This window comes from Monodon monoceros, unplaced genomic scaffold, assembly GCF_005190385.1.
Source record: "Monodon monoceros isolate NGI ecotype Baffin Bay Population unplaced genomic scaffold, NGI_Narwhal_1 Super_Scaffold_12, whole genome shotgun sequence".
NCBI classification, from domain to species: domain Eukaryota; kingdom Metazoa; phylum Chordata; class Mammalia; order Artiodactyla; family Monodontidae; genus Monodon; species Monodon monoceros.
Genome location: NW_021703768.1, coordinates 15,520,313 through 15,664,491, shown reverse-complemented (window position 1 = coordinate 15,664,491; position 144,179 = coordinate 15,520,313). Strand labels below are relative to the sequence as shown.

The window sequence follows — 144,179 nt, the reverse complement described above, 5'->3', positions numbered from 1 at the left end:
TTTGTACTTATCCCTTCCTTGGCCAGACATGTTCCACCCTCTTCTAAACAGACCAATCTGAGCAATTATTCAGAATTCATCTCAGGGATGCCTTCCTGGAAGACCCAAACAGGGCTAGAGATTCACCATCACAACAGGCTATTCTAATTCTCTGCATTCCTTATCAGCATCTGACACATTTCGTGTTTATTTATCTGTTTATTGTCTGACTACACCCACTAGAATGTTAGCTCCATGAGAAATGGGACCTTGTGTGTCTCATCCATCACTCCATCCCCAGTGTCCAGAACACAATCTGACCCACTTGGCCAATTGATGAATATTTGAAGATGGAACAGTTGAAGAAAATCATCACCTGGGAGGTGAGAGACCAGCAGCTTCCAGATGGCTGAATTAATTTACCAGAGAACAGCAGAGACCATGATTACGCTCAGCTAATTCCGTGCTATAGCGTCTGACTGGTGATAAGGACTCATGGTGGGAATGAACTATTTCAAGGATTTGCCCCATAAAAAGGGCTGTTTATTAGAGCATCAGCAAATCCAAATAACTTCTCATAAAACCAAACAAGGTCTGGCAAGTTTCCCTGCTCTGTGCAGGGCTTTCACTGCCATTCCCTTGAAAACCATTCATTCTACAAGGCAGTCAGCCTCCTGTCTCCTTGAGCACTGATTGCTCTGCTTGGTCAGGCAGTTTAGGAAAACGCACCACTCTCGACAGGGCTAAGGAAAGGGAGAGAGGGGATCTGGCTTTTCAAAAGTACAATGCTTTGGGCTTCCCTGGTGGCGCAGTGGTTGAGAGTCCGCCTGCCGATGCAGGGGACAACGGGTTCGTGCCTCGGTCCGGGAAGATCCCACATGCCGCGGAGCGGCTGGGCCCGTGAGCCATGGCCGCTGAGCCTGCGCGTCCAGAGCCTGTGCTCCGCAATTGGGAGAGGCCGCAGCAGTGAGATGCCCGCGTACCGAAAAAAAAAAAAGTACAATGCTTTCTGATAAAAGAAAACACAGAAAATCATTCCAAGAGAGGAGGACGCTTCTAAAAGGAACTGAACGCCTCACCTGAGACCGGAAAGGGGCTTCAGCCCTCTGGCCTCTGTCTTCTCCAGGAAGCCTAGAATCCCACAGTTCCAGTGGGAAATGGAGAATTTTGGCATTTCCTGAATCTGGCATTTGAAATGGTAAAGGCTTTTCCTAAAGAGACAGACTCTGTCTGCCATCCACTGGGTCTGCTTGCTATTCAAAAGCAAAGATACAACTCTGTGCATATTGAAAGTTAAAAGTGTGATTTCCAACAGACTCACAGACTTAGAAAACAAACTTATGGTTACCAAAGGAGAAAGGGGGAGGGGGATAAATTAAGAGGTTGGGATGAACACATACACACTACTACATGTAAAATCGATAATCAACAAGGACCTACTGTATAGCACAGGGAACTCTACTCAATACTCTGTAATAACCTATATGGGAAAAGAATTTGAAAAAGAATAGATTATGTATATGTATAACTAAAATCACTTTGCTGTACACCTGAAAGTACTAACACAACATTGTAAACCAAATAGACTCCAATGTAAAATTTAAAAATTGTTTTAAGTTTAAAAAGAATAAAAGTATTGTTTCTATATAAATATGGTCAGCAGCTAATGCCAACAGTTAATGCTGTATGTTTCATTTCTGCAATGAATTAATATATCTCACAAGGAACATTTCAAATTTCCAAAGGGAAATCCATGTACAGTGTGAAGTTAAATCCCTTAAAATGGCTATAGCCTTCTATCCAGGAATTCCACAACCAGAAATTCATCCTGAAGGGAAATAATTACGAATGCAGACAAAGATTTATTCTCAAGAGTGTTCAAAATCCTAAACACTATAAACAACTGAAATGTCCATCAATAGGAAAATAGTAAAGAAAAATTATTGAATGTGCCTATAATGGAATGTTATATAGTCATTAAAAATTATATTTATGGGGAATTTTTAAAAGCACACTTGTGCTTTAAAAAATTCCACCATGCTTCCAAAATGTTCACAGAAACACTGGTTAATCCCAAAGAATTTCTGGATTTCCTCATATCCTTCCCTTTTGCTTTTTCTTTTTTGAAATCAGAGATGTTGACATGGCATGGTGTTAAAATGGGAGAAGTTGGTTGGAGAGGAGTGTAATCCTCATGTAAACCTATCTCCACACAAGAAAACAAACTCTCCTGTCCTTAAAAGAGAGGAAGTATGGCAGAGTCAGAGTTTTGAATGTTTCTTCCTGCCATCTGCTGATCCTATACTTTCAAACTATTTCTTAAGCAGCTGGTAGACAGCTGTTTCAGCCTCCTAAGATAGGTAGAGGAGAAAGGAATGAAAAAAGAATAAAAGCTTTACAGAGGTGTCCACACCATCCAGACTCTAGGTACCGTTGTGCTCTTTAACATTATGGAGACAATCACGTTAATATCCTCAGATGGAGGCTCACCTGGCTGCATAAATGCTCACGTCAGTCTATGTCGTAGTTGGCTCTCTAGGGCCTATGCGTTCATCAGTTGGGGCTGATTTAAATTACCTGCTTATGATGGGGAGTTTGAGGGTAGGGTATCAGTTAGGAACCACGTGAATGAAGGATTAGGAGAAGCCAGGAAGATAAAGGATTTTGAGACAGAACAAAAACATCTCATCAATCTCCCAGAAAGTCACCAGAAAAACCTGCTGCTCAAGCAAAGTGAAATTTACTAGACTTCCTGTAATAAAGGAGAACAATCCTTGACAGAGCCTAGCAGTGTCTCAAAATGGGGAAATTGGAGAAACATACACATGGAGTTTTGAGGCCTGAGTGATTTTAAGGTGGGTCTTGCAAGGTGGGGAACTGGCTGGGATTGGCTAAGACTTATAAGAGCTGTGGGTTGATGGGAAGGTAAGGTGAGTGTTTTGAAGAGAACCCTGGAGAGCAAGCTACCTCGTGGTTCACAGTCTTGTCTTCCAGGAACCAGTATTCTCTGGAGCAAATAACTAAGATTTCTTGTTTTGTTTTGTTTTGTTGGTGGAAAGTATACCTGACCCCAGTTAACACAGGGACAGGCAAATATGTTTGGGCCCAGTATTGTTTAACACAGAGACAGGAAAAGATATTGGTTTCAGTCCTTACAGGAATGTAATGCAGTTACTGGCTGTGTAATTGACACCCTCTCCTGCTACTTCCCTGGAAATCTTTGGTAAAATTTACATTGCTTACTAAGGCTTTTCAAAGTGCTTTCATTGGTGGCTATAAGGAAACATGGTTTGTGCAGTTATCAGAGATTACCTTTGAACACTTGCTTTCATGGGGAGTTAGACTGTGTCTTCTGTCACCATATATCCGTGCCTAACACAATACTCAGCATATATAGCAAATAAATGGGTACAAGAGAGGAAACATACAAGCATATTATAAGTGATGCAAGCAATAAAAATGCAAAGGAAAGAATGCTTGCGGGGTTTGAAAGTAGTAAGAGAAGATTGCAAGTATGTAAAATCATCATTGATATAGGGCAGGATGAAGATGAAGAAGAAAGACAGTGAGGTAAGCGTAAGCAACGTCTGTCCCTGTAGCCATAGGACCATTCTAAGGTGAGTGCAGAGGCTGTGTTGGAGAAATCAGAATGTTTGGACAATGAAGCTAGACCTCAGGCCTCTGGAAACCAGACAGGTAGATATAAACTGAGAGTCTATGAATAGCAATGTCCAGATAAGAGGAATTTCTTTTAAGAAAACAAACATAACTAAAGTATTTGGTTTGGAATAGAGAGAAAAGAGGAAAAATCCAGTCAGAAGGCACAAGGTAAATAAGCCTTGGATGAAAGCATCCACAAAGTTAAGGGAAAAGGGAGTATAGATACAGGATATGAACCAAGGCCAACAAGCTGCAGAACTTGAAGTAGACCCAAGATGAGTCATCAGACATAAAAGAAGACTCAAATAGACCTCCAAATTTCCAAGCCTCTTGGTTGGGAGAATCATGACGCCTTTGAGAATCAGGAACAGGAGACACAATAGGGAGAAAGGGAAGGATACGTACAATTTGGGGCAGGTTGGTTTCCTTCAACCATGGGGATATCTAAGTTATGCCTCTGGAAGACAGTTAGACATATGGGGGCGATGCTTCGGTGAAATGAGAGAAGATAAGAGATTAAAACAACCACTGCATCTCCAGTGGTTCCCAAAGACCAGAGACGGTGCTACAAGGTCACGAGCAATGGCAGGAAGAGCAGGTGGGCACAGTCCTCTCCCAGGAGAGAAACTGGTCGTTCACAAATACACGATGTGTGAAGGATGTGTAAGAGCATTTCCATCCTTTTCCCAAGGGCAACTTCAGTCCCTCCACAGTGGGACTGTTGGTCTCAGAAGGAGTTCTGTGGCTCGTCTCACTCCTGCTCTTTCTACACTTCAGATCTACTTGAGACAGCCCATGTGTCCCAACATGTGTTCCAGGCCCTGCCTCTGGGACACATGTCCCTACCTCTATCCTGAAGGAGGCTCCTCCGAGTTGGGGTCTCCATCTGCCTCTCATTGAAGTATTCGATTAGAGGTCTTCCAGACTCTTCAGCGCAAAGCAGCTACAACGCAAGCGAAAACTTTTCTCTGATGAAAAAAGTATCCGCTAAAATTACATTATTTCAGTGTTAATGCCTTTCTTGGGGGTCTCTTAAATTTCATTCTGTAAAGAATAAAGCACTTGAGCAAATTAGAGTGGGAGAAAGAGAGAGCTCAACAGAGAAGAGGCAGAAAAACTGGCCAAGAAAAGGAAGAGTCAGGAATCAAAGTATTGGAGGGGTAACTTCAGCAGAAGCCCTGGAAAATAACAGCAGATGAAAAGTCACCAGACTTGACAATGAGAGAGACGGTGACCTGCAAAAGAGGAGTGTCAGCAGAAAGGGGTCCATATGCCAAGCTTAATTCAAATCACCCAAGGATCATCCCGTCTAAGCCTGTACTTCCTTGACCTAGCTTACCTGACTTCTTATAAATAATCATATGTCAGCCTCCCCAGATTTCACTGGTTAACATAAAAAAGCAGAAGAACATTTTACATGAGTAATAAAACTGTGGGCTTGGTGGCACTCGTGATAATTTGTAAAACCAAATATTTAACACACAGCAAATTTACTTTCAAGAAACACTTGTCAGTTTTCTGCCCTCTGTCACAAAGTGGCTCCAGACTGAGTTTCCTAAGACTGCATATTTGTGTCTGCATGTCTGGAATAGTACTAAGAATGAATTCTACACCCAGCACCTTCTCGAATAGAACTCTTGATGGTAATTTTGAGAATGTTCCTTAATTAGTCCATAACCTGAGCATCTGTGCTATTCTCTATCTCAGTATTTTCCATCAGAAAACTAAGCCACATCCCTCAGCTGGTATTTGTTTTTAAACCAAGCTCAAGTTCTGACATCCTTTTTTTAAGGTACTGAAATTTCATGCAGGGATCCTTACCACATGCTTTGAACTTCACCCATCTGACGCGACAAATGCTCTCAATCCCCGCTTCCATTTGCAGAGGGATCCTGTATAATTTGCAGTTGGACATGATTTTAGGCAATGCCATTATAGCAGTCTTTTTTTTTTTTTTTACTAGACGGTCAACTCCAAGGCATATTTGAAAATTAATGCTTTCAAGGTTAAATCCCACGGCCAAACTTAAATAAATTAATTTTATAAGATGATACTGCCTAGTTTAATTAAACCCATTTAATCCAACTTGCAAAAGGTTTTCCAAGTTATTAGCCATTCCTAGTAAAATAGCTGTTTAGTCTACACAAATATATCCATAGCATCGTGGCCTAAAAGACTTCTTATGCCCATTAGACTAAGCAATGTCATGTAGACTCTGATTTTTAACAGATAGAATGCAAGTTCAACAATGCAAATGAATGAGTCAAACAAAAGCAATACTAACGTATCATTTAGGGTTCTCCAGAGAAACAGAGTATATATGTAGGTATGTGTCTATATGTATAAATATGTGTATATATGTATAAATATGCATGTATGTGTAAGTATACATATACGTAGCTATACTTTTTTTGGCGACTTATTTGAAGGAATTGACTTACATGGTGTGGCGGTTATCTGAACTGCATAGGGCAGGTGGCAGGCTGGAAATTCAGGCAGGATTTCTACTTTACAGTCTTCAGGCACACTTTCTTCTTCATCCAAGAAACCTCAGCTTTTGCTTTTAAGGACTTCAACTGATTGGATGAGGCCTATTCATATTATCAAGGGTAATCCCCTTTACTTTAAGTCAATTGATTGTGCATTTTTTAAATTGACGTGTAGTTGACTTACAATAGTATATAAGTTTCAGGTGTACAACATAGTGATTCTCAGTATCTAAAGATTATACTTCATTTGTAGTTATCATAAAATATTGGCTATATCTCCTGTGCTGTACAATACATCCTTGTACCTTATTTATTTTATACGTAGTAGTTTGTACCACTTAATCCCCTTTTCTTTTCATTTTTAAATTTAATTAATTAATTTATTACTTATTTTTAAATACATTTTATTTTAATTTTGATTAAAATGATTGTACATTTTATCAAATAAAGTCAATTAACCACATGTACAAAATGCTTTCACAGCAATCCCTAGGTTAGTGTTTGATTATATAATTGGGTACTATAGTCTAGGCAAGTTGACACATAAAACTAACCATCACAGTGTGGCAATCCTTGTGGGTCCACAATATGTTTATAGTTCCAGTATCAGCAATGACTATATCAGGTGGGGGAGAATGATACTAGGATATGAAAGGCATGGGCTCCAGCTTTGCAAGAGAAGATCATCTAATGATAGAAACTGATAATCATGGAAAATTGCATAAATCACATAAGCCGCATAGAGAGACATCTTGCAGGGCCGAAACCCAACACTAATTAACTAATTGATTTTAGTCCTTTATTCATTTTTATTGTCAAAACCAATCATCATTTGTTTTAAGCAAGCCATACCACACTAATGAAAAGCATTAATTATCTTAGCTGAAAAAAGTCTCAAATTATATAAATTTTAGTTTTATCAGAATTAAAATTCTGATAGTTTTCTATTGTCAAAGTAAAAGATTATCTTTTAACTTGATGGTACTAAATAAAAATAATGATGAAGCAAATTCTTCATCAACTTATAGAATATACTTCCCTAATTGTTTTACCATATAAAAGTGCTATAATTAAGGAAATGAGAAAAAAATTGAAGGATAAAGAAGTTGCTAGAATAATTAGAATCACTTTTATTCTAGCTGCCATATTTCTTTTACATCCTACTTTCACTTCTTTTTGTTCCCTCACATTTTAAAAAAGAAATTACCCTTAGGAAACTAGAACTATCAACATCAAATCTCTTATTTTGAGCTTTTTGATGATTAATCTTATGCGTCAACTTGGCTAGGCTACAGCGCTGAATTATTTGGTCAAACACCAGTCTAAATGTTGTTGTGAAGGTATTTGAGGATGTGATTAACATTTAAATCAATAGAAAAATAAAAAAAAGTAAAGCAGATTACTCTCCATAACGTGATGGGCCATATTCAATCAGTTGAAGGTTTCTTGTAGAAGAAATTCTCCACAAGACTGTAACATAGAAATTCTGCCTCCGTCTGGCCTGCTGCCCTGTGGCGTGTAGACTTAACACGGAAACATCAACTCTTACATGAATTTGCAGCCAACCAGCCTATCCTTACAATTTTGGACTTACCAGCCCCAGGAATCATGTGAGCCAATTCCAGTCAATCAGTCAATAGATAAATAGATGAGAGAGAGATAAATAAATATATGTACACATGTACATGTATATATGTGTGTCCGTGTGTGTGTGGAGAAAGAGAGAGAGATACACGTACTATTGGACCGTTTCTCTGAACTAAAACAAATATTCTTCCTTAAATTTTTCATAAATATTTTACACAAGAAGTACAACTTATTGTAACAAAAAAGTCTTGGTTTGTATGCCTGTTTTTACCATGAATGAAATAATTTATTTGAGTGGTATGAGGTGCCTTAAGTTTTAACCGGAAATGTTTGAGATGTATTTCTTTCACTCTCTTTTGACCTTGCAGAGACTCACATACCTGTTCATTCATAAACATTGGTTGGCAAGACTGCATACACTCTACCTCCCTCCAAACACTGCTTTATTGTTGCCTGAGGTTTCTAGGTAATGGATACTGGCCAGTCTAAATAGACGACAGATGTTCAACATGGAACCTGCATGCCTATGCCCGGAAGGGATAAAAATTTGCTGTGGTGGAACTGGGAAACCGAAGCAATATGGTAACTTGGGGTTGTCCACTATGACTGCTAAAGATCATTCTAGTATTACTCTTTCTTAGTGTCTGCTCTGTGGAGCCATTCAGTCAATCTGCATTTGCCTAATTAATCTGAGAATTGTCATGGTTAAGGAACTGAGGAAAAACATAACAAGACATTTAAGAATGTGAACATTAGTCTCTTATGAGACTGCTTTATTGGTAAGGTTTTGCTGAAATGGGTAAGATTTGCCTTGCTGCTAAGGCAACCTGTGCACAGGAAAAACCGAACTATACCTCATTCTGGCAAGTGGTCCTTGCAATTTAATAAAGGGAAAAATAAATATAGCTACAGACTCACATCAGAAAGAAGAAAGAAAAATAAACTACAAAAGGGAAAAAGATAATGTTTGGGGAGGTGGGTGTTGGGTTTGGAAATTGAGGTTAAATGTTATCTTCCCAGAAGAAAACCATCTCTACGAGGAATACCAAAAAATATATGTCCAAGTCTGACACATCACATCCGCTGCCCTCTCCCCTCTCAGATCTTATTTCTTACCACCTTCCTGTGCTCTCTTCTGTCCAGAATCACTGGACTCCTTGGCTTTCCTCTAACATGCTGTGCTCAACTCTGCCTTTACTGTTTTGTCTGCCTGGAAATCGCTCTCCCTAGATATGCACCTGACTCCCCTCTCTCATATCCTTCTGGTCCTCTTATCAGAGAACCCTGCCCTGACCACACATTTAAATAGCCTCTCCCCACTGCCACCACTGCCCTTCTCTATCACTTTACCCTACTTTATTTTTCTTCATAGCATTTATCACCATGTACTATTAAATACTCATTTATTTCTTTATTCTCAGCTTCTCCCACTAGACCATAAGCTCCTTTAGAGCAGATTATGAGTGTCTTGTCCACTGCTTTGTCATCAACATTGCAGAGGGCATTTTTTTTTCTTGTACAGTAAATTGTTATTTGTTAATAAATGAAGTTGTGTTTCCAATCTTTCAAAATCCAGTTAAGGAGATAAAACTAAGACATAAAAACAAGTATGTAATGTTATGGTAGAAAATAACAAGACGAAAACCAAACCCAAAGACAATTGCAAGGGGATATAGTATGGGTTAGAAGAGGGAGCAAAAAGCATTACTGGGGACATAGGACTTTAGTCACTACCAGAGAAACCTTTCTAAAATAGCACTTGCATCAACCACTCCACATCATGCCAGATAGTGTCTGTTGCTGGCTCTTAGCAGGGGCTAGAAGCCTAGAAACTACATTTCACAGACTCTGTTGCTAGCAGGGTTCCAGTCAAAGTTTTGCCAACAGGAGGCTTTCTCATGAGATTAGAGGGTAGAAGAAGAGAAGGAATCTTTCTTCTTCGGGCAATAGCAGTGGCTATAGGCTCCATGGCACCTGCTCTATACCTGAGCTAGAGTGAAGCAACAGACCATCACAGACAGCTTGGGGGAGAGGGACTCAGGGCTGCATATCTGGCTGCACCTCCCTGTGTTGGCTTATATCTGAGAATACCACTTCCTTTTCTGTTCCTCCAACCTCTCCAATAATTTTAAAATTTAATTCCCCGTATTAAATATCTCTCTGCTGGAAATAACTTAAGTGGCTTTTATTTTTCTTGATTCAATCCAAACTGATAAACACCTACTTCTCATCCTAACCGTTCTAGCCTTCTTTAATTCATATTCTCAGTTAAACATGTAGTTAATTCATATTCATATTACTTAGTTCATACTCTAAATTCTATAGTCTCTCTAAAGGTGGAGAAGAATGCTACACCATAACCATTCTCAAGAAAGCCCTCTCAAGTGGCTCCCTCTAGCCAGCAATCCTCTATCCTTAAATTATGTAAGACGTCATCTGTACCTCACAATTTTGTACTCAGTTCCACACATTGCCGTATTTTACTCCCCAGTTTTTCTTAAATAAAAATGTTCAGTCTCCAATTAAATTTCAAATTCCTGGAGGGCAAGCCTTGGAGTTTTTTCTTTTACCTCTGGTAATACCTATGACAATGTCAGGCCTGTTGTCAGTACCTGATGAATAAACATGCATTAGTTTCACTTGAAAGAGATCAAAGAAAGGGTATTTTTCCCATCAGTTCAGTGTGGAAGCCCAGTGATTTGCTCACAGCCATACATTACAGTGTCCTACTTATCAAACTGTCATAAACTGCCTTAAGCCTTAGTAATTGCTGGGCTCAAGGGCCTGGGAGAAAGTCAGCACAGAAGAACTGCTAGGGGACCATGGTTTTACATGTGAAAACTATTATTTTAGTTCACTAAAGATGAATGTACTAACAACTGGAGCCTGAAAACTGTTTTTAGCTAAGTTTCACACCTCTAAAACTTGCCAAAATGTCTCAGCATCCCATCCAAATTTCTGGATAAGTAGCAGATAGCCTACTTCACCTCAACTCCCTTGATTAGTCATCTCAACATTTTCTTATTTTTATCCATTATTGTCTACTAGACACAGATTGTGATGTGATATCAATAATCAGTCTCTTATTATTTTTGGTTTTTGGTTTTTGGTTTTTTTCCCGGAGCAAATTGTTCCAAATGTAGCTGTAGATTTGGTGCATTCATGGGAGGAGGCAAGGTCAGGATCCTCCTACTTCGTGATCTTGAGCCAGAAACCTTCAGCCTCTTATCATGATCAAAAAAATCATTTTCTGAATGCATAGTTGAGTCTATTAGATTGGCCAAAAAGTTCGTTCGTTTGTAACATCTTACAGAAAAACCCAAACAAACTTTTTGGCCACCCCAATATTTTATAGTCAACTCAATTGTATAGATTTGGACAACAAGACAAGAAAGCTGTTAACAAAGAAAAAAATCTAAAAAGAAGAAAACAGAGCTACACAAGTCAGGTATCCTCTGAGAATTTTGGAGTAAACTGTCAAAATGCCATCTTTGACACTCCAAAGAAAAACAAGCTAAATTAAGAACCAGAGGATAGGTCTGGAAATTTGGAAACACAGACAATTCTACCCCAGTTTTAGAAGGGGGGACTGAAATCAGAAAGAACTGATCTGTTATTCAGTGAGCAGAGAAAAAGTCACTATCTTCTTATTACTAATAAAGCCCTGAATAAGCTACTAATTTGGAACTGGGGAAGTATCCAGCTGAGGAGCTGAGATATAAAAATTTTATTTTTAGATTCTAGAGAATATTAGGACCAGGTTTTCAGATGACGTGTTTATGCTTTATTTCCTTGATTAGAGCACTGCCATGCTGCTTTTTAAACACCAATGCATGCCCATGGCTTTAACTTGGCTACCCCAACCAAATTAGATGGTCCTTATTGTGATAAATCACATTATTCAGGGTTGTTAGTTGCTAACAACAGCAAATTGACTATTGAAGCAGAAAAAGAATTTAGTCAAGGATAATTGGTAGCTCTCAGAATCTTCAGATGAGTCAGAGAATAGGTTTATAGGTTGGCTAAGTGACCAGATGCAAAACCTAAGTTACGCCATCCTATGGCCTACAGGCCACTGACTTAGTCCCAGATCAAGGGTCTCAGCACAGCAGCTCACACCTCAGAGGCCAGCCATGCTTTCCACCTCTGCATTCCCAGTCGGCAGCTTCCCAGCCAAGCCAGAAAGAGAACCATGTGCAAGGCCTCTGCTTCCTTTGTGGTTCATTCTAAATCCAAGTCCCGCACAAGTGCCTCTCATTTGTATCTTCTAGGTCACATGTCTTTGCTTAGGATACTGTTGCAAAGGACACTGTCATGCTGAGCCATTTTGGACCCAAAAGGAAAAATCTGTAACATTAATCCTGTCTTTATTTAAAATTTTGTCCACCATTGAATTTTGAATTTTTTATTTTTTTAGAATTTTTTTAAATTAATTTTTATTGGAGTATAGTTGACTTACAATGTTGTGTTAGTTTCTGCTGTACAGCAAAGTGAATCAGTTATACATATATATATATATCCACTCTTTTTCAGCTTCTTTTCCCATATAGGTCATTACAGAGTATTGGGTAGAGTTCCCTGTGCTATACAGTAGGTCCTTATTAGTTTTCTATTTCATACATACAGTAGTACATATAAAATCTTTTTTTAAATATCACATTAAGGACTTCCCTGGTGGTGCAGTGGTTAAGAATCCGCCTGCCAGTGCAGGGGATACGGGTTCGAGCCCTGGCCCAGGAAGATCCCACATGCCGCGGAGCAACTAAGCCCATGCACCACAACTACCGAGCCTACGCTCTAGGGCCCACGATCCACAACTACTGAGCCCATGTGACACAACTACTAAAGCCTGTGCGCCTAGAGCCCGAACTCCGCAACAAAGAGAAGCCACCGCAATGAGAAGCCCGCGCACCGCAACGAAGAGTAGCCCCCGCTCGCCGCAACTAGAGAAAAGCCCGCGTGCAGCAACGAAGACCCAACGCAGCCAAAAATAAATAAATAAATAAATTTATTTTTAAAAATATGATCTAACTTGATTACTGAGTTTTTTGATTCTCCCTTAAATTTGTTCCTGGAGGTGAATGCCGTGCTCTCCTCACCTTGGTCCCAGCCCTGACAAAGAAAGCTGGGAGGGTGAGCTTCTGGATAAATGTCCAGATTCTGGACTGAAAGGTGATATGGCCCACAGAATGATTGTCCCCAAAGACGTCCATATTCTAATCCCCAGAACCCACGAATGTGTTACCTTACATGGCAGAAGGGACTTTGCAGACATGATTAAGGATCTTGAGATGGGAAAGTCATTCTGGACTATCCAGGTCGGTCTTATCTGATCCCAAGAATCTTTATGGGAGGGAGGCAGGAGGGTCGGAGTAAGAGACGAGGAGATGCGGCGATGGAAAAAGAGGACAGAGAGAGAGTTGGAGATCCCGTGCTGCTATCTTTGATAATGGAGGATGGGGCCTCGAGTGAAAGAAGATGGGCAGGCTCTAGAAACTCAAAAAGGCAAGGAAACAGACTCTACAGATTCTGTAGAAGGAATGCAGCCCTGCCAGCACCTTAATTTTAACCCAGAGAGACTGATCTTGGATTTCCAAACTGCAAAACTGTGCGACAACAAATTTGTGGTTTTTAAATCACTGAGTTCGTGGTAATTTTTAAATAACAGCAACAGAAAACTGATACAGGCAGCAAATTCTCCAGACGTTATAAGAACGCTCAAAATGCATGAGGCAGTCAGAGAGCATGACAAGTGCCCAAAGCCTGAAGATTTTACATTTTCAACTTATATTTTCATCTTTTTACTCAAAGTCCCAGCAGGGCTACAGACAAACAGTATTTGTCAGGTGAAATGATGAATTCTCCACTTGGCTTCTAGCTATAGATTCACCAAGTGTCTTGAGTCATTTTGTGCATATATATGTGCAATTTCCCTAGGTTGATTTTCAGTTTTTCGAGCGCAGGAGTCTTGTCTCTACTGCTTTCCAAACATTCAAGACAGAAACACAGAGTCTAAGCCTTTAGTTTCTTCCCAAGAACAGAAATAGCAACAAAATGTCAGAGTAGTTTTTCTCCTGTTTTTCATTAGAAAATAATGACTCTCTGTACTTATTAAAAACGGCTTTAATCTTCTCTAAGTCTCCTTACTGTAATAATAATAGTAACAACAAAACCTACTTTAACTGCTTGCCTAATGCTTTGCTTTCCATGAAAAACTAAAACATTGTAACACTATAAAAGATAATTTTCTTGTTTCTTAGAAAAAAATTGTGTTCTTCACCTCAGGATAAATAGAGTACACTGTGCTTTCAGCAACTAACAGAAGTCTCCGTTTGTGCATTTAATAGATAAAGATGGTCTCTAGTGTAAATACAGATTATATTCTGAAAGTTCATGCATGGGCCAGTCATTTAGAATTCATTTTAACGTAGCAACAATACAATTGTTAACATATAACAATTTTTGCAATCTCATTGTAACAACATAGAGAAAGTTTTATCTTTGTGGATGTTCCAACACTAATTGCATCTCAATGAGGGAACCGGTTCGTCCAGAACATAATTTGAAGAGTGCCTATAGCATCATGTGCCCTGAAGAAGGAAACAGTTTTGTGTGATAAGGGAGGCTGAATGAAGTGAAGCCAGGCTCAGCGCTGCCTGAGGGAAAGTTTCTCTGAATGCAGAGATGAGAATGACTCGGGAAAGGACAAATGTCTTCTGGGGACAAAATGTTCAATGTTTCGTAGAGTTCACTAATGCGGTTGGTGTGGGTGGGTTATTTGGGGGATGGGGAGGGATGAGGTGAGCAGGTATTATGTGCCACATCAAGTCTGGCAAAGGGCAAAAACACATCACATGTGGAAACCCCAGGGTTATACTCTTTTATAACCAGACTCACTAAGAACAAACGAGAGCCTCATTTCCTGGCTCCAAGCCCCACCTAAAGGATGCTTCTCATCCTTGAGACCTGAGCTCTCAGCCATAAAGTGAGTTGGTAAATCTCAAATTATTCCTTCGTTTCTATAGTCTCAAGCAAAGACTCTCATTTGAGGGAAAGGGATGGAAGGGGGTAGGGGCAGAATAAACCTAAACTGGAGTCACTCTAGTAGAAAACACTCTTGAAGATACACACACACACACACACACACACGCACAAGTAGCATCTTCTCAATATAAAATTCTGAATGCTTCAACTCCATAAAACACAACTCTAGAGAATATAATGGTAAAGGTGGCCCCAAGAGTTGTGCAAAGAGGTGACCCGGACATGAAGAGAAACTTGTTTTCACTTGAGGAAATTTGAGTCATGTTGTGTGTGAAAGTGACAAGGAAAAAAAAACTCGAAAATTGTTACATCCTCATTCCTAAGCCAGGAAAATCCTACAAGCTCCCTGGGGTTGGGCTGTGTCTTGAGCCGTGTGTATCCTTGTGGCTCCACAAGGAGTCTAGCACAACCCAATCCGTCAACAAATCTTGTTCATTTTACCTTCCAACCTTATCCCAAATGCATTTACTGCCCTTTATTTCCACTATCACTGCCAAATCCAAGTCACAATCATCTGACCCCTAGACAAGGGACGTCCAAAACTTTTGGATCACACATGCACGAATAAAATATTTTTGAGCACACACACACTCCCGTTATGTAAGTTGATTTATTTATGGATAACATATCTACAATGGTAGATATGCATATTACAGAATAGAAACATATTATAATATAGAAACAGAAAGTTGAAATTTAAATATATATGCACGTGTAGACATATGTGTGTATCTATAAATATAAATATATAATATTTTCTTTCTCTAGTGGTTCCCCACCACCACCACTCTCCAGGCTCTGTGTTATCTGCATTGCAGCCTAGTCTACTATAATTGCCCCTTAATTGACCTCCCTACTTCCACTCTTGTCTCCTATCATTCATCTTCTGCAGAAAAATTAAATTAGGTCATGCCATTCTTCCACTCGTAATTCTCCAATGGCCTGTCGTTGCACTTAAAATGAAATCTAAACTCCTTCTGCTGACCTACACAGTAGTCCATGATCAAGACCCTGCCCGCTTCCCCAAATCCCTGTGCCTGAGCTTTGCCACATGGACCTTCTTTCTCTTCCCCCAGCACGCCAAGGCCGTCCCACTATGGGGCTTCTGAAGCAAACTTCTCTCTGCCTTGAATGCTAGGTTCATCACAAGCCTAACTTCTTCTGGTCATATGGACCTCACATAAATGACTCGTCCTAAATGAGACTACTTAAGTCCCCTCAGGTAGGGTACTGACCCAGTCTAGCCCATCACATTGTGGGGATTTTCAGCCTGGCACTTTACCTGCTATCTGATGTTCACTGGTGTAGACATGTTCATATGTGTATGTATTTTCATTGTCCATTTCTTTGTTGTCAAATAGGAGTAGAGAACTTACCTATCGCTTTGACTGTGGTGCTTGACTCATAGAAAGCCCTCAATAAATATTGGCTGAATACGTGAATTAATGGAGTACTTCATTAATAGAAACTTGATGAACTCTTGATATGAAGCCAGTTGAATCAAGTAGAGTACAGTTTTATTAAGCCTATTTTTACTGAATTCTTTCTTGTCAGCCACCTATGAGAAAAAAAAAAAGTAGGTGGTTTTATAGAAATAGCCTGACAAGGGCTCAGATTTCTTGGAAACACCTACAATCAAAGGAGTGTGAGTCTAACAAGGGAATCACAGATTTCCAAAATTAAACATCTCTTTGAAAATAGGCAGCCTGCCATGCCTTGTAATGGGAGCTCTAAAACCCCATAACTGAGCCCTTTCTAGGAAACCTCAGTGATGTGAGTATTATTCAATGGTCTCTAATTGGCTGTGCTCTTAAAGGACCTTAAATAAATAACAGGCCTTATCTGATTTGAATTGTAGCCAGAGGTTGTCATTTGAAGGAGGTAACGCTCTAGTGAAAGATATCACATTGGGAAAGGAATATTGAACTATTCTCTGCTCCTCAACAAAATATTTGAAGGGAAAATGTTAACTCATATGTTCCTATTGAAAAGAATTAAGTTTTGAAAAAACTAGGCTCACTGGAATGCTAATATGGAGACAAATTGTTAAAATAAATCATCAAAAGACAAATATTTTGAGAGGGTCCAATGTCTGACCCTAATGTTATTATTTTGGAGACAGAATTCCCAGTCAAAATCATGACTTGTTTGTGGTGTGAAGTAGAATGAGAATTCACTATTATAATTAGCTCTAAGCAAAACTGTGTATTAGGCAGAGTTGGAAATCTAAGTCCCTAACCTAATTCACACACACACACACACACACACACACACACACACACACACACGTGCACATGCCTCATTCAATTTTGAAAAATCCAGGAAAGCATTTGGTATGATTTATTAACATTTTAATATAAATTTAAATCAGTATCTTAACTCTTCCAGAAATATTTGTATCTGTCTCTTTTTTTTAACTATAGAATAAAATATTTTGTCTCTTTGACAAAGACATTTTGATACTGAACATTGAGTTGAGTGTGTTATTTTGGAGTTAGAACCCTACCGCTTTCCTGAAATCATGTCATTTGAAGAGCCATTTAGTGGTTCTAAGTGTGTCATTTTGGAAAAGCAGCTCTACGCACCCAGAAGAGAGTTCTGCCCTCATCATCCAGGCAGATAGAACCATTAACAGAAACACAGACTCAAGAACTTCTGCCTGTCGTCTGGAAACCAAAACACACCCACATCTTCATCCACCTTCTTTTGACTAACAGCTCAGATAACGCTGCTGAATTCAGTATCAGTTTCTTAATTATTCATTCTGACTGTGCCTCAGTGAAAACAAAGACATTTTCATCCCCCTTGCTTTCTCACATTTTCTTTTAAAAGAAAGATCCTGTCAGAAACTATTATGACTTGTTAGAAAGCCAGTGCTTTTCAGCAAGCTAGGTGCTACTCAGAACACAACCTAGGAAGGGCTTCTTGCACAAAGAATTGGCGTCTTAAAGAAGCAACCTGGACAGAACCGGGTAGACCCAACTGAATAAAAAGAGAGAGGAAAAAAGCAGAATTTTGGAATGCACTGGAAATGACGCACAGCCTCACACAATCTACGGGCTCACTCCGCTCTCACTGCCCCCCTTGTATGCAGAACTGCTTGCAGTCAGAGCCTTCTATCTGGGGTGGTTTCAGGCCTACAGATGAGCTTCTTAACCCTCCTGCTCTCTGATTGCAAATCACCACCATATCTTTAGCAGGGAATCTGCTTTGTATTTTGGGGTTTTTTTTTTGTAATTCCCACATGCATCCCAATGCCTGCCACAATGTCAACACCTGTTGAGGGTTGGACAAAGTAAACGATGGATGTTGACTGATCCAGGAATCAGTTTGATCCAATCAGAGCCCTTCCCTTAAATTCTAAAACTTGAAACGGCACACAACCATTACCTTCTACATAGTACAGCTTCAATATGTAGACCCAGCACTGCCAGAGCTTTGGGGATTGCCATGAGAAAGAAGCCGGTCTGAGTGAATGAGGCCAATACAGAGAGAGTAACAGAAATGGGAAAGGGGAGGGAAGATCCCTGGTGGGATTTGTGTCTTGCATCCACTGTGTCCACACCCCTGCCCTTCCTGTAGCTACACAGGCCTTACAGAAAATCCCCCTTTTTGCCTAAGCTACGGTTGAGTTCATTTTCTATAGTTCTCCAAGAGAAGGGTTCTAAGGATCTTAGTGTGTGTTCTGTTTTCTCAACTATACTACGAAGGTCTTGAGGATAAGAGCTCACCTCCTATTGTTTCAGAATCCTCCGTGGTACCCACTATGGCATTTGGTACACAAGAGGCATTCGGTCAGGGTAACATTCAGTCAGTGTAACATTCAGTGGATTTGGTCAGTGGAAACAGAAAATGTGCTCAGGGTCTCTCAGTGCCATGTTGAAGCAGGATAGATAGATGTAGGAAGCACCTAGATAGGCAAGGAGCTGGGACAGTTGAACAAAAAAACTGGGGTAGAGGCTCCTATAGTGGCCAGCTTCCATGGAGGCCCCCAACGATCCCTGCCTCCTAACATTCGTATCTTGTATAGTTCCCTCCTGCTTTGTACCAGGGATCGTCTATGTGACAAAGGGTATAAAGCAGAGTGACGGGCTGTCCCTTCTGATAGTTGGTTATGAAAGGCAGCTTCCACCCTAAGTGTTCTCTGGCTTGTTGGTCAACTTTCTAGAGTATCACTGGTTCTGGAGAAAGCCAGTAAGGAACTGGGACCTGCTGCCACCCCATGAGTGAGCTTAGACATGGGTCCTTTCACCCAGTCAGGTTCTGAGATGACTGCAGCCTGGCCAACATGATGGCTGCAACCTCGTGAGCATCTCTGAACCAGAACCCTTGAGCTAAGCCTCTCCCAGATTTCTGACCTTCAGAAGCTGGGAAATCATAGACGATTTTTGTTTTAAACGGCTGAGTTTAGTGGTAGCTGATAACGAATACAGCTTCCATGATCCCATAAGTAAGCTAAGAGACCAGAGCGCTCCAAGATGATGATACAGCTCCAAGGGATTTCACAACCTCAGCTGTCAGGGTTACAGTGGGAGCCAGAGAGGAAAAACCACACAAAACAACAACAACAAAAGACTAGGGAAATGATGGCAAGTCAGAGGTTTTGGAGATGAGTAGAAATGGAAAATCTCAATGCCATTTTTGTTATGAGCCAAACAAGGTTTTTGGAACCAGGAGATCAATATCAAAGTGAGAAAAAGGCCTCTGAAGTCTCAGTGGCTCAGACTGGCAAGTATCTAAAACCCCAGAAGGGCATAAGCAATCAGAATGTAAGAGAATGCTTCCTCCTTGGATTGGAATGGTTTGCTCTGGATCCCATTGCATTTTGCATAGTGTGTGTGTCTACCAGAAACCACAACAGAAAGTTACCATTTATCTTCAGTGGGTCATTTACTGCTAGGGCAGGGGCTGGAGACCTTCAAGGCTTTTCTTTCAAATGTTTTTGGTAATTGACATTTTTTTTCCTATCTAGTATTTGACACCCTCAAGAGCCCACCAACTCTGTATCTCCTCAGCACAGAGACTTCACCCCCGTCAGTTCCTCGCCGTGCTCCCTCTTATGTTTTCTAGGCCTGGATCTCCTGTCCTCTCTTTCTTGACTTCTTCAAAATCTACTGATTCTTTTAGACTCCATTTAAGTTTCTTGTCATCGTAAAACATTGACCAGCTTTCTAGCCATAGCGGTCTCTCCATTCTCTGAAAGTCTCTAGCAGCTAGAATGTAAACCACAGAATTTGATGCTTGGTTATATCTTGTATTTTTGACTTTTCCCCAAAATGTCTTGACTTCTCTAAAGACTGTAAGATACAGTTCTTTGGTAGCATCAAGGTCAGTGTTTTCCAAATCCAACCACATGTCAAAGTCATCTCTGATGCCTTTTAAAACGCTGCTTTAAAAAATGCAGATTTGGGTTTCCCTGGTGGCGCAGTGGTTGAGAGTCCGCCTGCCGATGCAGAGGATGCGGGTTCGTGCCCCCGTCCGGGAAGATCCCACATGCCGCGGAGCGGCTGGGCCCGTGAGCCAGTCCGGAGCCTGTGCTCCGCAACGGGAGAGGCCACAACAGTGAGAGGGCCGCGTACCGCAAAAACAAAAAGAACAACAAAAAAAATGCAGATTTAAAGTCCCTACCTCGGATTTAGTGACTAACTAAGAATTTTGGGAGTTAAGTTCAAGGAAATATTATGTTAACAAACTCCCCAGATGATTTTTATGATGCTAATTTAAGAACATTATTAAATGCTCAGAAACAATTTTTTCTGGTGAACTGACTCTTTTAATATGTCCCACTGATCTTGCTTAGAAGTAATGGTAGATGCTACAGAAACAGGAACACAGAGGCAAAGACCTAACCAACTGGAACTCTGTATAAAATCAATTTAGCCATTCCCTACATAGTCAAAATTTAAATCTTTAGACATCCAGGGTAGAGGGATGATGGATAGATATATGATAAAGCAAGCATAGTAAAATGTTAGTGGTACAATCTAGATGGTGGGTATATAAAGGTTAAATTAAAATTCTTTCAGATTTACTGTATGTTTAAAATTTTTCATAATAAAATGTTGGGAAAATGAAAAAAAAATCCTACACATTCAGAATATCTGACCCACCTAAATTTAGTTTCACTGGATCATATTCCTTTTTCCTTCCTTCCTTTATCCTGAACACTCTTGATTATGGTCACTAAAAAAAAAAGAAAAAAAAAAAACTCAGAAGAAGAAGCATTTGTCATGAAGAATATGGGTCTTAGACCTGAGCTTAGTTGGATATTTTATGAAAGAAATATTTTAATCTTGCAAAACATCACCTTGGACACTTGGGCTGTATATGCTGCTTTAGACGCTTTGTTGTAGCAGTCAAGCTACCTAAAATAATTCCATACTAAAGGTAAAAATTATTTTAATTAATTTGAGGGGTTCAATGAAATATGTGACAAATAGTATGTAAATTATTTATGTTGTTCAATAACATTTTAGCATCAGCACCCACGAAAAATAATAAGCTGTGACAACAGTGGGTATGTTTTAATAGATAATTAAACTTAATATAAGTACTTATCTATTGATCCAAGACTGAATACGTTCTATTGCTAGGTCAGTAGGTAGGTTCCATAGGCCTAAAATGGACAGTGCCAAGAATAACCAGTCTATCAAAACAGATAAATGCTGTGTGATGTCAGATAAATACTGTATGATATCTGATTAGCTTGGAGTGCCATTTAAAAAACTGTGAAAGCATGCACCCCAATGTTCATTGCAGCACTATTTACAATAACCAGGTCGTGGAAGCAACCTAACTGCCCAACGACAGACGAATGGTTAAAGATCTGGTACATATATACAATGGAATATTGCTCAGCCCTAAAAAGGAATGAAATTGGGTCATTTGTAGAGACTTGGATGGACCTAAAGACTGTCATACAGAGTGAAGTAAGTCAGAAAGAGAAAAACAAATATCGTATATTAACGCATATATGTGGAACCTAGAAAAATGGTACAGATGAACCGGTTTGCAAGGCAGAAATAGAGACACAGATGTAGAGAACAAACGTATGGACACCAAGGGGGGAAAGTGGCAGGTGGGGATGGTGGTGGGATGAATTGGGAGATTGGGATTGACATATATATATATACTAATATGTATAAAATAGATAACTAATAAGAACCTGCTATATAAAAATAAAATAAATATAAATAAAATAAAATTCAATAAATAAATAAATAAATAACTGTGAGAGAAGGCGTGAAGGGATTCTCTGTGGAAAGTTTAACATGTCCGTGGCTCTATGCTGCCTTGATTATATTTATGAGTAGCTCATATTAATGACCATATTAGGACCATATTGAAGAATTAGATATGTGCTCCCAACTGAAATGTTAGCAGACATGTTTTCACAATCTCACTTACAAGATGGTTTTAACAAAAATGTACATGTGCCAACAGGTTTCCTCCCTGAAATGACTCTACACATTTTTTCTCACTAAATATTCACCAGTAGAGTACTTTCCTGGCAAGAAACTAAGTTATTTAGTATTCCTCAAACACAACTTGCAGGTTCTTGCCTTGGTGCTTTCAATCTTTTGTTCGGCCAAATACTCTATTACTCTCTCCATATTCTCCCCACCTTCACCTCCTCCAGCACATTTTGTACCCATGCACATGACTGCTCCACTGTGACACCTTCCAGACCACTTCACTCCAGAGTCACTGCACCCCTCGTGGATTTCTTTCTTTCTTTTTTTTATTAAAGTACAGTTGATTTACAATGTTGCATTAGTTTCAGGTGTACAGCAAAGTTATTCAGTTATACATACATATATATATATATATACACACACATATATATGTATATATATATATATGTTCTTTTTCAAATTCTCTTTCCTTATAGGTTATTACAAAATATTGAACATAGTTCCCTGTGCTCTACAGTAGGTCCCTGTTGGTTATCTATTTTACATATAGTAGTGTGTATCTGTTAATCCCAGACCCCTAATTTATTCCCCCCAGCTTTCCCCTTTGATGACCATAAGTTTGTTTTCTATGTCTGTGGGTTTATTTCTGTTTCCTATATAAGTTCATTTGTACCTTTTTTTTGTTTTAGTTTCCACTTATAATCGATATCATATATTTGTCTTTCTCTGTCTGGCTTACTTCACTTAGTATGATCATCTCTAGGTCCCTGAATTTCTTTGATGCACATTCTCTGCCGGCCTCATTTGGAAAATCATGAGAATTTCTTCCTCTTATATTTTCTAAATCATCCCTTATTCATGATTCATCTTGCTAAGCATTTTGAATCTCTTGAGAGAAGACTTTGTCTTATGCGTCTTGACAAGCCCAACACTATCTTACAACTGGGAGGATGACAAGGTATACCTGTTGCTTGATTATTTGTTTATTTGTGGAAGAAGGAATAGGAAAGAGATGTAAAAGTAAAAGGTAACAGATACGAAGTGCTTGCTATCTGCCAGGTACTTACTGTTCATGCTACTGTTTGAATTTTATATCATTTAATCTTCTCAGTACAGTATCTTATGTAATAAATTTTCTTATGATCCCCATTTTATGAAAGGAAGCACATTCTCTAAGGAAATTTTGCTTCTCTGCATCACTGCCGCATCCCACTCACCCCAGGTTGAGTTCAGCATTGCCCAGGGCTTCTGGTGAATTCTGTCCTACATGAAAATCTGGTTCAGCAGAAAGTGGTCTTATCAGCCTTGTGTCTAAGCCATGAGGCAAATGCGAATAGCTTGGCCCTACTTGTTCCCATTTAAAGATTTGTGATAAGGGACAATAAAAATATCAATGTTAACAATAGGTCGGGAAACAAATTCAACTTTTAAGAGAATAAGATATTAGAATACATATAATATTTTGCATAAGGCAAAATACTTTGAGTTATTAAAACCAATTTCCAGGATAACCTCAACTTTAAAAAAAAAAAAAGCAAACGTATTTGATTGACAAATACCTGTATATTTCCTGCAATAACTGAGTTAAATATCAGAAACTCCAAAGCAATCACAAGTTTTGTTCATCTTGCTTCAGGCTACAACCTAAAAATGCAACCAAGGACATTAAACTATTCTAAAAAGCATAGTAGTGATCATTAACCATTTCCATTTTAAAAGTAGAGCTATTCAAGGCTCTAGAAAGCCACACAGGAAAGTGAAACTCACTTGTAGCCGTATATATATGGTTAAAAGAAGAGCCTTTAAAAACTAAACCACTTTAAATGAATTGATCTCTCTAGCCCTCCTTTAGGAGTTTCCAGGGTATTCATAACATATATGGAAATTAATTATGAAATAATGTATCCAGGAGTTTCCCTATATTCGCATAAAAATTAATATTAATAGTGGTAGTGTTCCCTTCTACAGCACCTGCCCCTGACTGTCCCAGTTAATTAAAGCTTACACAGTGACCTTAGCCTTGGGCAATCCTTTGAATCATATATTCTACTGGTGTCCCCTGTATCCAGAGATGTTGTGCTGACAGTTTTATTTCCCTGATGAACTGAAGTGATTGAACCAAAGAATGCAAAATAAGCAGTCCTCACCCTGTCATTTTCCCTCACAGTTTGTCCTTTGGTGAAGATGTAACTATTCTCTCTAGGTGGCTCAAAAGAAATTAAGAACCGGTAAGATGACAGTGTTTAACAGGAATATTTGTTGAAGTGACAACGTGGAGAGGGGTCTTAAGAAAAATTTTGGAGCCAAAATTTAAATTTATTCTTAAATGACATATGATTTGGTTGTAGTTTCATAAATGGTTAAACCGATTGCAAAGCTGCATGAGGAAGGAAGGAAGGAAAGAAGGAAGGGAGGGAGGGAGGAAGGGAGGGAAGGAGAGGGGGAGGGAGCGCCACAAGTAAGCATTGCTCATGACCTGAATTTTCTCAGACTATGTTCTCATATCGTTTCAGTCAGCACAGCAGGGCAGCAGGCCTCCAAATCCAAGTCTATCTCCAAAATTTAAGGAGAAAGGATATTTTGCAGAAAGAACAATTGAGGTCCTGGTGCGATGTCAGCATCCGCCACAAAGCAGAGTGATGCAGGATGAAGATGGCTCTAGACCTTAAGCTCTACACTGACCGTGGCCGCCCACTGGGCTTCCAGGGTCCTATGCCTTGTTCACGAAAAGCACTAGGACCCAGCCAACGTTTCACTTGACTTGAAAACCACTCTCTGCACTGGTGAAAGATCATTTCCTACATCCCAGCTGCTAATTGATAAATCTCTCAGCCTAAATTTCCAGAGATTTGAAATAGTAAGTAAAGGAAGAGTTGATTCCTCGTTATGACACTTCAAATGCTAACTATTCAACCTAGAATGTGGATTCTGGATGAAGTATTTCAACTGCCTCTAAGGCGTAGATTAAAGATAAATTTCACACAGGTGCATTACATTATTTGTACACTAGGAAACATTATTATAACAACAAGTTATGGATTCCTTGGGATCTAGTGAGAGAAGAACCAAGAAATCTGAGTGTCAGGGTATCAAACTCAAGAACTATTCAAAAAACCACTTTTAACAGCCAGTACTGCCTATCTGAGTAGAAATATTTGTAGAATATAAAGGAGCATTTGTCAAACTTCTGTAGTTTCTTGACAGTATCCATTGGTGAAATTCTCGGCGTACCAAGCAGCCCCTATTATTTGGTCTCTTCACATGACCAATGTCCTGGCAGAAGTGAGGGTCCTATGTAAAAAGGTAATTCCAGTTATCCTACCAGGTATCTTAAGATTATACATTATAAATTGCTGTTCCGGTTTTTAAATCGGCATACTGTGAGTTTGGTCAGTGTGGTAGGCTCAATAATGTTCACCCCTCCTCTCACCAAAGATGCCCGTGTCCTAATCCCAGAACCTGTGAATATGTCCCCTTACATAGCAAAAGAGATTCTGCAGATGTGGTTAAATGAAGGATCTTGAGGTGGGAAAATTGTCCTGGATTATATGGACGGTTCAACATAATCACAATGGTCCTTACAAGAGGGAACCAGGAGGGCCAACATCAGAAAATTTGATGTGATAATGGAAGCAGAGGTCCGACAGTCAGAGAGGACTGAAGATGCTACAGGGCTGGCTTTGTAGAGGGAGGAGGGGGCTATGAGCCAAGCAACACAGGCCGCCTCTGGAAGCTGGAAAAAGCAAGGAACCATACCCTCCCCTAGAGCCTCCAGAAGGAGCCAGCCCTGCAGGCACCTTGACTTTAGCCCAGTGGGACTCATTTTAGATTTCTGACCTCCGTACTGTAAGATAATACATTTCTGTTGTTTAGCCACTGAGTTTGTGGTAATTTGTTACAGCAGCAATAAGAAACTAATACAGTTAGTGTGATTTATTTCACAATCTGATAACTTCTGGGAGAATTAAAAAACTGGTTTTCTGAAAGATGAAAACTGGACCCTGAGCCTGTGATGAACCCCTGTGACGTTCTCTCTTTTCACATTCTCTCTCCTCTCTTTTTCACTTTCTCTCTCCTCTCTCTCTCTCTCACCATGATCATCCTCACAGCCTGAAAAAATTAGAATGTAGCAATTCATTCTAGAATTCTATCCTTTAGTTTGAGCAGTCAGATATTCAGGTGTAATGAAAGAACACATCACTTCCATAGAGTTTTCCTATCTTCAATTACCTATAACAGAAAAGCAGCCCAGAATTCTAAAAACTAGCCAAATCAGGTACAAGACATTCCACTTACTAAACTTCCTCTATCTTATCCCTAGGAGGATATCTCTGGGCCTAATCAGTCTTACATAAGATTGAACAAGCTTAGTGATCTAATTGTCTAGCCCATTGTAAAATCTGAAGCCACAGGTTCAAAATAAGGAATGGGGAGTGGATTGCTAAAAGAGATGAAGTATTTGCAAAAAGAAGGGAGAGATCTCAACCTGATAACACAAACGAGACATAAAAACTCTTCCTAAGAAAACAGACCCCAGAATTTAGGAAGAAAGAAAAAGGCAGAGGCCTGGAGCCATTTAGTGAAGGACCAGCTAGATCTACACAGCTCAGCTAGGGCTCGGGACACATGAATGTATTAAATCACAGTGTGATATCTGGGGTTTCTTATGATGAGCTTAAGTTATCAGTATGGCATTACACCTTGGCTTTTATAAAATGCTTAACAGGGTAATTATAAATATAATTAATTATATGACAATGCTTAACAGAGTAAGATCCATTAATAATTCACTTTAATTATATGTCTTAATGCTTAACAGTTAAGACCCCTCAATAATTCACTTAAAAGGAAGTCTCTCATTCCCCAACTATGCCAAGTAAAGCGTTAAAATATTATTAAATTTATTCTATGCTAATTAGTAATACTGAGAAATCAGAAGTCCTCTTACTCTTCCCCCCTTTTTTTTCTGATTCTCAATAGTTTTAAAGATTGAGGAAATGCTGACACCAAAAGCAAGCCCCTCCTCCATCCATCAGCTCCTTTGTGGTATTGCCACCAGCCCCACAGGAGATGATTTGAAAGCACGGCATCACAGGCAGGATTTTACTCAGCCTAGAATTTGGAGAATTTACCTGGCAAACTCTATAAAAGAGGCCTGATCCTGCCCACGGAAGGGGCGGGAAAGGTGTCGCAAAAAGCACTTCAGGATAGCTTCAAGTACGCAACCACGGCTGAAAGCAGAAAGCAATGAATAGTGCTGAAATCCTGGAAAGTTTAATCGGCTACTGAAAAGCAGACTGAAGAACTGGAGATTTTCACACCGAGAGATATATTATTTGAGGTACTTACAAGTACAGCCCTTGGCTGGTGTCTGAGACCTTGGATTTCTGAGGAAGCACCATCACTCTGACAGGAGCAACTCACCATGCTTAAACTGTTTGTGAAAACAGTGATGTATGTGGACCATTTGATTTCCTTCTGGCAGTCTGGAATTTTGATACATGCTAGGTAGAGGGTGTCTACATGACTAGCCCCCAGTAAAAATCTGAGATCTGAATCTTTAATGAGCTTCCCTGGTTGGCAACATTTCACAGTGTTGTCACAACTCACTACTAGGAGAAATAAGTGCATTCTGTCTGACACCACCGGAAGAGAAGCCTTAGAAGCCTGCTTTCTTCCAAACTTCATTCCATGCACTTTTTCCCTCGTCTGATTTTTCTTTGTATTCTTTCACTGTCATAAATCATAATTGTGAGGGAAAAAAAAAAAACACTCCCATCATCAGTTCACATTTCCTGAGATTCTCAAGACTTGGAGCCCAAGATCGAATCATCAACAGGATGCAGAGATGTCGTTTAAAGTCAAGTTTTTAAAAAGTCACTTTGAAAATTTCAGCCCTAAGTGTAACTTCCTTTTCCAAATGAAAGTTAAGCCAATGTACATGGTCCGACAGGTTTGCAGATGACCTAAATCCTTCAAAGAGAGAAAATAAAGTCATATTTTTGGCAAAGACAGATCTCCACCACCCCCAGCCCCGAGTTTCCTCATGCAAGGATTAAGCCTATGATTTGGTAACCATCACTTTGCATATTGTAGAAAATGGTACGTTAGGCAAGTGCTTAATATTCCCCCAGGACTTTGCTGGAGGAAGGAAGTGGGTAGCGAAAGGGCACAGCAATGAACCAGAGTGAAAAGACCCGTCAGACAACAACGTGGATAGCTCCACATCTCAGAACCGCACCATCTAGTTTCTCATCTCCAGGCTCCAGACCTTATCTCACTGAGCAGCTACAGTAAACCCAGTGCTAGAAAAAAGTGCTGTTTCTCAAGCTTCAAACTCAGAGGAGAATGTGAGTGAAAAATCAGATATCAACTAGGCATGCAGGGGTATGGGGATTTTATTACATCCTTTCTACTCAGACTTACAGACTTCACGATCACATCATGTCACTCCCCAAGATGATGCTGGAGAGCCCCTTATACATCAATTCATTTGACTTAACATGCAATTTTTTTTTTCAGTAGGTCCTTGCTCGCTATTTTAAATATAGCAGTATGTACATGTCAATCCCGATCTCCCTATCTATCCCTCCCCCAACCCTTCTCCCCTCATAAACATAAGTTCATTCTCTAAGTCTTTTTGGATTCTTCTATGCAGCCAGAAGTTCTGGTCACTGAAAATATACTGGTGAATAAGTGCCACATAGTCCTTGCCCTCAAATAGCAGAGTAATTGAGCAAGAAAAGAGGAAATTACAATAAAATGTAAAATGTGCTCTGACAGGAGTAATATGGGGTCCTATGGGAGTTTATAGGAGGAGCTGCATCAGATACAAGCTGAGAAGGATAAGTGAGAGTTATCAGCTGAAGGTGGAAGCCGGGGAGGCTTCCAGTATGGCGCCTGTGGGCACTTGAGTTTGTGAATTTCTGAGATAAAACATGAAACGTTTTTTCCATTTTATCTATGAAATCTTCATCATCCTTTTGGACATTTGGGCCACCATTACGTGAGTGACCCTATAATGTACCAGGCAGGCATTTGGGGTTCAAAAAAGTATAAAATATTATCCCTATCCCCACAGAAGGTTTACTGTTTTTTTTGAAAAGGTGCAAAAAGACAATCAGCAAAAGATTTGAATAAGCATTTCCCCAATGAAGGTATACATTGAAAAGAGGCTCGACTTCATCAGTCATTAGAGAAAAGCAAATGAAAACCGCAATGGGATATCACTTCACAACCGCTTATTACACAAACAATAACAAGCATTGATGAGGAAGATGTGGAAAAGCTGGAACCCTCACACACTGTTGATGAGATGTAACATAGTACAGCCGCTTTGGAAGATAGAGTGGTTGTTTGTTAAAAAGTTAGACATGAAGTTACCATATGACCCAGCAATTCCCTCTTAGGGAATTATCCAAGAGAAATAAAAACACATGTCTACACGAATGTTCATAGCAGTACTTCTACTTCATAATAGCCAAAACAGTAGAAACAATCCAAATGACCATGAACTGGTGAATGGATAAGCAAAATGTAGGCTATTCCTACAGGATATCTGTATGTATCGTTCTGAAACAGTGAATGAAGTATTAACGCAAGCTACAATGATGAACCTCAAAAACACATGCTTAGTGAAAAAGCCAGTCACAAAAGACCACGTATCATATGATTCAATTTATATGCAAAGTCTAGAAAAGACTGATCTATAGAGAGAGAAAGATCATTAGTTGCCTGGGGCTGGAGGTGGGGACAGGAAATGCCTGCAGAGAGACACCCAGGAGCTTTCTGAGATCATAGAAATGTGCTAAAATTGGATGGTGCTGACGGTCTCATGACTGCAAATTTGCCAAAAGTTATTTAATTGTATGCCTAAAATGAGCGAAATTTATAGGATATATTATACCTCCATAAAGCTGTTTAATAGGATAATCATGGGGACTTCCCTGTGGTCCAGTGGTAAAGAATCCGCCTTCCAATGCAGGGAACGTGTATTCGGTCCCTGGTCGGGGAACTAAGATCGCACATGCCGCAGGGCAACTAAGCCCACGCGCCACAACTAGAGAGAGAAAACCCACATGCCACAACTAGAGAGAAGCCCTCACGCCGCAAGGAAGATCCTGCATGCCGCAACGAAGACCCGACGCAGCCAAATATAATTAATCAATCAATCAATAAATAGAGATAATCATATATTGTGAAACATAGTAAATGTCCAATCATTCGTTTAAAAAAATGGTCTCCAAACTTTTAATATCATCCATGCACCCCGCTCATTAAAAGAGTGTTCATCGGCGATGTATATGCATTTATTTCTTTACAAATAATGAAATGAAGTACTGTGTCAGTATATTATATGGAGCATAGAATATACCCCAAAAGTAAAACCAAAAGAAGAGGAGATTTAGGATACATAACCAGGTGGTATTTTAGTACAAAATTACTGATTTGATCACAAGATTCTTAAGAAGAAAGGAATCTAAGGGTTAGAATTAGTCAGCAAAGTGAATTCTAGAGTAATAAACATGTAAGTGTGGAAAGCTTCCAAAATTGACTGGGGTTTCTGTTATGGACAAGACCACCCATGCATGATAAACCCTCAGAATATTCCGCAATTGAAAATCATGTCCAAAGTGATGCTGTGTTTGCATAGGGAACAATGGAACATCCATCAAAATAAACCCAGCTGTTCTGAGGATGGCAAATATTCAGGAACATGGAGCGGCAGGCGTTGTTAATAACAAATGTCAAAGAGGAGAGTTCAAAAGAAAAGAACAGAGAAAGGAAGTTGGAGGAAGGATTCATATGAAGAGGAAGCTTCCTATGCAGTGTGAACTTTTGCTTCCAGGTGGGATGGATTTAGTCACATCACTCTGTCTAAACCACCTATTGTGACCAAAGAGTTCAGTATAAGAAAGAATGGGCCAAATATCTGTGGAGTTATAACAGCTGTTAAATCTTTAAACAAGTTTGCTCGATCTATTGGTCTTTATCCTTAACCTTTTCCCTTGAGGTTTCGCATTACAAAAATAATGATTTTTGTTGGCTTTGATGTTTATAATGTGGTACCCGCAGTGAGTTACAAACAGTAAATGAATATAACCAAGACAGAGGGTTCTTATTAGTAAGTTGTAAGAGACAGATAAAGTTAGATGAGGAATTTAGGGCCAGACCCTGAAGGGCCTTAAAATTATGGAGTTTGGACTTTTTCTCTGTAGCCATCATGGGGGCCATTGAATGCCTTTGAGCACATGGCAATCTAATTTGTGTGGCTTTTGAAGGAATTAACAGAGTGCCATACACAGTGTGGACAAGTGTGGGGAGAGATGAGAGGTAGTATTCTAACTGGTTAGAATTCTAACAACAAAAACTCAGTGCAGGCTGGAATTAAGGGCCTAGATCAAGATGGGGCACTGAGAACAGCAGGAAGAGAACAGCAGAAAGTGAAGAATTTCTAGATGGCTGATGGTGCTGTAGGAGTTTATAAATCTTGGTGCCAAAAACTCTCCAGCACCAGGCCAGAGGGCAAGTTCAAATGAAGTGTACAAAGATACTCCACAAGCTCAAGCTCCACTGGGTTTCTCTGGGCTAGATATGTGGCCCGGAGCACTTTGAAGCAGGCCCAAGAGCAGGAGGTGCTCTATCCTGTTGAGTTCAAAAAGTATCTGCTTATCCAGTCCTGCTTCATTGCTTCTCAGTGGACTCTTAAAGAGACAGAGGAAAGTATTGAAGGACATGTCATCAATTTTTTTAAAGCACCAAATAAAATCATCTTACTTTGGAAAGGGGCACTTCCTCTCCATCCATATTTGAGGAATTTTGTAAAGGGGACTCAAGTAAGAATTAAAAGATCCATAAAATCCCTATCTAGTTGACTTGATTGTGTCGTGGTTGACAACTGTCTCCAGACACCCTCGGAGAAACAAGGACTGTTATTTTCAGGAACCTGATATCTACATGTTCTGTGTGTGCATGGAGGCTGTAATCCAGTGACCAAAATAGATACAATAATTCCTACAACTTAAAAAAAAAAGAAACCTAATTGTCCATCTATGTATTTCTATTGTCACTATGGAATCACTCTGGAGGAAATGTACTTGGAAGTCTGTCCTAATATTCCATTTTCTTACTTGCATACATAAAAACTCAAAGCTTTGGATTTTATTAGTGAACCAAACTGAAAGAAACAAACATAAGAAAGATAATGTTTTCTATATTACCTGGTAATAAGACTCCAATTTTTAAGGTCAATTTATCTACCAGATTTATTTTTCCACCTTCAGACATCTTTGTATTTTCAGGTTGGTTAATGGTGAAGGTCACTCAGTCAAATTGTAGAGCCTGGCTTCCTTCATCTGAGTAGTCATAGTTGCCAGACGTTTGGCTTCTTATAGCGTCTGTTCTAAAGATCACAACCATAAAGGTCACCCTCCACCTCTCACCTCCCTCACCAAATCACCTCTTGGTGAGTCTAAAGAAACATTTTCCTGCTCTAAAGATCAAGAACAGAACCCACATCTTCTGGTTATTAATCAGATCATTATTTAGTTTCCTTGGTTTGAAATGGGCAAAGCATCCCTTTTTGGACAATGTATAACCTCCATTGTTGCAAAAAAAAAAATGAGGATTTGGTACGTGGTCAGCTGAAGTCATTGCTTGCTTAATGTTTTTTATTACAATAAAATAGAAAATCTTGGAGTGCAAGTCTGTATAACATAATTATTCTAGACTATTTCAAGATAGGAAGTTAAACTCCAGCCTTGAAATTATCTTTCCCTACAGGAAAGTCAGCCATCATTTTTCTAGAATATTCTCCCTTCTGACCTTAATGAAGAATTTATAGGACACCTCCTTCTGGAAGTATGATCACCACACTACAGAGTGTCCCCCAAAAGGGGAACCTGGAAACTTGAAGAGCAACCAATCCCAAACTGGCTGTATTCTGGGGGTTTTGTGCTGAACCCTGGGGATATGATGAACTCCAGGGTCATCCAAGCTGGAATCTAACAGGAAAATCTTTGCTTAAAGCTGAGACCCCAAAAGAAAACAAGAAATACATCATGCACAAAAGGAGACCAAAGCCAAAATGAAACAAAACAAAAACTACACACCCATCTCAAAGTTGGTGTTGGATAAATGAAAAAGAAATCTCCTTTAGGATTTTATAATGGTAGTCTGGCCCTTATATGAGTTTCAGTCTAAATGTACACTGTTCATGTGATCTAAAACATCTCAACAGAGAATTGGATTAAAGTAGTCTCAGTTTTATTGCAAACAGAGTCAAGATATATCCTCTCTAAAAGATCTCAAGTTCAAACCAAACCTCAAACAATTGCCGCTAATAAACTCCCAAGGGAAATGGGCAGCTCTCGTTCAAACTTCAGGGTACACACAAGGAACAGGCACCTTAATGAAAATCAGCAAAAAAGAGGAAGTATCTGAAACAGACATATAAAATTTTAGATGTTGAAATTATTAGACACAATATAAATAATTATATTTAATAGTTTATAAGGGACATCTTTAAAAAGAAGCTTTAATGTATAAGCAGGAAAGAGGAAAATTTAAAAAAACAACTTCTCAAAGTGAAAAGTGTAATAATTTAAATAAAAACTTAATAAACGTGAATATTTGATAATATGAAGGAATTATCGTTAATGATTGTAAGTGTAATAGTAATATGCTGGGGAATGTCCTTATTTTGAAGCAATGCATGCTGAAGTATTCATGAGTCAAAGTTGATGATATCTGCTACTTATTTTTCAAAGGCTCTAGAAAGAGAGACAAATGGGAAGATAGATCAATGGGTGGATGGATGGATGCACAGAATGGGAAGGGATGGAGAGATATAGGGCCAAGGGATAGTTGAACGGATCGATACATTGATGGGTGGATAGAGCAAATATAGGGAAATGTTAACAATTTGTTTAATCTAGCTGGGTGGATATACAGGGGCTCACTGAACTATTCTTTCTACTGTTCTTCATCTTGAAATTTTTCAAAACAAAAGTTGCAAGAAGAAATAATCTGTATGAAGAGAACAAAGACCTCCTTCTCAGTCCTAGAGTCTTTTCTCCTTCCAAAATTCCCCATGCCTTTCCCATTTTCTCTTCACCTGATGCTGCCCTATTCTTTTCTTCCCAGACAGCAGAGAAGAAAAATGTAGTTTCCTAACTTCTCAGCAGGCACTTCTGGAAAGCCGTTCTTTATGGGGAAATAAAACTAAGTTGTCTAAGTTAAAACTTTTACTAATAATTATTGAAATGTAGACATTTGGCTTTGTATAGAGTCTGTTCTAAAGATCACAACCATAAAGTTCACCTTCATCTCTCACCAATTGTATTTGCTACCACTTGAAATTTCCATGATGCTTCTCCTTCATTCTTTATTTTACTTTATTTATTGAGATATAGTTGATGTACAATGTTATATAGGTTACAGGTGTACAACATAGTGATCCACAATTTTTAAAGGTTACACTCCTTCATTCTTTAGTGCAAGTCTAGAACACAGCCAGTCTTTCCCTCCTTACAAGAGGGCACATGTGTATGTACACACACACACACACACACACACACACTCACACTCACACACATTTTCTGCTACTTCAAATCAAAGCCCAGCTGGCCCTATGAGAATCGAACAGAGTGAGGTGATGAAGCAGACCACACAGTATATTTGAGACTGGATCCCTGGAAGGGATGAGAATTCCTTGACATCTCCCCAGGGAAAAGTAAAGTAAAATTGTGTCATCCTCAAATACTCACGTAATTAAATTCACGTAAAATTAAAACCAAAATGAAACCTTCCTCTTCATGTTAAAAGTAGTTCACTTAAGCAGTCCATGTACTGTCGGCTGCTTCTGCTACACGTTATTAAGTGGCTGAAAAGATTAATTTTAGCAGAAATCACAGTTCAGTGGTTATTAGGCTAGCATTAAGCAAATAAGCATCCTGTCTCCAAAAGAAGCTGTTGGCTGCTTGGCAGAGGGAAAGAATAGAATCACCTTTTTCTGCCACAGACAATACTATAGCATTCATATTCCATGTTTCAGTTTGCAGCTTGCATATGTGTCTTCAACTCGTGAAATATTAGGAGAGGACCCTTTTCAGGAAGTGAGAGTCTGAACATGACAGACACATAATCTCATCTAGAATGACAACTGCCTCGTTCCTAAACCACAAGTATTCATTTCCACAATTTGCAATAATCTACCCTGTGCATACCAGAGCATTCTAGACAGAACCAGCAGTAGCAGGCTGGTCTCCAGCCCCACAGGCTTTTCCGTTAAAACCAGGTCCATAATCAAATGCTAAGAAAATATATGCCCTCAACCCTAAGTCAAAACTACAAATGCAAACTATATGAAAGTAATGTTCTCTGGGAGAAGATACTTGTAAATCTAGTCTGCATATGGAAATCGAGGTTGCTTTGCTTCCCTGCACATTATGTTGAAACAAAGATAAACAACTTCTTTGACCTTGACCAGGAGCTAGGAGGCTGTTGGTGACACTGAATGACACAAGCTGGCCTCAGACGTGGGGCGGAAAGAGCGTGGTGGAGATGCGAGAAGAAGGTAAAGAAACAAAGGGCTTACAGCAGGGGTGAGCAACCTCTTTCTGTAAAGGGTCAGATAGTATATTTTTAGGCTTCGTGGACCACTGGGTCTCTGTGGCAACTCCCTAACTCCGCCTCTTGGAGTGTGAAAGCAGCCAGACACAATCTGTAATGAACGGGCTTGGCCATGTTCCAATAAAACTATTTACGAACATTGGAACATGAATTTTAGATAATTTTTACATGTCACGAAAGAGTGTTCACTCTTTAAAAATTATTTTAAAATGTAAAAACCATTTCTATTCTATCCTTGATAATTTGCCAACCTGAACAGACTAAGACTGTATGTCTGTGCCCCGAGTATGGAGAACCACACCTGGCAATTTGCAAGCCCTTAAATCTTCTTGAATGAATGAATGTATAAGGGATACCAATCTATTTGGGTTTAAAATAAGAAAATATTTTCAAGGGCTTTGTCACAACCTTTTACTTGCTTATAGTTCATATGGAGATCATAAAAAGAAATTGAGTATGCATGATTCTGTAAACTTTATGATCTTGCAGCTGCGAGTTTAGTCTCGAGCATCACGATTGAGGATTTTAAAAAGCCTGGGCAACCCTTTCATCTAACCACTTCCTGTCACAGCAGATAAAGGACTTTGTCATTGTTCTTAACTCCAATCCATCCAAAACCCCTAATTGCAAGGGTCTCACTCATGAACTCCGCTGTCTTGGGTCTACTCAGGCTGCCATAACAGAATACCATAGACTGGGTGGATCAAACAACAGAAATATATTTCTCACAGTTTTGGAGACTTGAAATCGCGATCAGGGTGCCAGCATGGGTTCTGAGGAGGCCCCTCTTCCTGGCTTGCAGATAGCTGCCTTCTTGCTGTGTCCTTACGTGGGAGGGAGAGAGCGAGAAAGCTGGGGGTGTGGGCAGCTCTGTCGTCTCTTATAAGGGCTTTAATTCCATCGTGAAGTCCCCACATACACGGGCTCACCTAAAGCTAATTATCTCCTAAAGTCCGAATCTCCAAATACAGTCACGCTGCGGGGCGGGGTGGGGGGGCATGGCACAAACCCTCAGTCCATAACCACTATCTTTTGTGTTTCCACCCTTCTCCTTGTAGTACCAACTCAAATAATTACTCAACACTAGTTAACTCTACGATCCGTCGATCCTATCACTTTTCAATGCTCTCCTTCTTCCTGGGGTTCTCATTTCCCCACGTAGCTTAAATCCTACAGTATCTCATTTAAAGCATCCCCTTAAATACATTCTCAACCACCAGAATCTCCATCCACTATCCTGTGAGGTGAATGTTGTCATCCTCTCCATCCCCATTTTAAGGTAAGAAAATCAAGGCCCAAGGAGAAGCGTCCAGCCAACATTTAAGCCCAGACTTCACAGCCTCCTCTGCTTCTTGTCTTATTAAAGTTTATTCACCTGGTCATTTAGCACAGTTGGTTTACTAGTGAATACGCTAGAGAGATGGTTTAACCAGTGCAACTCCTACCGTGGCCTGCAGACTAGTGCCCACTGGGAACATTGTTACCAGTCCACCACCGGGTCGTTTCAGAAAAGCTGATGCTTGCATTTTGTGCATCTTTTTTTTTAAATCTCATTTTTCTGGTAGTTCATTTAATTGTATTTTATAGAATTAACAGCCCAGGATGAATTTGAAATTAAAAAACAAACAGAAACAAAACACTTTTTCAGAGATAATTTTTAAAGCTCTAGTTTGAACAACTAAAAATGCAAGTTAATTTATCCCAGTATGTTCTAGATTCCAATTTTATTAAAAGAGAAAATCTGTCCTATGCAATTATTGCATCTATGAGCCAACCTATTCAAATTAAATGATACAGATAATTTCAACATGGAAACTCAATCCAAAGCGTTTTGAACTGAAAAATTATTAAATATCTTTCCCAATGTTTCTCCCCAACTCTCTATATCCCCCCCGTTATAAGTCTTTTCACCTAACTATGTGAATGATGATCAAATGGCAATATTTTCAATTTCATGAAAAACAATAGTTTGACCTCTTTTTGCCTACTCTGCCATATACACCATACTTTTTCTCATTATTGAAATTTAATTCTACTAATTAGAGCAAATCAATCGTACGTGATCTCATAGTTTCACTTGGATCAGGGCTTCTCAGGATACCTGGAAAACTTGTTAAAACACAGACTGCTGTGCCCACCCCCGGAGATTCTGATTCAGTAGGTCCTGGATGGGCCCATGAATTTGCATTTCTAACATACTCCCAGGTAGTGCCGGTGCTGTGGATATGCCAACCATATTTGGAAGAAGCACCAAAAACACCAGGTAACTTTGTGAATTCAGCCGAAATATTCATTCATTCCATTATTTTCGTACGGTAAAATTTAACAACTTAAAAATGTTTTTAAACAAATTCAGATTAAAATCCAAGGTATTTAAGAAACATCAGCTCCTAAAGATGACTCTTGCAAATGATAAACTTGACATACTTTCCAGCACGTAGTATTTTACACCTTGTAGATGTCTCATAAACGTTTGCAGAAAAGAAAGGAAGTCAGGAGTGGCAGAGAGTATGGGACCTCATCTAGTTCAATAAAACAATTGGGAATGGAACTACTGTTATTTCGGATCATGCATGCTCTAATCTATTCTAGTATAATCATGAGTGCAAAGCTACACCGGATTTTGCCAAATATTCTATCCCTTTAATTTGACCCCTCTTCCAGTTGAAAAATATTGCCAAAGAATATCCTCAGATTGTTAAAATATCACAAAACTCTCAGAGAACTGTGATTCTGAGCTTTCCCATGCCTCTTCACCAGGAGCATACCGAAACACCTGTCCTTATGTGTGTAGTTTTGTCTCCAAAATACTGGTAGCAGACATCCTCTCTGTCAATCTCCCAATAGATGTAGTGAAATCTTCTGGATTAGCCCAATTTGGCAGGCTGTTGTTAGGGTGTATTCAACCTAGCAAGCTGATATCTGTATTATCTTCATTACTTGGTAATATGCAAAATACTTCCTAGTTAAATATTTTATTTTAGGCCATCTCAGATTGATCATCAATCTAAGACCTCCATTACAATTCTTCAGCTACATCTTGCATGTCTGTGCAACTTAAATAAACATTTAGTTTACGCTAATCTAGGGTCAACTTAATAGCCTGCCACACATGTACCAGCCATCTGTGCCGTATTACCAACATTCTTCCTGACATCTATGGGTTACAACTCAACCAAGGTTTCCAGCGATGAATTCAAGAGGTTACTTTTCCGTATTTTACTGCTTATACCTTTTATAAAAAAGAAAATTGAGGCCTAGAGAATTTAACTAATTTGCACAATGGAATAATACTTACAAGCATTATAACCCAGTTCTCACTCTCATTCTGTTTATCTGGTTAAAGAACCATATCAAATAGATTCAGCCAGAGTCCCTGTAGGTAGGAGCTGTGGAGAGGGGTGTGGGGCTGGGGGAGGAGAAGGAAGTAAATTCTAATCCTGGGGAAAAAGGGAAAAAATTATATATATATATACATATATATATGTAATTATAAATAGTTTGAAACAAAATGTAAGAAAAAGTTAAAGTATGGTGAAAAATAATCACGCATGTTTCAAGGAATACAGGACAAAGAAAGAAAATTACCTTCTATATGAGACTAAGGCAGAAATGTTCCCAAAAGGGAAAAAGAAGTAAGAGCAAGAAATTGAGCATATATTCGTCACATTTATACAATAACCTTTAGATTGTTTAAAAAAATCAACCTCATTTTTGTTTTCCCTACAAAAACAGTATGCCTCCCAGAGTAGGTACTCAATAAATGTTTGTTGAATTGAATTTAAATTACTCAGTTTGGCAAGATGATTCCTTCTTCATAGTGCTCGGAGGGAAAAAAATCATTAAATGGATTTTTATCCTACCTTTTATAAATGATTCTATACTGCTGGCCCAGTTGAGGATTTCCTTTGTAAGATTATTATGTTTTACTTCTAGTCTCTTGTACCTCCATTCTGTGTTTTGTACTAAAACTGCAAGTAAGAGAGACTCTCACTTGCCGGGTCCCCACTGCCAAATTTCAAAGATTTCCGCAAACAGGTTAAGTGTCTTGAAGCCAACTAATTTCTTCAAGGAGCCAGCTGAACCCTGATTTTTGCTTGTATGATATTGCTGCCCTTGTTCTATTTCAACCACCCCAGGCAGAGAATAAAATTTTTGCTTGGCCTTCAATTCCATGTTTGTATTTATTTAGAGTTTGCAAATGCCTTGCACATTATTATAAACAAGGAAAATCTTCGGGGAACTTTAGAACTCCAGTTGGAGAAATCATTGCAATCAGAGCTTTCGCTCGTGGGTAGGCTTAAAGATCCATTGAAGATCCCATCAACCTTTAAGAATTTTTTTTAATACAGTGTTAAATTTCCTTGAAAAATTTACATCAAGAAGTCAAACTTCACGTATTCGTCATTTTTCCAAACAAGGACTGTTGTCTCAAAAGGCTTAGACTATGTCTTAGAACTCATTCCCACTCATATTTCACAAAATTATATTAAGCAACAAAATTTCATGTTTGAAGGAGACTTTCTTCAGCTTTCTTCTTCTTTAAACTTGTCCCATGATCAGGGTGGGGAGGAGAGTAGCTGACAATAACTTTCCCATCTTGGGTGATTTTCCATTTATTTCAATGCAGGGACTCTTTTCCTTCGCCACACACATGTGCATAATAATTAAAGTTTAGAATGGGTCAGAGAGGCCATCTGGTCCCAAATTGACTGATGAGAAAATTGAGGCCCAGAGAGATTAAAATCCTCTCCTCAGAGGAGGAAAAGAGCCAGAATTCAAAATGAAATCTAATGACTCCCAGATGATTCTTTCCTCTGCTTTTGCATTGTCATTTATCTTTTTGTTTACTACCTGTGTCTCATCTTGCCAACTAGATTATCCTTAGCTTAGCTCCAAAACTAGTCAATGAGCATCATCTCTGTTCTTGGTGTCATCCTAGATGTTGGAAGTAAAAGATAAACGACACCTTCCTTTCACTCAAGAATGTTTGCCTGTGATGATGAATGTTGAAGAAAATCAGGACTCAGTCCTGATGTCCATTCATTCACTCCTTCACCAAATATGTACTGAGCACCTGTACTATGACAGGTATTGTTTTAGGTACAACAGTGAATAAAAATAATAAAATTCCTGCTCTTGTAGATTTTATATTCAACTGGGAGGAGAGGCAGGAGATATGTCTGTTGGTGAAAAGTGCTGTAAAGACAAACAAAGGGTGAGGGGGACAAAAATGATGGGGGTCCTATTATAATGAGCCAGAAGGGCCTTTCTGATAAGGTGACCTTTGAACCAAGACCTCAAGTAAGTGAGACCAACCCAACTGTTTGGCTGGTTTCTATCAGGCCTGTGCTATGATTGGGAATGAAAAGGTGTGAGCCTAGCGGGTATAGAAAATTAGATTCCTTTGGTTTTATTATAGATTTAGTCTTTTTAAATTATTTATTCAGATGAAATTCACCTAACATAGAATTAACTATTTCAACACATACGACTGGGTGGTACTTAGTATGTTCACAACGTTCTGCCACCATCACCTCTATTTCTAAACGGTTGTCATCGCCCTAAAAGAAAACTCCATTCCCAGCAGCTCCTAGTAGCCCCCAATCTGCTTTCTGTTTCTCTAGATTTATCCCTTCTGGATACTTCACGTAAAGGGGATCGTACAATTTGTGAAACAGTTTGTCTTGGGCTTTTTTCTGTTAGCATCATGTTTTCAAAGTTCATCCACATTGTGGCACATGTCTGTACTTCATTCCTTTTATTTACGGCTGAATAATATTCCACTGATTGTATAAACCACAGTCTATAGATTCATCCATAAATCAGTATTGGCCTGTTTCTACCTTTTGGCTATTGTGAATAATGCTCCTAAGAAATTTTTTGTACAAGTATTTGAGCACCTGTTTTCCAATTTATTATTTTTTTTACCCCTCCTTAATCCATTTCTGAGTCTGTTCACAAGTCACCTTTGAAACTAAAAAAATATTTTAAATGACCCCACAGGGATGAAGGAACAAGTATATTTGAAGCCTCTAAACGAATACCTGGCACATAAGAAGCCCTCAATAAATGGCAGTTGTTATTATCAATAAAAATAATTAAAAGAACACTATGCTAAATAACACACAGGGAATGCAGACTTCACAGAGAATTCTTCCGGTCTGGAGGGTAGAAGTGAGTGGGGACCCAGATCCTTGTGGAGAATCAAGCTTTTCACAGCCTGTCCCTACACTCTTCATCCACCTCATCTACCTCCCAGTAGCTGGAGAAATGGGCTGGAATTTTTTCTCAGCATTAAGGTCATTTATCTGCCATACTCTAAGATATTCGCTAGTCCCCAGATTTGCCAGTGAACATGCTCTGGGTTTTGCCCTGAAGTTACACAAACCTTGTCGTGAAAAGCAAATGGAAAGAGATTGCTGTGTTTCTGATTGTGTAACTTGGCGTTGAGGGAATCTCTAATTTATTTATTTAACACGTAGCTGCTGACATCATTGCCTGAAGCAATATCAAGCAGGTCTGATCCCAGCCTATTTGCCACCCAGAGTCAACACCATTTAAATGCATTGTGACAATAAAAATCCCATTTTTATCTAGAGCTAGATATCTGCTCAAATAATCACTTGATCATTTGAAGGGCTAGGATTTTGGAGATGCACTGGAGTCAGGAGAACTTGAGGTGTTCCTAGTCATTCTGTGACTTGTTTTGACCTCCAAAAGCATAATCCAGGCATTGTGCTACTTCCCCCATTGTATTAAGGTCACTTTATATGACCCTATTACCTCATCAAAGGTTGCAAGACTTATCCTATATTTGTTTACCTAATCTGGTCAATTTGGTCAACACGGCTATGAGTTGTACGAGTCACTACTTAATTAAGACCACGTTTTACTTTTTAACATCAATTATGCCTTCCTTTTTTAATTTCAACTGAAGTTTCTTTCATGCATTACAATATTAACAATGTTGGTGAGAGAAAATGGTGACAATTGGACTAACTCTGTAATTTGTAGTTACTGGCCAATGCCAATTGAATATCCTCACAGAAGTGGCAATTTTAAGAAAGCCATGTTTTTCTTAAGAAAATAAAACAGTTCTCTTTACAATAATCAAGATCCCTGTTCCTACATTTGCACTTAGAGCTCCTCTACTTGCAGAAACGAATTCTGGCTCTTGCCTGTATAGCTGTCTACCTTCTCCACGTATCATATTGCAGACAGAAGGAAGCTTTCAGAACATTCTCCCCAGACATTAAAAGAAAAACACAGCAACAAGAGGCCTTCACTATCTCAGGGCTGAGTGACCCAGCTGAATTATCATCAGAGCTTAGACCAAACTCCAAACAAAACAAATATCGTTATAAGCAAAATTTCTCTACAAGAAAAATATTTTGCAACTTTGAAACCTTGTTGCCATTGACTCAGTAAACTATACCATGCAGAGGTACAAATTGACTCTGTGATGCTACAATTTCCACCTTTCCACTAGAATGTCTTTAAGAACAAGGCTTTGTATCTCTGGTGCCTGGTGATTAATATAGAGATGCTGAATAAATTTGGAAATGAGTAGGTTCTCAATGCACGTTAGTTGCTGAGCAAATAGGTTCAGTAAATTCCTCTTCCTATATGTATATGTATAACTGATTCACTTTGCCGTACACCTGAAACTAACACAACATTGTAAGTCAACTATACTCCAATAAAAATTTTAAAATTTTAAAAATTTAAAAATGAAACAAAATATAGTAATTTTCAGTAAAAAAAAAAAAAATTCCTCTTCCTAGAACTCGAAAACTCAAGGAAGAGACAGTTGTCAGTATTGCCAAGACTATTAGAAGTATTTTAATCCTTTATTTGCAAATATTGAATAGATTGTTCTGGAAAAAAATATTTTGTAGAAAGAACTATTTTCATTTATTTCAAACTTTTTCCACTATCTTTCTCCTCCCCTGGACAATAAATTGTTTCACGAAAGAAATTATATCTTACTCATTTGTTTAACTGCACCAGCTAGCATAGTGCCTATTATTAGTTCCAGGATAATTTCTAGCATTTCTAGTTCCGTAAGAATTTCTGTTATTGCTAAACTGAATCTTTAAGAGGTTGATCAGGAAATAAGTCAGTAGGGTGGGATGGCAACCCCACACCTAGAAGCAATTACTGCTTGACTGAGGGTTTTGCACAGAGACAGCCACAGTCCCGCTGAATCCTTTGCTGAAGGCACTCTCTCCCACCCAGCACAAGAGCAAAGGAGAGGGCCCGGGAGATCTGGGCCACTTGCGTTTAGAAAGGCCAGAAGTCTTTTCCAAGTCCTGTCTCCATGGTGTGCAAACTCAGAGACAATATGTCGTGTATTGGTTTCTCAATGGAATTGAGGTTTCTTGATGAAATTCCACTGCTTTCCCCTGAAATAAAAATAAACATATTTTCTTAAGTGCAAGAGGATCTGCTAGGAATCTTTCACTATAAGGTTAGGGTTTCTGAGACAGAGGACGTTGCCTACAGAAATGTTTCCAGGTACAAAACCACCCCTTCAGCCATTCTCAGCTTAGCATATCGGACTAATCTCAAGGCACCCTACCTTGTCCCTCTGGGCCTCATGAGAATGGTAAGGGCTACAGAGAAAGCGGATAGGCCCATCCTACACCAGGGACCCCGAGAAGCAGGAAGAGCTCCTTTGGAGGTGAATGAATTTTCTGAAAGTTGTGGTATAGTAGAAAGAACACTGGGAGAGAAAGAAAGGAGGAAAGTGGAAGGGAGGGAGGGAGGGAGGAAGGAAGGAAGGGCAGGAAAGGAGGGAGGCATGCCCACAGATCTGGTGCTCATAGAAACCTTATGAGTAAGCCAAGGAAGGGGGTTTATTTCCATTTTACTAATGAGGAAATTGAGCCTCAGGAAGGTTGTTCAGTCAATATCTCACAAATAGTGGAGCTGAGACTTGAACCCAAATCTTCTGATTCCTGGTCCTGTGGTCTTTCTGCTGCAGATACTACAGCATCTTTCTTTCTTCATTCTCCTTATTTGTGCCTACTTAAAATTTCTGTGAAAGATTGAGTGGCACCTGGATGAAATGGCGTGGGCACAGGGACATTCACTCTGTCCCCAGAGTGTCTGTGATCAAGAAGTTTGGCAGCTCATCAGGAGGAGAATGATGAAATCAATTAACCCAGGGATTCCCTAAGAGCACAAGGCAACTTGACGCAGCATGATCCTGATACAGCGTGATCCCAAGGTATATTGTCAAGTGTAAAGCAAATGTGATATGTATCAACCTGCACGGTATCAACCCAAGGTCCCCCGGGGGGAGGGCATCTCAACCAAAGGAGGACAATTCTATGGTCTCCGCTATGCCCTGCTGGAATCCACACTCTTTTGCCTCCCCCTCCAGCCCATTCAGGGTACAGGGCTGTGAAAACCACTCCATAGGGCTCCTGGAGCAGCTCTCTGCGGAAGTCTGGGCTGTATCTCCAGAGTGAGAAATCCTCTAGATAGGACACCTGGGAGGAGCCCAGAAAGAGTATATTCCTCCAGGGAGCAGTTTACTCTGGGTAGATGTCATAGAGTAACAACAAGAAAAGAGGATCCCTCAGCAAGAAAAGCTGGGGGCAAACAAACAACTCAGAGTTGTAAGACTGAGCAAAGAAAAGTGAGTGTGCGACACATTTCAGCAGAAACCCTGGAACAGCAGCAGAAGTAGGGGTCTCAGCAAAACCAGCCAAACTGCCGGGTCTGAGCAGTGAAGAAGTGGCAACGCCAATGGGGACCTCAAGGCAGTGGCTCAAGCTACCAACTGATTGCTCAGCAGAGCAATGGAGGACTCTTTGAAATCCCCAGAATTGCAAGGCTGGTGTAGTTGCGAAGATTCAAAGCTGAGAGGGGTCCAAGGGGAAGTCATGAAAGAATATCCATGGTGAGCAAGGGCCTCCCTGGGGGTGACACTGGCCAGGCACCAGGCAGTGGGACTCTGCAATGACCATATCATGGAAGTGATGAGCATCTTCAAGATCACCTGAGGGTTCCCATCAAGGCAATGAAATGTTTTGCTTCCCTCCCCTCCCCACAACCTGTATAATTAAACTAATTTGGCACAAAGCTTAGTGCCACAAAGCCAACTCAAAGTTGATAAAAGATCCCCGAATAATAGCCTGAGAATTTTATTACCCAAGGCTAAATCTGGGAGTACAAGGCCAACATCAGAGGGGATGAAAGGAAGTTATTAGCAGCAGAGTGGCTATGTGAGCATTCCAGGGTTTACTGAAGGCAGGAACTTTGTAAAGGGGTTCATATGAGAGGCTGACAAATTCGTATTTGCCAATGGAAACCGTTGTCAGACCAAATGAAAATTTCAATAAAATGTTTCTCATGACTGGTATAATGCATTCTAACTTTCCTATTTCCATGATTTGATTAAAGTGTGTGTTTGTTGTACAGTAGGCATGACCATAAGTATATTTTATTTAATCTAAATTCTATTCCTAACATCCTAAATATGCCCCAGGCCACATATTAATAGTTTAGGGAGGTTTACAACCACTGAAGAATATTAACTAGAGCTTTCTTTTGATCCATTATGAATTCAAGTTTTTAAGAATAAATTATGTATAAGCTTTCTTTTCCCCAATGTGCCATTTATAACTAAAGAATATATACAATTCTTTGGGGAAATACATTGCTGTCCAGGGTTATATTATTATAACACACTACTATTATTATTATAGCATAGTATATATTATAACATTTTATTGCACAAGATTGCTATCATAATCTAGCTTGAAGTGGTGTCTTGATACACATCTTTGTCCTTAATATATATCTTATTAGACACAGGTCAGGTGCGGGGAGAGTCAGACATGGACTGAATTTCTTTTTTTTTTTTTCTTTTTTTTTTTGGTCATGCCACACGGCATGTGGGATCTTGGTTCCCCGACCAGGATTCGAACCCGTGCCCCCTGAAGTGGAAGCACAGAGCCTTAACGGCTGGACCGCCAGGGAAGTCCCCTGGAGTGAATTTCAAACATAGATGAAGCCGAGGTGACAGACTTGAATCTATGGGTCAGACTGGTCCTGCAAACTGTTACTTTTATCCCACGCATTTAAAAATATTACATTAACTAACATAAAAATTCAGAAATCCCACATAAAAAACAAAATTGAGAAACAGGCCTGGCAACTCTGGGCCTGCCTTCACTTATAACAACCATCTGTAGGAACTGAGCATCAGCCAACCCCAGAGCTCTTTGTCTCAGTCTCCATTGGGCTCTACGTGGCTCCTGTAGGCCCCTGAGTCTGCAACCCCTGGGTTCACAACTACTGGGTTTGCAACCTCTGAGCTAGAGAATGAAGCAGTGTTGTTAGGGTGTGAGGAGAGGTGAGGACAAAGTAAGAGCTGTGGTGGGAGGAGGGGAAGGATGAGAGTCACAGGTTTTGTAGACTATATGTATACAGCACATAAGGCACATGATTTTACAATTTGTTGTGACACCAGAATATTCTGCTTAATGTCAAAGACTGGTTGGGGCTCTGCCCTGGTGCCTAGAGATGTGAACAAGAAACAAAGGTTAGGCTCCTTCTCACAGTGTCACCAACGGGAATGAGCATCTGGTGGAGGAAATGAAAAGAAACTGAGCTGGGAATGACACTGAGAATAATTTAAGTTTCCTTTGTGATTTGGTCATCTTTACACACATCAAATATTTTATTGTGCACCATAATGCAAGCTTGCCTTCAAGGGCTCTTGAGAAATGTTGACAGAGACTCCTTAAATTCCCTCTCAATTCTTCTGCCTTTATCATTTCACTATAATACAATTCTAATAAATCCTTACATTTTATTTTTATTGAGGTATACTTGACATACAACATTATATTAGATCCAGGTGTACAACATAATGATTAGGTATTTGTACATATTGTGAAATGATCACTGCAATGTGTAGTTAACCTCCGTCACCACACATAGATACAGAATTTCTGTGTGTGTGATGAGAACTAAACTTATATTTTAAATAGAAAAAAAAAAAAAAGGAGTTCCTCAAATTCAAAAAGATACATGTCATGCTTCCCTGGTGGCGCAGTGGTTGAGAGTCCACCTGCCGATGCAGGGGACGTGGATTCGTGCCCTGGTACGGGAGGATCCCACATGCCGCGGAGCGGCTGGACCCGTGAGCCATGGCCGCTGAGCCTGCATGTCTGGAACCTGTGCTCCGCGGCAGGAGAGGCCACAGCAGTGGGAGGCCCATATACTGCAAAAAAAAAAAAAAAAAGATACACGCACTTCAATGTTCATAACAGCACTATTGACAATAGCCAAGACATGGACGCAATCTAAATGTCCACTGAAAGATGAATGGATAAAGAAGATGCGGTATGTATATACAATGGAATATTACACAGCCATAAAAAAGAATGAAAGAATGCCATTTGCAGCAACATGGATGGACCTAAAGATTATCATACTAAATGAAGTAAGTCATACAGAGAAAGACAAACATCATATGATATCACTTATGTGTGGAATCTAAAAAAAAATTATACAAATGAACTTATTTGTAAAACAGAAATAGACTCACAGACATAGAAAACAAACTTATGGTTACCAAAGGGGAAATACGAGGAGGGATAAATTAGAAGTATGGGATTAACAGACACACACTACTCTATATAAAATAGATAAACAAAAAAATACATAAAAAACAAGGACCTACTGTATAGCACAGGGAGCTATATTCAATATCTTGTAATAACCTATAATGGAAAAGAATCTGAAAAAGAATATACATATATGTATATATGTGTAACTGAATCACTTTGCTGTATACCTGAAATATTGTAAATAAACTATAATTCAATTTTTTTTGAATTTTATTTTATTTATTTTTTTTACAGCAGGTTCTTATTAGTTGTCCATTTTATACATATTAGTGTATATATGTCAATCCCAGTCTCCCAATTCATCCCACCACCACCCCCCTGCTGCTTTCCCCCCTTGGTGTCCATACATTTCTTCTCTGCATCTGTGTCTCAGTTTCTGCCCTGCAAATCAGTTCATCTGTACCATTTTTCTAGGTTCCACATATATATGTTAATATACGATATTTGTTTTTCTCTTTCTGACTTACTTTACTCTGTATGACAGTCTCTAGATCCATCCAGGTCTCAACAAATGACCCAATTTCATTCCTTTTTATGGCTGAGTAATATTACATTGTATATATGTACCACATCTTCTTTATCCATTCTTCTGTCGATGGGCATTTAGGTTGCTTCCATGACCTGGCTATTGTAAATTGTGCTGCAATGAACTTTGGGATGCATGTGTCTTTGAGTTATGGTTTTCTCTGGGTATATGCCAAGTGGTGGGGTTACTGGGTCATATGGTAGTTCTGTTTTTAGTTTTTTAAGGAACCTCCATACTGTTCTCCATAGTGGCTGTATTAGTTTACATTCCCACCAACAGTGCAAGAGGGTTCCCTTTTCTCCACACCCTCTCCAGCATTTGTTGTTTGTAGATTTTCTGATGATACCCATTCTAACTGGTGTGAGGTGATACCTCATTGTAGTTTTGATTTGAATTTCTCTAATAATTAGTGATGTTGAGCAACTTTCCATGTGCCTCTTGGCCATCTGTATGTCTTCTTTGGAGAAATGTCTACTTAGGTCTTCTGCCCATTTTTGGATTGGGTTGTTTGTTTTTTTAATATTGAGCTGCATGAGCTGTTTATATATTTCGGAGATTAATCCTTTGTCCATTGATTCATTTGCAAATATTTTCTCCCATTCTGAGGGTTGCCTTTTCATCTTGTTTGTAGTTTCCTTTGCGGTGCAAAAACTTTTAAGTTTCATTAGGTCTCATTTGTCTATTTTTGTTTTTATTTCCATTACTCTAGGAGGTGGATCAAAAAAGATCTTGCTGTGATTTGTGACAAAGAGTGTTCTTCCTATGTTTTCCTCTAAGAGTTTTATAGTGTCCTGTCTTACATTTAGGTCTCTAATCCATTTTGAGTTTATTTTTGTGTATGGTGTTAGGGAGTGTTCTAATTTCATACTTTAAGGTGTAGCTGTCCAGTTCTCCCAGCACCAGTTATTGAAGAGGCTGTCTTTTCTCCATTGTATATCCCTGCCTCCTTTGTCATAGATTAGTTGACCACAGGTGTGTGGGTTTACCTCTGGGCTTTGTATCCTGTTCCATTGATCTATATTTCTGCTTTTGTGCCAGTACCATATTGTCTTGATTACTGTAGCTTTGTAGTATAGTCTGAAGTCCAGGAACCTGATTCCTCCAGCTTCATTGTTTTCCCTCAAGACCACTTTGGCTATTCGGGGTCTTTTGTGTCTCCATACAAATTTTAGGGTTTTTTGTTCTAGTTCTGTAAAAAATGCCATTGGTAATTTGATAGGGATTGCATTGAATCTGTAGATTGTTTTGGGTAGTAGAGTCATTTTCACAGTATTGATTCTTCCAATCCAAGAACATGGTATATCTCTCCATCTGTTGGAATCATCTTTAATTTCTTTCATCAGTGTCTTATAGTTTTCTGCATACAGGTCTTTTGTCTCCCTAGGTAGGTTTATTCCTAGGTATTTTATTCTTTCTGTTGCAATGGTAAATGGGAGTATTTCCTTAATTTCTCTTTCAGATTTTTCATCATTAGTGTATAGGAATGCAAAAGATTTCTGTGCATTTATTTTGTATCCTGCTACTTTACCAAATTCATTGGGTAGCTCTAGTAGTTTTCTGGTGACATCTTTAGGATTCTCTATGTATAGTATCATGTCACCTGCAAACAGTGACAGTTTTACTTCTTCTTTTCCAATTTGTATTTCTTTTTCTTCTCTGATTGCCATGGCTAGGACTTCCAAAGCTACGATGAATAATAGTGGTGAGAGTGGACATCCTTGTCTTTTCCTGATCTTAGAGGAAATGCTTTCAGTTTTTCACCATTGAGAATGATGTTTGCTGTGGGTTTGTCATATATGGCCTTTATTATGTTGAGGTAGGTTCCCTCTGTGTCCACTTTCTGGAGAGTTTTTATCATAAATTGGTGTTGAATTTTGTCAAAAGCTTTTTCTGCATCTATTGACATGATCATATGGTTTTTCTTCTTCAATTTGTTAATACGGTTTATCACATTGATTGATTTGCGTATACTGAAGAATCCTTGCATCCCTGGGATAAATCCCACTTGATCATGGTGTAGGATCCTTTTAATGTGTTGCTGGATTCTGTTTGCTAGTATTTTACTGAGGATTTTTGCATCTATATTCATGAGTTATATGGTCTGTAATTTTCTTTTTTTGTAGTATCTTTGTCTAGTTTTGGTGTCAGGGTGATGGTGGCCTCATAGAATGAGTTTGGGAGTGTTCCTTCCTCTGCAATTTTTTGGGAGAGTTTGAGAATATATTTCAATTTTTTCAAAAAGATATGAGAAAATAGAACAGCAACTGCAACAGAAAAAAGAGCTCCTGAGACCTGTGACACCACTTGCCCCATGCTTGATGGACTCAGACTGTGATACTTCTGCCCACCCTTTACAGTTTTTCTGTCTCCTCTCTCTATGCACAACTGTTACTGTGTAATTCTCCATCTTTCTATTCCACTCCCTTATTTACAGACTACTATCTAAGCAAGGAACTGAGACCTTCTGGAGAGCAGTGCCTTGCAGGCTGTGTAACAGGAATTTTCTTTGATTTCTGCTCATGGTTTTCTTTTGTTTATTTCTGGGTTCACATCTCATGAGCTTCCATAAGCCTGACCCCCCAAGGTAAGAGGAATGTTACAGCGCTAACACGTCCACGAATTGAACTGTTGGGTCTTCATAAAATGCACTTTAAATGTTTCATTGGTTGAAAAAAAATTATTTCTTTAAAACGAAAACTCATTTTATTGTTCAAAATATGCGTGGGTGTGCCTACCAAAATGCTTCAGTTCTTAACTGTTTATGATTTTAACTCCATATATCTACTCACAAAGGATATTTCCCCAATTTATGAGTGACCCAAAATAACAAATATACTTTTTTCAAAGGCTAGAAAATGTATAATAAAAACAACTTTGGAAGGTCCAATCTTATTTCCATTCTTAGTTTTACTGTAGTTTGATAGAAAAAAATATGTAAACTAGTTCTTCTGGAAATTGCCATTAACACAGTAATATTCTTAGACTGCCATCTCAGGAGAGCAGAGAGTTGTGGCAGCAATGTCGCTCTTCCTATAATGCATCACTGTCAATCAACACTTTGAAATGATCACTGATGTTTTGTGATTATTTTCCATTCCTTCAGTGTGTTCGTTTTGTCCCTACTTAGATGCACTTACATGCACATGCAAACATACATACACAGAAACACTTTCTACCAATTGTCACTTGTCCACGTATAAACTTAAAATACCCTAAAGTTCATGTCTGAATCTGCAACGTCTCAGTCTAATTCCTTTTTCCTCTTTTTATCTCTAATAAATATGGCATATCAAACACACCCTTATCTGAGCCCACTATCTATAAATAATAGCCCCTCCCAAACCATATTAGTACTTCTCTAGGATGTTGCCCTTCTAGAGGTCTGATTAATTAGACAAACAGGGCATGGAGTTCCAGCCTTATTTCTAACATGAAAAATAGCCTTTTGTTTTAAATTATGATTTTTCTCAGATGAAAACAGCGAATTTAACTTATGGTGACCAAAGCATAATTCCTCAAGGCAATAACTGAACAACTCCCTTATTCTGGAAGTCAAACTTTTGGAAAATCTAACCATCTTGAATACAGATATGAATGCAGAAATAAGTTAGGCATTAGTGTAGGAAAAAATCCAGATCATGAAATCAGAAAGTATGCCTAGCATTGTATTTATTTAGCCTGCTGCTTGCTGAGCACGCACCAAGCATATTTATGCCCAGTATTTGTTGTTTCTCCCTTGCAATAATTCAGATCAGAGAAAAATTACTTTCAAATAAAATGGCAATTCAATCAAGAACAAGTAAGGCTTTAGGGCAGATTTAAACTAAGACACTAGCCATAAATCTACAGAAAGTCAGGATATTAGAAAATAGCAATGGAAGAGCATATGGATGCTGTCAAACATCCGAGACTGAGATTTCTATATAGCAGAAATATAGCAAAACATGTGAGCAGAGCTTTCCGAGGGCCTGACACTATTAACCCCATTCATGCCCCCCAAGGGATAGGGACCCATTTTACCTATGTGACTGAGCGTAAGTAACTGAGCCAGGATTATCAATGGTTAGAGTCAGAACTAGACGTCAAGCCCATTGAGGTGAAACCCCTGCATTTGTTATTAACAAACTGTTACCATGGTACCAATGAGCAAGAGAAATAAATCTTTTCTTTTTACCTGTTGATGTGGCTTTTTGTAAGGACTTTGAAATGCTAAAATATGGAGTGTGGTACTTTTCTGCAAAACACTCTGGCCGTATTTCCAAGACTTTATGTTTTATATTTAGGTAAGTTTCTCTCCTCTGGTATATAAGTACATGAGCTGAATATTTAGGACAGGCCTTACTATCAGACAAGGAAGACAGTCATCCCTGCAACGGGATTTGATATGTCCACTTCCCCCACATATCTCTCCTATCCACCAAGTACACTGCCTAAAATTGCACCCCCTGAAAACTTGTGAAATGGTCATATCTTCACAATTCAATAGAAATGTGTCTTCAAATTGATTTTTCCCATTCTTCCACAGCAAAGGGCACTGGATGATGGAATGTTGTTACAGCAGTGGCACTCGAGAGTTATAGGAATGGTCCACAATGTGACCCCAACTCTGGACAGAGAAGAACAACAGCAGTTTATCAGTCACGAGTACTCACAGCCTCGGGAGGGGGACGCTGCTCCGTGGGGCCACATGGGAGGTGCACTTGGGAACAGAGTGAAGGAGCAGAGGCTGGAGAGGCAGGCTTTCTAGTAACAAGAGGGTGGGATGGCTCCCACGGGAGGGTGCAATGGGCTCATCTGAACAAATCTAGGGGCTGGCAGGGAACTGAAGCCTGCCACTCAGGAATAAGCAGGACCAGTGCCTGGTCCCCATGAGAAGGGGGGCTGTTTGGCTAGGGCACCTTGCCCACGGGAGCAGAGAGCAGAGGGAAACATGCTTTAGGCCATTCAAGCCCCTCCCAGTTTCCCCTAGATGTCAAGGCAACACATAATATTGGGCCTTAATTTTAAGCCCTACACCACAAGTGGACGAGTATGGAGAGAAATGGAAGAAGAGAGATGAGAAAAAGTGGAGAGCTTAGTGCCTGGAAGCTGAACGACAAAAGGCTTGAAACTGAATGAAAAAATTGTTTGAAGGGGGCCTGGAGGCAGCTCCTAGCAAACTCTTTGGGGAAGCTCTCAAGGGCAGAGTCTGCACAGAGAGGTAGCAAATGATTTGTTTCTTCTTAATTATTATTGCTGTGTGAAGTAGCAATAAGCCAGTGACATAGCCAGCTAAAGGAGCTCTTTTATATTATTTGAAAGAGGACAGTATGTGATTGGATTCATCCTTCTCTTTTCAGCTGATAGTGTTCGCAGCTTAGGTACAATAGGAATTATGTTCAGAGTAGCAGGAACACAGACAGTTTCTGCTGAGCACAGACACAGTTTGGTCATTACTTTCCATACAGTGTGATGTCCACCCTGGGGACTGGCAAGATGATGTTAGGTGGTTCCTGGAACCAACATGAAATAAAACACACAGTGGTTGCCTTTTCAGCATTCTTCAATCCAAATGAAAGCCAGGTTAAAGTCTCAGTTTGATCTACTAGCTCTTCCTCTCCACTCTTGCACTGACTAATCTCCTCACTTGAATCAGTATACCTCCCATCCAGAGGCCGTGTCAGCCCACGCCATCTGGCTAGAATTCAAGTCTTCAGGTATCTCCTATTTATGGCAAATTATAATGGATTTCCATTTTGATGGTGAAATAAATGTTCCTCTTTAAATAAATACGACTCAGTAGAAATAAATAAACCAGTGAACTAATTTGAAGAAAACACTTAAGTAAACAAGTCCAGGTGTTACATGAATGTAGCAAAACTATCAACTTTGTATGTGAGTGACTGAAAAAGAAAACATTGAGTTCGTTAGAGACATTTTTAAAATATATGTGTGTATGCATACATGTATATTTATTAGATACATATATATCTTGATCGATTTCAAATCTCAAGTCTGACAAAGAATAGTGTTAAAAAAAATAAAAAGGAACTAAAAAGTATCTAAAGTGCCTGTTTTATTTTGTAAAATAAGCAGTCAATTCCCAATGATAGTGCCAAGATTAAACATCTATTTCACAAAAGAATGCTTTTTCCTAACTCACTGAGAGTTAACATAATAGATGATCAATAAGTACTCTAGAGATGCAATGGTAAAGGAAGACAGTAAGCTTTATTCCTCACGGTAATGGAATATATGTGGTTCATAGAGTCTGAGTTCTTATCCAGAGATTAGGCGAAGAACTCTTCCCCAAAACTTTCTATAACACCCTTGTTTCAAAATTTCAGCACATGGCTCTTCTGTTGGGTGACACCATCACCAAACGCTCAGAAACATCAAGAACATCCACCTCCCTGGCGCCCACGTTTCATCTCAGGACATTGTCAGGCAAAGTCAGATTCATTGTGGTATAAAGATTAGACCAGAGGAGGGGGACCCAGAAATAGGCCTGCCCCTTAATGTGGGAAATGCTCTGACACCTGCCAGTTCAGGGACAAAACTGAGCAAAACTCAGAATTCAGAGAATTTGGTAAATTTTGACCAGTCCAGGCAAATAGTGTTAGGATGTATAGGGTGGAATAACAATAACAGCATTCTCTGTACAGGTAAGAGGGGCAGGGGATCCAGGTAAAAGGCAAAATTCAGAGATTCTAGAGGCAACCTCTGTAGAGTCTGTGAAAAGCCTCTGTTGGCTGCCGGCTGGGATCTCGCCACTAGCAGTGGGCTAACACCTGGCCTCCCAGTCAAGACGAGGACTGGCAAGATCTAGGAAGGACCTCAGCTCTGGAGGAGCGCAGTTTAGGAAGGCATAGGTTCTGGGATAGGCCGCTGATTCTCTTATCCTAAATAAGTCCAGGAGGAGACTGGGCTTCAAAACCAAGACCACAGTGCCATCATTAACCACAATGTTGGGCTACATCTTCCTAAGTCCCCTGACAGGACTGAGGTCAAGAAATTGTCCCCTGGGCTTCCCTGGTGGCGCAGTGGTTGAGAGTCCGCCTGCCGATGCAGGGGACACGGATTCGTGTCCCGGTCCGGGAAGATCCCACATGCCGCAGAGCCGCTGGGCCCATGAGCCATGGCCGCTGAGCCTGCGCGTCCGGAGCCTGTGCTCCACAACGGGAGAGGCCTCAACAGTGAGAGGCCCGTGTACCGCAAAAAAAAAAAAAAAAAAAAAAAAAAGAAATTGTCCCCTATCCTGGAGGCAAAGATGAATTTTCATGTGGGAATGAGGTCTTCCCAGAGGCAGGTAGAGGAGGGATTCAGAGGATGAGAACGTGGCAGGGGCTGTACACGAAATGGAAGGTGACAGTGTGATCTTTCCATTATTACATGGAACAATCGTGACCTGTGAGGGTCAGTGGTCCAGCCTTCTAAATCTTGTAGGTTATGCTCTGGATCAGTGGTTCTCGTCCAGGGGCAGGGATCACATGAGAGTCTATTCTTATTGAGAAGATCACTCAGTGATGAGGATTCTTACATGCCCCAGCATTCTATAAATCTCTGCTATGTACAAACCAAAGTTATGCAGCCTTAATTTAACTTTGTTGTTGTTTTCTTTGGCCGCGTAGCGCACCTTGCCAGGATCTTAGTTCCCCAACCAGGGATCGAACCCATGCCCTTGGCAGTGAAAGCGCTAAGTCCTAACCACTGGATCACCAGGGACTTCCCAATGTAACCTTATTTCTATTTTAGTCGTATGTGGGGATGGAGGGTATGTTGGGAATGGTCAGCAATCCTTTGAGAAAAAGAAAACAAAAACTCTACGTAGTAAAAGATACAGGAGCTGTCATTTAGCTGTCTCGTGTTGGAGGCCAAGCAATGTCCGTTCAACATCTCATGACTTAAGCCTAGCAATCATTCAGATACAGACAGCAAAGCAGAAAGCCTAGAAATATTGTTTTAAGTACCAGACTGGAAAAAATTAAGTACACACCTATGACATACGTTTCCAGAAATCGACAATTTTCAGTTGTATAAAATAAATAATATTAATTATTTGAAATCCCTTAAGACCTAGCTTATGTGTGGAGCAAGGACCAGCAGCACGGGCTTTCCTTGGGAGCTTTTTAGAAATGATGAGCCTTTGCCCCAGTCCAGACTTACTGAATCAGAATCTGCAACTAAATGAGGGTTCCAGGTGATTCATATGCTCTGAGATATATACTAGTATATATATATACTTTTCAGTGCGCTCAAAAAGGAAAATTTAGAAAATTACATTTATTTCTTATACAGAAAACTCTCCATCATGGTTGCCATTAGTTATCTCTTAAGTATAGTTCTTATCAAGCAAAGCAGCTTGATATTCTAGTTGCTTTCTAATTTCTTTTATTTTATCCAAATTTAAATTGAATAATAGTATTTTCAGCAAGATCACTATAAGGCCATCTGCTAATTACTGTCTAATTCCACAGGAGGGCTGCTGGAGATCTTTTGGACTCTATGCAGAGATAGGAAGCTCAGGGAGGCAATTCGGTTCAACATCTTCATAAACTAATAATGCTTGGCTTCAATCTGTGATTCACAGATGCATGTTTTTCATTTATAATATTTGATTTAGGACAAGCGCTTCCCTCTCTTCTTTTCCAAATGCTAGAGATTGCTATATATTAAATTATTAATAAGAAAACAAGTTATGTTGTCATCATATCATGTATTTGTAACAAATACCAAATACAGAATTGGCCTTACTAGTTGAGAAAGTCCAAACCAGCCACATATGATGCAATTTCAGTGGTTCTAGGAAGTTCCTCATCAATAACGCTGTCCTGCCCACCCAAAGTCACCCCACACTTCCCCAAACAAATACCTCTCCTCTGCCTGACCATTTACCTGAAACTGGGCAATTGAGAGTCTTTTTTTTTTTTTTTTTGCGGTACGCGGGCCTCTCACTGTTGTGGCCTCTCCCGTTGCGGAGCACAGGCTCCGGACGCGCAGGCTCAGCGGCCATGGCTCACGGGCCCAGCCGCTCCACGCCATGTGGAATCTTCCCGGACCGGGGCACAAACCCACGTCCCCTGCATCGGCAGGAGGACTCTCAACCACTGTGCCACCAGGGAAGCCCTGAGAGTCATTTTTATGTGAACTTTTTGTCTCATCTCAAAAGGCAAATAGGTCTGGGAGAGAACATAAGAGGCCATATTATATAAGCCACTTACATCTCAACAAATATTTTCAAAATACTAAGTGAGAGGCAACATTCAAAGTACTGGAGATAAGAGAATGAGAAATTATGTTTCTGCCCTCAAGTCACTCACAGCCTAGTGAGGGAGCTATATGACAGAGAGGATTTCAAAAAGTCCGATGAGTCTGGATTCTAGGAAATAGTTGGAGAAATAGAGACAAGGCTGCACATTTTCTTTAGTCCATCACTGGGTTCCAGGTACTGTGCTTCAGATCCATTATATCATTGATCTTGGTGACAACCCTATGAGTCGGGTGATATTATTATTCCCATTTTACAGATAAGGAGGATGAAGCACCAAGAGGTTAAGTCACTTGCCCAAGGTCACTGAGCTCAGAAAGTCTCAGAGACAAGCTTCAAACCAGGAGTCTGCTAAGAGCTTCTCAGGGCAGGTTGTGAAAGAGGAAGGGTCAAGGAGCACAAAGGGATGGGAGGTCTTTGGAGAGATGTGAGGTGTGTGCTGAGCCCACATGGAAAACAGGTTCACCCACGTGTGCTTTGTTTGAGGTCCAGCCTGCAAGGTCTACTGAGGCAAAGTGGAGAATACCTCTTTGGCCATTAGGGCCAGAGCTCACTGTCCTCAAAGGGGATGTTAAAGCTTAATCTCCACGTCTTTCATCTCCGATTACCATCAGTCAACATACAGAAGCTACCGGGGGGCCCAATTTGCTGCAACATCATCCTCCCCATAATGCACTCTGTTTCCCTGCCTGGACTCAGCTGCGCTCTCCTCCCCACCTCTCAGACTCTGCTCCAGGAGCGCAGCGTCATAGCAAGCAGAGGTTTTTTGCCCTCCATCGTCTTTTTGGAACATCCCTCCTCCCTCCTTGCCTTAACTGTAGCCACCGAGGATGAGCTCCCTCCTTGCTTCCTACAGCAACTTCCAGAAGCCTGGTCTGCAATGGTTCTGTGCAACACAGCACCAACTCTGCTTTGAGGCTTCCAAGTGGACAACTTAGCTCAAGTCCTGGCCTCTTAGTGTTTTCACTTTCTCTCATTCAATAACCCACTCACCCCTTCAGCCACCTTCTTCCTCAGTCACCAGGAAAACTGTCACTGTGCAAAACTTCTCCACTTCCAAAATTTCCAATTCAAGTGTCCTGCTCCATTTCTCAAACAAGCTTTTCCAGCCACTCTTACCAAGACTGTGGTTTGACTTCCCCACGGTGTTTATCGCACGGACTGGTTTCCTTCTCCCCATCCACCCACCGATCTCCTGGTTCTTCGCTCTCTTGGTCTTATTTCTGTGGGATGGCCACCGTATCAACAACAATCTTGCCAGTTCCCTGATTGGGTTTTGAGGGCTGGGTTTCTGTCACACGCACCTAGAAAAATCCAACCCTGGAGGCCCCCAGCGGTGCTCTTTTTATGTGTCTGCACCCAAGTAGCCAAGGAATTCTGGGGAAGAGCTAGCAACAGAGCATCATTACCCATCATTCAAGATCAGCCGTCTCCAATGGGCCCTCAAGTGTGTCTTACCACCTTACTAAACTTTGAGGGTCATCTTGCAGATCTTCCTTCTTCTGCATCTTCAAATCTCCTACTAAGCTATCTGCCCAGCACCCCAGCTGGCCCCCCTCAATCACAGTAAATACTCTTGCCTCAGAGGAATAGTCATGACTTTTTCGAGAGCAGGGGTGTAATTTGGACACAGACCTGATGCAACATTCCTTTTCGGTAGTTGTACGGCCTTTTCTGGCTGTCGTCATGGCAACTGTCAACTCTCATGGCACTGGTGGGTGTGTGTTTAGCATGCTAATGTATTACAATGAGCATATAATGAGGCTCAGGGTCTACTGGAAGTCAAATCTTTCACCATCTTGGGCCTAGCTGGTTCTAACCAGTTCTTGTTTTGTTCTCTTTGCAGCTTCCTCCTGAAACTTAGATAAGAGTAGTTGGTTTCCATTTGAGGGAGAGGCAGAGGTATGATTCTGGGGCAACAGCCCTGGTAACACTTATGTACTATGTACTGTGCTAAATATGCCCTTTGATTCTCTCCACAAGCCCCCAAGACAGGCACATTCTCTAACTTTCAGATTAGTATATTGAGGCTTTGAGAAGTTAAAGCTGTCCCAGTTCATAGAGTTAACTAAATAATAGAGGTAGGATTCCAGGTCTTCACCTGCTATACACAAGGCAATTCATTTTCCCTCCTTGAGTCATATCTTAGTTATCTCAGTAAAGTAATTAGAATATTCTCAGGGAAACCATCTTGGATTTTGACATTCCCCTCCCTCCCTCCCAAATGGTTTCCATGCCTTGCATGTGTGTTTTATTTTTTTCCTACAAACTAGACTGTCTTGTCTAGGATAATGTGGGTCTCAATTCCACAGTCATTGTTTTTGTATTTCCAAGGAAACATTAAGAAATGTCTTCCCATTACATTTTCCTTTACAATTTAAGTAGGATAGACAAGCCAGAGCTTACAATCCCAGCTTTTTTTAGGAACTGAAGTCTCTACTGTGGTTCATTGAGTATCTATCAAGAGCTGGTTACTTCCAGCTCTTATTAAAAATATTCACAGCAACTTATTATTATTCCTTTTTCCCCTACTGAGGTAAGGGAGGCTCAGAGATGTTAAGTAATTTATTTAAGATCAAATAACCCACAAAAACAGATTCTAACCCAAGTCCCTTTGCAAATCTTGTGAAAGTTTCACTATCTCAGTGAATTCCCAAAGAAGGGCTTTATGAAACTCTTCCCCTCCCTCTACCTTCCATAAGAACTACTGATTCAGCATCATGGCTTGGTGGCTGGAATGTTTTTATTTCAATACCTTAGAAAATTTTATGTAGTCGGGTTGTATGGCATTTCGGAACCGCAGCCCTGCATTCTGCAACAGAGTTTCTTGAGGTGAAACCTTTAGGATTCCCTTTTAATAAGCACTCTACATCAAAGACTGTTTCAAATTATGTTAGATTCTGAATATATCTTCCCTTAATCTCCCTGTTATTCTTTTAGATAAATGGGGATGGCGGGGGGGAGAGGAGATGTAAGTAAAGTACAGGTAAGTTCCAAGTAAAGTATATTGTTCTTCCTGAACAAAGAACAAATGAATAATAAGTGTTGTGCAAAGTAAAAAACAAAAAAGTACACTTAAAGTGCATTTAAGAAGTACACATTTAAGATGTATATAATTTTTATAGTTCTGGCCCAGTGTATGTATTTGCCTCAGTGTGAATTCAGTGGAAGGAAGGTAGGAAGGAAGGGAGAAAGGGAGGGAAGACAGTGACCATATCACTTTAGAATTTAATTAGTTGACCAAAAAATGTAGAAGTAGGAGACTTGATGGGAAAGATAAAATGCAGAGGAAACAGAATAAGGAAGAGAGGAAATAAAAGACAAAAAAACTTATAATGAAGTTCTGACAAGCATCAGAAATGTAAGCAACTCTTCTTTGTCTTCTAATTATGTTATTTTTCGTTTTTTTTTTGTTTTGTTTTTAGTATTGTGTGTGTGTGTGTTTTACTTTTATTTTGAAAAGGTAGAATTTGCTCTGAATGTCAAGGCATTTCCAGCTCCTGCAAGAGACGGCAGTTGAATAGGTAGCAAAATATAGTCTCTATTATCCTCAGCAAAAAAAAAAGAAAAGTAAAAGAACCAAGAACCCTCTGGGGAATTTGCATACTAGTCAGACTCTGGTGGCTGCGGTGGGTGGCTCTGGCTGACAGGCAGCTCTATTCTTAGACGTCTGGGCTGAGGCACAGGGTAGCATGGAAACCGTTCACTGCTGTTCTAGGACCTTCCTCTAATCGGAGATTTTAATGGAGTCCACCTGTCAGATCAAATTTCCCAAACCTGCGCGAAAGGCAATTGTAATCAGACATGTCATTTCCTTCTGCTCACGGCAAATGTCCAAACAGTGTCCTTTCTATCAGTAAAGTACTAAAATGTAGTCTTTCTCTTCCATTAAGAGGATTGCTTTCTTTTTGAGGGCTCAGGGATTCTTCTTTTTTTGTTTTCTTCGCTGTCCTTTTTGTTCACAAAAGTGTATTACAAGTGAATGTGTTTTCCTCCAGGTTATAAAAAGTGCCTTTTTCCTTTGAGTAACAATGTTATGGGCCTGACTTTCTGGATGTGTGCCTCTTAAGTACAATCCAGTAGACATTAAGGATTAATTTAGTCAATTATAAAGCAAGAGTCTTTGGTACCTACTCCAACATATTTTCTACTTGAATAAATTCATAGCTTAAAAAGCCAAAAGATAGTGAGGTTGCCAGTAGGCTTTCTAATGATTGAAACTCAGTCTTTAAGATATATTTTTTTAATGTATCAGAATATTTATGTAAGTTTAAAAAATAGATTTCTCTTTAAGTTTTAGTAGACGTTCCTACACCCATGACTTCAGGGAAGCCCGCAGCTTGTCTGGCTTTGTTTTCGTTATCTGAAACTCTGCCTCAGAATTAGGGAAATACATGTAAAGCCACATTCAAGATGAGAATTCCCCAATACATCATTTTTGAGACCCTTTTACTCTTACTCTTTTAAATCCTGGACTATATAAGCAAAAACATATGTGAAGAAAGCAAATATGAAAGCTTTCTAGATGATTCTAAATTGGTGCTTATTGCTGTATCATTTTTTCATTCGACCATTAAAGACATGAACCTGAGGGAGTTAAAACAAAAGAGGTGGATACATTATAGAAGGCTAATTAATTTATAAATGAATGATATTAAATGTGAATTTTCCTGGACTCAGAGGGAAGCTTGGGGGAAACATAAAACTACCTTCAAAGGGAACAAAATGAGGAACAAATGTGATATTTGGACCTTAGGAAAATATGAAGGTCAAGTGTACATGAGATAGAGATATATGATATTGCTATTTGATTTTTCTATTTCAATGTGTACAGTTGTACTAAGTATTCATTTTCAAGAGCATCGTTTTTCTTTAAATAGATATTCCCTCTAGGAATTCAAATATGTAAATGAGTGGAAGTATACAGCTTCAGAAGGAAAATTGTTTTTAATAAAATGAAGACTGAGAAAAACTTGTAGAAATGTACTGAACCAATGGTTCCTGGATTTCGAGATTTCATATGCTCATAAAATTTCTGTCCTTAAAAAGGCACGCAGCATATAGGCTCTTAAAGGAAACAGCATTTTTTAAAAAATCAAGGACCTATACCTTTATGAAAAACTCTCTACGTTACTCTCTTTTAACTTTTTCATGAGCAGAAAGGGTAAAAAAATGTGACAGCCTAGCCAAATAGTAGTCCCTAAGCTAAACGTTTAAAATATGAACTACGTGGCTGACCAAAAAGTGTCAGTTATAAATGAAGCAAATTTTGCCTCCTTTTATAAGGATGCATAGAAAAGCTCGTCCGATTAATCCCACAAATATTAGTGGCACTGTTATTTGGTATATTCTTAAAATTATCTTCTAAGCATCTGATTTCCATTCTTGTATAAATTAGTTAAAAATAAAGATCAAAATAACTGCTGTTACTCTGGAAAATAGAAATCAAAAGAATGGAGATTAAGCTCATTAATCTTGAGACAAGAATTGGATAAAAACAAAATAGTAAATTCTCTAAATAGATTATTTTCCCATAAATGAAACTTGACTGAAATTGCTGTATGTCAAAGCTTTCTATATGTAAAGGAACAACATAAGACGGGTGTCCCAAAGCCAGCTCTGACACTGGACATCAGTTGATATGCTGAATGTTTCAATGAAGATGCTGTGTTTCGATATACCATGGTATGTCATTTAATGAAAATTAAGATTTCAGGATGCTTTATGAGAACAAAGTGTCTAGCTGCTGACACCTAATAAGTTTCCCAACTTAGGGCAGCTAAAGAATGTCTAGATCCCGTCAGTACCTGGCGGTTGACAGTATACACTGGACCTGGGTCTGACCCCACTGAAAGGAAAGACGCCTTCTAAGAATGGCAAATGGCATTCCTGGATGGTGGCCATGTGTGGCCTCTGCCTCAGTGGCCAGGGACAGGCTGAAGATGGCCTGCTCTTAGGGTTGAGTCCAGGTAGGATCACCATGGCACACCCCAGCTCTTGAGGACTTGGGTCCACCCCTATCATGCAGAGGTAGTGTCAGCTGCTGGACAGGACACCCAAGGTCAATGTGGACAAATTCATTTCAATTCCTATTAAGTTTCCTACCTGCAGTATGTCCATAGGCACTCAACAAGTGTTAGACCCTGGAACCCTTTCTTCTTCGTAAAGCAGACGTTAAACACGCATGAGGGAGTTAAGCCAGACATGCGGGGAGTCTCCAAATAAGTTGCCAGTTAAGCAAATTCTGTGCATTACCTTCACTTTATTTAACATCATTCATGAGAAGGGAGAGATCGAGGTTCCTCCAAAGTTAAAATGGATGCTCAACACTGTTCCTTCCTGACTGAGCCCATCACTCCCACACGCAAAACACGTTCTGCTGAATATACGATGTCAAACTAAGTTTTTCTTAACTGTGGTAAAATTAAATGTCATGAGCCACAGTTAGGTTAAAATTCTGATTTCAATATTTGGGGGATCACATTTCTGATACTTTTTAATTGCTGGAACACCTACTAGAGTTAGAAAAAAGAACAGCTCAGATTTTAATTCTCCCACAAAACAACTGTTAAGTGTAAATAAACTAGGAAAAATGCCTCCTTAGTTTCGTTTATCCCTAAACGGCAATTTATAGGGATAAACGCTAATCCAGGAGGCTGATTTGATTGCTCTAATCACCCAAAATCCTAGTGAATTTTTTTATTAAAAGATGAAGAGTGAATTTATATGACCTCCATCAAGCACATCTGTCTGCAAGAAATGCGTGGTATTTAATGAGTAACTATTTAAATGTCTTCCATGGTTCATAGAATCTGTTATCTCCCCACCACCACGACCAACCCACCCCTGAGCTATCTTACACCTGCTAGGACACACCAGTAATAATCTGGACATTCCTCTGCTATTTTTCTTACCTAAAACAGTTGCTTGGTGGTTAATGTGTTTACATATTTCTTGTTTGTTGTGCTTTCAAGCATTAAGAGTTCAAATTTATTTCAAGAAACAAGAACCAAAAGTGCCAAAAGTTGACCATAGATATGAATTAAACCCAACAGGTATATTAGCCTCGTATCCAGTTTCACCATTTCTTCTTCTCCAGTATTACCCACTGGCAACATCTCAGGTGTGGTACATACTAGACTACTGAGATGATAATTGGAGGGGACTTCTTTCTCCTTTTTTATTTAACCATGTGTAATGTAACCCGTTAAGAACCGAATAAGGTTCATCTTCATCCACTGTATCACTAGCGTCCATCTGAGAATTAATTCCAGTATATTGGCCCTTCACAAATTCTAAAGAAAATTTTCTAGGTTACAGGGTGAAACTGTATTTATTACTCTAGGTAATTACCACCCAATCCCACTCTCCCCAAAACCTGCCATTTAACTGATTCAATCATGAGAAATCTTTGTAGTGGCTACTAGTAAATTCAGCTTTAAGTGTTTTATAGTTGAGATTTGGTTTCTAATATCCAATCGGAAAGACCAAAATCACTACCAAGAGATTAGAGACAATTCCTTCTTTTCTTACGTTATAGAATTGATACGCGTGCCTGGCTGCTCTGTAAAAGCCACTGCTGACACCAGTTCTCCAACCCCTTCCCCATCTACAGAGAATATGAGCAAACTGAGGGTCACTATTCCAGCTCTGGGGGAGAAACCAAGGGACAGAGGTGACATCACATCTGTTGGTATATACCTGTCCATCCTATAAAACTGTCATCAGACATATATACAAACTATTAAATATTTCAGAAGTAAAAGGGGCTTTGCCTTAACCCTCCTGTAGGTAGAGCCTGCAGGTTGGATGTGACTTAAAAGCCATGAGTCATTAGTCAAGGCAAAATCTGAACAGGAATCCGGTCACTGTAAAGGCCAGTTCCATGCTTGCTTTCACTCCACTGCTATCTCATGGCCTGCTCACAACACTCAGGTCCCCTTTCTGGGCTCTATCATGACTACGGTCCATTAACAGATAAAACAATCTTCAGTGGCTTCACAACTTACATACATGTGATGTTTTTATAAGACCTTATTAATTCTCTTCTACCCAGCCTTCAAGTTCAAATCCATTTATTGTCTTTAATGTATTTTATTCAGAATATTTGTGACTTTTAAGTAAATTTTAAATTAAACACCCACATTTTTTAATAGGGTGTATCTCCATAGACATAGTAAGTCTTCAGTTTACCTTCTTCCAAGATTTACTGACACAGATCCAGCTAATTTTTGTTTGTTTGTTTGTTTTTTGCGGTACTCGGGCCTCTCACTGTTTTGGCCTCTCCCGTCGCGGAGCACAGGCTCCGGACGCGCAGGCCCAGCGGCCATGGCTCACGGGTCCAGCCGCTCCGCGGCATGTGGGATCCTCCCAGACTGGGGCACGAACCCGTGTCCCCTGCATCGGCAGGCGGACTCTCAACCACTGCGCCACCAGGGAAGCCCATCCTGCTAATTTTTTAAAAAGATAACACTGAGGATCCTGCTTTATACTTCTATCCAAATATACCCATGAAAATGCCCAATACATTGTTCTGTTCTCTACTGAGGCAATTACAGAGGAGGGGACAGCGTGCTGGTAGGAAAAGAAACCAGTAATCCTCGTGACTTCAGTTTAATTGTTTAACTTTATTACTGTTGCACCATTTATACAATTACATATAATTTCAATGCATCCATTTTACATTTTTTTGTTTTTTTTATTTTTATTTTTTTCCATTTTCCAATGAGTGGTGTGTTGGTGTCTGTGACACAGAATGGAAGAGAAAACTGTAACTGCAATGAACGCAGACTTTTTTTTTTTTTTTTTTTCATTTCCACTGACCAATAAACAGAACTACAGGTGCACCCAACCACGGACATGCATTAACTCGTCATGAGAAATCTAGGGAGGCTAAGTAGGATGAGAGAATGTTTGTTACTCCCAAAAAGACCTGGGAAGGAAGAATGGAGAATTGGCATTGAGATACATGTGGACAGGCTACGTGGGCTGTCTGAAAGTTGGCATTCATCCACAACATTAAAAAAATATCAAAATAAGAAAGGCTGTAAATGAAAAAGAACACAGAAAATACTGCTTTCATAAAGATCTGATTGCCTCGGCACAGGCCCTGCGGGCAGAATCGAACGCATCACTCCCAACTCCCCTTGCAGAAGACAAGATGCTCAGATCTTAGTGGCGGAGTGCATGTAACAGCAGTTCAGGTACAAAAGATGTACTGTACTTTCAGACATTGATCTTTCAAATCCAGGACTGATTGGTGGAGTTGACCGAAGGTATATTAGATATTTCCCCACAAAAATACTATTTGGATTCTCCCCCCCCCCTCCCTTGATGGGAACACATCCTTATTCTTGGGCAATACGTATCATTACTTCCAATCTGAAACAAGTTAGTATAGGAGAGAGAGAGACAGAGAGAGAGAGAGAGAGACAGAGAGAGAGACAGAGAGAGACAGAGAGACAGGTCGTCGTTAAGCGGTATTCTTTTTTTTCCATAGGCTGTCCTTGTTACTCTTTCACTGCTACGGTTTGATCAGAATTAGCTGCCGGGGTCTCGGCGGGTTTGACCTCGTCTGCGGGGGCTGCGGGGGCCTGGGCCTTGGGCGTGGAACTGGGTGCTTCCGTGGCTGCCGGGGTCTCCTTGGAGGATGGGGCAGCCTCAGTGCTGCTGGGTTTTGAGTCTGAAGCTGGGGCCCCGTCACTTTTCGTCTCCTGCGCGGCAGGCGCTGCGGAAGCCTCAGTCTTTGTGGGTTCCCCACCCTCCTTGCTCTTGTCATCCTTGCTGGGGGCCGCGGGCTCCGCCGCCTCGGGCTCCGAAGCTCTGGGGGCGTCGCCGCCCGCAGCGGGGCTCGCGGCGGCCGCTGGCTCCTGCGCAACATCCTTCGGGGGCTCGGGCTTCCCCTCGGCTCCCTCCAGCTGCTCGGGCTCTGCCTTCGGGGCGTCTTCCTTGGCCGCCTCTGTGTCTTTCTCGCCATCCTTGTCTTCGGGCTTGTTGGCAGCGTCCTGGGCATCCTTCTCTGGCTTCTCCTCCTTGCCGTCCTTCACCTCTGCGGTCTCCGCAGCCGCCTGGGTCTCATTCTCCTTCGGGGTTCCCTCCTCTTCCGTCCCGGCTCCTTCTGCCTTCTTGTCTTTGTCCTTGGCCTTCTCATCATTCACATTGTACCCCTTCTTCTTCTTGCTCAGCTTGCCTCCCATCTTGGAGTTCTGTAACGAAACATAACACAAAACGAGAAACAGTTACTCGTGGCTCTAGACCATATGTCTGTGTCCTCCCAAATTCATAGGCTGAAATCCTAACCCCCAGTGTGACCGTATTAGCAGGAGGGGCCTTTGGGAGTTGTGGGTGGAGACCTCATGGATGGGATCAGAGACCTCACAGAAGATACCCCACTACAGAGCTCTCTGGCCCCTTTCCCCACGTGCCCATGCAACCAGAAACCAGCCGTCTGCAATCACAAAGCAGGCCCTACCAGACACCAAATCTGCCTGCACCTTGGTCTGGGACTTCCCAGCCTGCAGAAGTGTGAGAAATAAATTTCTGTTGTTTACAAGCCACTCGGTCTATGGTAATTTGTTATAGCAGCCCCAATGGAGGAAGATGCTTGCTCTGTTTACAAAGTAAACAGTTCAGAACACTACTGAACTGTACACTTTAGAATGGAAAACATGGTAAATCTTATGCTACATGTATTTTGCCACAATTAAAAAAGGAGTCATAAAAAAAAAGTAAAGTGTCTAATCATAGTAAGCCAAGGACATACCAACCTGAGATCAAAGAATCAGTGATTAAAAGACTAAGCTTGTCAATTGTAAAGAGAAGTGGTGCAGTATTTGTTTCATCTGCTTTCCCATGTCCAGCTCAAACACCAAGTCTTGAAAAGAATGTCAGTGACAGCCATTTTAGGTCTATAGTAAAGCTAGTAAAAGGTGTCATAACTTGAAAACACTTTGCAAAGAAATGGCACAGCTGGAAAAATCACAAATTTCAAGAAAATAACCTCAAACTACAAACTCCTTTCAAACTCCATTATTCATATATATGTACATATATGCACACACATCTTCAAAGACCAAATGCAAGGAGGATTTAGTCTATCTCATTATTAAGAAGGACCCATTAAAGGAAAACTATCACTCAGAAAATGAAAAGCATGGTGTTGCCAGTTACATTTAGTTTGTTAGTTGTGTCATACTTGTATTCATTGCTTTTCAAGGTATTTTTGGCTTAAAAGAAAACAGTTCCATAGTAATATAAAAGTGTCCTTCATTATCAATTTCTTGATGAGAAGTCAAACTAGATATGCAACTTCAATGGTCATTAACAGCCTATTTCTTAACTCAAAGTTAAGTCTCCAACTTCCTGGAGGTTGACACTTTTATTCTATGAATATATTTGGATCCTGAATTTTTCTCCTCTGGTACTAAAGCATTAATCCAAATCAGTAATCAATTGTAAATTTAAAAATAATAAATTCAATCCAGAACCGTTGTCGGAGCTAAACAGGCACTCCATTTCTTTTTGTTCAAGTGTATTTTTATGGCATCATATATCAGTGGGAATCCACCGAAATGTTGCTCTTTAGAGGAAAATCTGTTGCTTTTCCTTGATGAAGCATGGCAGAAATTATATGGCAATATCCTCTTTAGTCCACACAAATAAGTCCAGGAGAGAAAGAGAGAGAAAAAGAGAGAGGACACATGCCTTGCCCTGTGCCCCATGTACCGGTGTACAGGAGACCTCTGGTTCTGTTCTAGTTCAGGGCTGTCTCCTGGCAGAATTATACTGTACTCTTTGACCAATCTTTTTGTTTTTTTTTCTTAAAGTATTTTCCATTTAGAACAGAAAATTTGCTGCTTATACATTCCATTCCTTGGAATCATGACTCAGGACAGTGGTAACCTACATTTATCTTATTTAGAAGCCGGGTGTTAGGTAGAAGAGTGCTATTCTTCAGTCAAAATTTGTCTCACCACTCTATACGTGAATCTCCTGTCCAAAACTGGGGAAGAAAATAAAAGGAACAAACCGAAGCATGATGAAAATACTGCTCCAATTCTCAAGGAAGGCCTTTATTACGTTATCAAAGTAAGAATTCCTCTTACACATTTCTTTCTAAAAAGAGAGTGGCTTTTGGTCATAACCTACTTCAGACATCCGACAGGCTCTATTTGACTTAATTTTTGGTTATTTCTCCCCCAGAAGTGGGAGCAAACATATATGGTAAAAATACTTTAAATGCACCTTTATCCTGTAAGCAATCACAAAACAATAGATGAAAATCTGAAGAAATAAACTGAAGCAGTATTTTAAATTACAGTTTATAACTCTTTCATTGAATTCTTAATTACCCAGTATGCATGAATGGTGCACATCAAAATGTCAGCTCTGATATTTCAAGATATTTTGGTACATTAGTTTAGAGCTAAGAAAGAGAAAACCTGACAGGCCTGCCTTTAGGATCTTCTCCCAATTCTATAATAGAAACCCATACACCAACTTAGAAATTATAGAATAGAAAACAAAGGATAAATGCAGTGTGTGTATGAACATAACACGAGTGCCCCTTTCTCACCCACAAGGCATGAAATTCTATACAGCTATTCCCAGAGGCTTAAAGTCATGTTGGTTTACAAACCTAAAATCTACTTTACTAAAATTGGTGTTCTGAAACACAGTTAGGGCCACTTTCTATTCTTTATTTCTGGGTAGGAAATGAAGGTACATAATCAAATTCTAAGTAAGAAAGTGTGTCTCCATTCCTGTTTGTCTTTCAACGTTAATAAACACTCCTACTTTTGCAAATTTTCTCATGTTAGTTATAGTGAGGTATCAGAGGGAGGTTTATAGAATCCACTAGAACCCTGGAAAAGCAGGGCAGTCTGGTTATTTCCCTAGACAATGTGGGTGAAAACCTTGCCAACAGCCAGGGATAAATTAAAATTATAACTTAAAATCTATTAACTGTTTCCAGGGGTCCAGCACAATCCTAATTCCAAACACATTACTAAACTATTTTATTTAATCTTCTCAACAGGACCATGAGGTCGTAAGTATACCATTAGTGCCCTCCTTTTACCCATATGGAAATTCTAACTAGCTGAGTTCATGCAGCAGTGTCATAAGCAAAAGGCCAAGCCAACAAAATTAGGTAAGGCAGGAGGGCACTGTCTAGGAGGTTACAGGGAACCCCACCAAGAAGTTGGCAAACGGGCAGAGCTCTTGTCTCAGGAATGGTACCCACCTTGGGTCACAAGTTTGGTGCAGATCTACGATGATTCAAAACTCAAGATGTTGACAAGATAAGAATGAAATTCAGAATTTCAGGTACCCTTTGCCCCTAAACTTTTTATCACCCCATTTGTCAATGGAGATTTGTATCAAATCCTTAAAAAATAAGGAGAGTGGTGGGCATATTATTTTAATTATTTCTCATTTCTATTACTTCTAATTTTGAAAGAAATGAGTTGGTATAGAAATTCAGAAGCTGGAACTTCTAAGTTTAAAAAAAGGGCAGTTAAACAAACAAAACAAAAACAACACGGCAACTAGTAATCCATGCTGGAAGACACTTAAACCCAAATCTAAGCTACAATGAAAGGGCTGGGACTACCTTTGCATTTCTCCACATTTGGGACATTCACTAGCCATAGAGTGACACAGCAAGAAAACTCATACCCAAGCTGATGCACTGGAACTAAGCTCTCCATGTTGATACAATAACCAAACAGTAAAGTTGATTTATTAGTTACAGCATCTCAAAGGAAAGCAAACTCCGGAGCTGTCCTTTGAAATTACGGAAGAATTCTAATTTACAAGGGCCAAAACTATTTGAAGACTGATGGCTTCAAATCGGCACAGAAAACAACTAACAACCAACAGCAAGAGAGAGGAACTTCACTGTGTTTAATCTGTAAAATGTTGGACAGGAATTATTTCATGGAGACTTTGCACATTGCATCATGGTAGATGTTGTTATGAATCCCATCTCCACAGCACACTGGCCCTGAATCCTTGGGCAAGTTACTTAACCTCATTGTCCTTTCATTTCCTGTACGATAAGAAAGGTCAATCTTAGGAAAATTTTATGTGAGGCATCAGTACAACGTTTGACATTTCATGGGCTTGCAATAAATGTTAGTTCCTTTCCCCATCATTTAGTTTTGCAATTCTTAGATAATTCTGTGCTTCTAAACCCCAAGAGAAAAGTAGAACACAGGTTCCACACCCACAAACACACACAAGTTCTGGAATCAGGAATTAGAAGCACTGTAATTAAAACATTTAAAAAATATTTTTAAATGGCATCAAGAAGATTTTTGGTAATTGTGTTCCAAGCATGCTCCTGCTGACTGGATATATGTGGAAAAGAAGTTTGTACAGTTATCTGTTGTCACCATACTACCACCATACTGCTAATATTAAAATCAGTCTACTTCTTTGATTTGAATCTTTTATGTACTTAAGATTCTCGAGGTTACACAGGTCTTTTAAAAATATAAACAGTCTCTTATACCAAGAAATCATTTTCCAGACAGAAGTAAAAATTATAGATCAGTCATCAAATCTAACTCCTCCCAATTTGATCTGATACTGGAGTGATCATAGAAGAAATATCATTTCATCTTCCCACTACCTCTCTATCACCTGGTCCAAGGAAACAAGAAAAAAAGTCCCTTTCAGTCATCAGGATGAAAAGAGAGCCCAAATTCTTCAATTAAGACTCATTTACTGACTCACATTACATACATACGTGAAAGACAAAAAGAAAATTGATCTACACTTTATCTTGGCTAATAAGCTAAACATAGAATGTCTATGAGGGAAAGTAACAGTCAAATGTCACCACCTTTTTTTTTTTTTTTAAATTTTCCACAGATGACATTTTTCTTGTATAAAGTCCCAAATCATTTAATATTTTTTAGGCACTAACAAACAGTGTTCTAAATCTCCCACAGCTGTCTTGTGACTTATTCCCCCCATCTTATAAAAGTGAGCCTCTATCTAGTTAATTAATCCCACTTGGCTATAAACAAATAGTCCAGAAGAATTAAAATTCTGCTTTTTGGTGAAGAGAGAAAGTGACATTCTAGCACTGTTATGTGATCAAAGCAACCTGGGACGGTAGGTGGGAAAACAGGAGAAAGTGAAAGTGAAAGTGTGAAAGTTACAGAGAAGATCAGTGGCAGTTATGGGGCCCCCAAGCCCAGTTCTCCTTTGCCTACACCTCTCGTCAGGGTCCCAGAAAGAGATGGCATCCATGTGATAAATTCCTAGTTAGACAGGCTAGGTAAGGTGAGGAATTTTTTGTCCTCGGAAATAAGTAAATGAAGTAAATAATAAGTGGCCTAAATATTAGATTTTAATTTTTTCTCCAAAGCAAATACGTGGAGGATTTTGTTGAGTCTTAGAGCTAACAAGTATTTCTTTTCTTGTAAAAGGAAATCCTGTTTACAAGCTAACGTTCAGCTACCAAGTTGAATACAAATATAGATCTATAAGAAAAAAATATATGATCCTACATATTGCCACCCTAGCAAAACTAAAATTAAAAAAAATTTTCTTTGGGGGGTTCTGGGCAAGAAATAATTTGAAATGCTATGCTGTAATAAAGATACTTTAATAGACAAGATAATCACCTCTACGGAGCTCTTCAAATTCTTTGTTCCTTTCACTCCAGGAAGCCTGTCAGGGAACACGGAAGATGGTCCTTAGCCATTCAAATCAGCTAAGTTGTGTTTATTTTGTACACACAATCCCAGGACACACTGGGCAAAATCACCTCTGTAGAAGCTGAATTATCATGGGGTTTCACTAAACAACCACCATTCTTGCAAATTCTAATATGATCAACTCAGCTAGTACTTTCCTAATATGCACCTGACTGTTTTTCTCACCTTGAAATAAACCTATCTATCAGCATAGGCTACTGAATTAAAACTTAGTCTTTCATTTTGAGAAAATAAAGGTAGACAGGCAGAGGACAAAATGTCATTTAGAAAAAATTAAATTATAAATATTTTCTGTACGACTCATGTCAAAAACAAGCCACCTAGCACTCACTCAGTATGAAGTTTGCTAAACATAGCATGCACATTGAGTGCTGGTCCCAGCTGTCAATAATTTGCTATAAAACTCTGAGCAAGTCACTTCCCCCTCTGGGTCTCAAATTTCCCATTCAGTAAAATGAAGATATTTAGTTTATTCTTTTTCTGAAAAAAAAAAAAGTGTATATTATGGATGCTTATAGCACTAAACAATAAGGTATGTGTGAGAAAATGTGCTGTGATCAATGCTATGGTCTGAATGTTTGTGTCTCCCCAGAATTCATATCCTGAAACCTAACCTCCAAGGTTATGGTATTAGGAACTGGGACCTTTGGAAGGTGATTAGGTCATGAGGTGGACTCCTCATGAATGGGATTAGTGCCCTTATAAAAGGGACCCCCATAGAGCTTTCTGGCCCCTTACAGTATATGAGGATACAGCAAGAAGATGGCAGTCTACAACACAGAAAAGGGCCTTCACCAGAACCCAACCATACTGGCACCCTGATCTTGAAGTTCTACAGCCTCCAGAATTATGAGAAATAAATTTCTATTGTTTATAAGCCACCAGGGTATAATACTTTTTTAGAGCAGCCCAAATGGATGAAGACAATCAATAAAGTTCTATACTCCTGTCAATTATTACCATAAACACACCATCTTTCACCCTGAAAATCAAATTGACAACCAGTTGGTTTATTGGTATGATTGGATTTCTTTATACATAATTTTAACATGTGTGAAGCTTGTTAAAAATCAGAAATAAAAATTTGTAAAACAACATCCAAATGTTTATCAAATACCAGACTTTTTAATGTTTTCAATTACGTTTAGGAAATGTTTTCAGGATACTGTGTCAGTTCTGTAAGTAATGAATGGGAATGGAACTGAAGACATCTTAGATGAAGATATCAGTGCTAGAAAAATTCTGTTTCATTAGCTTTGCTTATGCAGAACTACTTCATAGCATTGTGTTTATAGAAGATGCTCAGTTGTTTCCACTTTACTTCCTTTTGATGGGTAACCTACCAATGACTGGTGGTTCTGCTTGGCAAGATTTGCTCTATGCCCAAAACAATCAAATGCTAACCATTTTCCTTTTTATGCAATGCTTAAAGTATTTTTGGCGTTCAGTGTATGGAAATGTTGAGAAAAATCAAGTAGGAAGAGTTTTTAGGTCTAAATTTCTACAATATATCCACCTAACCCTCTTAAAAAAAAAAAAAAAAAAGTCAGGGACTTCTAACTTAAATAGAAAACAGTAACATAAGATGATTACCAAGCCTGGAAAGCCAAATTAAAACAATTTCCTTTTCCCACCATTTAAATATATAAGTTCAGTAATCTAAGACTAAGTAATTATGTTTATAGAAGATACTCAGTTGTTTCCACTTTGCTTCCTTTTGATGGGTAACCTACCAACCACTGGTGGTTCTGCTTGGCAAGATTTGCTCTATGCCCAAATTTTCTGTTTCCTATATATAAAAACCAGTTATGAAACATAAACTGGTGCAATGTAGATATTATTTTCTTGCCCTCACCATCTCCACTGCCTCATCCAGAATTAGTTGATATTGTGAACAGTGTTTGCAAATCTTTCGGGAACACACGTTCAATGCAAATGCAAGGCTTGACTTTTTTCTAAAGCAAGATTTGCCATTTCATAGGACACTAACACTGAGCACTTAGTCATGTGTGACCTCCCAACAGGGTGTATTTTGTCTGCCAGAAACCAGCTTTCACCTCCTTGCTACTGTTGAGAAAAATTATCTAAGTAGAGGCTGGATTCACTTGCTTCTCAATAAATGCTAAAATTCTCAAGTTCCTAACTAGAGACTCCTTTGTCCTCCAAAGTTCGCAAAGCATCTTTAAAGTATGAAGGGTAATTTTATTTATACCTAGGTTAATCTTCTCATGGAAAAAAAATATGATAAAGTATCTTGAATTTTACAAAGAAAGTGGATTAAATTCCTGAGCAAGAATAAGTGTTAAGATTGTCCGATACCACAAAAATGGTCTCAATTTTGCCAAAGTTGAAGGTTTTAGCTGTGGAGCCATTCCCTTTTCCTTCCTTCAACAAGTCTGAAGAGGTGAACACATAAGCAAACACTATTATCACCAATCATTTATACCATTTACTTTGGAAGGAACCATTTTTGTTTTGTTTTGAATTGAGCCCAGAAAATGGAATATTTCTTCTGAGAAAAAAAAATGTTCACTTGTTCATAAAGGCTTGTATCTTTTCATGGATTCTCTTGTATGTTCAGAACCTGATTAAATAGTTTTATCTAAGAAATCACTCATGAATTGCTTATTTCCAAAGTCAAGGGGTAATTCATTTCTACATCGATTGTATTGGAAAGCTACACCAAACAAAACTAGGACATAGAACCATTTTTACAGAGCTGTTAGAATGCAACATAGAAGATTTTGTTTGGAGTTTATCATACGTTGGGAAAGAGGTCCAGGCCAGCTATAGGTTTTTAATACCAACAGCTTTGCTCTGGGAATATCAGCATGAGGTCAAGGTGGCTTTTAACACAGTAAGGGCAAAGATGCATTACCCACACATACAAGAGAGAGGGAGAGAGTCTGGAGAAAGAGTAAGTTTCTCATTTTGAATAGTCTCTCTTCACCCTCCCTATTCTGCTTCTGAATATCTACTCCTCCACTGGAACCAATCTTTTTCTGCATTTTAACTTATAGAAACTGAAGCCAAATATTCGATCCCATAAGCTTCTCTAGCAGGACACCTTCAGAGGCAAGACAAAAGTATCCAGCAGTAAAAGATTTAAACCTTGACTCCATTCTGCACTAAAGGTAAAGCAATGGTATTAGGAATAGAAGCCCATTGGAACAGCTTTCCTGTTCCCCAGTGTTAAGAAAGGAGCCAATTAGCAGACTGGGGTGAGTGGACCCATGGAGCTGATCTGGTCCTCACTAGTCTCTATAGAAGACAGTTCTGCCCCTTTCAGTGACTGAGGCTCTCCAGCTACCAAGTGAAAACACACAGCTCAGTCCCTCTCCCCATATATTCCTTTGGTTTCGGTTAAGACAGCTGCCAGTGTTTTAAGACACAGGCACAACCCTACCTACCAGGATAGAATCTAATCAAAATTTTAGCCGTTCTGGAAGTTGTTCTTATGGCTTTCCAATAAAATGTGAGGTTTCTGGGAGCTATCATTTACTGTTTCCTTTCTTTAGTCTTTGAAATAAAATACGTGCTAAGTAGTCTGGTTGAGTGCAAGTGAGGGAGAAGGGGGAAGTGTTGGGTCAAAAGGAGTTTTGAGTAGGAGAAACAACAAGAGAACTGTCATCACCAACTTTAAAATTTCAGTCCTTTGAGGGAGGTCTAAGTAATAGCACACCATCAGGCATCCTAGAAGAGTCCCTCTAGAGAGCTGCATTATCGAAAGAGCTTTCAAGAACCATTCTGCTAGCAAGCAAAATTATTGGTAATTAAATGTTAGTGTTTATCTCAGCCCATGTACTGAATTTTAGATGTGCAGATGACCACCGTTTGTGACTGCTGAATTTTCATTTAGGTAGCACTTTGTTGGTTATATCCATTAATTAAAGCTTCCCACATCTTCAGATAAAAAAATGCAAGCCCCAATTATAGCACTGACTCTCTTCAGAAAATGCAACCTTGCATAATGACACAGTTTCCAGGCATTAACTACCCCCAAACCACGGGGATTACATGCAACTGTATTCTTCCTACAATTAGTACGTATTCCATGACATCTCCCAATTCCATTTCTCATTTGCATACTTCTACATTTTTGCTACTCTGTCAATGAACAATAATGCAATTCTGTGACAATGAAAATCACTGGCATACGTTAACTGGTGTATAAAACAAAACAAGAAAATGACTGATAATAGTATTTCTCCATATGGTCTGAAAGTTACTACATTATGACTTCCGAGGCTATTCCTATTTCTATCTTCTCTCTCTACACTAATATCTAGGCATTTTCCATATAGGACAGTTTGAATCATACAAAGGTCCCATCCGTTGCCAAGTTCCTATTTTGAAAATACAAATTTGGATTAATTAACCATGTCATCTAGAACCAGGAGACTAAAGTTCTTAAGGATAATGTCAAACAGATTACAAGTCTATAGACTCCAAGTCTATAGCAAAACCCAACATGAATATGCAACAGTATGTGTCAGAGACTGAAGTGTTATTTCTGGTTTGATTGCTGCTTCACGGTGTGATCAAGACAAGAAACAGTCTCCTTTTGATTCTGTTTCCATCTGTGAGGCAGATATATCTTCTTCTGATTATAAGATGGATACAGAATCAGAAAGAGACTGTTTCTTGCCTTGATAACATATGAAAACGAATCAATGTTTCCTGACAAAGTTAAACATGTGACCATAGCACATTAACTGTGTCACTCTGCAAATTCAAGGCTGCAAAGGTTCAACAGGTTTAAATACAAGATAATCCATTACTGATTTGTTTAAAGTAACATACAAAGTTAGAACTGACTCGTAAGTTGCATCTGCAGACAAACATCACCAGACATGTTGGCTTTACAATGACTCAGGCTGAAAGAATCCAACTTGTCGGTCAAACCTAGCTGAAGCAAATGTTGGGAAAAGAGAAAGGAAAAAAAATTTTTTTTTACCTTAAGGAAAGAATTTACAAAGTATGGAGAAACACAACAAATTCAAAATACGTTTTCAGTAAGAATACAGCGAAAAAAATCTAAAACATATGGTTGGTTATGTCCAACAATTTCTATTTTCAACAAACAACTGTCCCTTTTCTTTCAAATACCAAAACTTCTATTCTAAAAGAGGAAAATGAAATAAAGATAATGTAGCCTATGTGTATTTTTGGTATTCCCATCAGGATGTACTTTGTCATAATGATTTGCTCTCAGGTTTTATCAATGCCTGGTGATAATTTCTATTGTTGGAATTACTGTTGTCAGTATCTGATTCAGTGAAAGCTTCCATTCAGCAATTGTAACATCACCAACATTAAGGGTATCAGAACGTCCTCTGCGGAGAGGGACTATAGTAAGAGCTGTCAACCCATGTCGAAATTTCTAACGCCAACCTATTAAATACAAGAGTAAAATTTTAAAGAAAACATTTTCAAGATAATTTATTTCCTTGTCACAATAAATATGTTCAACTTTGTAAAAATGTACTGTAAAATGTGCAGGAACTATTTGAAAAACACACAGATACACATACACTGCTACAACTCAATTTTCCCAAAGAGGTGGTTAGGATCAGTTAGAGCTACACAGTCAGAAAGTCCTCCTATAGAAAAGGAAATTAATCACGAGTGACACTTCCATTATTCTCCTTCATGAAGTTCAGGTCAGCCCTACAGAGCATCCTCAAAGTATCTTTGGGGATCTCTCATCAAAAATTCAAAACACAGAATAGTCTCAAGACCTTCAAATCTTCAGAAATTATTTTAGGAAAAAATCGACTTGATCTTTAGTAGGAAAAGAAAATTTTTTTGAAGTTAGGTAAGATATGAGAACATATGAGAGCAAAAAGCCTACTCTAATCTAAGTTAAGACAGAGACAAGTAAGTTAAGCCTCATAAGAGAGCAAAAAATAACAGTTTTCCCAGAAGAGATGACCTTTAGTTGGACTCAGGAGATGAGAAAAGTTTTATAGACAAGGTGGAGTTTGAGAGAGTAGAAATATCAAAAGTACTTAAACACATAGAACTTACTCTGTCTAGAACTGTCTTACTATTTAATCTTTACATATATTAACCCATTAACTGTCTCATCAATCCTACAAGGAAGAAATTATTACTACTTCCACTTTACCATGAGGAAACTAAGGCATGTTGGAGCCAAATAACTTACCCAAGATCATATACTAGTAGTCTGGAGATGTGGTGTGAACCCACGCACTCTGGCTCTGGAGTGAGGTCTCTTAACCATCATGATAAACTGTCTTGAAAGATGACTAAGCTACCTTTAGATCAAGATAGGGAAGTAGGAAGTATTTATGTTAGAGCAAACCAACAGAAGAATCCAGTCGAGTATGAGAACAATCTTATTTATATTTAGGAGCTCGGTGAGAAAGAACTCATCTACCTGGAGGGAGGTATGGTGGAATATAATCTATCAAGGTTGCCTAATCGAATGTTTGAATTTAGGTGGCAGAAAGCAGAAAACCAGCTTTCTTCCAGAAAGGGAAAAAAATAAATATGTTTCAGAAATCAACAGAGAATTTTAGGAAGCAGCTTGGAGGAGTTATATTCTGCTACAAAAAGATGAAAAAAGAAACAAGAACAGGAATCGTGCGACTTGATCTTGTGATGAGTTGTTAACTACTGACCCTGGAGTGACTCAGGTTGAGGAGTGAAGACACATGCCTCCTTGGAAAGGCTCAAAGAACGCATGAGGAGCCAGAAAAGATAGCCACAAAGGCCCACACTGAAGAGCGTGAGTGAAGTAAAAGCAATGTCAAGGCAAGAATTTGCAACTTTGTCAAGACTGAGTTTTGTCTATTTGTTTATAAGCAGTCGGAAGACTGAAAATATATACGGGAAGATGGGATGAGACTAAGAATAAAGAGAGAAACGAAAGTGGAAAGACAAAGGAGAAATAATTGATAAGGCAAGGTTCCGGAAGACTCAGAAAGGTCAGTCAAGATTAAGCTTGGTAAGGGAGGACCCTTAACTATACAGGGGGCAAGAGAGGAGAGGAGTGAAATGAATTCCAAATCCAGTGGTTTTCCCAGCCTGGCCACTGGCATCTCTGTCTTTCAAGTGCACGCAGTCAAATCTGAATGATTCCAGACCAAAGACTCAATAAGGTCTCTCTAGAGTAAATGTTTGATCATGTGTCTTTGAAACAGTCATTTACCTTTTGGTACTTTATCTTCTCAGTTCTTTCATATAACGGTGAGGATTTCTCAAGTACTGGGAGGAAAAGGACAGACATTTCATCAACCAAAATGCTTTAAAATGCTAAAGAATTAACATAGTGACCACTAAACCAGGAGAGGTCTTATTGTGAAAGAATTTAATGTGCAAAGTAAAGCAAATAGGCTTAGTGCATTATGAAGGGGTTTAAGAGTTTCTTAGATAAGAAATGCATAGCTGATATCTAGACCTGTATTCATACAGTATTCATGTATGAATTTTTCAAATTCTTTTCCCATTTAGGTTATTACAGAGTATTAAGCAGAATTCCCTGTGCTATACAGTAAGACCTTGTTGGTTATCTATTTTAAATATAACAGTGTATACAAGGGACATTAATTCTTAAGAACTTCATTGCTACCCTTATCCTTTCCTTATTATGCAACCTAGTCTTGGTTTTAGATAAGCCTCCATCTTTGGTTATTTACCTGTATCATCATTGCTTAACCCTTTTATACTGTGATTGTGCCGGAAGTTTTAGCAGTAAAATAGATCTGACCCCACTTCAACATCGACCTGAAGTCTAACTTCAGATTTATTCAACGTAAATATAATGACCTCAGAACAAAGATTTTGTTTTTAGTATTGGTAAAGCACAACGGGTACTCGGTAAGTAGTACGGGCTCACTATCCACTGAAACATGCAATTTTCAAGTTTTATAACTTGAAAGAGTTATAAAACTCAGAAGATGAAAGTCTATACAACCATATAAATTGAGTTATGTAAACTCTGCTTTCACTTAGCAGTAGAAATAAGTATGCTAAATTAGAACTGAAATGTCCATTCCATTCAATGACACATGGCCGAATTCCAGGGATCATCCATGATGGCAAACTCGAAAGCACTAGAACCCATCACATAATCAAAACAAGAATACACAGAAATCACTACAATAATATTGACAAGACATTCTTCTTTTAGGTTACTATGTGCATATCGTAGGGACCAGTTCTTCAAAGTGTATCTCCTAATTGAGTCTACAAGTTTTGAGCATAAAACTCTGAATTGACGCTGCTGTTATAAATATGACAGATGACAGTTAAGCCTGTCTTGGAATATAAAGGTTAACTAAATGCAGACCTCACACAGAGGGGTTTTTCCCCCGCTTTTAAAATATCCTGCCACATGCAGCAAACACTATCAGAAAACATGTATTATTCATCCTCATCAATAGTCTCATATGCGTTTAGAGTCTACTGTACATTCACATCGTTATTTATTTGCACTTAACGGGTAAGGTGGCCCTTTCCAAAGCCCTGGTTGCAGCATCCTAACATATGACTTTATATGAATCACCTGGTCTTTGATTCAATAAAGCTACTAAGTGAACCACAACCAGCCCGGGAAATTCAAGCCTCTGATATCACTTCTGAACCTTTTCTCTCTTCCACAGAGTCAGGAAACTATCATGTCTTATCACCACAACTAATTTTGAATTCTCGAAACAGAGTTAAAATAAACCACAGGGAAAAAAAAACTTACAGGAGCTGAGATATTTTTGCTACTTATTAATGGACTAGACAGACCATCATGGGCTCTGGGGCCATAACAGGTTTGCTCAGTGTAGCTCACTTGACAAAGACAGGCTGGTGGCCAAGGAGACGGGGAGGCGGCCCACTTACACCAAGAGGAGTTGCAATTTTACTTCTAGTAATTTCTATATCCAATCATCAAGGGAGGTTCACACTTTCTATGATTGTCTGAAATCGTGATATATTGACATTTTAATGTGTCTTTCCCGCCCCCCACCCCTCCCCGGCACCAACAGCAAATGCAACACTTCCAGTCCTAAAACTATTGCATATTTTAATCATTTTTGATGACAACCTTTCCAAAATTCTTCATACGTGTCCTTGATTTTTAAACAAAGAATTTGCTTTTTTCTTGGTGCTGTGCTTAGCACAAATAAGGATTCAGTAAATGTATGCTGAATTAAAAAACAATGCATTAAATCCACAGGCAGAAAGTATGTGCTATGTCTATCTTCAAGAGGCTCCTACAATGTTGAGTTTAAGCAACACAGTGTAACATTTAATGTCCTTTGTCATCCAGCCTCTCCTTACAAATCAAGTTTATCTCTCAAAACTTCTCAACCAAACACTCTGTCCCAAGCTGTCCATGTTCACACTCCCTGCCACACTTCTGCCTTCTTCAAATTTGAGCATCTTAGCTACTTAATGAAGCATTGAGCAATGAAGAGACATTGAAGGTTTGAGTCCCAGAGAGCTGTGGGATTAAAAACATAACGGAGGGGTATTTCTTCCCAACCATGGAACTCCTGAAGAAAAAAGACTGCCTTTCATCCCCAGACCTGGCATGTGGCAAAAACGCAATACATAGCTTTTCAAGTAATGACTGAATGGTAATGAATTCTAACTGAAGCTACCGGAATTCAATACCAATTTGTTCCTTATTCATTACGTCATTTGGAGCAAAGTCACTCAAATTTTCTCTTTTGTTGATATTTCAATGTAATGTGTCAAATAGAAGTAGTGAGATGTGTGTATATAGGAATCACCCGAGGAGCCTGTTAAAAATCTAGATCTGCGGTCTCGTTACAGAGGTTAATTAGCGGGTCCAGAGTGCATCCTGAGAATCTATTTTTCAGCAAGCTGACCAGGTACAGCCAGAGTTGGTGGCTCAGAGCCACTGGCTGAGAAATACAGATACATGGAGTTTGAAGTGACATTGAGTCAGTTAATGATTTTTCATCATCTGTAAAAACTGAAACATGAAAATCTCCCAAACCAGTGTGATTGCTGGTGGTTACAAAGCTAAAAACAAGCATGGCAGAACGCCTAGCTGGGTCTAACCTGCAGATAGGGGTGGACAGAATGAGGTGGTGTCAGCCCCAATGAAATCTCATCAACTACTGAGAGCCATTTTGTCTCTGGGTGCTCTTTGCTACCAGAATCACAAATAAGTTAGAATTGCCAGGGCTTATTCTCCTTCCCCCAAGCTCCCCAGCATCCAGTTGTCCCACCACCCGTCTACCCTCCTCTCCAGCACTCTCCCACCTAAGCCCCTCCTTAATGCCATTGTTCAGCCGCAGAAGGGGCACCGCACAAGCAGCCCACCTAGAAGAGCAAGGTTCCTGACCGAAGAGCAGTTTTATCAGCTGCAGAGAAGCCCCTGTGCCTACACCAGGCTGTGTGCAGTCCTTTGTTACCCCAGCAACTTCTGTCACCGGTGGGGGAAACACAGCACGGTGGATGTTCAGCTCTGTAAGCTCCTTTCTTACATAATGTGAGGCTTCAATTGTTGTTCAACGTTTACAGTCTGCCCTGTTGAGACAGTACTGTTTACAGAAGCATCCATTTTATGTAATTAGAGTTCACGTTTCAGAAAACAGGTTTTCCTCTTTTCATTTCAAATGGAACTTTGACGGCTTGCCATGAGTTTTGAGTCCTGATCCAGTATAGGAGAAAGCCTATGGGCAATGGGGTCAGCAGGCCAAGTTCAGCTATGTGAACTTAGGCAGGAACGTTAACCTCAGCACACTCAACCTCACCCTTAAAAAAAAAGAAAAAAGAGGGAGAGGAGGTTATCAATAGCATTTAAATGGAGCATTTGCAGGAAAGAACATAGTTCAGCTAAAGACACACAGTAGGTATTCAGTAAATTTTTGTTTACTCCTTTACCTAAGACCATGTCTCAGTTCTGTTAATATGTAATAGGGAGTAATCTTGAATTTCAAGATTAAGTAAAACAGAGGTGGAAAAAATTACTGTGTTCAAAACAGGCAAACAAATGGAAATTGATACAATTATAATCAAAATAATAATCACAGGCTTCCCTGGTGGCGCAGTGGTTGAGAGTCCGCCTGCCAATGCAGGGGACGCAGGTTCGTGCCCCGGTCCGGGAAGATCCCACATGCCGCGGAGCGGCTGGGCCCGTGAGCCATGGCCGCTGAGCCTGCGCGTCCGGAGCCTGTGCTCCGCAACGGGAGAGGCCACAGCAGTGAGAGGCCCGTGTACTGCAAATAATAATAATAATAATAATAATAATTACTTTCATTAACATTTAAATTCTAGATTAAAGCCTGCAATATCCATTATATAATCTGTAGATTTTAAAAGCAGTGTTACCTAAGGGGCAAAATCTTACAACGATGAGAACAGAGGTTGGTTTGGGACACGAGTCCGTCTTCTCCCCAGGTTGCCGGCCTCCTAAATAAAGCAATCTTTCCTTTCAAACCAACACTCTCCACTGTTGGCTTTCAAGCAGTGGGCAGCTGAACCTGAGTTTGGTAACACTGGGAAAAGATGAATGCCAACCAGGAATGGCAAAAGGACTGAGTGAGCCCAGCATACACAAGAAAATGCCCCAGGGAAAATCAAAAAGGGACAATGGGCCTTAAAATGTGCTTTAAAGCGACCTTCTGAAAGGGAGGGTTTTTTTCTAAATCTATTTCCATCCTATTTGCTTTTGATTGACAGGCTGTGGGGAAGAGCCATGCTCAATATCCTGTTTTACCAATTTCACCTGTTTGGAGTTCATAATAGTTTTAAGATGGAAATATCAATAAACCTTCTCCCTAGGAATATTTTATTCTTCACCTACAGCTATAAAATATTACACTTAAACATTTTAAAGTAAGAAAAGAATGACCAGATATCCTTCCTCAATTTTAGCAAAAAGAAAGAATTCAGGCAAGAAGCCAGCCACTTCTCTCTTTTTTCCTACAGGCTTAGAAAAGCAAGTTAAGAAAAGCCAATTGCCCGAATCCACGAGCATTTTTCTTGGAATTCAGGGGGCACTAGGGAATGTGGCATTGCATTCTGAGCCACGCCAGCATCACGCTGGTACTCAGCCTGCTGACCAAGTGCTAAATACCATCCCAACATGTGGAACTGAAAACAGGGCACCCATTTCATGCCTCAGTGGAGTCCCTCTTGAGCTGCTCAAGCCACACAGTAACTCATCTAAGGCACTCTCCTTTGAAAAGGAGCTAACGCCATTCCTTGTACATGTTTTGTGAACCTGAATCTTTACAAATATCTGTTAAACTTGAGCTTGCGTCTCACCATAGCCACTACTGGCTGCTCATGTTAAACAAGCCACTTTTAATTCCCCAGGGCTTGGTTATTTCAGTTGTCATATAAATGACTAGAACTATATACCTTAAGTCTATATTTTTTTATCTTTACATAAATGTGCTGTAATAATGCACATATTTAATTAGATTATGCTGAGCACTCAAATCCATTAATGCATTTATTTCAGAAATGTCACTAACGTCCAAGCTCTGTGCTGGATGCCCAAGGGAAAAACAAGGTCAACTCAGACAGCCCATAGATCTTTCAAGTCTAGGTTATAGGAAAATTATGCCTCTTAAAAAGATCTAAGGTAACAGCAAATGCTAGCTCGTGGGCTGGATTCTGACGGTATGGCTTAAACTATTTTAACAAGTACACTACAACAGAAAGACAATTTATTTTGCAAAAGTTAGAGCAGAAAATACATAGGCAGGGGCCCATATCTCATTAGGCTTTCTTTGGGATGTCCTTCAAATTTTGTTCTGCACCGAGATGCGGACCAAGGTTGGAGCTGCTGAAAGAGGAGTGCTGAAAGGGGTGGAAAGGAATGCTGCTACCAGACAAACGAGAGGAAAGGAACACCTCAAGAGTGACTCAGTCAGTCATAAATTTCTTCTGACCAGTAGACCAAGGGTCCTACCTGTGCACTCAACCCATGTCTCCTGTGTGTGAGTGTCTGCAGCTCACTGTCTGTAAATGTACTCTGATCTGAGGACATTGCTAAATGGAATGTGCCAGTGACAGCGTGAGTCTTAAGCAATCCTGGAGTTGTGACAGATACATTTGATGAGGGGTGTACTGTCTTAATAAAAAAGTCAGAGGCAAACATAGTGTCCATTGAAAACAGAAGGTGGAGGTGATAGAGAAGATGTATTTAACGTGACAAAGTTTATCTGACTTATACAGGCAGGAAAAACTAAACCTCAGTAAAGATCCCGAGGGTTCTAGTACTCATTCCCACCACCAACCTTGCGCTCCCACAACTTCCTACCCTGTAATACCTTCAGGGTAGTGGGTAACAAATTACAGCATTTCCTGATTGACGCTAGGCATCAGTGTGGGGCAAGAGATTTCAAAACACACACCAGCCTTAGACTGGCACAGGTACCACAGATGCCATACCACTCTTCAGGTGTACAGAGAGTATAGAATCAAAGCTTGGTAGGTAACACTAGGCTATGACTCATGAGTCTTTTAATGGGAAAATCCTAGTGAACCTATTATAGTATTAAGTGGGTAAATTATTCTACTATATCATTACCAGGAGACCTAAAATAGATTAACTTGAACCAAAGGGAAGGAAAATCTTTGTTAGAACGGCATCCTCTAGCCCTTGAGACTGTCCACCCGTCCCCGCCATTTCTGGGCCTACAAGGTTTTCCTTGAAATAAAGGGCTTGGGTCTGCCCTGGTGGCGCAGTGGTTGAGAGTCCGCCTGCCGATGCAGGGGACACGGGTTCGTGCCCCGGTCCGGGAAGATCCCACATGCCGCGGAGCGGCTGGGCCCGTGAGCCATGGCCGCTGAGCCTGTGCGTCCGGAGCCTGTGCTCCGCAACGGGAGAGGCCACAACAGTGAGAGGCCCGCGTAACGCAAAAAAAAAAATTAATTAATTAATTAAAAAAATAAAGGGCTTGAGCGATTTCATCTCTAAAATGTCATGTGTATAAAACACTATTACAATAAATACCAATATAGAAAAATTTGCATGTCCCAAACTGTTTACTTGTTTGCAAAAATGGGCGCAAATAAGTACATAAATAAACGTTGCTGGTTAGAATAAATTATCATGTAACATGAAGAAAAATCAAAGCTATACCTTTAGTCAGTTGGAAGGCTAAAAAGAAGCAGAAGGTGAATTAAAATTACCTAAGACAAAAGAGGGAGCATCTAATAAGGTAAAGGCCAGTGTCAGAACGTTGTTATTTCTTTTGGTGTCAACTGAAATAGGCCGTCCAAGGTGCCATCTACCGAACTAAGGACACTCAACATAGACAGTGCTTTAAGATTTATTTCCTCCATTTTAGTATTGGACCTCTTACTAATTTAAGCCTGAAATATCTTAGGGATCATTACCAAGCATGCTGTACAGTAAAAATCCCTTGCTCTAAATCACGATTCACACTTTGTGATGACTCAAACATGGGCTTTGCGATTCTTACCGAATGCTTATCTGAGAAATGAATATAGTTATTCAAAATCTACTGAATTCTTCATTAAATACAGAAGATCCATTGCAAATTAAACATTTCTATCAACCTACCTCACTTTACTTATTCACACAGATTTACTCTGTTTATAACGCAGCTTCGAAAGCAGACGACGCTAAAATCCAAACCATCCTCTTAGGTCTCTCTTTACTTGGAATTAGCGAAACTTGACTGTCACAGGTGATTATAACAGACTCATGGGATTCCCCAAACACAGTCACAATGTCTCAGTTCCCCCGGGCACTCGAATTTCAAAGACTTTCCGCAGGAGGAGGAGACATATTTTATTTCCTGTAAGTCACGAAGGGAGGCAAAGGCCAAACACAGAAGCAGAACTCAGCAGCAGTGAGGGGGACATTCACCAAAGGTGCGTCCTGTATTACTACTACAATGCACGCAGTCGGCCTTGCCTGGGAGGGGAAGGGCGCTTTGAAATGAACAGAAAGGATGGCTGACAATTATTTTAGCAAAAATTTGCCTTTTCAATTACAAATAAATGAGAAGTGCAAAGAGAATCGGGAACCTGCTTATGATCCTTTTACAAATTAATTATGCTCATTTGTCATAACAGCCCTTATTTGCATCCAAGATGTTAAAGTCCTCCTAGTTTGTTCTTTCATGCGAAAAGAAATTATTTCCCTTAAAAATTCCATCTACTTCATGTTTCCAAAACATTCAACTACCAAACAAATGCAGCTCTGCAATTTGAACCTATCAGAAAATATCAACATGCGAATTCCACTTAGAACGCTTTTCTAAGATAGCTATGTACATCTGCATAATACAAATAAAAAACAGGAGATAAAGTAACTGCTGTTGAAGGACTTTTCTGTTCTATGAAGCCCCCAGAATGTGCTAGTGGTCTTATCATTGGTGAGTAAAATGCATGAAACTTTGCTAATAATGCACGTATAGGAACTTTCTCACATTCACAGATTCCAGTCTGCGAATCCACAGATGCTGGGGTCCACACACACATGGATGATGATCAAAGCAGCTCAACGTCTCAGCTTGGTAATCAAGGATCTCCACGATTTAGGGGTTGACTTGAAAAATATGGATTATTTTGAGAGATGTGGAGGCACCCTGACAACTCAGAATTCCATCAAGACTACCCAGGAGAAAACAAAATAGAGAACAAAATAAGGAAATCCAGTTTCATACTTTGCAGCTGCTCTCCCAGAACTGTCCTTACACTTATAAAGGATCATTACGGAGATAAGTTAATTTTAAAAAACAAAATTAGTCAAATATTTCGAGTTTTGGAAACGAAAAAGAACACTTGCCTTTTTTCACAATTTTGTCGGATGACTTTACATTCAGGATTAAACGTGGAAATTCTAGAACTTAGCTTTCTTCTAGGGCAGGGGTCAGTAAACTGGGTCACCTGCTCATTTTCGAAAATAAAGCTTAATTTGAACACAGCCATGCCCACTCATTTACATATTGCAGCCGCTTTCATGCCGAAAAAGCAGAGTTGAGTAGTTGCGATAGAAATTGTGGGGCTGGCAAAGCCTCAAATATTTACTATCTGGTCCTTTAAGAAAAAGTTTGCTGACCCCTGTCTAGTCTTGGATGAACATACTTCACCAGTGACTCAGTTCCTACTATCAGATGAAAGTGTGATTCAAGCCTAAAAGATGCTGCAAAGATTAATCAGGCTCTTTTGGGTTTGCAACAATATTATCAGTAAAGAAGAATGTCACATGGGAATGTTTTAAGATTGGGAAACAAGACAGTGTTTTTTGTTTTTTTTAACCTCTTATCACTTACTGTCTGTATTCTGACTGCCTGAGAGCAGGTATCAACACAGAACTTCCAGGTCAAAAACTGGACAAGCCACTGAACCTCTCAGGAGGCACGGTGCCCCAGCACAAAATCCAGACGAGAACCAAAACACTTGCTTAGTTTCCAAGCTAGGGCTCCATTCCTTCCTGCGGCATGGCATAGACTGAGTTTCCTATCCTCTGTGAGCCTATTTTTCCAAAAGCATAAAATGGGGATAATACCTTTACACGTGAGAGGATTTATAACAAATCAGACAACAAAGACTTCAATGCTCCTCTTGAGCAGAGGGCGTGGTCTTGTGACACACTCCAGATTCTACCACGCCTGGCCTTCTCTGAAGTGAAAATGCTCAGCTTTGTGATGCTTCCATAATATCAAACAATGGTGAAAGTGAAGCTGAAGGAAGCACAGCTGTTGCTCTCCTTTCATTCTCCCTGGACCTGTCTTGCTCTTCCTGGGAGATCCAACCACTTGCACACTTTCAAGAGCCTTCTGGGATGCTAAGGCTCCCTCTGCCGAGTGTCTACAGCTCGCTGACTGTTATTTCCTGAGCTTCAGACTCACACACAGTATATACCACTGACCCAACATGGACGTCCCTTGGGTATTTCAAACTCAACATCTCCCCAGGTGAGCTCATTGCTACCTTGCCCACCTTCCTGAACCTACTCCTTTTCCTGTGTTCCCATCCAAGAAACTACAACCACCATCCATCCCACTGCCTGGGCAGAAATACAGGGGTCTTTGTGGACCAACTTGAACCACCACGACCAGCACTTTTGTATCCAATTGCTTAAAACAGTCCATCATTCCACAGCTAAGTGCTGGAAAACAAAATATGATCTAAAGTGTTGTACGTACTTCTGAAGAAAGATAGCTTGGAGCTCCAGCAGCCATTTTGAGCCATGAGGACAGAAAGACAGCCTGGCATCTTGATGGCACTGCTGAACTGCCACATCAGCCCTGGGGCCCATCTCTGGAATTTTACGTAAGAGAGAATTCAATTTCTCTTTCACTCAAGCCATTATAATTTTGGATTTTCTGTTCTGTCTGTGCAGCAAAATCTAATCCTAACAGAGAGCAGATTTCTCAAAATCACTCCTCAAGCACCAAAAGTTCAGGTTAAAGTATTTCAACACATTTGGCAATAAATCATTCCGATGACTCCCTCCTCCCCATGATCATCTCTCAAATAATGCATACATACATTTCTACATAGTCAGTGTTCAGAGTAAGGTATCACCTGAAAATACCAAGTCTGCTCAATGAGTTTGCCACAGAAAATATTACTGATGCTGTAAAAAAATAAAACAGTAACAGAAAATTAGGTTGATTTGTCATACTTACTACAAAGTCAGTGCAGCTAATCTCACAAAAGAATAGACAAGCTAATCAAAGAACACACTTTCTGTAAAGTGCAAAGATTTTATAAAAAAGAACAAAGTGACTTTTTATAGTCAAGCAGACCATATATCAAATTGAAACATAAGGGGTAACTTTAGTAAAGATGGACCAAACAGCACGAGCAACAGTGAGTCTTAGCAATAAGTCAAAGCAAAAAGGAGCTCTAAAAACACACTCGCATGAAAAGGCTTAAGGATGGTCAAGAAAAAAAGTTGTGGGTTGAAAACCATTAAGTAGGAAGGAGCAAAGCAAGGAAAGATAGAGACGTGTTAGTATGAAAAAAGTGATTTATAGAAAACAGGATAGGATCTAAATTGAAGTTTCAAAAAGGTAAAGAGGCTATGTTTAGCAAGTGGTTTTAAGTAGGGTTTAAAAAAATATATGATGGGAAACTCCCTTGGCATTGATTGAATACGACCAAGAAGGTACCACGGAACTAGTCACTGAATTTGGCTTTGCAAATTTTGCATCAGTTAATCACATCCATTTAGACTTCTGCCAGCCCCTCAGCTCAGGAGGGAGCTACCATAAAGAAGGGCCTGAATGCTGCAACTCAGAATGACAGCTCTGACTTGTTGCTACAGGCTTGCATAAGACAGGTGCAGACGGCTTCTCACCTATGACCAAATTTTCTTCAGGGTGAGAAACAAAAGGCTTCAGGGACACTGGCAAAAATTGGACCCCATACAGGTCTGACCCCACCCATCAAGAGGTGAAGCAGTGCAGGCCAGCAGCAGGAACGGTTCGTGCATCAGGCCCTGCAGGTGCAGGGCAAGGCTGGCTGGGCTCACAAGGGCTCTGGAAAGTCTAAAAGTTTGAGATCTTGAAGAAATAAAATAGTGCCTCCAAAGTGCAAAAAGAAGACCTCCAGATTTTCACTAATAAGTGTTTAAGTGTTGCTATAGACTGAATGTTTGTTTCCTCCTCCCTCCCACCAAAATCCACACGTTGAAACCTAATCCCCGATGTGATCGTGTCTGGAGGTCGGGTCTTTTCGAGGTGCGAAGTCATGTAGGCAGAGCCCTATGAATGGCATTAGTGCTCTTATAAAACAGGTCCCAGAGAGTCCCTTGCCCCTTCCAGACACTGCATCTGCTAGGGTCTTGATCCTGGACTTCCCAGCCTCCAAAGCTAAGTGCAATTAACATTTATTGTTTAAGCCATTCTACATTATTTGTTCGAGCAGCCCAAATAGACTCAGACAAATGCGTCTACAGTAACACTTATGCCGGTGAGCTCCTACAATTCAACACAGAGAGATTTATAGTTATGCAAATTATGTTTAATTTGGGATGAGAGTGTTCTCATGTTTAATATGATGTGGAGTAAGCCTTCCATAATTAAGAGATGCTAGAACTTGTGGAATGATGGTATGCGAATAGAAAAAGGTAATCAAGGAGCCTAAAAAAAGTGCAACAATAGGTAAAAGTGCTTAAAAGCTACGAAAAAGTACAATTGTAATGTTTGAAGTGTACTTATAGCAAGATATTATGGTGTCAGAGTCATCCAGTGCCATCCTGTTTGATGGGGGCCCCCAGACATGCTTGTTTTAGGACATCATGCTCTACCACAGGCCGCAAGCTACTCACATCCTATAGGGCAACACATCGCTCCCTTCTTCTGAGTTCAAAAGAACACTTCTGTGACTGAACTTGGTTTTATTAATCCTCTAGTTTATGCAATGAGAATGTCCCATCAGAGAACAGACATTGGACAGAGTAATGTCCAACTCAAGCTGAGGCAGATCTTTTCAACAGTCTGCTGAAGTGACCTCCCATTTAAATTCATAGTCAACTACAGCATCAATATGCACTGCCGTTCAGAAGTAAATTTTAGTTACAAAATCCTTACCCGGCACACACAGCAACAGCGTGTGATAGAAACACCTCTTATTTTAAAGTACAATGTAACTGTTTTCACACCAAATCAGTAGATTAAGGTCACAACAGAGGCTGCTCTGAAATGCACACTTGTTGGTCACTTTCTCCAGGTAATAGATGCTGGATGTGAACTTGGTCCTTTCACTGCAATAGTTTATAAACAATGGCTACATTTAAGTGTGTGCCAGAGAAACTGTTGCGTTTATAGCTGAAGTGAGAATTTCTGATAGGCAACCATCTAAAATGTATTTACTAGAACACTGACCAGCATGAAACCATCTGTTCACTATCCCAGATCTGGAATATTTAAATGTTTGAACTGAGATAATCATAAGCAACTGAGACCAAGACAGAGAAAACCTCATGACTGTGGGGCTACTGGCCAGCCTATGCCTAAGACTATGCCTAAGACAGCTTCGTGGTGGCCCAGATGCAAAGAAATTCACGATTTCTCTGATCACTACTGTTGCTTTTCCAGGAAACAGTGCGGCACCGCTGAAGGGACCATAAAAATGCTAATTATTTTCCAAATCCTCTGCAATACATTTATCCCCTGATTCTCATAACACAAACCCTACTGATTCTTTTAAGCTAAATCCGGGACATGTGAAGGGCTAGAAGATTTATTCAGACACACTCGTGTACTTCATTCCTGCCACTGTCTTATATGCTGAAAGAGATACAATTTCAGTCATATTGCTTAAATGTGACTCAGGCGTGATTCCATCAAAGGCAGGCTTAAGTGCCGGTCCATGAACTTTATAAACCACATCAAAGCTGGTTCCCAACCATGGGTACCTTTTGAAGAAGCAGCATCCATGATACAGTTATAGCTTTGGATCAGTCTCAAAAGCCGGACAATAAATGGGAACACACACCCACTGGGCAGTCTGGTATTCAAATGATTTCTTCCATAGTTGAATGAAGACATGGTAACATTTATGTTTTCCCATCCTCTGAACCACATGGAAACATCGCAATAACATAGTTGTAGGTATGAAGTCAGGATCCACATCCTTTAGAGCCCGTGGAGCCCTTTTCCATGCCGAGGGCCCCCAGATCCAGTGACCAGTACTTTCTATGCTCAGGACTCTAATCCAAGTAAGAATCCAACATTCAGAAATCCAGATGACGTTTACGAGGTGATATAAAATGACGGATAGAAGGCAGGGCAATTCACCTCTGTGGTGACAGCCAGAGTTCAAATCCCCAGAGGCTCAGAGGTAGAAACATGCAATTTTGAAAAAGACCCCTCCTTTAGATTTTGCCAAGTTACAAATATCTGTACAAGCTTATACCTAGACACAGAGATGTGAGTCGATCCAAAGCACAGCACCGTTTCTCTCATAATGATTTGTATTTAACAAAGTTTGAACTAAACAGCAATAACTGAAATAATAACCAGGGCTCGATTCTAAACCTAAAAATCCTCTCTCAAGTTTACTAGTTTGCCTGTAGGTTAGCTCCTGGCACACGAGTTTCTTTCTCACCCTCCCACGTGACAACGTTGTGCACTGGAGAGCTGTGGATTTGGAACCTTGTTGCTCCTCCATTAGTGACCAGTCTAACTCCCCACTGCCATCTTGTGAGCCCAAGTTCCAACCCAGTTTTCAGGGTTGTCTTCTGGTCCCTCTGATCTAGAATCTCTCCCCTCCAAAGGTCTTTTACAGGGAGTCTTTTGTTCTTGTCAATACAGTTGAGACTGTCCTCTGAAGAGGCTAAGCCCGTCCTCAAAGCTGAGACAAGTCTTGCTGAAAAACCTTCTTCAAATACCTTGGAATGTGATGTGGCTCTACCATGAAAGCGTCTCCAATAATTCTAGAAAATTCCAGAAAAATTCTAGAAAAACATCTATTTCCTTTCCTTTTCTAGCGTCCTCTTCACATTTTTTTCTCTATCCATACAGTCCATTGATATTATTCAACGTTATCAGTTACCCAGTACTGCCCCCCAATTTTGTTTAGACTCCATGAAAGCAAACACACAAGCTTAAGCACCACACACACACACACACACACACACACACACACACACACACACACACACACACTTCTGAATCCTGGTGCCTCCATTTAACACCTGAGTTATCCTAAGCAATGTATTTATTCACTCTGATCTCAGTCTCTCCTTTTCTTGTCTTCCCTCCCTTTTCCCTTTTTCTATTTTCACCTTTTCCCACCCAGCATGCTTTCTCTGTATTTTTTTTAAGTGAGACAAACAGAAAAGACCGAAGAGATTCTCTGATTAGAGGAAAAAAAAAAAAAAATTATGTAACTTTCTATGAGAAACCTAGTAAATTTTAAAGGCCTATAAAATCATAAATTTATTTATCCTTAATCTCAGAATCTCATATATTAAATTGCCGAGGTGAGAATGTTTATAAAAGAAATGAAATTAATAAAGGAGGCAAAGTGGTATTTATAGATTTATATGATTTATATACAAATATATCTGGCATTTAGATTTAGTGTTTATAAATGTCTAGTTAACTGAAATACTGAAACAAAACAGTGTTAATCAAATACCTGAGACAAAATAGTATTAATAATGATAAAATAAACTCCATCTTCAAAATGAGAGTAAAAAATAATTTTTAAAAATTAAATTTTAAATAATTTAATATTAAAATTTAAGATAATTTTATATAGTTCATTTGACATCCACTATTAGAAAAACATGTCTTAACTACCTTTTTAGAAACTGCAATTAGAGTATTTTGCACATAAACGTAAATACATATTCAATGCCTATACACCTATCAAGCCCCCTTTACATTAAAACATAACTTTAGGACCTGACAGTGTATACAATACCAGCGTGCTTGTGGGTAGCTCATAGACCCTTTCGTCATCGGTTCCCTCACCCCTAAAAGGGAGAGTTGGAAGAGACAGCTTCTAGGATTCAATGTCAGACCCCAACTCAGCAGGAGTTACTGGCTAGAATGTAGGTCCCCAGATATCCATGGATAACAAATTTCTAAGCCATTATGTATTTTCCTGATAACAGGCAACACATGTTTTGTTCATGTTTGTGATTCAACATAATTTTTGCCTATACACAGAGCAAATCAAACAAAAACTGACACTATATAATACTCAGTCTGAAGTTAAAGCAGATCACTTATAAACATAAATCCAATTATACTGGCATGAGTTAAATTACTTGTTTGGAAAAAAAGCATGATGTTGGACCAATCTTTCACCTAATCTTGCAAATGTATAATGTGTATATTCTTATCAAGAGGGCATATATTGGAAATATTTAATATAGAGATTCTCACCGAATAGAAAGTTATCTACCAATATTTGAGAATCTAAAATATCAAAACAGAAATCTTCAACTCTGTGTTACAGTTCTGTGTAAGGATATATTTGCAAGGAACTAACTTTACCTGATTTCACGTAGTACCCAGCATGTATTGCACTGGAGAAACTGTACCTGATAAACACTTTGGCAAGAGCTCCAGTGCTTTGTTTTCTGCTGGCAGTGAATAATTATGCATTGAGAACACGCAAGGTGAAGAGCGCTGGAGATAGACCTGGGCTGATAGCAGAGAGCTTACATTACCGGCTAGCAGGGAGATAGCATCATGCACATACAAGACAAGACCACCAACAATAAGATCATATGATCAGACATAGTCCACAAACAAGACAAATTCCCAAAGAAAATAATTACTATGTGTTATAAGTGCTATAAGGAAACAAAGATCTGGATTAGAGCAGGGAGGTGAATAACAGTAACTACCACTCCTTCTTGAGGGATTACTCCAGTGCCTGGCAAATCCTTATAATAACATGAGGTAGATACCATTCATGTCAAATTAGACACAAAGTATCTGAAGCTAAGAAGGATGGAGGAGTTGGATATAAATAAGGCATAGAACAAAGATTTTAAGTCCGGATGGGTCTATCATGATTCCCTTTCACCATCTATCGCACGAGCCTGGTGGAGACAGTAGGGTACAGGTGTTCCAAAATGTTCCTTTCCCCTTTACACACATGATCCACTCTTATACTCAGATTTTAAGGAAAAGTGCAAATTTCTGGGGATGGAAGGGCTTATAAAAATGTCATTTTAGGGCTTCCTTGGTGGCACAGTGGTTAAGAATCCGCCTGCCGGGCTTCCCTGGTGGCGCAGTGGTTGAGAGTCCGCCTGCCGATGCAGGGGACACGGGGTCGTGCCCCGGTCCGGGAAGATCCCACATCCGCAGAGCGGCTGGGCCCGTGAGCCATGGCCGCTGAGCCTGCGCGTCCGGAGCCTGTGCTCCACAACGGGAGAGGCCACAACAGTGAGAGGCCCGCATACCGCAAAAAAAAAAAAAAGAATCCGCCTGCCAATGCAGGGGGCACGGGTTCGAGCCCTGGTCCGGGAAGATCCCGCATGCCACAGAGCAACTAAGCCCGTGCACCACAACTACTGAGCCTGCGCTCTAGAGCCCACGAGCCACAACTACTGAAGCCCACGTGCCTAGAGCCCGTGCTCTGCAACGAGAAGCCACCGCAATGAGAAACCCGCACACTGCAAGGAAGAGTAGCCCCTGCTCACTGCAACTAGAGAAAGCCTGCACACAGCAACGAAGACCCAACGCAGCCAAAAATAAATTAAATAAAATAAATTAATTAATTTTTTTAAAAAAAGTAATTTTACTAGCACATGTTCACTTAAAGATATGCCCTCCTCCCCCCAAAAAAATTCCTTTTAGGAGGGAAAAGATGCTTACCATTTTTTTTTAAACCAAGTTGATATTTTCCCCTAAACTTCCACTCCATTGGAATATTAATAAGTTGAGCAAATATGTAATATTATAAATAACATCAATTTTTTTTGTTGTTTAAAGATTTTAAAACATACTAATAGTCATAATGACATAATAAATGCACTGACAATCACTTAATCCCCCTTAAATTAAATGAGGAGGCCTGACTTGAACATTTATTAAGAGACAAAGTTATGACACATTAGTGGTAGATATATGTCATAAATTAGTCCAAACCCACAGAATGTATGACACCAAACTACAGACTTTGGGTGATTATGATGGGTCAATGTAGGTTCATGGATTGTAACAAACATGCCACTCTCGTGGCGAGGTGTTGATAATGAGGGAGGCTATGCATGTCTGGGGACAGGGGGCACAGGGGGCACAGGGGAAACCTCTGTGCCTTCTGCTGCATTTTGCTGTGCACCTAAAACTGCTCTAAAAAGTATTAAAAGAGAGACAGAGAAAGACAGAGCCACAGGATCATTCTCAACCCCATTCACTGCTGATATGGATGTATCCTAAACTTCTCCCTCTCCTTGCTTTTTTATTAACTGTCATCGATAAAATTAAAAAAAAAAAGGAACTACAAATTCAGTGATTCAGTGTGGTTGACAGTGATTGCCAGAAGTATGAAGGGTGCATCAAGAATGCCTTCCACTCTACAGAGCAGCACGAGAAAATAGCGCCTTACTGTAACTGTACTCCCTTCTCTGCCACTCAAGAAAGCGCACAGAATACGAGGGAATGAGGTGTCTTCTCGGAGAGAACCACTTTCCCTTAAAACTCAGCACATCTCATATTTTGCGGGGAGACCACAGTATGGTTCAGTACTTCAGTTAAGAGTCCTCTGATTTAATGTTGTAAGCTTAAGTCTGAGTCTCAGAAAATCCCAAGTTTGCATCCTGACTCCATGTACTAGTTTTGCAGCCCGGTCCCCAAATCCCCAGCTTCTGTTCAGTCGTGGCGGGGGTTGAAACCTCTGTTTTGTTTTGGTAAATTGACCCACAGGACCGATTCCCACCCACTGCAGCCAAAGAGACTGGAGGAGGGGCGTCTGTGACACTGGTGGCCCTCAGGGATTCACAGGCAGGCACAGTGACCGCTGTGCACAGTGGTTCCGCTCCAGTCCCAGAACAGACATAGGAAAGCTTCAGAATCTTGTTCATTTCCAACAAATACAGCTAATGCATGGCACTTATTTAAAGAGGTCAAAGAGAAGTGACCCAAATTGGAAGCAACAAATTAAGTTTTTCTATTGACCGCAATGCTTTTGGCAAGTGAAGAGCATGGAAAGTGGCCCAAGAACAGCTGGTCACACAGGCTGTGTGACCTGTTACTTATTTCTCTGTGTCTCAGTCTCCTCATTTGTACAGTGGGATGACAACAGTCCCGTCAGGTTGCTGTATCTTGTCAGTCTCTGTAAATGTCAGTCTCTGTAAAGCTTGGTGCACTGCCTGCCTGGCCCATGATAATCTTGTATTCAGTAGACTAAAAGGTTTTATTTTATAATAATATAACTTGAAAAGATTACAAAATGCTGTGAAATGCCATTTAAAAACTAGATATTTGTATAGCTTTGCCTTCCCTGTAATGATGGTTTCATGTTATCAACTTAGAATCAAAATCATAAGAATCCGGGCCTTTTATTTAGTAGAATCTTTGAAACTGCATCTCTATGAACAGTGCCAAATACAGGACTACAGGTTGGAAAAGGAAACGCAAATACCACCATACCACTTTTCCAAAGACTCCACCACCACCTTGGTGGTTACCAGTAAAGAGGACTTGGAATAAGTACTGTACAGATTGGGGGTGGTGGAGGAGGGGAAATCTAAACTGGGGAGGTTTTGCTTCACTAAGAGAAGCTTCTGTTTTCAACCCTTAGAGGACATTAGCAGATGCAAATATGCCACACACATCTAAATCCCTAACTGAGTTCAGACCAGGATCAGTCTTACATTGCAAGGTCCTGGAAGGAAGGTGACCAAAGCTGTAATTAAGGTGATGGTCTAGGCTGTCTAAACACATCCTTCAGGTGAGGCCTAGGTCCCAGAGTGAGTACGGGGCCAACAGTTATCGCCAAATATACGGCCCTCTGTATATGGACCGACATTGACCTTATTTGGACCCTGGGTTTGGCAACTTCAAAAATGGTTTACCTGTAAATCAACTATACTTCAATAAGGAAGGAAGGGAGGGAGGGAGGGAGGGAAGGAGGGAGGGAGGGAGGGAGGGAGGAGGGAAGGAAAAGAGAGAAAGAAGGAAAGAAAGGAAGGAAGCAGAGAGGGAGGGAGGAAGGAAGAAAGAAAGAAAGAAAATGATTTACCAAGGAAAAACAGAGTGAGGGGACTTTTCATCTACACCAACCATACCTCCTTCAGAAGGAGCTAGAGTAGTGTGTAACATTCAGCCAAGTGCTGACTGACTATTCAGGTAAGAATAAGTTGTGTGGCTTTATTCCCCCCACTTCTTTACACATTCCTTCGGCTCAAGCCAGCTAAATTGGCTTCTTACCCGACTGAAATGAGGAAGCACTAAACCAATCCTCGTTTTCCAGGCATTTATCAGAGAGCTGGGCAGTCTTCATCTGAGTGGAAAGGTCCTTAAAATTTACCAAAGATAACCAAAGTTCAACAGGAAAGTAGGTGATTAATGGTTTACAGTCAAAAAGATGTCTCCACGTATTCTTGGGAAAATCATCGCCATATCAATATTTAAATACAATTCATAATGAGTCACTTTTAAAGAGTCATATCCTTTATGCCACACTTCAGATATTTATCAGAAATTAGGAGCAGCTCGTGCTGCTGGATAATGGTATGGCAAACTGGAGATGGCCCAAGGCAGCAAGAAGAGACAGCAGGAGATGAAGAAAAGGTGGATCGAGTTCAGATGTGAAATGGCTGTGGCTACACTTCAGCACATTTGGTTGAGGTTATTGGGGAGTCAGGCAAGCATCTACACTCCTAGCTTTCATGGAGTCCATAGAAACACACGGCCAAAGATATCCAACGCTCGACAGAAAATATCCAAGGTTTCTGCACACCGTTCTGAAGCTTGACATTAGTCTCCTTTAACACTTAACTACATGTTTCATCAAATAAACGTCGAATTACTCCGAAGATGAACCTCAGTAGGTGTTAGTTGAAAGGGAGAGAGGGGGACGCTCAAGCTCCTTCAGTTTCTTTGAAGTTTTATTTTGCTTTCAATAAAAATTCAGATAGGGCTTCCCTGGTGGCGCAGTGGTTGAGAGTCCGCCTGCCGATGCAGGGGACGCGGGTTCGTGCCCCGGTCCGGGAAGATCCCACATGTCGCGGAGCGGCTGGGCCCGTGAGCCATGGCCGCTGGGCCTGCGCGTCCGGAGCCTGTGCTCTGCAGCGGGAGAGGCCACAACAGTGAGAGGCCCACATACCGCAAAAAAAAAAAAAAAAAAAAAAAAGGGTAGGATGTTGAGGAGAGCCAAAGGAATCTGGACTGGGTTTAAGGAGAAGGGAAGTGCAATGCCTTTCTGAAAAGAGAAAGCGCTTGATATAGAGAAAAAAACAGAAAGGCACCTAGACGATAGAATAGGTACAATTCACAAACATATTCCAAGTTGCAAACCAAATAAAGTGTTAGTAGAAGTGTCAAAGTGCTCAGATCCATCCAAGAGAATATGACTGAGAACTGGCAAAGACAACACTCCCCCAAACAAGCATTTATATAATAAAATGGCCTCTTCACACACGTTCCACTTTGTACTAGCTTGGTGACACCACAAGTACTCTGACTTCAGAAAGTCACATCAGGGAAAACCCAGGAAAGGCCAGGTTACAGAAGCCTCATTTAAACACCTCATTATCCAAGGTCTACACGGTAATGCCTGAAAGTTCAACCCCAGGTTTAGGCAGTTTTCCTTCTTCAAAATGAAAATTATCCAAGTCACTAACGTTGAAAACAGACCTATAGTCTGTGTTTTAATTCAGAAGAGAATTCCAGATGAGCTCAAGGAGGGTTCTTTGCTTCCCTACCAGAGAGCCTTATCGGTCTTCCTTACAACACCTCCAGGAAGAATTCTTGGTTGTTTACTGCAGGGTGGGCTGGAACATTCCATTAACAAGCTTTCAAAGGTATACACAAAAATTCCAGCTCTTGAAAATTTCAGAGGAATTACACAGTAGCTTGTTCGATATGAAGACATGATTTATTTACACCAAGACCGCCTCTTAAGAATTTTTTCTTAAGATGGATCTAATTAGAAGTGTGCGTTACTTGCCACATTTGACCTACTCAACTTTTTGATATTAGGAGCTACAAAGATGATATAAATCTTTCATTCGTATTATTAAAATATTTGGTTTTTTTTAAACAATGACATGAAAACTAAACTCTTAGGATATGGTCTCAGGATATATTCAGTAGCCATTTAACTATTTAGGAAAGAACGTCAACAGAGCATGAATACTTTAATTCCCATTTATCAGCCAGGAAACTAGCTCTCTGAGTGATTTGCCCAAGAGACCCACAAATGTATCACTGGTTTAAACTCATGTAGTAATAAATTTTTAAAATGTAAAAAGTAATCATTTTTGCTTTTCTCCCTCAAGGTAGAATAATCTCCAAAATTAATATATTGATTTATGCCGAGCAATTATTCTGGGCCAACTATTGCCTTTAATTCTAGGAGAACAACAGTCAAGCAGACAGGGCTCCTATGTCCAAGGAGTTTCCCCATGAGGCCGAGAAATAATCGTTTGTCAGTCAGCTGATATAGATGGCTGGTAGTACAAATCAGACTAGAAGGTGAAGGCTAGAGGAACAATAAGAAATTGGTTACCAACCTTGCCATAAATTCATTGAGAGATTTTTATTTTTTTAAAGTCATGTTCAAGAGTCTCTGTAAGCTCCTGAATTGCAAATTTCAGGAGTCAAGAAAAACCAGCACTTTAGAGCAAAAAGGACTAGACGCATAAGGAAATATAATTCCTGTGACAAAACATTAATGGAAAAATGATCTGCTATCAACCTTAGCACTGCAAACTTACCCAATCCAAGAAGAAACTCGAATCTACATTTTTCAAAGCACAGTTTATCAAAATAAAATGTTTTCTTTGTATAGAGACACTCCTTAGTCGCATGTCAGTCATTTCCACGCACCTCCCATTGTGTTCCTAGAGATTCCATCTCTCTGTGGAACAAAGGACCAGCAGCATTCATTCCTGGATTCAGGGAGTAACTTCCAGAGAATAAAGACTTGAAGGATCCTGCAAACCATTGTGTGCTTTTCTGAGACTCTTGAAAAAAGAACAACAGAAATTCTTCACTGTTTCTCCAGCTGAGCAGCCTGTCTTAAGGCAGTCAGGCCAGGAGGGAACAGCAGCTGGGGACGTTACCCCAAAAGGTCCTCAGGTACTGTAAGGATGCTGCTCGCTCGAGATCTAAAGCATATCCTTACTGTGTTTTAAGAACTATTCTTGAAGGCTTTTCCTTCAATTCATAATCCTAAAGTACTTTGTTTCTGATGAAAATGTAAGATATGTAAATGACTTTTCTACCGAGTGGTTACAACCTTTGAATTAAGTGAAATCAATCCTGAATTCCATATTCTCAAAAGAGAGAGTTACATAAAACTCTTTTTAAGTAATAGCCAATTGAACTTGGAATATCCCACATGGCTTAGTCAAGTGGAAGAGATGGATCTACTGACAGCAGAATAGAGAAAGGACAGAGGTAATCATTGATCCATGCTGTTAATTCAATGATTATCTGCTAATATCTCTATCCTGTTTATACAGACCAACGCTTGTCTCACTGTAATTACTGGTGTACTTGTTTGTCTTCACCAACTGTGAGCTTCTTAAAAACAAGGTAACAGGTCTTTGCATCTCTCAGCTCATTCAGTAAACAAACATTAATTCTACAAGATTTTAATGTGGTTTGTATTTTCCTACATTGCATTTAGCAGAGTAGAAAACTCCCACATCCATTGCTCATTTGAACTGCTTTTAAAAAGCGTAGTCTTAAAAACATGCTTACCAAAACAACCGATCTTTTTTTAAATTTTTTTAGAAAACCACTGATCTCTAAATAAAGAATGAATTCATCACCAAAGCAATACTTGCACCTTTTAACTATATAAAATACATTTTTAAACTTACATCTTGTGCATCCAGCCCAATAATGCATTTGTAGAGCAGAAATAGAATTGTCTTCACACAACTGAAGGGGAGCTTTGTAGGTACCCACAATAGCAGAAGATGGAGGCCCACAGAGAATGTTTCCTGGAGTTGGGGGATGGTGGAATTTAAACATCTAAGCCAATCATGCCCTGGGCTTCCTTACTGCAGCCACGGCAACTTTCCTGTTTATATTCCTCAATCGCAAAACCAAAACGACACCTTTACCCTAGCAAGTCACATGAGAAGACTCTTTAAAAAAATAAAGTAAGGAAAATATTATCTAGTGAACTGCTTGGAAATACACATCCAAAGGTATACCAGTCGTCCAGTTACTCATTTGTCATAAATTGCTGCTCAACCATCAATACCATGTCATGCCAGCTGATAACATATTCCAAGTACATAATCTACAACCTCAGGGCTTCAAAACAAAACATGAAGTTTGGTAATCAGCCAGCCATATGGTGAGTTAGGGATACTCGAGGGTGCATAAGATAAAAAGTTAGCTGCAAAGAGCTATCACGAATGGATAAAGAAGATGTGGCACATACGTACAACAGAATATCACTCAGCCATAAAAAGAAACGAAACTGAGTTATTTGTAGTGAGGTGGATGGACGTAGAGACTGTCATACAGAGTGAAGTCAGAAAGAGAAAAATGAATTCCGTATGCTAACGCATATATATGGAATCTAAAAAAAAAAATGGTTCTGAAGAACCTAGGGGCAGGACAGGAATAAAGATGCAGACATAGAGAATGGACTTGAGGACACGGGGAGGGGGAAGGGTAAGCTGGGACGAAGTGAGAGAGTGGCATGGACATACATACACTACCAAATGTAAAATATATAGCTAGTGGGAAGCAGCCGCATAGCATAGGGAGATCAGCTCGGTGCTTTGTGTCCAACTAGAGGGGTGGGATAGGGAGAAAGGGAGGGAGACACAAGAAGGAGGAGATATGGGGATATATGTATACATATAGCTGATTCACTTTGTTATAGAGCAGAAACTAACACACCATTGTAAAGCAATTATACTCCAAAAAAGATGTTTAAAAAAAAAAAAAGAGCTATCACTGCCCTTTTTATTCTACTACCCAATTTAAATCCAACTGACTTGACCCTACAGAGTAGATGATCCCTAGCTATGCTCTCCCTTCTGAGGGCCTGCTCCTTTAGATCCATATGGAAGTGCCCATCCTAACATGTTAGTGGGGAAGGGCGCCAGGGGAAGGGGGGGAGATAAAGGAGCCACAGCCGCAGAGAATGCCATTGGCTAATTCATAAACTGAATTCATATAAAATGAGACCATCTGAGTAATCAGCCACATACAACCGGAATGTGTCCCATCTTGTCTAAAATGAGACCATTTTAAGACAAAGTACTGATTTAATAGTAGAAGTAGCACATGTTTATAGTATAAATCTTGGAGAGGGTATGAGAATGTCCTAGAGCCCAAAGCAGCTCACAGATATAGAAAATAAATACCCGGCCATCACCTCAACTATAACTACACTTTGAATATGTAAAAAGGAAGCTTATTAAAACAAAAATTTTGCAAATAAAGTATCAATATCTAGAAATGTTTTAGAATGAGTAAGTTGTATTGCCAGATTAGATTTGCCTACTGGAACCCTGCATTATTATTTCTTAACTACAGGTTATTTCAGAAATCAATTCTCTATCACTGGAAAAACCTACAAACTTATTTAATAAGAATTCGATCATTAAGAATCAGCTTTAGAGCGCTAGGCACTGTCCTGTGAGAGACCCCAGGGTTGACATGAAAACGCTTATCTCTTAGAATCTTAGTTCCCACTAAGGCCAGAGACACTCAGGAATGAGACAATAAAAGTTGAATACTGACCGCCAAGGATGACATGTAAATGAGGGGATGAGGATTAAATCACAAATGTTGTCTTAACTGTATTCAAGCCCCTACCCCCAAAGAAAACACTGTGATATTTGCTAAAGATTCATTACAAGCTGGTTCTCGGATGTGAAAGTACAGCTAAGGCCAACAATCTGAAATATGCCTTATCTGTATAGCATGATGTCACATGGCCACAAAAGACGCCCTTCTGTGCCTTTAGCCCTTACTGGACCATAGGTTTTGTGCCAGAAACTGACATCCAAAGTTGAAGGAAGCAAAGTCCTGGCATGGATGAACTCACCATTTAGAGTAAGTGGTCACAGCACAGAACCAGGGCCAAATTCAAATCTACTTCATTAGGTTTATAATCCATTAATGTGTTAAGATTTAAAATCATATGCTCATCTGGAGGCCTAATACTCCTGACCTCACAGAGACTGTTACAAACATTCATTGGTTAAGGTGCTCAATACTATTGATCCATGACATTCAGTGACTTGCAAGTATGGATGAGAAATATAACCACAGCGAGCCCCAGCTTTCACTCACTGCGGTTTATGCCTGAGAAGACCTCACAGTGTAATACTATTTGTTTCCCAAATAACAATACAATTTCATTCCTCCTTTGACACTCTACCTTAGGAGGAAGTTCGGGTGCAGGAGCCATTAGTACTAATCACTCCATAATGTCCCAGGGCTTTAGTACAATTACCACTAAGGTTACCGCTTGGAAACAGAATCCTTACACTAATTGGAGTTCATCAGATATTCATCTTCATAGTAAGCACAACTGATGAGCTGAAATTTCCCGTCCATAAATGGAAGTTACCTCAGCTGCCCAAGGACCTCAGCCTTTCAGAGGACGTGTGCGCTCCATGAATATAATGTCCTGTAGGCAACCTTTGACACTGAACAAATACGGGAGTGCTTGCTAAGTCCCAGAACTGTTGGACAGCACCGTAACGGATCAACCAAACTGACACACCCCTGCCTCCCAGGTCTTTCCACCTAGAGGAATGGAGACGTTAAATAATCACATCAGTTTTGATTACTGTGGGGATAAAACTGCCAAGTGTTCTGAGAGGTGTGGGGATAATCAAGAAAGCTGTCTCTGAGAAAGTGGCATTTTTAAGCCGAGGAGTACTCGGACAACGGGAAAAAAGAACACTCCCGGCAGAAGAACAGTGGGAAAGAGCTTGGAGCCTTGGGAGAACTGAGAGGCAGGCCATGAACAGAGGGGGGGTGACGGCGAGGACCAGAGGAGGCTGAAGAGGAAAACAGAAGGTGAACACGTGGGAACTGACAGATCAGCAAAGGATTTTTACATTTTATTCTAAGTGTAACAGAAAGTCATGATAGAAAAGTCTTCAGCACAGGAATGCCATGATTAGACTTAGCAGAGGAAGACAGCAGTAATCGAGGAGAGGGATCAAACTTCGACTAGGTCCCTAGCTTAGTGTAGAGAGGAATGGGTGGATGTGAGGGCTAATATAAGGTAGACGCCATAGAGCTTTGTTAACAGGAAGAGCCCAGTTTTCTGGAATGAATGGAAGAAGGTGCTATTAACCAGGAGTCGAGCACTGAAAGAAGACCACAGACATTGGCTCGAAAACAGATGGGGCATAAACTAGTTAAAATAAAAAATTCAGGGCTTCCCTGGTGGCGCAGTGGTTGAGAATCTGCCTGCTAATGCAGGGGACACGGGTTCGAGCCCTGGTCTGGGAAGATCCCACATGCCACAGAGCAACTAGGCCCGTGAGCCACAACTACTGAGCCTGTGCGTCTGGAGCCTGTGCTCCGCGACAAAAGAGGCCGCGATCGTGAGAGGCCCGCGCACCGCGATGAAGAGTGGCCCCCGCTTGCCACAACTAGAGAAAGCCCTCACACAGAAACGAAGACCCAACACAGCAAAAATAAATTAACTCCTACCCCCAACATCTTAAAAAAAAAAAAAAGATCCTTTAAAAAAAATAATCAACAGTAACTCACATTGCAGGTTTTATGCAGAAAATAATTTACCAGTGAAATTTTTTATAAAAGATATTAAACAGTACCAACTTTCAATTAGTTTAGGGCTGCTGGTTCATCTAGAATCATCACAGTGAATTACTGTATTCAATTAGACTGTGGCTTAGTGAGGTAATATTTTTACTGCCGTAGTTAACACAACATGACATGACCTGCAGCTTGAAACAGAAAGGCAACGGCTGAATCACTTGAGAGGGCACTTTCAAAAGCTGTAAATTGCTTTTTGAAAAAGAGCATCTCCAAACTGTTCAGTGAAGACATACCCACATCCACATTTGTTGAGAATGCCCCTCAAAAAATCCCTTCAGGGGCTTCCCTGGTGGCGCAGTGGTTGAGAGTCCGCCTGCCGATGCAGGGGACGCGGGTTAGTGCCCCGGTCCGGGAGGATCCCACGTGCTGCGGAGCGGCTGGGCCCATGAGTCATGGCCGCTGGGCCTGCGCATCCGGAGCCTGTGTTCCGCAACGGGAAAGGCCACAGCAGTGAGAGGCCCGCGTACAGAGAAAAAAAAAAAAAAAAATCCCTTCAGTATCACTACTTGTTTTATTACTTGGAAAGGCCCCAACATTCATGAGCCTTGATTTCTGTTATCATCAAAGACTTCACATGACTCCTGACACTAACTTCCCACTGTTTACTGTCCCTCTGTGCAGAAACCTATCAAAACTCCAACCATTCTTCCCACATCTGCTTTCTGTTAAAGCTTGTATCTTCTAATGTCTTCAAGTCTCTACGCAATAAAACTTGCCCTGTGGTAATACTCTGTATGGTGAATCCCTACCAACAAGCATGGATGCTAGAATAGGATTTTAAACTGGCTTACACATCTGGTCAACTCTTCCATCTAGATTAGGAAGGGCTCTTTACCAATGCCACTATTGGTAAGAGTTTTTTGTTTGTTTGTTTTTTGTTGTTGGTTTTTTCCCCCAGAATACCTCTATTTTAATTTACCCAAGACTGGCTAGTTCTTTACACGACATGGACTAGGTAAATCCTTCTCTCTTCCTTTATTCACTCTTGTCATTTTTAGGTATATGGATAACCAATGGGAAATGCTTCAAGCAGAGGAAAAACATGATCATACAGTGCTAGAATGAAAACTAGGCTTCACCACGTATTAATGCCTATTGATTGGTGGCGACTGCCTAGAGCACTGTGTTGAGAAGGATTCTGAGGCCTTATCCATAGACCCAAGTCCATCCTGAGTAAAACAGAGGGAACGGTACCTGCATACATACTTTGCCAACCCCAGTCCAAGGGAGCCACAAAAACAGGCTTTGAATCACACACAGGATCTACCTTTTCCAGCAACGTGAATCTCAGGGAAATTAACTTCTCTGCATCTCATGTTGTCCAAAGAGAACACTACTTAGGTTTGCCTCACATGGATTTGTGAGGATTAAACCACAGGCTCCAGGGTAGCGCATCTTGAGGGCAGGGAAAATGGCATTTTGCACAGGGGCTTCGAATGTTCCTCACTGTAAACCACCTTTCCTAATATGAAACATGAATTGTTATGAGCTGTGTCCCCTCCTCCCACAGATTCATATGTTGAAGCTCTAACTTCCAGTGCCTCAAAATGTGACTGTATTTGGAGAGAGGGCCTTGAAGTCCAATAGGACTGATGTGTCCTTATAAAAAGAGATTGGGACATACAGAGACACCAGGGGTGCACGCACGCAGATGCAAGACCCCGTAAGGACACAGCAAGAAGGAGGCCATCTGTAAGCCAGGGAGGGAGACCTCAGAGGAAACGGAACGCCCTGACTATCCACACCTTGACTTTGAAATTCTAGCCTCCAGTCTGGGGTACTGTGTTATGGCAGCCCTAGCAGATGAATACAGGAACAAAGCATCCCTGCCTCTGCCATTCCTATCCCTGCAAGAGCATCTCCACCCTCCTGTTCCTTGCCTTCCTCCTCACGTGCTCTAGTCTCCTTTTCTCCCCAGAAAACTCTAGAAGGAGGGGGCGGTGCGGGGCTTGGAAACGAGGTCATTGACCGCTGATCTAGAACGATGTCGGTTTGCTTCCTGTAGCGTACTTACCAGAAATCCTGCCCACGCAAGGGGAATCCAGACACTCTTAAGAACAGAAAGGAACGGCATTCCCCTCTCTCCATCCAGAAATATGGCTGCAAAAGTACCTCGTTGAAACCTCCCTCGAGTGTAGCCATCTGCTCCCTTTCAGAAGGATTTTACAAAGCTCACTATTTCACAAGAAATGCTATTGTATCCAAATGCCTCTCCCTCTCTCAAGATGAGATGGTTTAATTAGCTAGGGTGGTGGTTAAATGTGTTATCAGAATCAGATTTCAATGGAAATTCATCCCCAGCCAACTCACATCTCACACTAACCGTGGTGCACGTTAGTGATCTAAAACATTTATTCTAGTAGTTAGATATTTTCTCTACTAGGTAAACTATGCAAACAATTGCTAGCATGTCAGGGCCTGCTGGTTTGCCATGCTGTGTGCTGCTAACATTAATTGTATTATATTATGCTGTCTAAATACCCTAAGGGTTTGGGGGTGGATTTTTAGATATGTCTCCTGAGGGTCACACCCTCTTCCAACAGAAATCATGCTCAACTCGAAACTGGCTTGAGGGTTTTTTTCACTCCCCTTAGAAACAGCAGTAACATTTTTTGCAGTATTACATCATTCTGGACTTCTTTATCTGGGATTCTTGGCTATCTCACTATAGGTATGACAAAGGATACTCCTTAGGTAGTATGCCTAGCAAAGTGGATCAATAACAGGAAAGAGATATGCAAGCAGTAGCTCTTGGTCTTACAGAAGGCAAGTTAAAGGGGGTAGCATGGGTACAAATCCTAATTTAACTGGGGACAAATCCTAATTTGCCACCTGCTTCCTTTAACCACCACTTCTCCATTTAACATGGTACTATTTGTTGCAGGGAAATAAGGATACAGTCAAAGAATGCGTTACTATCGACAACATTAAAGTTTAAAGTACAACAATGTGATATTTTTTTAAGCAGGAAGGACTAATTAACATGGTTGATGAGGTAGAGGGATGTGAAGCCTGTTGACGTTCAAATTCAGTTTTTCAGGAGTTCATTTTTTGGTTATATTCTCAGCACTCAGAGTTAGGAGTAAATCAAACATCATAGCTTAGAAATATTAATGGAACTCCTTTCCCATTTAAAACTACGACTCTTACCTTTGTGAAATCACGTGTTATAATCCCATCATGTGGTTGCTTCTCTCTGCATTGTAGCCAGTTGAGTTCTCCTAGGACAACCCTCATACCCAACTACCCACCCATCCACCCACCCAGGAGACTTTATTATGGATGAAATCGAAGCTAAGCTCTCTGGATAGTGGAAACAAAACCAGTAAGAATAGAAAGGGTGGAGGTAAATGGAGTGAGCTACTAGCTCTGTCTCTTACACCAGTGAAACTTTCAGTGAGACTTTTCCTAAGGAAAAGTGAGGAAGAAGACTGATAATCATGTGAGTCACATGAAGAAACACATACCTGGGAAACCATCAATCTTGTATTAACAACCTTCTTGAGAACATTGCTACAAACACTTGTTACTATTTGTCTGAAAACCACACACTGAAAGTGCTGGAAAAGTCCAGTTGGGTAAGCCCTAGGAATTCAAAGCTTGAGGTCTCAACAAAAGGTCACCAGGGCTACCGAGGAAACCCTAGTGCCACAATAACCTCTGGTCAATAAGGGTAGTATTCACTGAGGCTGGGTGATCACGAGACCCTCCAAGAGCTATTGTCACCAACTGTTAACTGAGACTCTTCCTTTCTTCCTTAGGAAAATGAGTCATTCAGAAAAGATTCCAGAACACCTCATTTAATCATTTAAGTCTTTAGTGAATACCCAAGTGGTCATATAACCTCACCCTACCTTCTTGATGGAATGCAGGATAAAGGAGGAGAGAAAGTCATCTCAAAATCTCTCCACCTGTAAGTCACTGATTTCTCTCAATTTTCCTTTTACCCAATAATCTTAAATATGCCGAAAGCAAATACAGATGATGTTATCTTGTATTGAAACAGCTGAGAACATTTGTAAAGGTCAGAGACAGCAAATATTCCTATAGCTCCTACAGTTTCCAAGACAAGCTCAGAGAAGCTTAAAACAGTACTCTGTGACTACGCAACGATTCCAAGGAGACACTCTTCTCCATAACCTTAAGAAACTGGGATGTCCTCAGTTATTAGATGGTTCCTATTATTTTCTCTTTTGATATACTATTTTCCCAATTAGATCTTGTTACTGTTTAACTTGGCTATCGTATTAGTCTGTGTGGCAATTGCGTTTTGAATGCCTGTCAGTGGGTAAATGATGTGGGTCTTTTCAAAATCACTTGGCCAAGCAATCCAGGAAACTTGTAATTTAGAAAGCTTAACCAGGAAAAGCTGTTCTCTGACATCTTTTTCTTCATAAACTTACAAAAAACTTTTAATTTGGGTTTATTTTAGGAATATATCCATTTCTGAACCTGCAAAACTATAATAATTAAAACCATTACAAAAACTGTGATGCCACTTGCTTATTGCAGGTTTCCCTGGGAAACAATATAAATTTATCCAAAACTTATTCTCCACTTACTGAAGTGACTAAAGAGATTATTTTAAATATGAAATTAGAACTCTCTTATCCAAAACTAAACTTATCACGGCTTCTCCAAATACAGATGCACATAAACAGTTTACACTGCTAAAATCCGTTTCAAACATCTGAATACGAAGCTTTATGAAGCGTTTTAACACCTTAAGTACTTAAGTTCCATATCTTAATGACTACTTCAGAAACGTACAGCCCTTTTAAATCCTCTAAATCGGCCCAAATACTATAAATGATAATTTTAAAGAAAAAAGATTAAACCTCACGTTTCACGCAGCTCTCAAACCAATAAGCCAGATGACACTAGTAATCGGCGTAAAAGCTCGTGTCCATCACCTCTCCACAGCACTGTGCACGCTGGCTTTTCCAGGAGATTCCGGAGCATTTCGAGAGTACCATGCTCGACTGCTCCACTCACTCTACAGCCCCAAATTAGTCTAAAACCAACTGGCTTTCTTTTCAAACTCCTACCCTCCACGTGCAGGCTCCAAACCCTGCAACGCTGTTTATTCTAGGAGGAAAACAAAGATATGACATGAAAATTGAGTTTTCTGGGCGAAGTTGTTTTAATGCATGCCATAAATTTTTGGCATCTAAAGGAAACCACATGCCTATAATGTAAGAAAAAAAAAAAAGAGAGAAGTTGAGGGGGAAAGATGGCGCGTAGATAAAGCAGTAGCGGGCAGTAAGCACGAGAGGTGTTATCAAAAGGCAGAATGGCTTCTCTCTGCTGGAGACGGGAGACAGGGCATCAGGGAGAGAAACAGGGTCAGCACTGGGTTTTCAAAAACTGGTATCAGAGTCAAAAAATGGTAAGTTTTTTTTTTGTTTGTTTTTTTTAAAGTTATAGACAGTAAGAGCTTGACTCAATCAGACAGAAGGGAGGGCCCATAGGAGTGAGGCTTTATTGAGAAATAACCTGGGTTTCCACTCAGCCACTAACCAGCTCAGGGGACCTTGAATAAGCCACTAACTTTTCTAAGGTCCTTTTGAGTTCCAAAAGAAGTGTTTTAGTCATGAGCTTTCAAACCTTCTGTTACAATGAGGCAAGTACTTACAAAGGACTGCGGCTGAGTTAAGATGGTATTTACAAGCAGCCACCAACCTTCTGTAAATGAATCTTATGTGGGGGCAGAAGGAAAATGGGGTCACAAATTTCGGACTTGGTTTATTTCTAATCAGGCAACCCTAACTACATAGCTGGAAGAGGGCTGACCAGTATCCCTGATTAGTATTTCAAAGGTAGAATCACAGGTAAGGCATTTGAAGGATTCCTTCCACTTGGGAAGTGTCACGAGGAAAGTGAAGGCGGCAACCAAACCCACATTTCTCTCCAGTCCTGAAAAGCAGCCCTCATTCTCACCGTCATCATCCCAGAAATAATTTAAGGATGTCAGCCCGTGTTCACTATGACGGGAAGCATTTCTAATCTAGAGATCACTTAATGTATTTACAGATTAAATATTTATTAGACACTGTATCTCTTCCAAGACAAATAATTTTTCATTGAAGAACTTAGTACAACTCTCTCTAAATGAATATTGAAGAAGTTAATGTGTTACAATATGTTATCCATTTTATCAAGTGTCCGTAATTACATGAAATAAAATGGCCATGGCTTATGGGAAAGACAGCAGCATTGGCCAGTGGAATAGGGCTATGAGACATGGATTCAAATTCTATCAATTTCTATTAGCTCTAGGATCTTATGTACATTATTTAACCCTCTATTTTTTCCTTTATTCACAGGTAAAATGCATCTTACAATTTGTTTGAGGGCATAAATTGCAATTAGAGCATATGATATACAATCAATAGTCAACAAGTGTCCAATTTCGTCCCTTAACTTCTCCAGATTTAAAAGAAAAAAACCTTTGATGGAGGAAATTTCTTAAATGATAAAATCACTATATCCAAAACCTCTTTCCTATACTGAATACCTGATAAAGTAAAATATAATTTCCTTCCTGATTCCTTAAGATTCAAACTCCTGTTTAAAGAAACTATTAAAAGAAAAAATTTAGCCAAAATGAGAATGATTTTACCTTCTTCACTCAGCAGCCAAGCCCAGTGTCCTGAAGGACAAACACAAATCACTCAGGCAGGTCCCTGAATTAAATGCCTGAAAGGTCAAACGGATTCCAGGATGAACCACCTCAAATATCTGAAATTCCCAAGAACTTCCCTTTTTTTTTTTTTTTTTTTCTTTTCAAAGAGGCCACGGTGACTAAGGCTGCCAGAGAGACAATTATTTCTAAAGATTTTGTCAACAGGTGACACCACCTTCAACATTCCTGAGTAAGACAAGCTTTAGTTTTTACTCCTGGTGTGGGTGGTAGGGATGTGGCAAAGTGAAAACTTATCTAAACTGGTTTATATCAATCTTTGCACTAATGACGAAAACACTCCTTTCATATGCTGATGAATGCGCCTTGATTCAGGGCACAACAAAGCCAAGTCTCTTCAGGAATATGAATGAATTATGTCTACACCCAAGGTTATCCATCTCAACATAACAAACCAGTGAGCCTTTCTCTGAAGGTCTCTCAATTTCCAAGGACTTTCATATTATTGTTTTATACTGTAATACCAATCAATACAGAGGCTGGGGTTCTATGACTCTACCCATTTTGGACTTTCAAAACTAGTACAAGTGTCCTGGCAACATATTCAAGGTATCATAGCTATACTTGGAGGATTTTTCCAAACCACAGACTTCTATGTTCTACCAACTGTCCAGGGTACCACCACCAGCTTGTCTTGCAATAATAATCTTTGAAATAAGCATATAAACAGCTATAAATGTAGAGGATGAAGTACAGAAAGCTGGTCCTCTCACAACTTTACAGTGTATGTGCATTATAAAGATGCACAGAATGTGTGTGAGGCATTGTCCTAAGTCTCTGACTATTTTACTTAATCCTTACAATAACTCTATATTATAACCCCCATTTTATGGATGAGAATTGAAGCACAGAGAAGCTAAGCAATTTGCCAAAGGTCACACAGCTAGTAAATGGTTGAGACAAGATTCTTAACCCAGTGAATCTGGCTCCACACCCAGCCCACCAAGTCACGCTTTCTAAATATCATACTTCCTACACAATGTACAGTGGCTGAGCCCTATATTTCAAGAAGTTCAAGGAACAAACCCATGAAGTCCAGTCCTTCCTCCCTCATCCAAAATGAACAAGAAAATAAAAAATCAAGTCAAAAACAGGTTCAGAAAGTGTTTAAGAGATAAGAAGGAAATGTTGTGTAAATACTTTGCCTTCCTCACTGAACACCATTTTCTTATATTATCTTGAAACGTTTCCTTATGACCTGGTTCCCTGTTGTGCTTGCAGATGACTTCCATTTCTAAGTCTCTAAAGCTTTCAGGAATTTATTCCTAGACTTCGAAGCATGCTCGAGCATAACCTTCCCTCACTGACTGCCTTCGCTAGTCAAAAAAATCTCTGCTTTCCCTGTTTTTGTTCAAAACTTCTACTGCCTTTGGAAAGCCTGATTTTTCAAAGTTACTTAAACCCTCAGGGTGCAGAAGAGGGAAAACACACTCTGAGACTCTGCATCCATCTCATCCCATTTCTGAGTTCCAGAGGGAAAAAAGGCTGTGGTCTAACCTCACTGCTTCTTAGGCTTGTGTTTTTTCAAAATTACAATTTCACTATATCCTGGTAAGAATTTGATTCCCTAAATGATTATCTTTTACTTTTGATAAGGTTTACTGGACATTTTTTCTCACATGGCACTTACCTAGTTGTCTGTCTTAATAGCAGCGGAGGGAATGGCATTTAACAAAAATCTTCCTTTGGCAGGCTGGGAACTTCTGTGGTTTTAAGACTACCACTGTATTTTCTCAAAAGAACTTAAATGCCATCTCTTGAGTTACATAAGCAGCCATGGGAAATTCAGTGAGGGTGGCCATCCTAGCTTCATTCAATCCACTTTGGGGCAAATTCCCATACAGCATCTCACAGAATTTCAAATATCTACATGAGGTTTGAAATATCCTATTTCTGACTGAATACACCGAAACCCTCAGGTCTTAATCAGCGTGGAAACAAAAATACAGCTCAATATACAGAAATTAGTTACCGATGTCAATCACACTGATGACTGTGCTGAAAATGCAGACTGAGAGGTTAGGCCGGCCCCTAAGAGCCAGCCACTGTACTTATGCACTTTTCAGACATTATGTGTGGTCCTCATTATAGCCTAAAATTAGGAATTATTACTCCAATTATACAATTGAATAAAGTGAAATTCAAAGAGGTCTGAAGTAATTTGGCCAAAGTGGCCGAGCCAGTGCCTAGAGATTTTTCAAACTGACTCTCTTTTCCACTAACTACATCCTAGGAAACCTCTCCATCAAGAGTATTTGCTCTTTAATAAACATTCCGGCTATGCACAAGCTCAGTTATTTCCTGATACTAATCCACCAGAATTAAGCTGTAAAGTTCACACTGCATTGTATTATCCAAAGTCTTAAGAGGCAGACTAAATGCAAAGGATTCAGTGAGTTGAGAAAACTTGATAAAATGACAGATTCCACACCCATTCCCCCCACCCCCAGAACTTCAACCCATACACATGCTCGGTTTTCCCTTAGCAGTTACCTGGTTTCCAGTTTACCAGCTAAAACAATCATTAAGAAGATGTTAATCTTTTGATAAACAGGGTGTAAAATGAGTAGGTAAAACCTACCTATTAGAAAGATAAAGACCTAAGCAAATCAGAGCATCGGCTCTCAACAGAAGCAGACACCAAAGGCAATTGCTTTGGACAAATAGTTAGCACGCCTTTTCTGAATATTTTTCAAAACAAAATTTTACAAATGATAACAAAAATAAGGCAAAGCAACTTTATTATAAATCTTTTATTTAGGAAGCATTGTTTATTACAGCTTTTAAAGGGCTTTAGGTGAATGTTTAAGCCCATAAATGAACATGTTAATTTCAGATGCTCAATGCAACCCATTTGTTTCAGGGGTACATGGGTAAAAATTGGAAATGAGCATCTCAGTAGACTAGTTAGGTTCTCCCGTCTATATACATACTGAGAAAAACAGAAAATTGATTACTTTCCGAAGACCATTATGAAGCACTGTAAAATGATATTCTACACCAACTAGTTTAGTTTCATATCATTAATAAAATTTTATTTCGTAACATGAGTATATATGTATAAATTGTGTATGAGTATATACACGGCACCTTACTTGCTTTAAAAATGGTTTTGGATTTTGCCATTTTTTTACAAAACTACAGTGACTATTACAGACATCCATTGTACAGTGACCGAATCTCCTCCAAACCTAAGTTTTTCATACTCCACTTATCTTGACCACGGAATGAAAATGGTTTAAAATTGTTGTTAATGTGAAATTTTTTTAAAAAAGACAAAAATTAAAGAGACAGAATATGTCACATCTTAGATTATAATATGGTTTGGTCTAGTAAATCCAGAAAGATGTAAAGATGCCTCCAAAGAGAGGGAGCCAAAGCCCATAGGGCTCTTCCGTTCAAATTAGATGTTCAAATTAGGGTAGTCTGTGGGGAGGAAAGGTCCTCCTGTGCCCACATAATCACAGCGTGAGCACCAGTTAAGGAGAGATGCGCCACTGGCGCCACTGATAATACTGTGTAGTCATTGTTGGCGCATTTTGTCAAAAGGCCCAACTCCCTTTCTCTACCTGTTAAAGCTTGACAGAAAGCTAGCTGGATAAAAGAAAAAGGTAACTGATCATTTATAATTCAATTTAAGAATTATCTTTCTCAAAAACCTAAGATTCATTGAATTGAGGACATATCTGGCATATATTTGCTATTGCATGTGGTCTATATTGACTCATCTCAAAAACATAACCTAAAGGAAAAGAAAAAAAACAACAAACAAAAAAACCCTACATTTAGCCCTCTAAACCATAAAAAAAAAAAAAAAAACTCAATACTAAGGAGTAGAGAGGGTAGCAGGCAGCCATCCTACCAAATAAAGGTCCTGATACAGTAAACTTGATAAATATCAAGTTTTATTAAAAGGAACAAAAGAGATGATTTCCATTTTCCTGCCACGTGTTGTCTTGCCGGGGTGTACCGAGAATACTTAGGCATAAAATTCTCTCAAGCATAACGTACCATTGTGAAAATATTAATATTTAGCTCCTTTTTATACACACAGTAAGTCTCCTTTTAGTTGGTAGAACAAACTAGCCCAAAAAGAGGCCATAATCTGGTTACTGCATCACTGGAAAAAAAATCAGTCATCAACCATCAAGTGTGTGTGTGTGTGTGTGTGTGTGTGTGTGTGTGTGTGTGTGTGTGAGAGAGAGAGAGAGAGAGAGAGAGAGAGAGAGAGAGAGAGAGAGAGGATGGCTCATGGCTTCTGTTAGACACAGAAAAATGAAGAATTTAATCAACCATCTTCACCCCAGCAGCCCCAGCTGCTTCTTCCTCTCCTATCAGTGGATTTCCATCTCCATGGGGTTCCTCTTTGGGATTCCTAATGAAACAATGAGGTACTAGGAATCAAGAGAAAACAGACAGCGTTAGGATCCTGACAAGGTAACCCTTTTTCTCAGCTCTGGGTTTTGTAGGCCATCTTGTTCGTATAAACGCCAAAATGTCTTAATTTTTCCCAAGGAGTGACACTAGGGGCAATACCCACTGTCATTTCTGAGACCAAGGTCCCTTAATCAAATGGCCAGCAGCAAAAATCTGTCAGACAAACGGTTAATTGATGCACATGAAGACAGCCACCATCACTGCAGCGCAATACGTTACAGGAAAGAGAATAATGAACAGCACGAGAAAGGAAAACAGCAGTGTTCGGTTACAAAAATATTTAATCCCCAGTTTGCCCTCATCGTCAAGGCTAATCTTATTTTTCATCAATTGAAATCGCTAAGAAAGCAAGAGATGAGATAGCCTGGAAAAGAAGAAATACACACACAAGGGGAGAAAAAAAACCTGTCATCTGTATCCAGCGGTTTCACGCAACGTTTAGGGCAAACGCCTTTGTTCCTGGGCTTGGGAAGGGAGTGGGGGGTGGGTGATGGAAAGATCAGATAGGGCTGCCTGGGCCCTCCACTCCCTGTTCTCCGGCGCATGCGCCAGGCCAAGACAAAGGAATAGGTAATTACAGTCCCGATTCATTCATTTTGCCCGCAGTACTGAGGATCTGCTGGCCCCGGCGGTAATCCCTGGGAGGCTGATCCACACCCCTATTGCGGGAAGACCACCTCTAGACTAGTGTTTGATTTTTAACCCGCCACAGATGTGCTAGTGGCCTCGCGGCAGACCGAGGTGTGGTGTCAATCCTGGTCAAGGTACTAAAAATGCACCCGTGTGCGCTGTGCTAATTTAAGCAGAGTGAAAATTACACAGGCAAAGACTGTTCACTGAGTCCGTTTCAAGGCGGACATGTCTCCGAGGAAGCAGATCAGGAGGCCAGCCAAGCGTTCGATGAATATTCATGAAAGAATGCGGTTTGTAGCCACGCTTTGTGTGTGTGCGCGCGGACCCAGGGATTCTGCAATTTTTATTCTTGGGGTGGGGGGCGGGTAGGCGGGGGCGATTGGGCGAGGAGGGCGAACAAGGGCCGAGAGTCGGCTTTCAGTGTTAGCGCTTTAAGCAAAACCTGCTAAACCCCAAACCTTCGCTCACAGCTGGGCTGGGCGGTCAGGGGCCGCGCGCTGTCAGGTTCAAGCTCACACCCTCCCGGCCGGGCCCGCAACAGGAGGCACTCAGCGCATTCTCCGAACCGAATACTCGAAAACATAAAATACTCAGATGTAGCCCACGGGTTCATGGGAAGGCAGTTCAGCCACGACCGAGGCTGGGGCTCTGATCTGCTCAGCTGTGCTTCTGGAGGCACGTTGTCGTGTGAACCTCGCGTTTCCTTGGCCACCCGAAGCCAAGATTCAGGAGTCCCACAGGTCAAGGAAACCCATCTGCTGAACCAAAAAGCCGCCTCCTCCCTTCGGATCACACCAGATTCCCCGTATTCCTTCTCCCCTCCCTCCCCCCCGCACCCCACCCTCCATCTTCTGCTGCTGCGCCCCTCGCACCAAGCGCTTTCTTCCCGGCTCTGGACAGGGCCAGTGGCAGATACTCTCCCCTCGGCCTCCCAAAACCGTCTCTTCGGGACGCAATTCATTTAAAGGGTTTCACATTTGGCAATTTCCTCCTTAACTAGCAGCTTCCCTCCCACCGCCCACCCCCAACTCCGTTTATCAGGCTCACCAACCCCCCATCCTCCCCGCCCTGCGAGCGGTCGAAACCACCCACCTCGGGGCCCCCCATCACCCCAGATGCCCGAAGCGCGACGGAGGCCTCACGGAGGGGGACCGCACGACCCGCGCCGTCTAGTGGGGACCGCACCACTCCCTCCCCGCCCCGGGCTGCGGCGCCGAGAGAGAACAAAGGGCCTCGGGGGTGGGGCGGGGGCAGAGTGGGGAACGGAGGCCCCGGTGGTCTGCAACCCGGGTCCGCGGCGGCAGCTGGGCCACCGGGGCGCGCCTCCTTACCGGATCTGGGTGCCTGTGCCGCCCCTGGGTGAGCGCGGTGCCGCGGAGGGGCCCGGGTCGCTGGCGTCGTCCGGCCGGGTGCCTGGCCGCTGGCGGTGGCTCTCTCCCCGGCTCGACGGCGGAGCCCGGAGCGAGGAGCGAGTTGGAGCGCTGCCGCCGCCGCCGTCGCCGCTGCCGCTACTGCTGCCGCCGCCGCCGCTGCAGCCTCTGCATTTCTCGCGCTCGCGCTCCCCCTCCCCTTCCTGCCCAGCGCCCTCCCCCGGTGCGTCCGCCCGCCCAGCCTCCCTCCTCCCGCTCACCCCGCCCACCTCGCTCCCCTCCCTTCGCCTCCATCCCGGTGCCCCTCCCGCCTCCCCTGAGTTCCCCGCCGCGCTGGGGCCCCGCCCGTCTCCCTTCAAATCCCCTCCACCCCGGTTACCCCCACCTCCCTTCTCCTCTAAACGGCTGGTCCCTTCCTTTCCTCCCCTTCCCTCCATCCCTGTGCCCCTCCTGCCTCTCTACATCATATCTGAACGCCGGTTTCCCACTCCCTCCCCACCTCCCCTCCCTCTTCTCCCGTCCCCTGCTCCCCACCTCTGTCGCCTCCCCTTCCCCGCGGCGCCGGAGATGTCCGTGGGCACTACTCTCTGTTTTTCTCAATCTCTCTCTCTCTCACTTTCTTTCTCTCCCTCTATTTGGAACGGTTGGATAAGAAGTGCTCGGGCTCTCGCTCAGACTCCAGGGGCTACCTCGAGGTGGTGAATGACGCCCCCTGCCACCTGCTACCCTTCTCAGCATCCCAACCCGGCCGCTCGCGACGTCCGGCTGAGATTCTGATCCCCGGGCAGGCAGTGAGGTCGGGGGTGACCTGGTGGCTGCCCTCAGCCCATCAGGACAGATGCCCGCGCGGTTGACAGTGACCTCCAACTGCAGGCGCGTCTGGGCGGCGCCCCGGCCGACTGAGTGCGCTCGGCGGGCGGCGGGCGTACACGCTGGGCTGAGCCGGGAAGGCTGCGGCTTTGGGCAAGCGCGGCGCTAAGGTTCAGCTGGCCGGGCGGGCGGCGTAGCCCCTGCGAGGATGCTCTCAGGACTTGGGAGAGGAAGGAGGGAAGACAAGAGCCCTAGGCAAGGAGCCGTCGGGTTTTTTTTGATGCCTGTGCTTTAATGGAGGCACCGGTTCTCAGGAAGACTGAGTTAGCCGAGGCAACCTGCACAGTGCCGCTCAGAAACGCACAGGTCAAAACCGTAGCCAACTGCCGTGTGTCGGCGTGGCCCGGGGGGCTGCCACTTTGTTTAACACAGGAATACAGAGTAACCACCAGGGTGGGGAGATATGCTCACCTTGCTTATCTGTTGGCAAGAAGCAAATACGACATCGTTTAGAATGGTAGCTCTTTCACTAGACAAAAGCCAATTTTTCCTTCCTGCAAAACCCATCTGAACGTTGGAACTTTCATTTGCGGCATTTGGGCGCCCTCTGGCCGTGTCTGAATTGCTTTCATGCTCGCCTGCGTCGCATCTAAGAAAAGAAAAAAATGATTGAGCTGCTGTTTCCTCTCCAGGATGGTTCTGCCCTCTAGACCTGGGCCTGGATTCGAGGATAGAAATGTTTTCCAAAATCGGGGTGACAAAATGTAACCGTATTTAGGGAGGCAGACGCCAAAGGCAAGCGCACCCGCTTTCAACTGGGGTAAGTCCATTTTCGATGAACAGGGAGAAAACTTACCAGAATCTAATTACTATATTTAAATTCAGCAGGGTGGCAGTGTCAATCTCATACTAGGCTAGAAGTTTTGCAGTGGAACAAGGCTCCCCGGCTGTGCAGGTATTTACAGTTTATACAGGCCACACCAAATTAGACAAAGACATGCAAGCTGGAAGTTCACACATTAAAGCCAAAGTGGCAGGGGAATTTTGCTGTCTTTTTCATTTTTTCTTTTTTCTGTTTGCCATTTAAATGAAATAACAAAGAAGTAAATATGGTACAAAAACAGGGAAGCAAATTACAACTAGGGTTTCCTCCAAAGCATTTTATTTATTTGAACGTAAATGTTCAATAATTTAATATGTTACATATACGTCCCTCTTTCCAGCACATTATCTATGAAGCTAGATGTAGGGTTTCTCAACCTCCTGTTTTGGGCAGATAATTTTCCAATGGGGATGGGGGTGAACCTGTCAGTAGGCTGTTCAGCATCACTGCTGGCCTCTCTCCATCCACTAGTTACCAGTAACACACACATATCACCACCACCAACAACAACGCCAGTTGTGACGACAAAAATGTCTCCAGACATTGTCAAATGTCCCCTGGGAGGTAAAAATCACTCCAGGTTGAAAACTACTGGGCTATAATTTTTTTTAACTGTCGTGAGTAAGTCTCTAAGTTTTTACCCTATTAAATTAAATGAGCACTTACAATTGTATGCTCAAAACCTGTACTGAGTGTACTTGTTAGTGTATCTGTGTAGTTATTTCATGTAGCATTCAGTTTTTAACCCTGTGATCTTCCAGGCATGTAAACTCATCTCAAAATTAGTAAATATATGTTCCTATTGTGTTTGCATGATAAGCCTCTGGATGTTATCTTCTTTCTATCTTCTCTCTTTTCAGTTTTTCAAAAAGAGACATAAAATTTAATGTCTTCGGTGCTACTGGCTAAATTTTCATGATGGAGAAAACAAGCCTTTTAAAGTTGTGATTAGAATATAGGTCATAGGTTATCATAGAAACAGGAGGCAAAACTTACACCAGTGAGACTGTGGGTCTCATCAATTTTGTCTTCCATCAGATTTATTTGTTTACTTAAAAGATTTTTAAAGGAATTCTTCTTTAATAAAATAATGTAACTGGCTGATAGTGCTATTAACCTTAAGAATGGAAGCTTTTCCAGAATTTATAGACATACATCAAATGGTACCCAAAATGTTATATCCAAATACATTACTACATAAAATCCAATTTGATTATGTTTTTACTCTCCTTTTTAGTTGTTCATCTAACGTCTTACATTTTTAAGGTGCATTCTCTTGAAAGTTTGTTGTTTTTTTTTTTTTTTACACACGCTTAGGAAATTAATGAATAAGCATTTAAAGCTCTGGAGTTGAGAAAATTTTTAACATTAACTATTGTGGATGTCACTAGCTGTTTAGACTATAGACGAATGAACTTGGGAGTAGATGTTAAAGGTGCAATTTACGACAAATGTAATGACCTTTCAACATTATACTCCTGAAAATAAAGATTGCTTTATTCTCCTAAAGGAATGAATAATTTTTTAATAAATAAAGCTAGACCTCCTGGGTTGTAAAATGAATTCCACTGTCGTTTTCAATTGCCTACATATTTTGCTTCAGTGAGGCATAACCTGCATTATGGAAATATTAATCAAAAAGATAAATGAAAAAAAAAGATAAATGATTCAGTGACTACTGATTTTTGCTAAATGATTTGCTGTAGAATTGCTTGCAATGTAATGGACTCATTGCCACCTAAATTAGTAGGTTTACAAAAACATCAATATGTGTTCAGCTTTTCAAATTGTATCTATTGTCAGTTGAGACATATATAATAGATTATTATATAGACCTCATCTCACCTCCAAACCTCACCCACATCTCCACTCTCGGCACCTCTCATATCACCCACCAAGGCTAAGCACCTTCCCGGTTCCCCATCCTTTCCTCCTAAACAGTAAAAAGAGAATTACGATTCCAAATAAAACATGTAGACCAACATGGGTGAAGCAAAGGCATGGTGACAGTAGTGTCACCCCAGTATTGCCCTAGCTACCTTTGCTTGACATCTTTTTGACTAGCACCTGTTCAAGGCCACTGCATTAATGCAGACCCGCAGAGACCCATGTAGAGAATTTGATCAATTCAGCCCGACAGCTAAGTATTGGGTGAAGGACTGAACTGCTATCATTCGTTCACAAGATCTCTTCTACAGATTGCAAGCTAAAGGCCAGACAGCCAATATTACATATGAAAGCAGATAGGTTTTCTTTCTTAAATATGTTAATAATTTTTAATCAAAGGAAAATATTTAAATCTGTATATTTACCTCATCTTTCTCCTTTTCTACCCTCCCCCTGGTGTTACAACCTCACCCTTCCCATAGCCAAGTGAAAGGACTTTGTTTCCATCAGTGGTTCTCAAGCAGGGGCTCTTCTGCATCCCAGAGGACATGTGACAATATCTCCAGGCTTTGGGGGAAAAGACTGTAAGGGGAGACATGCTACTGGCATCTAATGAATAAAGATCAGTGTTCCTGCTAAACATCCTACAATGCACACAGAGCAGCCCCATAACAGGCAATTATCCATCCCAAAATGTCAATAACGGTGAGTTGAGAAACCTTGGTTTAAAACTTGATTTTTCTGAAGAGCACATGCTGCCTGGGGAACCGCCTCTTGCTGTGGTTTCAGGGTATCAGTAGCAGGCAGCAGGTCTGGAGATGCAAAGATGTAACAGATTTTCCTTTTAGCAGGGGCTGCATTGTGCCCCGAGCCCTTCATTGCCACCTTCTTTGGCTAGAACGTAGGTCTAGGCGGTGGCTTCCAGAGCAATGACAAAGGTTACCATCCGGGATTATGAATTCCACTCTGTTACTATACGCTGAGTAACTGGAAGAAAACAGCTTACCCGGTCCCCTATTTCACACTCCTCTTTATGTCCTGTAAGAGGATAGTTGGAAACCGGAGCCAACGTGTGCTTACCACGAAGCATTGGACTTGAAATGCAAGGAGCAACCTGGCCTTGGTACCACATTGGGAACATTTTTGCCCAAGATAAAAGGTGGATAAAAAATAATCTTATCCTCCACCTGAACAGTTCTCATTCCCAACTCCTCCCTTTCATAGACCAGAATTTCCCCATCTATCCTTTCAATCCCAAAGCACTGATTCTACTCACCAGCATTTTCTATTAAGGAAATACATACAACTAGACATGGTAAACAAACTTATGGTTACCAAAGGGGAAAAGGGGGAAGGGATAAATTAGGAGGTTGGGGTTAACAGATACACACTACTATATATAAAACAGATAAACAACAAGGACCTACTGTAGAGCACAGGGAACTATGCTCAATATTTTGTAATAACCTATACGGGAAAAAACTGAAAAAGAATATATATATATGTATATATACATATGTGTGTGCATGTGTGTATGTGTGTGACTGAATCACTGTGCTGTATACTTGAAACTAACACATTATTGTATATCAACTATACTTCAGTATAAATAAATAAATAAATAAAAGAAAATACATAAAACCAGTGATCAAAGGGTGTTTGCCTCACTAACCAGGGAGGGCTTTTTTTTCAGGCAGTGCTTACCTGTTTCTACAGACACAGGGCAGGGGGTTAGAACAGGGAGACCTTCGTCTTGGGAGAATAGTCCTTAATTCTTTGGCTTCCCTTCCCCCATAATCACCAGTTAAACCCTTCAAGTAACAAGTGACTTTCCAATAGCATATAGAATGTTGTAGAACACGTTTTTACATGGCTTCCTTTTTGAGTAAATGAGACTGCAGAGGTTCCAACATTAACTAGTGTGAACCTTAAGTCTAGCCCCATTTCTTGTTACCACCTGCTTCTCTCTCAGATCAGCCCCTACTGGTAATGAAAATATTTTTACTTTAACTCCAATGCAAGAAATGGTGCCCAAAATCAATTGGTAATTGCAAAAGCACGTTGCCAAACAGAATGCAGAGCATGCACTTTTTGCTGTAAATTAATAAAGCGATGCTGCTTTGCCTACTTCTCCAAGTGCAAATATTGTCAAATTCCAACATCTCCCTAACTCTGCTCTTTGGATAGACTCCCTAAGACTCCTGAACAGATGCCCTAACCCTCTTGCTTCTCAAGCCCAGGAATCTCCTACTCAGCTAAGTTCAACTCAATGTCAGAAAGAATGATTTCTCCCCAAACAAAAAAATAAAAAGTGAAACAGTGAGAAATGAGAGAGCCAGACTTAAAATGTAGTAAGGAAAGAGCTGGCATAAATAGTTGAGGATATCCAGAAACAAACCAACCAACCACGAAAAGAGTTATTGTGTCAGTAGTTTTAAGGGCACCCAAAAGCCATCTGTGAAAATGAATGATGGGCCAGGGTATTGGACACACCAAGAAAATCATGGTTCCGTCTTAAAGCATCAGCATTTCTGGAGGACATGGGACAAAAAAGAAAAGCAATCTCATTGTAGTAATTAAAATATTCATCTGATCAAAATCAAACACAAGGAAAGATGTCAAAAACAACTTCTTAGGTGCCTAAAGGAAGTTTCTGCACAATATAGAGAGTATTATTGTCCCTGTATTATGCTATAAATAGATATCAGTACATGGGAAGCATCTGCAGGATTTTAGCCCAAACTGTTAATCGTAGCCCTCGCTGGGAATTGGTGTCATTTCAGAGGTGGGACAGAGGGTCGCTCAGCTTTCTAGTACTGTGTTCTATGTTGAATGAATGTTTCTGCAATGAACGCTCATTACTTTGGGAATCAGAATATATAATTTTGTACATTGCTCAGGAGACCTAGGCTGAGAAATCACTACTTGGAAACTGCCTTCTCATCAGTTTTCCTGACACTGTCTTTTAACACCGTACTTCTGCTTCTTGCATCTCTCTGCTTCTTCACCTCTGAACGAGTGGCTCAGTTTGGATGAAGAATGTGGCCGCAGCCCTGTCACTCCCCTTTTGGCTGTGGGCCTGGGTCTCTGGGGTACCCTAATCCAGTCCACTTCTAATGCAGAAGACTGCCTCCCATCCCCAGCTTCTCAGGTGATTGCAGGAACAAGAAGGTTTTAGTCTACAGTCAGCCCCTGCTACTCCATCCTTGTATTGACTTAATTTTTGCATTGATGGACTCATAATCAACACAAAGTTCTGTTTTCTATGTAGCGTTGCTTTTCATGTTTTCCTCAGTATATCAGCGAACTTCTAGTACACAGCATTGTTGCTGAATCAAACATCACTTAAGCATTTTATCTTCTATTGAAGATCAATTATCTCCTTTCTTTCTTTTTAATCCTAATAATGCTGCTGTGACAGCTTTGATCACATAGTCCTCATCTTATAAAGTAGTTCCTCAGTTTCAGCTTCTGGAAATGGGACCCATAAATCAACGCTATGCTGATTTTTCTGACTTTTGCTCTCCAATAAGATTAAACAAATTTGGTGCAACCAAAAGAACCTAAGAGAACCTGTCTCCCCAGAGATTCAATGCCAAAACTTTTTACAACTTTTCATAGGTGCAAAATGGTTTTAAGCTGCACATATCAATATTTAATTACTGACAAGATTAGACTCTGTTTTTCCAACGTTGATTCACTGCTTGCATTTCGTTCGGTGTAACAGTCTCCTATGAAAACGTTACTATCAATTCTATGGATAAAAGTCTTCTAACTGTTCATCCTTTTAATCATTGTTCAATGGGAAAATTGATTCCATTTTTATAGAGCCATTCTCTTTGACATCTGTTGAAATCCACTGGAGTATGACTAGGGGAGATTGTCCATCTCAGTGGTTGACAGGCTTGACTTTTAGATGATAATGGTGTCAAATCCTAACTTTGCCTTCACTTTCTAGCTTTATGAGTTTGAACACAATCCTTCCTGTCTTTTAGCCTTAGTCTTTTCATCTGAAAAATGGGAAAATTACCAGCTTCATTGGGTTGTTCTGAAAATCATATAAGAAAATGGATTTAAAGCCCTTAGCCAACTCATAAAACACACTCACAAAATGTGTCCTAAAGAAGCTAATTTTACAGCACCACCAACAGGACCATCAAGGAAGGGATAAAATAACAAGAGTTAAGTACTGAATCAGGGAAGATGGGAGGGCTCAGATAGCTATAACGGAAAACCTGAAGTATGTCGCTATGTTTCCATAAAGAATTTAGCTCTAAGCTTCCTGGAAGCCAAGAGAAAAAAATCAAAATGTTATAAGCTATTAATTTTTCTAAAAAGGGAAAACATTTCAAGTGTGTCAGAAGGGACAACTCTTCCTAGCAATCAACTTTAAGAAGAACGTATCACTCTATCCCTTTCTGTAAAAGATGCTGAATTTGGGCTTCCCTGGTGGCGCAGTGGTTGAGAGACCGCCTGCCGATGCAGGGGACGCGGGTTCGTGCCCCGGTCCGGGAAGATCCCACATGCTGCGGAGAGGCTGGGCCCATGAGCCATGGTCGCTGAGCCTGCGCGTCCGGAGCCTGTGCTCCACAATGGGAGAGGCCACAACAGTGAGAGGCCCGCGTACCAAAAAAAAAAAAAAAAAGATGCTGAATTTCACAAAGGACAACTTTTCGATAATGACTTTTACTGGAGATGTGGCAATTTTCTCATAAGGCCATTTATTATATCCACCTGCAAACTGCAGAAACTATCTCAGTATAATTCTGCTAAAGCATTTTTATGAAAAGAGTAAAAATTATGTGGTCCAGACCAGTAACTCTGTGTTGGAGCACATAGACAGATTCTCCATGTGGATGGAGGGTACAGGGAGGAAACAGGAAGCCTCTCCTTGGACTGGGCAGAATGTCCGTTGCGGGAGCAAGGTCTACTCAAGATATGTGTCCACCCTCACCCCCAGGCTCTGATGCCACCTCTCCCCTTGAGTCTCAGGCAGAAGTTTTCAACCTGGGACTCCAGACTCCCCAGGGACTTAGGGGTGGCCATCAGGAAACTCTTCACCCCTCTCCCTTAGCTTTTTCTTACTAAATGCTTACTAGATATTTTCATGTGAAGTTTAATCAAACACTGCAGTGCAAAAATTGACTTCTCAAGTATTGTTTTGGCAGAAAAATAATAAGAAAATATCTGTATTTTAAGGTTTTCTTTTTCTTCTTTTCAACTTAAGCCCTTAGCTTGTATTTTGGCACAGGTAGAGAGTTCCCCGATGTCTGCCGGAAGGGGTGCCGTGGGAGTCTGGCAATGGACACCCCACATCTTGCTGCCGGCTGCTTAAAATCTGCTCAAGGGCCTGAAAATTGCTCCAGAGGCTGAAAGCCTGAGGATGGAAGAGGCGGCCTGGGCCGGGAAGACTTTTGAGGGCAATTGTTTCCTGCCAACCAGCTGGATGGCCTCAAAGATGCCATAAGTGGCTCCTGGGGAATGTTGGGAGCAGATCCAGGCTGGAGGGTGACGGCCTTGATATCCTGCTGTGCAGAACGCCCTTCCGGGTGGGGCTTGCTACAAACCCCAGCTGAGGGCAGAGAAGCAGAGGGCACAAGCCTTTCTCTGATGGCTGAAGAAAATCAGGATTGGCCTAAAGGACAAGCGTAATTACTGATACAAAATACCACCCACTGCATAAATTTGTATTTTATACTCTGTTTCTTAAAGTTGGTATTAACTGATAATCTCAAAGGGATTGATACTTTTTTAAAGAGAAATTACAAACTGAAGTTAAACCTAGAATCCCTGCCTTCAAAAATATACAATCTAATGGAGGAGCTTATAATCTAGAAAGGGCCAGGTAGTAAATACTTTAGGTTTTGCAAGCCATGAGATTTCTGCCTGCCACTGGGACTCTGCCATTTCACAGCAAAGCAGCCACATAGACCTTAATGACAAATGGACATGGCTGTGTCTCAATAAAACTTTATTTACAAAAACACATTGACAATGCAGGGGACACGGGTTCGAGCCCTGGGCCAGGAAGACCCCACATGCCACGGAGCAACTAAGCCCCTGCGGCACAGCAACTGAGCCTGCGCTCTAGAGCCCGTGAGCCACAACTACTGAGCCTGCGCGCCTAGAGCCCATGCTCCGCAACAAGAGAAACCACCGCAATGAGAAGCCTGCACACCGCAAGGAAGAGTAGCCCCCACTCGCCACAACTAAAGAAAGCCCGCGCACAGCAACAAAGACCCAATGCAGCCAAAAATTAAATAAGTAAATATATTAAATTAAAAAAAAGACGTGTAAGCCATTTATTGAAAAAAATAAAATAAAATAAAAAACACATTGGCAGCTCAGCTTTGACACAAGGGCTGCAGTTTGCCCACCCCTGCTCTAGATCATTAGTAATTTCCTCCTGCTAAAATCACCAGTCACTGTATTTTCTTTTCACTGAGATAAACTCTACAGATTCTTTTAAGTCTCCATGTCCATTCAGGTGTTTTTTTCATCCACTCAAAACATTTATGACTGCCTGAATGACCTATAAAGTGATGAAAATTTGCATTTAATCCTGATTTTCATTAAAAGGGGGCTACACTCCCTTCTAAGGTTTATTTTATCTTAATCTCATTAATTTCACATTTATTGTTCCCATAATTGAAATATAGCTTGAAATATTTGTCAGTCTAATCTGGAATTATCTCCTTGTAAAGAAGCAAAATGGAAGAAAAGAAAGCAAATGAAGCCAGCCAAATAGAAGAAAAGATAACACATTCAGGGAAATAAAATAATAGGCATAATAAATACCAGACAGTGTGGGACATTTTTCTGAAAGGAACATTTTTAATATAAAATAAAGTGCTTTTCTTTCGAGATATAGGATATCAGATGAACACTGGTTAAATAAATAGATGCAGATCCCTTTCCATTCATCTTCGATTTATTCCTGGAGATTGTAGTTTATCATTTTGCATCTGAATTGAATTCTTACCCTATCATTAAAAGTTGAGAACTGCTCAAAGGTTTAAGTCTAGTTCAGATCTAAAATGCAGTTAAAACAACAATGTTTTGACAATCTGTCTTTTAAAATCACGTGGTTTCCTTTAGAGCTGAAGGAAACAATGTGACCCAGGAATGCACAGCCAACACCGCCTTCCGCGTCCAGGTGGGCATCGCTAATCAATCAATATCAGTGAATCACAGCATTCTTTTCCTGGCCAAAAAATCCGTTGCAATACTATACCCAAGATTCCACTGCCAATTAGATCATACCCAAGGCTGATATGTAATTGTCATCTGCAATGTATTACAGTCCCTCATTTTACAAATTGGGAAGCCATAAGGTTAAAGCATCTTCCCAAGTGCTAAGCAAGATCCTCATCAATTCAATGCCTTTTCTATTTCTATTTTCCGTATACCAGATTACCCAGAGACCAGGGTCGGGTGGGAGTCGCCATTCTTGAAATATGAATTCATATGCAAACTGAACGCTTATCAAGCAACTACTAAATGCCAGGAACTCTGCCAGAGTGCTGAGAATTCAGCAATAAACAAGGCGGGTGAGGTTCTTGCAGGCACAAGAGATAGAAACAAAATTTTGAGAAGTTTTATTGTGATAGGAAGCAGAGAAATGCAGCATTAGCTAGAGAGAATTTGCAGTTCGGGAAAGGTTTTTTTTTAATGGCAGTTTTTGGGGCATGTGTATGTTGAGGGAAATGTAGAAAGGAGGAAAACTGAGAAAGTAGGAGAACAAGGGGTTGATTACAGATGTAAAGTCCTTGAGTCCTTGGGAGGGCAAGAAGTATTTGGATCCAGAGAATAAAAAGGGGACGAGCTGACCTTTACAGCAATAGGGATATTTTGCTCACATACAGCAGGAAGAATCGTAGAGAAGATGGGCACACATGCCGGTAGGATAAGGTTAGCAGGTTATGAAAGAGGGTCACATTTCCAAATTTTAACTTATATACGCAAGTCTTTGTACTTCAAAACATAAGCTCCAGGAGGGTGGAGATTCTTGTCCATTTCATTCACTGTCACAAGCTGAGTATCTAGGACATCACTTGGTACACATTAGGAGGTTAAAAAATACTTATTGAAGGAAAAGTACTGCAGAGCACTTGTTTTGCCAACTCTGGTTTTCCAAATGACCACAAGGTGGCAGGCTCGTACCAAGAAAATACTGTCACCTGGTTAGCTAATTGCTATGGTGTGATAAATGCTAAACCTAGAGAAATGGTGACTATTTAATGAACATTCAAATAAACTAGAAAAAAATTTCTAGTATTGGGATGTGTATGAACTTATTGGTCTTGAAAAGCACTCACTTGACAGATAAGACTTTATGTAACCATGAGAAAGGAAATAAAAGGCAAAGATTGGCTAGGTACCCAAGAGTTTAAGATATGCTTCTGACAATGTGAAATTACTTCCTTTGAAAATCATTTTCCCTTTAAAACAAAAATAAATAAATAAAATAAAATTATTTCCCTTTAAAACAATAACACTTAACTGCCTCAGCTATTTCTCAAATTTGGCAAGTTTCAGAGTCACGTGATGAATGTAAAACACTACAGAATTTCCAGGGTGAAACAGGATCCTCTTTGAGACCACCTAAGCTGTCTGAAATGGAGATTTTAGAACCTGAATTTAATTTGTAGAAATAACATTAGATTGGCCCTTTTGTAAAGAACGCTCTTGGTGTTATTCCTCATAGATAATATCTTAATATTTTCTTTTTCTTTCCCAACTACCTCCTAGAATAATAACATACAGGGGAAATTTAATTCTTTCTCTTTTTAAAAAAGTAGCATACAGGGTTTGATTCTAAAATTTCTGCATTATTAAGCCCTCGATATTGTGTTTTTGTTTTGTTTTGCTGGTTTTGTTTTGTCTATGGTAGGGTGTATTCCTCAAAATATGTGCTGCTCTTCCTGATAGGGGATTGGACTTCCCTACCCACTGATACCAGGCATGGCCACGTGATTTGAGATGTGTCTCCATGAAATAGAATAAAACCTCCCTGACACATAGAGGTCAGGAGTGACCACGTGACTCGCTTTGGCCATTGAATGGAGGGGAGAAGTGACATGTATCGCTTCTGAATAGAAGTTTTAAGAACCAGCTCATGGTTTACCATCTCTCCTCTCTCATCACCTGAGACTACCAACACCCACCCAGATGCTGCTCTAATCTCTGGGTCCCTAGTGATGCAGCCCCACAATGGACATGTCATGTGAATAAAAAATAAGCGAGTGTTGTCATAATCCTCTGAGATCTGAGGGCTCTTTTCTACTGCAGCATAACTTAATCTAAATTGACTGACACAATATCTTATATGGTGGTTGTAAGAATAAGTGAACAAATACCCATAAAACGCTTAGCCTCAAGTGTGGTGTATATTAAGCAATGAATAAATGTTAAGTTATTAGTATCATTGATCGTTTCCATTCATCCACTTTACCTACCATATTCATGATAAAAACATACTTTGGCTTTATCTAATTTGCATTAGAAAGTGTTAGCATCATAGAGAGGTTTAAAATGAGATTTAGAGTCTAATAAAGAGACTAAGGCATCTTGTACATGGAGAGCGATGGAAAGTATGGTTAAGGGCCATCCATGGGATGCACATGCTCGAGAGTCATTTCTCGAGCAGCTAGTGTTAATCTCCTTGATGCTGCTACTCTGCCTTTACAGCCTGTCAGTCAGAAGGTGCACATTTCTTTTCTTTTTTTTTTTTTTTTGGTGCACATTTCTTTGACTGCTAAGTGCCTTCAATGAAACCAAATTACTTAACCTGAGATACTCTGATTTTAAAATGCCATTCCATTAAATAATTTTGTGCTCTTCACTTATGTTCTCGGCATCAAGGAAGGGAAAGTATATACTCCCCTACTGGTCCTAGGACACCGTAACAAAGCAATGTCTGTTTGGTGCCAAATTAAAATTATTTTTACATCCCCTTGATGTTTCTGCAAGGATGCATTCTAATGTCCCAAAGAATACAAATTTACTTTCCACTTGGTGACAACTTAGTGTTCTTAGCGCAGCTTTTAATGCGTGCCTGTTAACAGCCGGCTCGCTGAGTCATGTAGATTCTGACCTGCAGCTCCTGCTGATTCTTTCAGCCCAGATCAAGCATCACCAATTCCACCCCGTCACACAATGCATAACAATAATTCTTCAGCTGGTCCCTTTAATGAAAAAGAAAGTGGTTTAAACTGTAATTCTTTTCCAGAAGTATTGGAAAGCCAGCTTACCTTATAGAACCTTCAAAGACCCACAACTTCGAGGTGGGAGATACCCAAAGGCAGACGGGAAGTGCAGGGGGGTGGTTGACAGTCTCTGCGTAGAACAAATGCAGCCCCAGCTTCCCTCCCAACCATTCAACAGAGGCAACCACCTCCAAGCTCCCTGCCCCGAGCCTGGACTGGAAACTTGCTCTAGAGAAACTGACTCCAAGAAGCACCAGCCTAGTGGTTACTGACGAGCACAGAAGGAGGATGAGGCAACAGGCCTGAAAGTGGGGGAATTAACTGAGAGTCGGCCCAATGATAGTAGAATACCCTGCCCATTTCCCACAACCTGAAGCCAGAAACGTTTTCCAGAACGTGTTACCTGTCTTTTCCTGCAGCCATAAAATACCCTTCACTAGGAGATAGGAGTCTTCTCTGGAGAAATGGCTCCCTAATGAAAAGGCCAGTTGGCCCTCCAGCCAAAATTTTAGTTTGACACCATTGTGAAGCCCGCTTGCCCACAGCTCTGCCCACACAGAGAGCTGTAAATTGCTTTCAAGTCTCTTAGTCTAAATTACAAAAGGACAACCAAGGATTACCAGGTATTTAAGAAAATTTGTAACACGACTTAGAGGAGAGTGATAGGAAGGACTCCAAGGGAAATAGAGATGATGCAGGAAACAGATGTGTGTGTGCGCGTGTGCGTGTGCGTGTGTGTGTGTGTATACCATCAGAGCTGTTTTTGTTTGTTTGTTTGTTTGTTTGTTTGTTCTTGGCCACGCTGCACGACTTGCAGGATCTTAGTTCCCAGACCAGGGATTGAACCCAGGCACCCCGCAGTGAAAGGGGCCTAATCACTGGACTGCCAGGGAATTCCCCCATCAGAGCTATTAGAGAACAGTTTGTTCCTAAAATAAGAACAGGAAGATATGAAACAAGCATCAAAGAGCAAGAGAGATTTCCTGAGAATTAAAAAATAATTATAGCCAAGATATAATTTTTTTTTTTTCTTTTGTGGTACGCGGGCCTCTCACTGTTGTGGCCTCTCCCGTTGCAGAGCACAGTCTCCGGACGCGCAGGCTCAGTGGCCATGGCTCACGGGCCCAGCCACTCCGCGGCATGTGGGATCTTCCCGGACCGGGGCACGAACCTGTGTCCCCTGCATCTGCAGGCGGACTCTCAACAACTGCGCCACCAGGGAAGCCCCCAAGATATAAATTTTAATAGAAGATTAAAATATAATATGGAGCAAATTCTAGAAAGTAAAACAAAATTATTAAGCAATAGAAACTAGGAAAGAAAAGGAAGATAGGTATGGAACAAGAGGTCCGACATTTCTGAAATTCCAGAAAAAGAACAGAAAGGAAGAAATTGTCGAAGAGTTTATAGAAAAATTTTCCCCAGGACTGAGGATCACAAGTCTCCAAATAAAAAAGGCACACTGAGTGCCAAGCACAATGTATGAAAATATCACAACAAAGCCGACTATCTTGAAATTCCCCAATGATAAAGAGAAGATGCCAGAGCCTTTCAGAGAGGAAAGAAACAAATGGAATCAGGAATAAGAATGGAAACACCAGAAGTGAGAGATAAAACTTTTTAAATTCTAAAGGAAAATTGTTCTCAGTCTAGGATTTTATACCCAGCCAATCTATGCACCAAAAGTAAGAGTGGAATAGACATTTGCAGACTTTTAAGGACCCCGTCAGAATGAGGACCAACAACAAGGAGAAGTGAGACATGGAATCAAGAAAGGAGGATGTTCAACATAGGAGAGCATCAAAGGGAAGTCCCAGTAGAACAACAGTGCCGCCAATTCAGTCCACAACTGGTCTAGATTAGATCAATTGAATTAAAATCTAGAGGAGGAAGTTCTCCCAGCAAAACCTGAACCGAAAGATTATATGATGCATTTGAGAATTTGGAAAATAATACTGACAGATACTTTTTAGTTCTATGAGAGCATTTGGAAATAAAATGTAATGACAGTTTCAGAGACAACAAAAGTTTGGAAAAAGAAATGAGCTCATATACTCCACTTGACTCAGTTATACAGTCATAACTATGTAAATACTGACTAATCATTTCACAACAAATTGTGATTTATTAGGAAAATGCAAGGTTGAAAAGATGGGGAGAAGAATACCCTATGTTTATATTCCTTAGAAGAAATTCAATAGATAGCCTATAAGTGACAATTCAAGACCTAGAGAAAGAGCAATGATACAGGGAGGAATTTGCCAGGAGAACCAAATAAGACTTGAAAGGGAATTCCTGTAAGGAACATGAAAAGAAAGATGAGTGAGTAGAAAAATGGTATTTTTCATTATAAACTTTTTCCTACTTGTGACATCGTAAATTATGTGCACATATTACCTTGATTATTTTTAAGTTAACTAAAAAAAAAAAAAAAAGATAAAACACAGGCTCATCATCAAGGAATTACCAATCCAGTTGGGGAGATAAGACAGAAGCACGTAGAACTAGAATAATAATAATAAAAGTCTCAATAACAGTTAAAGACAATAATAGAAGATAACTCAGCAGGCAGTTTGACTAATTCCCAAAAGGTTATTTCCAGAGTCAGAGAGAGGAGTCCTCGCTGCAGCCTTGAGGTTGTAAGGAAAGACTTCGTGGAGAGGTGAGATCCGGCCCAAGTTTTCTTGGAAAGGTAGAATTGTCTACTTGAACATGGGGAGGGTGATTCAAGGACTTTAGAGGCAAAAATGAGGGATACTTGAAGGGGACAGAGAGCAATCCACTTAGACAAGTCTAACTGTGTACACACAGTATGGCCCCAGCTGTCTGACCATCTGAGCAGGAAAAACCAGTGGAGACCAGGTTTTGGAGGGTCTTGGAAGTGGGGCTAAACAGTTTGGACTTTATCTGTAGACAGTGGTCCCCAAAGAGATGCACGTTCACCCTGTAAGTACACAAAGTGGGAGGCAACAAGAGCATATGGGGTCTTCTCTTTTGTCAGCATTAAATATAGCAATGGACACCCATGTCCTCAATCAGCCTGTGTGTCAGACGGCCAATGAGTGCACAAGTTTATCCCAAAGTGGAGTGGGTGACCAAGGGGCCTCCTCTTTGTTTCTTCACTTCCTATTTATGGTCACATTTTATAGTGCAGACAGTTCACGGTTTAGCTTAATTAACCCTCAAAAAAATGGACAAGTGGCTTAAATAGATTCCCAGAAAGAAATGGCATACTGAACATAAAGCCAACACAGACAAGGAACAGGAAAATGTCAGGGCAGATATATCTCTACTTCAGCATGAGGTAAAAGCAATGGTAATCAATTCACCTCTTATAATACTATGGACAAAAAAACCTTAAGGCACCAGGAAGAGGCACTGTCATGAGGATTTGCACCCACTATTATTAAAGAGGAACCTCGCCCTAAGAGTAAACCGTGCCTGGAGGCGACAGCTAATGGCGGGATTGAACAACATGATTAGAGAGACATCTAGAAATACTTTCTATTTCTGCACAGATTTATCTTTTAAAGCTTCCTGTTGTTGTGTGCTTTATCACGTACCTAAGCTTACTATAGTTGTATTTGCGTATTATCTATATGACTTGTGATTTTTTTTTTCTCCACGGATTGTACGCAGGATCAAAAGAGCTTTGAGCCTGCTACTGTAGATGATGGGAATTTCATAAGGTCTGGGGACTGCAGAAGGCTGTGTTCAGAATTCTGCTGGAGGGAAAAGACCGAGTCCTGTGGGGATGGGTTCCATGAATATTTACAATAGTGCAGTCATGTAACCATAATGAGCTAAATGAGATTAATCTATTAGCCCTTGAATTGCAATGATGGAATAAATTGGAGGAATACTGCAAAGGACCAAGAAAAGAGTCCTGGCTGGTTTAATAAGGGAGGGCGTTTGTCATGACGCTGCCTGGTAAAAACAACCATCAACAGCACAAAGCACAATAATACTACTAACTTTATGGCTATCGTTCCTTGTTTGTGCCTGGGCAAGTGGATTCTGCTTAAAACTTTATTTTCAGTTGTATACAGGGTTACGTACCTAGGGGCACTCTCTTTTATTTTTTTAATTTATTTTATTGAAGTATAGTTGATTTACAATGTTGTGTTAATTTCTGCCGTACAGCAAAGTGATTCAGTTATACATATACATACATTCTTTTTCATATTCTTTTCCATTATGGTTTATCACAGGATATTGAATATAGTTCCCTGTGCTCTACAGTAGGACCTTGTTGTTTATCTATTCTATATATAATATAATCCTGCCAATCCCAAACTCCCAATCCATCCCTCTCCCACCCCCTCCCCCTTGGCAACTACAAGTCTGTTCTGTATGTCTGTAAGAGATCTTTCTTGATGCTCTTAGTCTAAAGGAATAATTTAAGGTTATGAGCACTCAGTCCTTCCCCGTTTTTAAGGTGCTTTCACACTAATTGGATGTTTGAGGTATAAAGACATGAATAGTTAAGATTTCTGTGGCACTCAGCATGCCTCTGCTGGTATTCTGAGAACTTTACACAGGATTAAGTGTGTAACTTAATCCTCACCAAAATCCCTGTAAGTTGGTACCCAATTCTTACCCATCATCATACCCATTTCCCAGATGAGGAAATCGAGACCCAGAGAAGACAGATAACTTGCCCACCATCAACTGGTAAAGCTGCATCCCAGCCCAGCAAGTCTAGCTCCAAACCACACTAAACTGCTACAAGAACGTAATCAGTGTAATTGCTCACAAATACCTTCACAGGACACGTATTTCCTTTTGAGTTGTCAAACCATTCAACTCTATAAGTTTCCCAGACTTCTGCTCCAAAGTTTGCAGATCAGAAAACAAACCAATTTATTTTCTGTTGACTGATAGAGAGAAACTGAAGCCTCCTCCAACCCTAGACACAGCTCATAAGTTGACACATAAAAAGTAATGATTAGAATACACAAAGGACCGAGATCAGTGACCTACAAGGTGCAGTAAAATGTCGACAGTTGGAAAATAGCATTAAATATGGGAATAGTGAATGATTAGCACTATATAGGAAATGTGTTGAACATAGTCTTAGAATATAGTAGACTATATTAGTTTCCTGTGGCTACCTTAACAAGTGACCACAAACTTGGTGGCTTAAAACAACAGAAAGGTATTCTCTCCCAGTTCTAGAGGCCAGAAGTCCAAAATCAAGGTGCTGGCAGGGCTGCACGCCCTCGGCAGGCTCTGGGGGAGAATCCTTTCCTTGCCTCTTCCAGCTTCTGGGAGCTGCCAGCATTCCCTGGCCTGTGGCCGCATCCCAGTCTCTGCTCCCATCTACGTATCACCTTTTCCGTGTGTCTCTCCCACGTGTGTCTTTGATGAGGACACTTGTCACTGGATATAGAACCCACTGAGATAATCCAAGATGATCTTCCATCTGAAGATCCTTAACTTAATTAGATCTGCAAAGTCCCTTTTCCCAAACAAGGTAACAGTCACATGTTCCAGGGACTATAGGACGTGAACATTTCTCTTTTTTGGGGGGTGAGGAAAGCGGCATCATTAGGTTCACGACAGAAACACCAACAAAATCGACAAACTGAGTTAAACAGTTGAAATATACAACTAATTCAAAGGTTGGCAGCATAAGACAAGGCAAATGGAAGGATACACAACCAATAAAAATATGAGGAGTATGCAATGCACAGACACTCAAAATGGACAGAATAGGAAAATGCCTGAATTGTGTAAATGTTCAATGTCAATTGAACATTAGGACACTGTGGCCCATTTGGAACAATATTTGTGAAAAGGGAACTAAATTTGAAAAAAATAATAACTAACAATTAAATATTTGTAAAATAATGGCTTTAAAGAAAGGATGAAAAGATTGGGCATCAATAGGAGAAAGCTTAGACTATAAAATAGCTGATACAAGCCCAGGGGAGAAGGCTCTCAGGAAAGTCCTCTGCTGTTGCCTTTTCTTCGGCTCACAGGGGTACTAGTAGGTAAAGGCTGTATCTCAGGGGGTTGGGGTTAGGAGTGAGGCTAGGTGTCAGGAGACCTCAGCCCAGGCACCCACCACCTTGAGGTGTTCCGTGTTCAAGGCTCCAATGTTGGGCAGTGGTGCATACGGAGTGGTGCCAGCCACTCCAAGAGCATTTTAGTGAATCTGTGCTTGTCCTTTGCCTCTTCCAGGTGAATTAGTGACTTCATAATATGGGGAAATTCAACTACGTGATTTTAGGCCCGCTCTGGCTCTAAATTGCTGATTCTAAGGGTCTGTGGATTTCCTTTTTGAGAGCGAGCATTCCTGAGGGTAGGATTACCGTGTATGAGGATGCTTTGGCCCTGAGCGTGAGCACAGCCTATCTGTCTGGGATGCTTCACACGTTTTAGGATTAACCAGGCAGTGTCTTTGGGTCCTGTGGTCCCCAAGGTTCTCAGAAGTCTGAACTGACTTTGGGGGACATGTGCCCCAAAGCAAGCCCTTCACAGCAAGCAGAGCCCAGCAGGGAACAAGCTCTGTAGCCCTAGACGGCAAACTCTGTCTCTCACAGTTCATCTCTCCTTACACAGCAGTGGATCCCGAGTCCAATTTCAAAGAAATCAGGTAGTGGAGGTGCTCTCCAAATCATGCCAGGGATGGTCAAAGTTCAGGAGCAAAGTTCCCACACTGTCCCCCAAAGCCAGATCACAGACAGCTGCCAGTTCAGGACAAACTTTTCCCTGTTCCATGGTGAAATGAAAGACAAGGAAGGGCAAGTGTGTGTGTGTGTGTCTATGCATACACATACACACATGTATAACATATATAGAAAACACAATTTCCACCAGAGGAAATGTCCTTCTATAATTATGTCTTACCTTTCGTATATAATTGTTCTCTCTTTTATGAACTAATGTGGATAGTAGTTGTTTAATTATTACTTTTAATGCCATTCTTTGGGGAAAACTTTTTAAATTAGCAGTCTTTTTTTTAATTCCCCATTTAAAACTTTCTTTTATTTTCGGCTTGTGTGTAAAATCTCAAAGTCTGGGAATCTCTGCAATAGCTTTAGAGAAGATTTGAGAAAGCCCACCCCCAGATCTGTTTCCCGTACAAGACAATCCTTGCTTGAATCCCTTGGCTTTGCAGCCGTGCAGTCTCCTGGAAGCTACAGAGCCAGGAAGGGAGGCCAGCGCCTTCACCTCCTCCCCAATTATGGACCAGAAAGAGAGGGAGCCGGCAGGGCAGCTGGAGATCCGGGTCTTAGCCGAATAAAATGGGGGTAATGTCACAGGCAGAATATCTTTATGCAAAGCAGCAAGAAAGTGGCCTTTATCTGGGGACCTGCCGTTTCCTCCCCACACACTTGTTACAAGCCCTCTGACAGAAAATAGAGGTCAGACTCTGGCTGTGTGAATTCACGTCCTTATCCTGCTGTTAAAATTGTTTAGTCACGATAATCTCAGTTTTAAAGCTTCACTATAGCCATATTTTCAGCATTTTAGCTTTCGAGGCACCTGTATCACATTACCGACCACAGTTCAAAACGTCCTTATGGTCATTTCCTTCTGTGCCCATTTCATTGCATCTCCCTTCCTTCTCCCTTCTCTCTTGCAACAAGCAAGAGGGGACGCGCAGAGAATTTCATGTGAACAGTCAGAGGATTATACGTATACACAACCTGGTCATGTATTGAATTGAACTTTCGTTGGAAAAAAAAGAAGAAACGAAATACGGACCCACCTTAGAAAACAATGAGTTTGTTAAAATGCATTCTTCTATTCCTGTCAAGTGATCAACCATGAGAACCTTATTATAAAAGTGTCCACTAGGGAGCACTGCAGTCAAAGCAGACCAGAATGAACGCTAAACCTTTCATCAACTTGGATAAACCCAAGTCATTTCACTAATATTGTCAAAAGCATATTGTTTTCACAAAATGAGAGGCCACCTTTTTCACATTTTGTTGAAGGGGGAAAAATCCATTTTCTGGCAGCAGAAGCTAAAAAGTCGCTCACTCTGGGCATCCAGAATTGACTCTGTACTAAGGTTAATATACATGAAGCTGCATGAGAATGTGAACCAAGATGGTCAGGTCAGAGGTAACAGCGGGTCTTGTAATTGTCGCACTGCACTGGCTCTGCTGAAAACGTCCTCCCCCCTCCTTTGTCCTCTCCCCACCCCCTCGTCACCCCTGCTGATAAACAGAGACAAGAAAATTTAGGGCACTCAGAGAAGCTTTAAAATAAGATTTAGGAGTAGAAGGCATTTAATTTCATAATGCAGCTGACATCACCAGCTGCCTCCTGCTGAGTGAGGGCCTAATCTCCAGGGGGATGTGGTCCCTTTGCCTCAGAAGTTCAAGAGGGGCTCCTTTGTGGCTGCAGGAAATGGAACCAAGGAAAACGAAGTGGAGTGTAAGAGGCCAGAAGCACGTATTCTGACCCATTTCTTAAAAACAGTTGACTTTTTCATTTAACTAACTCCATTTTTTAAAGTATTTGATTTATTTGTTAAACTAAAACTAAATTTAGTGGACGGAGAGCAGAACTGAGGCTCGGGGCTAGTGGAGGGCATGATGGAACCCTGGGAAAAAGCTACAGCAAAGGCACCATCAAAGTATGTACAGCACAATTCAAGTCCCTACAGCTCAGTCCCTGGGCTTCCTGCCTGCCCTCTAAAGCGGCCTCAGACACCTCACCCACACAGAGAAGTTACCAGTGCCTCAATCACCCAGGCAAAGGGAAGATTTAGTTTTAACTTGGTCAGCGTTGTAGGTCGAATTGTGTACCCCTGTCCCCAAATAATATGTTGAAGTCCTAACTCCCCAACACACTTGAATGTGACTTTATTGGGAAAGTAGTTCTTTGAAGATGTGATCAAATTAAGATGAGGTCAT

At 40.5% G+C, this 144,179-nt stretch overlaps 1 protein-coding gene across 1 annotated transcript; it reads right to left on the bottom strand.

The window, feature by feature from the left end:
- Nucleotides 1-66,837: 66,837 nt before the first annotated feature.
- On the bottom strand, nt 66,838-121,670 carry BASP1 (brain abundant membrane attached signal protein 1). Its single transcript, XM_029218985.1, has 2 exons — nt 121,477-121,670; nt 66,838-68,437 (listed from the first exon to the last, which is right to left on the bottom strand). Exon 2 carries the CDS (start codon nt 68,426-68,428, stop codon nt 67,742-67,744), a length of 687 nt encoding a protein of 228 aa, XP_029074818.1. The 5' UTR covers nt 68,429-68,437; nt 121,477-121,670; the 3' UTR covers nt 66,838-67,741.
- Between the last annotated feature and the right edge of the window lie 22,509 nt (nt 121,671-144,179).

Coding starts and splice junctions, on each gene's coding strand:
- BASP1 (XM_029218985.1), bottom strand. CDS start 68,428: ATGGGAGGCAAGCTGAGCAAGAAGAAGAAGGGGTACAATGTGAATGAT.